This window comes from Telopea speciosissima, chromosome 5 (assembly GCF_018873765.1).
Source record: "Telopea speciosissima isolate NSW1024214 ecotype Mountain lineage chromosome 5, Tspe_v1, whole genome shotgun sequence".
NCBI lineage: Eukaryota > Viridiplantae > Streptophyta > Magnoliopsida > Proteales > Proteaceae > Telopea > Telopea speciosissima.
This window is the reverse complement of record NC_057920.1, coordinates 62,091,700-62,223,445: the sequence shown is the minus strand read 5'-3', so window position 1 is coordinate 62,223,445 and position 131,746 is coordinate 62,091,700. Positions and strand designations below refer to the sequence as shown.

Here is a 131,746-nt window from a genome sequence, read left to right as displayed (position 1 = left end):
TAATTTAGTTTCGCTTTCGCTAACTCTGTAATTGGAACGATTTATTTCATTTTAGTACATTCCTTTTTGTTATCAATGTGTGATGACAGGGTGGACTATGGCTCGGGATACTGCATCTGTGATCTTAGTAGGTGTTGGGATGATACGTGTTGTTCTAGTCATCCCCCTATGTAACAAAATATCTAACATCGGGATGGGGGTGTGACAACTCTACATCTAAGAAATCTGACCTTTTGGATTAGCATGAGAAGAGTAACCTTGTAAAATACTACTGAGAATACATGGTTCGTACATATATGGGTAGGTTATATGGATTCTGATCCTCTGCGACCAAGCATGTAGCGGCCATTGTGCTGTCTTCACCCAGTCAAAGGTGAAATGACCGCCCTAATGGCCGCTACCTACCCGACTATAGAGGATCCGGTGATGGCTCTGGAAAGGAAAACAGATTTTTATTTTTTTGGGGTAAAAAAGGTGTAATAAAAATTTGCCAAGTTTGGAAGCGAAAAAGATGAGATTCATATATGTGCATGAACGGTGGACAACAGACAATTTGGCCCGCGTTGATTTACTGCTGTCCAATATAATAGTTGCTTTTCTTTATTTCACCCATTCCTTTTTCAAGAGCTGTCCGCCACCAAGATGCAAATAAGACTTTATATTTTTTTCTTTTGGGTACAATTAAGACTGATTCACTCTTGCTCGCATGTGACTGTCTACGCTTAGGATTCCCTTGGTGACCCAATAATTACTCTTTAAGCGCAGCTTTCTATGAAGTAAAAATAATGAGATTCCCATAAGATATAAAGAGTTTCACTTGTAATAGGACATCTTGGGGAAATACCATCCCCCTCTCTCTAAGTTTTCATAATAGTAATCAAATTCTCAAGTTTTAAAATATGATAATGCCCTCCTTTACTGTTTAAAGATTCTATCAACCGTACCCTAACGGGTTGAAAAACACCATTAAGTGATGATGTGGGCATTTTCAATTTTTTTAAAACCCTAGATTACCCTTAATATAATTTTGTTCCAATTTTGCCCTCTTCAACCCCAAAACCCCCTTTTTCATGTTTCTTCATCTTCTTCTTCTTCCTCGCACGCCCCACCCCTGCAACAGTGCCCCTTTTTCATCTTCTTATTAATGTATATAGGCTTTAAGACCGAAGGATAGACACTTAAAAATGATATTCTTACAATAACATTAACACATGTAGAATCTATATTACAGTAAAAATCATAGACACAACTATACTAGACTGGCTAATGGGCATGGACCTCTGCTTTTTAACTACAATCACATTTATGATGAAATGGAAATGAGAAGCAAATAGAAATTGGGTGGAGGGTGGAAGGCGGAAGTTGGGGTGATTGTATCTCGATAAACCACAATTTCTAGCATTGAAGGGAGAGAGAAGCGTTTTGTGGCTGTACTTGAGACAGCGATGACGGAAGCGAAGGGTGCAATTCCTCTGGTGCTCCACGATTTGGTGGTAGTACAAGTGATGGTGGTGGGGGTGGTGCTGGAGGAAATCCTGTTCCCCATAAAAATAAAAAATAAAAATTGCAGAAATAAAGAACCCTTCCCTCATGTGAGATATGTGAAAATGATATCTCCCTTGACCTTGGTCTTGGGCTCTTGATTATATTTATAACATAAAGAAACGGTTACACAAAAGACTAACAGCATACGTGCCAGCTGGATACAGGTGTGATCACAATAATAAACACAACAATACAAGTGTGAGAAAGGCTGACTACGTTACACCCATAACACCCTCCTGCAAATTCAAGGCTCCTAGAAGGAGATTGAGTTTGGAACGTAACAGTAGAAATCTCGTCAATGAAAGACCCTTTATCAATATATCAGCCAACTGATAATGGAGAGGTAACGAACAGAAATATCGCCCTTTGCTACCTTGTCATGAACGAAATGAAAATCAATTTCAAAATTTTAATGTGCTTCATTTGGGAATGGAAAACCAGATTGGCACTAAGGTATGTTGCACCAATGTTGTCACACCAAAGTATAGGGGAAGACGGTAAAGAGATACGGATCTCCCTAAGTAAGGACTGAATCCAAGTCAGTTCTGTAGTAGCAAGGGCCAACACTCGATACTCACTTTCTATGCTTGATCGGGCCACCGTGGTTTGCTTGCAAGACTGCCAGGAAACCAAGTTGGGGCCAAGAAAAATCAGATAACCCCCAATTGATTTGCGATCATTCGGACAACTAGCCCAATTCGCATCAGTGTAAGCAGAGATAGAACAGCTTGACGACCGGAGCAAAGGAAGTTCATACTGGGTGCTCCCTTTTAAGTAACGTAGAACACGCTTGAGAGCTGTCCAATGTGCATCCGTGGGCTGGGCCAGAAACTGGCACAACTTGTTTATCGCAAAAGCAATGTTTGGGTGGGTCAACATGGCATATTGCAAAGCCCCAACAAGGCTTCGATACTCCGTAGGATCAGCTAAGGGCGTGCTAGTAGACCTTGACAAGGTAGTCGACTGGACCATGGGAGAGGAGATGGGCTTGATGCCAAGCATGTTGGCCCGTTGCAACAAATAAAAAACGTCCTTCTGCTGAGATAAAAGGATGCACTTGAGTGTTGGCAGAAGCTCAATACCCAAGAAATAACGTGCTGACCCAGGATCTTTCAAGGCAAAATCAGAGGCCAAAAGATCAACCAGGGAAGCAATAGCAGTAGCTGAGGGCCCAGTGACAAGAATGTCATCAACATAAACTAAGATATACAATGGACCAGTCGGCGAATGACGAAAGAACAATGAGGAGTCAGTCTTAGAGTCCATGAAGCCCACACTAAGAAGGAACGAACTCAAATGGTGAAACCAGGCCTGTGGAGCCTATTTGAGCCCATATAAGGAGTGACGTACACACATGATCTGGGAAACGAGTATCCTTATATCGAGGTGGCTGGGCCATTTGGAGATATCCTCATGTAGGGCCCCATTCCAAAAGGCATTATTGACATCTAACTGCTGAATGCGCCAATCAGAGGAGATAGCCAAAGCTAAAATGATACGAATCGTAGTGGGCTTCACCACAGGATTGAAGGTTTCAGAGTAGTCAAACCCATATTCTTGAGTATACCCCTTTGCAACCAGGTGGCTTCATGCCGCTCTACTTGACCATCGAACCTATATTTAATCCGAAATATCCACTTACACCCAATGACGTGACGGTCAGAGGGCGGCGGAGTAAGAACCCAAGTACCATTTAAAATTAAGGTATTATATTCGATGTCCATGGCATTGCACCATTCTGGATATCGTGAGGTCTGGGTGTAACAAGTTGGCTCGGTGTACGAAGAAATAGTAGAGAGAAAGCCATTGGTAATGGATGCTTAGTAGCAAGAAAGCTACGAGGGACCTTGGGAAAACACGAATTCCATCCATAGAGCAAGTAACCATGGAATATGTTCTGGTAGTGGGTAGAGATGGTAGATGAGTAAGCTCGACGACAAGGGAAACTAAAGATAGTGGTCCATTAGCAGAATCAGAGAGTGGCCCATTAGCAGAACCAGAGAGTGGCCCATTAGGAGAAGAAGTAGAAAGAGGCCCATGGGAAGAAACAGGCACCAACCCATTGGGAGAACTAGCAGGCGTGAGCCCAAGTGACATAGCCGAAGAACTGGCAACGGCCCAGTAGGGGCAGCCAAAGGAACACCGTGTGACGCTGCAGAAAATAATGGAGGACAGGATGGCCAAAAGGAAACAGAGGGCGTAGGAGAAGGAGAGGAGCACTCAGAGGAAGGAAAACAGAGCTCATCAAATGTAACATGACAAGAAACAATTACTTTGTGCGTAGAAGGATTGTAACACTTATAGCCCTTGTGCTGTGTACTGTAACCAATAAAAATGCATCGTGTAGAATGAAAAGAGATTTTATACTGGTTAAAGGGTCGTAAAAGAGGATAATAGGCGCAACCAAAGGTTTTAAGGAAAGTGTAATCAGGATCACGACCTAGCAATTTGAAAAGGGTGAAGTGGGAAGACGATTGATAATGAAGACAGTAGTGTGAAATGCATGACCCCAAAATGAAAAAGGAAGACTGCTGTGTGCCACCAGAGAGAGACCCATATCTACAACATGTCTATATATGCTTTCGTTCCACAGTACCATTTTGCTCCGATGTATGAGGACAAGAGAGTCGATGGGCAATACCACAGGTCGACAAAAAAGAACGAAAAGCACGAAACTCGCTACCCCAGTCTGACTGAAAAGCCTTAAAAGAGGTGCTAAACTGATTCTCAACCAAAGCTTTGAACAACTGAAACGTAGATAAAGCATCCAATTTCTTAGCCAAAGTATAAATCCAGGTGAACCTGGTAAAGTCATCAACAAAAGCCACATAGAAACGATGTCCATCAGTGGACAACACAGGGGCTGGTCCCCACAAATCTGAGTGTACTAGTTGTAGGGGAGAGGTTGTTGTAGACGTTGTGGGAGAGAAAGGAAGCTTGTGAGCCTTCCCAAATTGGCATGATGGACAAACAAAAGGGCTGGGTGTACCTCCAACAATCGGAAGACAACAACGAGACAACAGCCGACGAACAACATTATTAGAAGCATGGCCAGGGCGAGCATGCCAAATTGCTAGTGAAGAACGAACAGCAGAAAATCCAGAAACAACAGAGGAACCAGAAGTAGAAGACAAGCTCATGGTGCCAGGCAAGTCCAATTGATACAAACCATCCTTAAGCGGCCTGGTCAGCAGAGTACTCCCCAAGCACCGATCTTTGATATAAAAACATTGAGGATGCAATTCAAAGAAGACACAGTTATCTTGACAAAATTGACGAACGGAGAGAAAATTTTGTTGCATAGACGGAACATGAAGAATATGATTAAGGCTAAACTGAGCAGCACCATTGGAAAACTGAGATTGACCTAAGTGTTTGATAGCCAAACCTATCCCATTGCCGAGGTGAACTAAGTCCGAGCCAGTGTACTCCGAGGAAGATTGAAGGGAGCCAAGATCTGAAGTCATATGATGAGAAGCCCCTGTGTCCGAAAACCAGGAGCCAGACGTCCCAGCGTAATGCGCTTGAGGGGGATCAGAGTTAAAACGCTGATAGCAGAACTTCGTCGAATGACCTTAGTGATTGCAGATCTAGAATGTAGAACGGCCAGTGAAAGAAGAAGAAAGAGCAACACCACCACCATGATCAAATGAGTCAGAACCACCGCCACGATCAACACAGGCACTACAATCAGGCCGATCATAAAAACCACCACGATCAGGAAAATGACCACCAGGACGAAAAGATCGAACAGATTCCCCTAGGCGAGCGACTGAAGAGTGCTTGGAGGCAGAGGAGTCAAAACCCAGCGTAGCAGTTGCAAGATTGGCAGAGACATTAGTCAGATCTTGAAGAACCGAAGAGGCGTGAATCTCCTCACTGAGAAGCAAGCCATAGAGATCACGCATCTTCACCAACGTCTCGCGAGTGGTCACAGAAGTGACAAACGAAGAGAACTCCGAACCGAGACCACCGAGCGTAAAAAGAACCAGATCCTCCTCAGAGACGAGAGCCAATTCATCAGACACCTTCTTGATCTTGAGAAGGTAGTCAGACATAGAATCCAAACCTTTCTTGATGCCGTGTAAACTCATACGAAGTTGCATCACTCGTGCCTGAGAATGAGAAGCATAAGCAGAAGCAAGAGCCTACCAAACATCGCGAGAAGTTTCAAGACCAACGATCTGTGAATGAACACTCTCCGTTAAAGAAGAAAGGATCCAACTGAGTAGGAGCTGATCCTGCCGCTGCCATGTAACATAAGCAGGATTGAGGACCGGAGTGGAGGAAGACGAAGAAGAAACGAACTCAGGAGGACAGGAAGAACTGCCGTCAACCAAACCTAGAAGGCCAGATCCGCGAAGGAGAGGCATAAGATGAGAACGCCACACCAAATAATTCGAAGAAGAAAGCTTAATCGACAAAAAATGGTGAACATTAGAAAAGGAAAGAGATTGATCAGGCAAAGGGGAAGAAACATCAGAGTTTGAGAGATCTGACGCCATGAGCGAAAGAGAAGAAAAAAAATTCCTCACAGGCAAATGATCGACTGGAGCTCTAATACCATGTGAGATATGTGAAAATGATATCTCCCTTGACCTTGGTCTTGGGTTCTTGATTATATTTATAACATAAAGAAATGGTTACACAACAGACTAACAGCATACGTGCCAACTGGATACAGGTGTGATCACAATAATAAACACAACAATACAAGTGTGAGAAATGCTGACTACGTTACACCCATAACATCTCACAACGATCACTCCAAATCTCCAACCCAAATTGACACTGGATGGTTGTTCTTCCAATTTGAAAGCCTGGAATCACTGTGAATCTCACCTTGGGTAGAGTTTTACAAGGCGACACAGCTTTCCTTGTGACATTCTCCATATAAGCCATGGAGAAATCAACCCCTCTTTCTACCTGAAAAATCTCAACCACGGGGTCGAACGCAAAGGCCAGCTTATGAAGCATCCAAATTGAGCTAGCCATGGTAACAAACGACTCGTAGAAAATAGAGGATGACCTCCAAGAATCCAAAACCACTTCATTTTCCTCCATGTTTCTTAAGAGAGTCAATTGCAAAATCGTTGCTAGGGTCCAGTCCTAGAAGCTCCATTGCATCTCTTGTTCCATGCCCGACGAATTGCCTCAGAAACTTTTTCCGCAAATGGTAGACGACTCAACACCATTGCACCAATCCTCATCCGTTCCCAAACCAAAACTCTCCAGAAGAATGGTAATATTATCTTTTGAACTGTTGTTTTAACACCGTTGGCCACTTAGGGTATGGTTGATAGAATCTTTAAAAAGTAGGGGAGGGCATTATCATTTTTCAAAACTTGGGGATTGAGTTGATATTATGGAAACTTACAGGGGAGGGGGATGATATTTCCCCTGCATCTTATAATGTATCTCAAATTCATTGAAAGGAATCTACCCAGATGGACCCAATTAGGCACACAATCATTGGTTTTTTTTGTTTTTTTGATAAATTATATGATGAATTTCACGTTTGGAGTATCAATGTTGGAAGTATCTAATGATCTAAATTTATGTTTGGGTAGTTATGCAAAGATGTGAATGCACCACCATTAGAAGAACAGCTTCAGCCCAGAAGGTCATATGATACCAGAGAATTCTACCGACATCTTCTGGCACTTCTATTAATAGGTAGATGAGTTCTATGACAGCATGGACACATGAATAAGTGAAAATAAAGGTTAGTATAGGTCCAATGAACAAGAGACAATCAGGTAAGTTTGTACTGCGAAAGAACGGAAAATTATCACCTCCAGTTTGCTGACCGACCCAGTTCCCCAGTTCCTCTAATAGGGGGATGGTGGACCCCACCCGGGCAGGGTGTTTGGGCATGGGTAGAGAGGTCATTTCAGCCCCCCTTTGTTAGAGGAACTGGGGAACTGGGCCGGTCAGCAAACTGGAGGTAATAAAGATCCGCGAAAGAACATAAGACGAGAAAAAGTAAAAACTATTTATGATTACCAATGTGCAGTAGCAGATTACATTAACTTAATGCTAGAAGTTGTTCTGCTCCAGACTTTAATTCACCTGTAACTGATAGATTAACACATAGATTTGCATATTCTGTTAAGGAGAAATGTCAGAATCATTTTTCTCAGATGTTCAGATTACAATTAGCAAAGTAAAAAGAAAAATCAAAGTAAATAATCTACTGATTGGACTGTAATCTTAGATAGAAATCACTATTTACTTATTGTTTTTAATTGAATATTTATGAAGGATTTGATACTGCTATGTGATTTCTATAATTGTAAGCCTGGAAGAAGAAAAGCATGAATCAGTGATAGAATCAGCTCCCTTAGCCAATTTTGGATGTTCAATACCAGCTAGGCCAAGGGTCCGCATGTGTGCAAATCGTCATCTCAAGGGCGTTATCGTAATTTGACAAAGAGGAGATTTCTCAAGAAAAATCGATAGTTGACTCATTGCATCAGTAAAATTAAATGGTTAACATTTATTTCTTGGGTCGCGTCAATTCGGTTCAAGGAGGAATTATGGCCAAAAAATGGATTATGGCAAAGTTGGAAAGTGTGAAGAAAGAAAAAATAAGAAAAACAAATAAAGAAAGATCTCTCTCCCTTATTTCTCTCTTCTCATACGTAAACCCTCTCTCACACATATTTCTCTCCACATTTATACCTTTCAGTCCCACATATTTCTCTCTCCCATATATGCCTCTCTCCTTTGATTTCATTCCTAATTTCCTCCCTTCCGCATCTCTCCACAGAATTGATCTTTCTTCTCTATGATTGGAAAACAGATTTTCTCTCATTCTTTATGTGGAAACTATCAAAGGGATATGAGGAAAAAGGGGTATTCAATAGGGAGACAGCAAGCTATAAGTAGAGGGGATTTTGGAGAAAAGGAGTTTGTCCTTGGCTGTGGGTTTTTCTGGTTCTCGGTTTGGGGAGAAGAAGGCTTGAAGAAGAAGAAGAAGAGGAAGAGCATCTACCATCGCCACCATCCATCACCTTCACACACTTGAATCGCCATTGCTGCCATTGCTTCTACTCTCTTCTTCCATCTAATTCTCTTGGCTTGTATCCCTAACTTCTCTTTGGTAATTCATGTTAAATGAGTAACTAAACTTGCTGCTATTTTTGGGAAGATGATACTTTAAGGAAGAGTTAATTATTCATTCTCTTTTCTTATTGATTGCTTGGAAAAGACTTAGGCATCCCATTGTGATTTTTGTGTAATCATGTTTACATCTAGTTAGGGTAAGTTGTTTCTATGATTCAAGTTAACCTACCAAGCAATGGTATTGAATTGATTCATGTGGTCATATCGATGATACAGTATACCTGAGTGGAGTGTGCGTACCCGAGTTCTTTTAACTTTCAATTCATTGTAGCGAACGGACAACAATTTCACCAAGATACTTTATACCTAGAAGGGACCCTATTTCACCTTGTATAAATCCTAAGAAAGATCCCACAACTTGTATTCTCTATTTATACTCTCCATTGAGAGTAGTCTGTTAATGGAATTAATGGAAAATATTCACTCTAACATGGTAATCAGAGCCACAAAGACTCCCACGAGCTTCCTCTGATCCTGTTAGCCCCCTTTTTTTTTTTTCAATGACTGAAAGTTCACTCTCCTCCACCCCTTCTGGCGTCCTCTCTTCCTCCTTTGAGAGCCTGCCGAGCATGCCATCTCCCTCTTTCCCTAATGCACACCATTATATCTATATCAAGTTGACTTCGAAGATTTTTTTGTATTGGCAATCACAAGTTGAGTCCTTTCTCGATGGGCTTAACTTGTTTGGACATCTTGATGGTACCACACCATGCCCTGCCGATCTCACTGAAGCTGCTACCTGGTACCGGCAGGACTCCATGATCTGGAGTCTCCTACTCTGCTCTCTCTCGGACGAAGACTTTTCTATTGTGCTTGGCAAACGCACTAGCCGTGAAATATGGACTGCTCTCTGCACTGTTTTCTCCTTACCTTCTGAAAGTCGGATCATGTCACTCACTATGGCCATGCACGATCTGACCCAAAAGCCCGATGATTCTGTTTCACAGTTCTTGCACTGTGCCAAACAAATTCCTGTTGAACTTGCGACTGCAGGTCAGGCTCTACACCCTAGTGCATTCAATCATCATGTTTACAAAGGACTCAAATCGGATTTTCGTGCCATGGTCTCATCCCTTCTCACCAGCACTGATCCGATTGAGTATGATGATCTCCACGCCAAGCTTCTAAGTCATGAGTTTCTTCATGGTACCACCATGACGACACTTACTATTCGTTTGCCAATACTATTCAACGCACATCCAACAATGGCGACATTCCCTCTTCTAGTCATGGTGGCCAAGGTGACCGTGGTAGTCGGAACCATGGAGGCTGTGGTGGCCGTGGTGGTAATTTTGGCCAATTTTCAGGTCATTTTTGGTGCACCATATGCCGTAGAACTAATCACAGCACGGATCGTTGTTATTACCACCAGCAACTGGGTTACTTCCTGCCCCTAACTAGCCCTATACCCCATCCGACCCCTTTCCAACAGCCCACTACACATATCTGGCCTCTACCCAACACTACGGTCACACCAACCCTCCCCTTCTACCGACTCCACACCCATCTACGGCTCTCCCTTGGTACCCTGACACCGGTGCAACACATCATGTCACTCCAGACTTGCATTCTCTATCTCAATATGATGAGTACACAAGTTTGGATCAACTTCATGTTGGTAATGGTATGGGCTTACCGATTTCACATATTGGTTATGCATCTTTACCCTCTTTCTCTAACCGTTCTTTTCACTTAAATAATGTTCTTCATGTTCCATCTATTTCCAAACGTCTACTTTCTGTTAATCAATTCACCCGTGATAATAATGTCTTTTTTGAGTTTCACCCCTCTCACATTCTTGTGAAGGATCAAGTCACCAAGTCAACTCTGCTGTCCAGACCGAGTAAAGGTGGTCTTTATGAGTTTCCTTTGTCTTCATCTCTATCAGCTCATGCCTCAGTTCGCATCTCCCTTGATTTGTGGCATCGTCGACTTGGCTACCCTCATGAATGTCTTCTTCTGTCCATGCTTCATCAAAATAATTTGTCTTTCTCATCTTTTTGTCTTAGTTCACTTTGTAGTGCTTGTCAGCAGGGTAAAGCACATCGCCTCACTTTACTAGTAACTAATAGTAGAAGTCTTTTTCCTTTAGATCTCATTCATAGTGATGTTTGGGGCCCTTCTCCTGTTGCCTCTTGTAATGGACAGCGGTACTATGTAATTTTTATGGACAATAATTCAAAGTTTATTTGGTTTTATCCAATTGTGCACAAATCTGAAGTTTTTCATATTTTTGTTCAATTTAAAGCCCTTGTGGAACGTCTTTTTGAACGTAAAATTAAATCGATTCAAACTGATTGGGGTGGGGAATTTCGAACCCTTCCTTCTTTCTTTCTCCAATATGGAATTTCTCACCGCTTATCTGCTCCCCACACTCATGAACAACAAGGGGCTATTGAGCGCCGTCATCGTCACATTGTTGAGGCGGGGCTCACCCTTCTTGTTCAAAGCAATGTTCCCCAAATTTATTGGAATTTTGCTTTTGAAATTGCTGTTTTCCTAATAAACCGTATACCCTCTATTGTATCTGGTGGTGTTTCTCCTTTTCAGCTTGTTTTTCACAAAGTTCTTGATTACTCCTTTCTATGGGTGTTTGGTTGTTTGTGCTTTCCTTACCTTCGTCCTTACAATCATCATAAAATGGATTACAGGTCTTCTCCCTGCGTGTTTCTTGGTTATAGTCCCTCTCATCATGGGTATCACTGTTTAATCCCACCACAGGTCGGTTTAACATTGCACGTCACTTTCGCTTTGATGAATCTACCTTTCCTTTCTCCAAATCCATATTGGGTCCACCACCGACCATGCCCTCTCCCTTGGCGGCTCCTTGGGCTGCTGCACCTCTTCGTCTTGCACCCCGCCCTGCAACTACTATGCCCTTACCACGCCAACCCACACCGCCCCCTTCTCCTGCCCCAACTTATTCCCCAATACCCTTAGCCGAACCCTCTCCACCGGCCCACTCCCCTAAGTCTCCACCACTACGTCTGCACCCTCTACGTGACATCTATACACAAACCCAACCCCTGAACCCACCACCTGGCCCCCATGCTTTGATTGCTACTAATGCTACTGATGTGTCTGTTGAGCCTACATGTTTTCGCAGGCCTCCAAGTTTATTGAATAGCGCACTGCTATGTCTGAATAGTTCAATGCTTTAATTTGAAATGGCACTTGGTCATTGGTTCCACCATCACCTTATCAGAATCTTATAGGGTGCAAATGGGTGTTTCGAATTAAACAAAAAGTTGATGGTAGCCTTGAACGTTACAAGGCCCACTTGGTTGCAAAGGGTTTTCATCAACAGCATGGGCTTGACTATGGTGAGACCTTTGGCCCTGTCGTGAAGCCTACCACTATTCGTAGTGTCCTATCTATTGCTATCTCTCAAGGCTTGTCTGTTCGCCAGTTAGATGTGCACAATGCCTTTGTACATGGCCGTTTACAAGAAGAAGTATACATGTCACAGCCACCTGGTTTCGTGGATAAGGCCCATCCAAACTATGTCTGCAAGCTCCATCATTCTCTTTATGGTCTCAAGCAGGCCCCTCGAGCATGGTTCCAACGCCTTTCAGAGTTTCTCATCCACCTTGGTTTTCAAGGTTCCAAAATAGATACCTCCTTATTTATTCTGCGCCATGGTAGTCAGATTTGCTACATACTCATTTATGTTGATGATATTTTGGTCACCAGTTGTGACCCGCATGAGGTGTCCTCTCTTCTCCGTCAGTTATCCAGTGAGTTCTCCATCAAGGATCTTGGGGCCCTCCATTTCTTTTTGGGCATTGAGGCTTTATTTCACTCCAAAGGCATTCTTTTATCCCAATCAAGATACTTCTCCGATCTACTGCATAGGGTTGGGATGACCGATTGCAAGCCTATGCACACTCCTATGGCCACGACTTTTAAGGCATCTGATTCAGGGGGTGCACCTATGCCAAACCCCACTGAGTACCGGTCGATTGTTGGGGCCCTGCAGTATGTTACACTGACACGCCCAAATGTTTCTTTTGCTATCAACTGGGCCTGCCAGTTTATGCACTCTCCTACAGTGGACACTGGCAACTCGTCAAGTGTATTCTTTGATATCTCAAGAGCACCCGTACTCATGGATTGCTTATTGAGCACTCTCCATCTCGCTCCCTCCAGGCTCTCTTTGATGCTTATTGGGCTGGCAACGCCTTGGATCGCAAGTCAACCGGTGGGTTTGCTATTTTCCTTGGTCCAAATCTCATATCCTGGACCTCCCGCAAGCAACGCACGGTTGCCCGGTCCTCTAAAGAAGCTGAATATAAGGCCCTAGCGGATGCCTCTGCTGAGCTCATTTGGTTGGAATCTTTGTTTCAGGAACTGAGCTACCCATTATCTGGCCCACCCATCCTCTGGTGTGACAATATTGATGCCACCTACCTCTCTGCCAACCACGTTTTCCATGCACGCACTAAACACATGGAAATTGATTTCCACTTTTTTAGAGATTGTGTTGCTAAACGACGCCTGCAAGTTCAATTTAGTTCAACTAAGGATCAATTGGCAGATATATTTACCAAGGCCCTTGGCACTGCATGTTTTCAGTTCCTACGCAACAAGCTAAAGATTCGCGTGCCAAAATCTCCACCTTGAGGGGGTGTATTGAGGATATATTGGTCTTTCTCCCTTGACTTGCACAAGGGATAACACGTTTCCTACGAGAATGGAAACCCGATTTCACACCTCATCGTAGATCCACATATGATATGGATTCCCTACGGGAATGGCAACTCGGCTCCTAGTTATTTACTACAGCTTGATTTCATATTTTATGGTATCCATTCTTATCTACTTACCTTGTATAAATCCTAAGAAGGATCCCACGATTTGTATTCTCTATTTATACTCTGCCTTCCTTGCTCAAACTAGTGCTGAAAGAGAACCTACTTGCTATACAGAGGCTGCAAAAAGTTCTAGGTGGAATGATGCAATGTTACAGGAATTCAATGCCCTGTTGCAAAATGGAACTTGGGTCTTAGTCCCTCCATCTCCCAATCAGAATATAGTTGGGTCAAAATGGGTTTTTCGAATCAAGAGAAATGCTGATGGCACAATAGAAAGGTATAGTCAGGCTTGACATGAGTTAGATGGGCTTCAACAATGGTTTGAGCAGTCTTCATTCGCATTTCATGACTGATAAGAAGGCGATGAAGATCATGAAATGACATTGGTTCGGCCTTGATTGCAAGGGCAGAGACAATATCACCGAAATATTCTCCCAGTGTTTTTGAAGACAATGGCATTGAGTTCCTCTACAAAGAGGCTTGTTGGCTGCAGCCAATTGATCGTGATGTATTTCACTTCTCGAAGGTAAGTTCCTACTGATTTGTCGCCCTTCACGGTGTTGTGCGCATGCATGCAGGAGATGCAGCAGGATACGCGTTGTTGATAGGGTGCCAAATGCTGTTTCAAGGGCATGCCAAACCTCACCGCGGTGTGGAGCCCAACAACATAGGGCAGCACTTCGGAGTAAGTGATGCAAGGAGCCAGCTCATGACCATCTAGTCTTTTCAGATCCAGTCTCGGTATTCTGGATTGATAGGTGAAGGAGAAGGGTTGCTTGTATCAGTTGCAGCAGAAGAAGAGTTTGTCATTGTTGCTTGAATCAGTGGGCAGATGTTGGAACCATCGATGAATCCTACAAGATCATAGGAACGCAGGAGTGGGAAGAGCTGAGTTTTCCATAGCAAGAAGTTATCGGCAGAAAGCTTCAAAGTGATATGATGCTGGAAGTTGGCTGTGGGAAGAGAAGAGGGCAAAGTAGCGGAAGACATGTTTGGCCACTAAGAAGACCGTGTGGCAGATGATACCATGTGAAAATAGAGAGTTTTTGGTATTTCTCCTTATCTCTAACGTTGAGTGGAGAGTTATATTAATATTTGAATTCTTGTTTCAAGAGTGATTACAAGAGAGAGCTATCTGTTGTAGAGTTGGGATAGCATTGAACAAGCTATAAAATAGGAATAAGAAGTTACATGTAGTTTGAATAGTTCAAACCATTTCAAATTCAAAAGATTGTTGGAGATTCAAATTTAAACGTAATCCTATAGTCCAGCAAGAATACCCTTTTTTTACTACATTTTTGAGACTTTTGTCCATGATTGGGGTTTAAAAGACGGAGATCAGACCCAGAAATGAACAGAGGAGAAAGAACCAAGGATGCTTTACCAAAATAAGTATATTTGATGGCTACGGTTGACTGATCTAAAAGACCTTGGATGTAAAAGTGGATCTATTTTAGAATTTTGGTTAGACTTTAGGAGCATATTTGTTACAATATGGGTGCTTTGGGGGTCTCTTGACTTCAAGTCAATTCAATTAGGTTTTTTAGTCCAAGAAAAATCAAGCAAGTAGGATATGAAATCAATACCAATTTGAAGAACATGACATTGACTAATTAATTGAAGACCTCCATGACTACTTTAATAATATGCAAGCAATGTGTAGAGCAATTCATTGAAAAGTTTTCTTGAGAAGATAAACACAAGAACCACCAACATTGACACTCAAAAAACTCAATTTCATTGAATTGGTAGTATCATATACAAGGAAATGATTGAAATGGGAGTTTTGGTGGATTCGAACCACCATCTACTGGTTGTAACCCCAGTTGCTCTTCCATTTTGAGCTAAAGACTCACCTAACTTGGATGAACTACAATTTGGATCTTTCCCTTCCTCTTTTTAATATCTAGTTAACATTACAAGTGTGTTTAAGGAGGGAACTCTATGTTTTTAGGGCTGAGTACCTCCATTTAATGGTTGTTTAACATGTTTATGTGAAAACTTAAATGCTTTAAATTTTAAAATAAGAGCATCTCCATCTATCCGTGAACATAATATAATAAGAACAATCAGATAGAATGTAAATGAATCATCTTCATTTTTTCTTCATTTTCACCCCTTGGATGAGTTTGCTTCAAGTTTAAAACACATTAAGGAAGAAATTATGAGGGGAACGTGGACCACCTGTGTGGTTTCGAGGTTCATTGTAAAGATTGCTTCCTGGAAATTACCTAGAAATGAGTCCATGATCAAAGCACCAGTCACCATTATTACACTGATTACACTGAAGTTGGGAGAAGTATGAGCATCTGCTAAGGTGAAGATGATCAGACCCACTACAAGAAGCATAGCAGAAACATATTCCAGGGCCGAATACTTCCGTCTCAAACCTGGAATAAATGCACCCATTACCATCACCGACAACACTTGTATTCCCACAGTCACACACAAAAGAGGAACCCAAGAATCAGAACAAACAGAAAGGCTAGATTCCTGAATACATACTATCATTTAGTGTCTCATGATTTGAAGCATTAATCAAAGAAAGAACGGTTCTACCAAAAAAAAAAAAAAAAATCAGAGAAAGAACGGATGTTTCTATGTGGATCTAATCCCACTTTTAGGATTAAAAATCAGAGAAAGAACAGTTCTACCAAAAAAAAAAAAATCAGAGAAAGAATGGATGTTTTCAGTTCCATCTTTAGTACCTTTAATGGCGAGACTACTTCGACTACAACTCCGGTTCTCCTCGACGGATCCGGTTGCTTCAAATGGCGAGATGGGGGCGACAACGAAATAAAGGATCTCCGTCCTTCGTGCTATAGCATCGCAGCTCAACGATTCCGACGGCAGCGGCAGCGGCAGCTTCTCTGTTCGATAGGGATTGAGCTTCTCTGTTCGTCTCTCAATGAGGGCAATAGGAGAGAGACATGAGATTAGGGTTGGGTGGGTGTCTTTGGGTTTGAGTTAACCATGGGTTTGGTGTTGGTTTGGTTAAACTTGACCCGGGTTAGGCTCTGGGTTTGGGTGACCATAGTTAGTTCATTACTTAAAAGTAAGAGAATGATTTAGGGCCGTTGGATTGAAGACCGCCACGTGTCACATTTTGGAGGGGGAAATAACAAGAAATAATGGATCTAGAAACATCCACATTTGTTTCTTAGCATGTTGAACTGTTCCCACAGATACCCTGTTTCCCATCATTTTCAGTCCATTTAACTCCATAATTACGTATTCACAACTCTGATTGCTTCCAAACTTGGAATATTAGTCCCTGGCATCAAAACCTATCAACTCAAATTGATAAACCTCAGTTTAATAACCTTATTTTTCCACCTGCCATAACCCTGGCCTGTTCTGTCTAGGAATACCAAAATCAATCACACAACCTTAAATAGAAACAAAGACGAAGAATGAAGTAAGCGATATTCTCGACAAAGACCAAGTGAATCAGCACGAATGTGCTCATATAACTAGGGCTCCGATTAGGGCAAAGAACATGCCAAGAAAAGACTTAGAACTATGAAGAAAACAGAGATTATGAAGCCCAAGCAGGCATTTAGTTCCACCCAACTAAAGTGAAAATGCTAATTGAAAATATAGGTTTGAGCACACAATGAATTATAGTAGAACCACAGTTGAATGAAAAGGATCTTGGTGGATTCGAACCACCATCCCCTTAGAACATGCTTGAGACATTCTCATGTTCCAAGTGCTCTACCAATTTGAGCTAAAGACCCAACAAGTAAAGTTTGAAATATTTTAGAGTCTAACTTATAAATCAGATGTAGAAAACTAAATTGATTTTCCAACATATAAACAACAATAGGAAAAGGCAACAAGATTCAACAATAAGCCAATTTTTCAAATCAATCACTAAATAGTAACAACACATTTAGCTAAAAAAATCAATGAATTCTGCATTAACCATTAGATGAAGAAAAAAACAATCAAAGAATTTTGCATTAACCATTAGATGAAGACGTATTTGATGATGGGAAAGAGTGTGAAAGAGTAGATGATGAGTGGCAAAGCCCCTATAATGTTGTCACTAGTTAGGATTGTTTCCGTAAAAGTGCTTGCAAATACATATAAAGGAGATGTTCCAATGTCTCCATATACTACTCCTATGCTTTAGAAGGCAAGCTTCATTACAGCAGCTATGGATAGTGCCTGTCAAAGAGAGTAAAAATTAACCCACTTCAGAAACCAAATCAAAGAACATGAAATTCTACTGTACTGAACCCATCTTTAGAAAATCCAAAACTGAACAACTAGACCAGATTTCAGAAAGAATAGAGAAAGAAGAAAAAATTGCAAGGAAATTAAGGAACCCATTTCTATTTTTTGGTAATGAAGGAACCCATTTCCACCTGACTAAATTATACATCTGGATCCACTGTTACTATAGCCAAAGATTGTACAAACAAAAACAGGGCATGCAAACCATGCAAATGACTCCACTTCATATGAAGTCACAGCTAAATCAACATGTGGGCACAGAGACTTCAGATTTATTATGGAGGTAAATCTGTAAAACCACGGACTGTATAATAGTTCAAGTCCCAGATTTATATTAATCGACAGAAAATCAATGTCGTATGATATCAATTTCAGATTCTTCAGAACAGTAAATAGTTTATGTCGAATACAGAGTTCAAGTCAATAAAGATCAAATCACCTTCAAATTAGTAGTCCTATTGGGGAAATATAGTAGTATGGGACTGAATATCGCAGGAGCTAAAACTGAACAGCTTTGCAGAAACTATATGGACAGAGCAATAGTACCTGGGTTTCCCCCGCAAGGTGTTGTTTGGATTCACCACCAATCACACCTTGAGTCTCACATCGCCTGAAGTCGCAGCCGCAAGAAGAGGTGGGGTTCCGGCGAAGTTGCAGCTCCTCGGTTGGGCTTCTGACGGCAGCTTCTTTCGCCTCTCAATGAGAGCAATAGAAGAGAGAGGGAAAGGCGATGAGATTAGGGTTGAATGGTTTGAGTTAACCATGGTTCTAACATTGGTTTGATTAAATTTGACCAGGGTTAGACTCTTGGTTGGGGTAACCATAGTTAGTTCATTACTCAAAATAAGAGAATGATTTAAGGTCGTTAGATTTAAGTCTGCCACGTGTCGCACTCTGGAGGGAAAAATAACAAGAAATAATGGATCTGGAAATGGAGACGATTAAAATCCAAAAAGGATCAACAATCTCATGCTTGATTCCCTCCACAAAGTTCATGATAACACCATTTCTAGGCCTTCCTATCTCCAAGCTAGGTCCCCCTCACCCCCCACCCCCCCCCCCGGCGCCCAGCCTACTAATACCTTGGACAAATTCTTCTTTGATGACCAACAAAACTTAGTTGGAGCTTCTCCTTCCATTGAAGAGATCACTGTTGCTATCAAGTCCTGTGTGCCAAGCAATTCTCCTGACCCTGATGGGTTCACTGTCGAATTTTTCTTTTTTGCATGTGAAATTGTTAAAGATGACTCTTTAAAACTATTCAGAGCTTGTTTATTAATCCTCATCTGAATAACCTAGTAAACCAAAACTTTTTCTGTTTCATTCCCAAGGTTCTTGCCAACAGACTCAATCCTTTTTTTTATTAGGCTTATCTCCCTTTGTAACATCATTTACAAATCCATAGCCAAAATCCTTGCCAACAGACTCAACACTTGTTACCGATTCTCCATCTTCTTGCATTTCTGGAAGAAGTATTGGTGATAGTATCTTGTTATGTACGGAGCTGGTTAGAGAGAAAAAATCACCCATGTTGCCCTGATAAAGCTTGACAATCATAAAACCTTTGACTCCGTCAGATGGGAATACATCAAAGATTTCATGTCTCAAATGAAATTTCCCCTATCTTTATCACTTGGGTCCATGCTTGCATCTCTTCAGCTAAATTTTAAATCGTTGTCAATGGTTTTCCTTCAAGATTTTTTTGGAATAGGATTGGAATAGACAAAGCTGCCCTATGTCTGGCTTCCTCTTTTCTCTTGCTTTAGAGGGATTATTAGCTAGGTTGATTGAAAATAAGGTCCATCTCAAGGCCATTGACCTCTTTCTCAAATGTCAAACCCTTTACCTGTCTCATCTTGCCTTTGCCGATGACCTGATGTAACGCCCTTGATCTAGGTTAAAGATATGGGGCTAGCCCTCACGGACCGTCGTCTAATAGTAGTTGATCATCTATATCATACATTTTACAAAGAACAGTTAGAATTCATTATCACAAATACTGCAGCGGAAGAATAAAACATCATAAACAATCTACATGTATTGGCTCTTGACTTAGATTTTGTTATTTTTGACTCGACTCGGGTGACTCGCCTAAGTCAAAACCTGGTTTTTCAATTATGATTTGAAAGTACAAAATGACGTAAGCTTTTGCCAAATTAAAGCACCTTAGAACCCTCCGGCTAACTTTTTTCTTTTTACCAAATTCCTTTTTGGTTTAAGCCGCCCTCCCCTAGCTAACCTTTCTAACATTGCGTCTGATGATCTAAGAGGGCAGACTAACCCTTATTTTTTAGTATATTTTCCATTTTTGTTTTTCCTTTTGAACTTTAAACATCTTTTTGTCTGTGTACACTTTATGTTGTTGTTAGGGCTGTAAACGGATCGGATTCGGCTCGGATAATGCTATATCCGTATCCGCATCCGATTAGCTATCGGACGGATTCAGATAGTGCTAAACGGATACGGACACGGATATTTTATCCGTTTACATATAAATATAGCTTTTCGGATAGCTATAGCCTATCCGTATCCGCATCCGTTTAGCTTTCGGACGGATTTGGATAGTGCTAAACGGATACGGACACGGATACGGAAACGGAATTCGGCTATTCATTTACACCCCTAGTTGTTATAAGTGTAGGAAAGGAAAATTAATTTAACCAAAAATAAAATGGAAAATATCAAATCATTACTACCGATAATTGTATAAATAACTCAAAAACTTGCTACATCTATTAAGTAAATTGTACTTCACTTTTCAATCAAATAACTTTAATTTGAGTAGGAAAATAATAAATCTATTTAAAAGTTTAATTTCCATATTTAATAAGATTTCGAATAAGTTAAACAATCACATCTACAAAATTTTCATTTTCTTTTCTAAATTAATTTCATTTTCCTTAATTTTCTTATACTTGTAATCAGATGGCTCCATTTATTTCTAAGTAAATGTTATATAAAATGAAAATGAGCTGATAAAATCAGTATAACAAACTAGGATTTTACTTACTTGGTGCAATGGCAAGGTTGCTCCATTACGAGCAGGTAATCACAACTTCGAATCAAGTATCAGGTACGCCTTATTTTTTTCCGAAAATAAACAGATCCACGGAGAAAGAAAATATACTAGAGGTCCAGATAGAGCCCGACACTTACGTATCAGGCTTCAATCGTAAGCATAAACAAGACATAGTAATTGGGTTAAACCATCAGGCCTTTTTTTTATAATGAAAATCCTAAGCCCAGGCCTAGCCCATTTCAATAATGGACGTCAAAATTTGTCCAAAGCCGCTGCCCAAGGCAGTCTAGGCCTAATTACCCACAACTAGTTGGCTTGCACACTTCTAATCAGATAAAATCCTCTATGTAAATACATGTTCCAGATTAATTAATAGTAATAATATACATCTAAATTTGTTTTTGTGCAGGTACGGGTGCAGGCCTTCTAGTTTTACCTATCTTCATTTGGTTTTTGTATTGGGCAATTCAGAGAAGAAGCAAACTCAGAGAAAAAATCTTCCAACAAAATGGAGGGTTTTTATTGCAGCAACAAATGGATAAGAATAGAGGGGTCAAGGATATTGCCAAGATTTTCACCACGAAAGAGCTAATGAAGGTAACCAATAACTTCCATGAGAGTCAGATACTTGGGAAAGGAGGGTTTGGTATAGTTTATAAGGGAATCTTACCAAGTGGAAAATTAGTTTCCAATAAGAAATCCATTATAATGGACAAAGGCCAGATTATACAGTTTATAAATGAGGTTTATATCCTCTCTCAAATCAATCACAGACACATAGTGAAGCTCTTGGGTTGTTGTTTGGAGACAAAGGCTCCATTGTTAGTTTATGAGTTTGTCTCCAATGGGACCCTCTTCCAACATATCCATGGTGATAATCTTTCAGGGGAAAATCGTTTAAGAATTGCTGCGGAAATGGCCAATGCACTTGCCTATTTGCACTCTTCTCATTCAGAGCCTATCTTCCATAGGGATGTCAAGTCTTCTATATTACTAGATGATAAATACAAGGCTAAAGTATCTGATTTTGGAGCTTCAAGACTGGTTCCTCTTGATCAAACTCAAAAAATGACAGGAATTGAAGGGACTCATGGGTACTTAGACCCTAATAGAGTGAATGATATCCTTGAATTATGAATAATCCCAATGGGATATATATACAAGATTTACATTGTGAGATTCTAGATCTCCATGGAAAGGAAACCCAATATTGGGTGATACAAAATAATTTATGTATATTCAGCCATAACCGATTTGGCTAGACTTGCCATAGCTGGACGGATCCATATCACATGTATATCACATGTGATGATAATCAAGAAAGGAAGGTAGGTGAAGGTAGGTGATCTTTCTCTCATTACACCCCCTCAAGGTGGAGAATCAGGCAACCGAATCTTCAGCTTTTCACGTAGACTCTAACCGGGTATGGGTCAGCGGTTTAGTCAGTGTGTTCGCGATTTGATCCTGAGACGAGATGAACTGAACCTGTACGTGCTTCTTGGCAACCTGGTCTCGGACAAAGTGGAAATCAACTTCAACGTGCTTCGTACGAGCATGAAATACCGGATTTGCAGACAAGTATGTGGCACCAAGATTGTCACACCACAGAATCGGAGGGCCAGTAAGAGGGTATCCAAGTTCAGTAAGCAAGGACTCTAGCCATATCAGTTCTGCTGAGGCATTGGCTAGAGCTTTATACTCGGCCTCCGTAGAGGAACGCGCCACTGTGCGTTGCTTGTGAGATACCTAAGAGACAAGGTTGGGCCCAAGAAAAATAGCAAAGCCCCCCGGTAGATTTGCGATCGGACCCATCACCGGCCCAATCAGCGTCAGTGAATGCCTGTAGAGATCGAGATTGGGAGCACTCAATTAGTAAACCTACAGTTTGGGTGCTTTTCAAGTGACGAATGATGCGCTTCACCAGCTGCCAGTGTTCTTCTGTTGGAGAATGCATGAACTGACACACACGATTAATAGTGGGGTCAGGCATTGACACACCCCCTGAATCAGAGAATTTTGTAGTCGTGGCCATTGGAGTCTTTACTGGCTTGCAATCCACCATGCCTGTGTGTGCCAATAGGTCAGAAATGTATCTTGATTGTGATAGGAGTAGCCCCTTAGCAGTTCGATTGACCTCAATCCCCAAGAAGAAATGTAAATCTCCAAGATCCTTGATGGAGAACTCCTGAGAGAGGCGGTGTAACAGATTAGAAACCATGGACGGGTCACTGCCAGTGACTATAATGTCATCTACATATATAAGAATGTAGCAGGTCTGACCAGCCATCTGATGAATAAATAGTGAGGTGTCAGTCTTTGAACCATGAAAGCCCAAACTAAACAAAAATTCTGACAATCGATGGAACCATGCATGGGGTGCCTGCTTAAGTCCATATAATGACCGATGTAGACGGCAGACATGATCTGGATAGTTAGGATCAGTGAACCCCTGAGGTTGGGCCATGTAGACTTCTTCATCCAGTGTACAATGAAGGAACGCATTTTGAACATCCAACTAACGAATGGGTCAACCGTTGGATACTACAATGGATAGAACACATCTAATGGTGGTGGGTTTGACAACCGGGCTGAAAATTTCACCATAGTCCAAGCCATGCTGTTGATGAAAGCCTTTTGCAACTAAACATGCCTTATAGTGCTCAAGAGACCCGTCAGCCTTACGCTTTACCCTGTATACCCATTTGTTGCCAATGAGATTCATCTGAGCATTGTGAAGAACAAGGGACCATGTACCATTCCTCAGTAAAGCATTATACTCCTCTGCCATGGCCTTGCGCCATTCCAACACCTTATTGGCCTGTGAAAAAGAGGAAGGTTCAGTAATAACCGCAGTGGCATTTAGTGCCTATGGTGGTCGCCCATGAGAGCGGAGTCGCATCGGGTGCATAGAGGTGGACTGGTGTGATGATGGTGCAGGTGTAGGAGCTGGTATTGGCTGTGGCGGTGGTGGTGGTTGGTCCATATAGAGGTTAGCCACCATCCTAGTGCACAAGGGGAGAGAGGTTGAAGATTGGTTAAGAGAGGCCGGTTTAGGGCTCACAGTGGTTTGGGTGGGAGAGGCCGGTTCAGAATTTTGTGGGGACAATAATGGGGATGGCTGGGTGGGTGAAAATGGGGAGGGCTGCAGTGTTTGGGGTGATAATGGTAAGGGATCCCGCAATTGTTGGGAAGGTGGAGGGACCAATGGAGCAGATGCCCACGGTTGTATGGCAGTGGGTATAGAATTAGGGGAAATTTGGGAAGGTGATGTGGAAAAAGGGAAAGACATTTTGTCAAAACGGACATGGCGGGCAATTATGAATTTATGAGTTTGAAGGTCAAGACACCGATAACCCATATGTGAAGGACTGTAACCAAGAAAGACACACGGCGAGGACCTATAGTCCATTTTATGGCGATTGAAGGGATGGAGTTATGGATAACAAAGGAACCCGAAAACTTTGAGGAAACAATAATCAGGATGCTTGTGAAACACCAACTGAAAAGGGGAACTTCCAAAGGAAACCGAAGATGGCATCCGAGTAATTAAATAGACAGTGGTCTCAAAAGCAAAATTCCAGTATTTTTGAGGCACATACGCATGAGCAAGAAGGGAAAGGCCAGTCTCAACAATGTGGTGATGACGCCTTTCAACTGTACCTTGTTGCTCATGCGTATGTGGAGCAAACAAACCCGGTGAGAAATTCCCAATTTGGAGAAATAGGTGGGGAGGGAGCGATACTTACCCCCCCAGTCTATTTGTAAAGATTTAATTTTCCTACCGAATAAGCGTTCCACATGAGCTTGGAATTGTTGAAAAATGGTGAAAACATCAGACTTACGAACTAAAGGATAAAACCAGACATACTTTGTGTTGTCATCCACAAAAATAACATAATAACGATGTGCAGAAATAGAGGGAATGGGCGAAGGCCCCCAAACATCACTGTAGAGCAAGTCCAATGGAAATAAACTACTACTAGGAGATGCAGGTAAAGTGAGACGACTGGCTTTGCCTAACTGACAAGCCTTACAAATTTTATTGAAACTAGAAAGATGAGAAGGTAAATTATTTTCTTGAATTATGACTTTCAAAATACGCTCATGTGGATGCCCAAGACGCTGATGCCAAAGATTGAGGGAACCACGAATGGCAGAAAGGGTAGATGGTGAGGTGGGAGGATCCAACACATATAGACCATCCCTACTCGAGCCGGATAGGATTGTTTCCTTGGTTACCTGATCCTTCACAAGAAATGTAGATGGGTGAAACTAAAAAAAAACATTGTTATCTTTACAAAATTGTTGAACAGAAAGGAGGGATTTAGATATGGTTGGAACATGTAAAACATTGTGTAAATAAAAGGAACGAGAAGACAAAGATGGGATAGAGGCAGAACCAACATGCGAGATATGTAAACCCTTACCATTATCGTCGTGCAGCTGATCTTGGCCATGATAGTGATCATACTGGGATAGGGACTGAATGTCAGGAGTGACAGGATGGGAAGCACCGGTGTCGGGGTACCATGTAATTAAGGGCGGTTGATGGATGTGGGGTGGGTAAAAGTGGAGGGTTATAGGTTGGGGGTGGGTTGGGATTTGAGTAATGGGTGGTTGGGTTGGGAAGAGGTTGCATAGGGTAAGGGGGGTGGGGTATTGGGATCGATAGAAACATCGATCAGTGGAGTGATTCGTCCTTTTACAAATAGAGCACCAAAAGCGACCATAACCAGCAGGAGGAGGGCCACGACCACACCCGAAACCACGACCACCACAACCACCACAGCCTGCACGATTTGGAGAGGTGGAAGAACCAGGGTTGCCAGGTGGGGTGGTGCGCTGAACATTGTTGGCATTGATGGGTGTTGAACTTGATGTAGCATCCGTGACAGTAAGTTTCTTCAAAGACGTGCCATGAATGAACTCATGGCTTAAGAGCATGGGATGCAGATCATCATAGCTAATCGGATCCGTCCGAGTAAGAAGGGAGGACACCATGGATTGAAATTCTGATTTGAGTCCCCGATAGATATGAAGATTGAAGGAGCTTGGACGCAATGGGTGACCAGCAGCAGACAATTCATCGGCAATTGTTTTGGCACGTTGAAGGAAAAGAGAGACTGACTCATAAGGCTTTTGTTCAAGGTCATTCATGGCCATGTTTAGGGACATCAAACGGCTCTCTGATGGAGAGGAGAAGGCTGTAGATAAGGTGTCCCAAATTTCTCAACTGGTTCTCTTACCAACAATAAGTGGAAACACCTCCTCAGAGAGGGAGGAGACAAGTAAATTGTGAATCAAGGAATCCTGACGACGCCAGGCAGCGGCTGCAGTGGGGTCTACCGGACAAGAAGTGGACCCATCGGCATGCCCAAATAAATCCTGGCCATCCAAGAACGGTTCAACTTGAGTTCTCCAAAATATGTAATTCTTAGAAGTGAGTTTTAGAGAGATATAATGGTGGGCATGGTGTAGAGAAGGAGTGGGAAGAGAAGAGCTTGCCTCAACCGTGGCAAGAGGGCTGGTGGATGAGGCCGGACTGAGTTCTCCTTCCATGGAGAAGAAAAAAAATGAAGAAATTAAAGGGAGCTCGGTGGAGCTGTTTTGGCTCTTGATACCATAATAGAGTGAATGATATCCTTGAATTATGAATAATCCCAATGGGATATATATACAAGATTTATATTGTGAGATTCTAGATCTCCATGGAAAGGAAACCCAATATTGGGTGATACAAAATAATGCATGTATATTCAGCCATAACCGATTTGGCTAGACTTGCCATAGCTGGACGGATCCATATCACATGTATATCACATGTGATGATAATCGAGAAAGGAAGGTAGGTGAAGGTAGGTGACCTTTCTCTCATTAGACCCAGAATGTCTTCGTACAGGTCAACTATCTGATAAAAGTGATGTTTATAGTTTCAGAATTGTTCTAGTGGAGCTTTTGACTGGGAAAAAGCCACTTTTTTCGGAAGAATCTGGGGAACATATAGCCCTAGCAAATTATTTTGTATCTTCGGTTAAAGAGGAGAATGTTTTTCATATTCTTGATGACCGAATAGCAAATGAAGAGAACAAAGAACAGTTATTGGTAGTTGCTGAGCTCGCAAGAAACTGCCTAGAGTATAAAAGGGAAGATAGGCCAACAATGAAGGATGTTGCAAAAGAGCTTGATTCTAAGAAAATGTGTTTAGCCGAACCGTCGATAAGTTCTAGTGCGTTAAGCACTTCAAGGCTTGTTCCATATATGATTGGATAAATGCTGAAGCAGTAATGGATCTTTTTTTTTTTTTTTTTTTGGGTCCTCCTAGCTAGATATTCTCTTATTCTGTGGATTGGAAGTTTAAGAATGTTGGTTTAGATTTTGTATATTTGTCTGTTTCTTTTCAATCTATCTTTATTTTATGGTGTGAATTAATCATAAGTTGGAAGCTTCGGCTTTAGTATTGATGGGGTTTTCCTATTTTTCCAAAATAGGAAAAATATGTATCATAGAAAGAATGCTATCTGTAGAAGTCACTGTAAATTTTTCTATCTGTCAAACATTCTAAAGGTAAAGTACCATCTAATACCCTCTTGTTAGAATTTTTTATTGTTAAAAGCATAAAAAATGACTAAAACACACCAAGACACGTCCTCTAAAATATAAGTGTTTAATGCTTTTTTGTCAATAATATGCCATTGGAAGACAAAATTATAGGAATGTTAGAGACTATTATGTCCTTCAATGATGATCTTAAGTATAATTTTGTCATTTTATGCATGAGTAGTTAAAAGTCTCTAAGACTGTGTTCAGGAAATAGGTTTTTTTTCTCTTATGGGTTTATAATGGGGTGTTTTAGATATTTCTAAATAATATAAACACTTAATGATATCTATGTGACTATTTTGGATTCATTTTAGAATGACCAAAATGCCAATAGCATGTTGATTGTGGAATCAAAATGATTCCTTTGCTTTTGCTTTGTCATCTTTCCTTTCAAATTTAGATATTTCTTGGCCTATTTATGCTTTGCATGGATGAAAATAATATTTTACATATTTTATATGATTTTGAATTAGCTTTATTACATCTTCCTTTGTTACTAGCTAGTACTTATTTGGAGTTCACTTGTCTTTGGAGAGTGGTTAAAGAATATGGGTGGATCTTTCGGATAGTTTTGTTATGGATCCAAAGGATCATGAAATGTATTACCAAAAAAAAAACAAGATCTTGAAATGTATTTTTCTACTTAATTGTATGGCCTATCTGGAAGGCCTAGAATTGGTGGCTGTTTGAGAGGGGTTGATGAAGTTAGTGAGGAGAGCTTTAGATCTATAGCCAGCTGACAATTGTAACTTCAGAACTAGGGTGTGGGTTGCCGAAATTGCCAAAGTGAATAACATTTTATGGGGAGATGTTGGTACTATCAGTCTGATTGATGGAAGCTTTTAATTTTAGAAGAAGGGTCTTGTGACTTTGTTATTTGTGACTCTAATAAGATGGTATGCGCAAGGCGGATATTGCACGCCTTACCATGTCTTGGTAGCACAGTTCTTCCGGACAGCTCGGTAGTAGAGGATCCAGCACAAGGGAGGATAACTCAAATTGGTAGAGAAGACACTCACAGAGGGAGTTAGTTCTATAGAGGATGTTCATAAAGCTCCCTGATTTTTTGAGGGTATTTTGACCGTCAGATAGAAAAATCATAGTCAAATACATGGTCTAGATCAATATTCACTTGTCAAAATTAAAAGCCTAATTCAATCAAGGGAAAAAGAATACTGCCCGGTTGCATGGCCCCTACATGAAAACACAATAGCGCAAAAATTTTCTGCCACATTCCTATGAAATAAAAGATATTTCATTCATGTTGATGTCCTTGCACATGCTCTCATTAACTCATGTGCTAGTGTAGGGCCACATGACTAGGCTACGATCTCTTGACCTTCAATCAAATACATCCATTGTATTGGTATGTTTCCTCATGAATATCCATACACGCTTGTGATACTTTGACCATTGTTGTGTACTCTCCCGTGACTTCGATTTTCAAAGCAATATTTTGCAAATTCTTTTCAGGCTAATAATTAATAGAAGGCACCTAGGGTATATTTGTTCACAAAATTTAAGCCTATCCCATTTGTCATGTGACAATTGTTGACATTTAAAGTGGACAAGTAGAAAAGGTTCTTACTGCTAGTGTATTGTTTGGGGACTGGATTTCCCTTTTTTTATTTTCTGAAGTAAATTAAGACCAAGTCATGTGTATTCTCTACTGACATCTTTCATTTCCATTCATGGTTCTAAGTATCGATATCCCATCGGACATATAGGCTCGGCCAAGGTTCAAAATTCAGGTATCGGACTTTGGATCGGTCTCGGCTGATACCCATCCGGATCAATCAAACTTGGCTTGGATTGGTCAAAAATATTAATAAAATATTAAAAATCAATACAGATCAATAAAAAATTCAAAAAAAATAGGTCAAAAAACCCAAAATATCGGTAAACCCCCCCCCCCCCCCTCCCAAATTAGCAATTATCAGATTAGATCGATCGATCCAACCGAGTTGACTAATCTAGGAATACCTTCACGGAGCGGTCTAATCTCGGGATCGATCATGAACGATACCGATCCAATCCGGCCGATATTGATCGATCCGATTCTAGATTACGAACCATGGGGTCAGCAGATCCGTAGTATCGGTATCCCATCAGGGCACCATAATGCCATGTTTCTCTTCCTCTTTCCTCTTTCCTCTTCTGTAATCTATATAATGGTTCTGTTTGAATGATACATATGATGAGGAGAAAAATTGTAGAAAAGAAAAGGAAAGGGCTGCCTCCACTGAATGAATGGGTTATGGTTCTATGGGGAAAATCTATTTTGTCACTGAATTGTAGAAATAATAGAAATAAAATTACAATTTCTTTTCCCCTGCTATGTGGGACATTGAAGGAATCGTTATTCCCTCGGCTGCCAATTTGTTTCTTGATCATTAATTTAGGGGTTAAATACACATGCCCCTAAAATCGTCCCAACGATTCAAATCATGGATACTATTAATTCATATTTATATATCAATTTCCATCAAAACCGTTTTGAAATTAGTCCAATATGACTAATATGGGATCGTGGAAAACAAAATGTAATAGTTCTGGTTTGGATTTAATGATTTATTTATGGGTAAATTACTCTATGATGCTCGAATGACAAACCCCATTCTTGGGTATTGGGTAATAATTCTCTCCCTCCCCTGAACTTAAAAGATTCTATCAACCGTATCCATTCCGCCAAAAATGGATGTTAAGTAATAAAAAATGATCAAATTACCCTCTAAGAGTTAAGTGATAGAAAAAGACCATATTACCCAAATCATTGTTAAGTGTTTCAAAAGACTATATTACCCTCTGACCCTCTTCTTCTTCTTCCTGCAACTCCGCCGCCGGGCCCTCAATATGTCGATTCAAAAATAGAGAAAATAACTCAGCTTTGACCTGCAATTCCCATCTCGGCTTGGATCATCTGCTTCTCGATCTTCGCCTATTTTCATCCACTGCTATTAAAAGGTGGAGAACTGTCGTTCTCTCCCTTATCCATGTCAAGCACATCCACACTCTTCATCCATGCACCTCTCTCTCTTAAAACTATTTTGCTTCTGATCTTCCAAGAATAGAAAGATACCATCTGGGTTTCATTTTCTGTTTTGTTTTCTTCTCTCAGATTGTTAATCTCTGCTCAGAAAAAGGTTGAAAGCAAAGGGTTTCTTGTTCGTTTCTTCCTTGTTTGCAAATCTTAAAAAAAAAGGTTTCTTTGGTCTCTTGTACGGGAAGAAATTTGCAACGGTACAGAGAAGGTCGTCGTATAGTTGTTGGGTACGGATTGTTTTTTCTCTTTGGGGATCTAATTTTTCTTTGAGAACTGTTTAAAGGGGAGAAATTTCGAAATGGGTCTGGCTGAAATTGGTCAAATGCCTTCACACATGTTAGATTTACTGAATTTTTCCCTGTAAACATCAAAGTTGAAGAAATTTTCGTTTAATTGGGAAACCCTGAAACAAATTTCCAACTTTGGAACCTAATTTTGGTGGGCATTTTCAATTTCTGCAAATGTGTACCTTACAGATACAAAAATGGGAAGCATCCATCATGTGATGACACTAATACCATCGATGATGAAGGTGAATTAGATATCCTTGTAATCACTTCACAAAAGGGTCAAGGCCTGCTGTTCCCTGTTGTTGGTGAAGCCTGATTTGGTCTAAAAAGTGCGGTTGAGACCTTCGGAGGGCCGTTTCGGCTTCGAAATGACCTCAGAATGCCGAAAAATGACGGGGCTCCATGCGAAAGCGAGGAGTTGTGTTGGGCTCGTTGAGATCTTTGAAATGAGTACTTTTGAGCCATGTATTATGTTTTGGTCCGGCTCAAGTTTTTGGCAATTTTTGGACTAGGGGCATTTGTGTACTTTCTGGGGTTAGGGCTTCCCTATATATTGTTCTTATCTCTTTGAGATAGGGTCATGAGGGTTTATAACATTTTCAGAGAAAATAGTGAAACCTATTCTACTGCTCGGCCGTGGATGTAGCTTCCATTTTGGAGGTGAACCACGTAAATCTCTGTGTTGTGCGTTGTGTGTGCTCTCTCTATTTTCGTTTTTCTTCTGCAAATCGCCATTCTGGGCGTTGTTTTCTTAACATTCCCTAAGGTACCAAATCCTCCCTCTAAATACAAGAAAAACCAGAGTTTGAATTGAACTTTCTGGAACAATTTTGATCATGATATCATCTCTATGTATCTATTCATCAAGGAGGTTGGGAATCAGATGAGTCAATTGAAGAGGCAGCCTTGAGAGAGACAGAGGAAGAAGCTGGTGTAAGACGCTTGATGCAACAAGCAGAGGAATGTATGTAGTAAGATCACCAAGTTCTTTAAGTGAATAAGAGAACTTCACTAGTTCCAGTGGAGTGTTCGAACGAAAGGAAGAAGAAGTTCCCTGTTAGCGCCGAAGTATTCGAACGAGAGAAAGAAGAAGAGAATTTCAGTTATTTTTTTTATATTCTCAAATTTCACAAACACCTCTCTAAGTATCCAATATGTCACGGACTTACCAAATATGATCAAAATATCGGATTTTTATCGTCTCAATTACACCTTCGTCAATTAGACTTCAAGTGCACACCTAAGATGAGGACACGTGGTATAATGAAATCCCACGATCTAAATTAAAGAGGATATTTTAACTTTCAAAAGTTTCCCTGCATTCTCTCTCTGTCTCTTCGTCTCTCCCGTCTCTGCTCTCTCAAGACTGGAAACCTGACCTTGTGCTCCACGGTGGAGCTCCTCTCTCACGACGACCTGACCTGACCTCACCTCTCCTCACGCCGGCGTTCATCTTCATCGTGTTTTCGTTTCTAAATCCCTAAATCCCTCTCTGCCATAACTCCAGATTGCAGACCAAACCCTATCTCTTCTTCGATGACTCCTCTCCAAGGCAAAAACAGAGATCGAAGGAGAGGAGTCGCCGTAGTCGCCGCCGCCGCTACCTTGGAGGAGAGGAGTCGCCGGAGAGGAGATAGGGTTTGTGCAAAATAAATGCAAAATCAGAACAAAGCTGGGTTTGGTCTAGGGAAAACCATGATTCTTTGACTGAAATAGTCCCACACTCGAAGTTGCAGGGGCAATAGCTTCATTTGTGCGAGAAAGAAGAAGAACGATTCGAATCTGGAGCTATGGTAGAGAGGGAATTAGGGATTTAAAAAGAAAGAAGTTTGTGAGGTGCTCCGTCGACGTGAGGTTGTCGCACTGGCGTGAGGATGCAGATTACAGTGACGGAAACCACCTCCACCGTCGTCTGGTCAGGTCGTCGTGAGAGAGGAGAGGCGGGAGAGAGAGAGAGAGAATGGAAAATCGCAATGTGTGAAATGAGAGTGAAATCATTCAATTCAATCTGGATCGTGAGATTCCATTGTGCCATATGTCGTCATCTTAGATGTGCACTTGAAGTGTAATTCACGAAGATGTAATTGAGACGATAAAAATCCCAAAATATCAACCTTCCCCTAACGTTAAGAACAGTTAGTACCCAAAGGTGAAATATCCATTTTATCCCTTAGTTATTTAAATAAAAAAACTGTCATTTCATCCTCTCCCCTCTTCTTCCATATTCTTACTGGAGAACTGCTGTAAATCCATTTTGGGCGACCATCATCTACTCCAGCTCCGGCGACCATTACCAACGGCAATTCCAACTCCGGTGACCATTAGCAGCGGCAATTCTATTTTTCCTTGTAATTTCACTCTCCTCTCCCTTTTTCTCTCCTTCTCCGTCTCCGACACCTCTTCCTCTCCGTCTCTGAAACAAATCATAGACATGATTCTGAATTTACTTCCAGTTTATTATTCTAAAAAAAAGAAAAGGCCGAAAGCGGTAAACTGCTTAGGTTTCATGCTGGAAGGGTTCGTGGAGGGTACCTTACTCTTCAGACATGGCCGAAAGCGGAAAACTGCCGAAAGATAAGTGGCCCCCACACCAGAACTTCCACCGCGAGGCTCTTGAACCCCTTGAAAACCCACTTCTACCGCCTTGAATCCCCTGAACCACGAGCCCGCCAAAATCCTGTGAACATCACCGCTGGAGAAACAAAATGGAAAAAAAAAAGAAAAGATACAGAGAAGTATCACTCTTGGGTTTATGGGTCACGGGATCGATTCCCATCTTTGCCAACCTTTTCTTGAGATGGGTGTTCCATTAATTCTTTATATCATTGTCTGTTCTCTTAGGCAAGTGGGTTGCTATGACTGACTACCTGAAACCAAGAACACCAACACTAACTAATGAACACATCTTCTTAGTTTCTCAATGAAGAAAATTGAATAGGAAAACTAAACCCCAGAAATTTACAATTGGAGAAGGAATCTTTAATGAATAATGGGCAATGAGAATATACCCATTTGCAGATTTTTGAAGGAAAAGAAAGAAGATCATTTGGATTAATTAAAAAAAAAATCATCAAAGATCAAATTCAAATTTGAGAGATTTTAGTTATTTAAAGAAGTAGGATCCGAGAGAGCACACTCATGGATTTTTTTGGAATCTCATTAGGGGAAAAAAAAAAAAGGAAAGGCAACAATCATAAGTTTAGCAAGCTGATTATGTACGGACATGTTCTTGAAGAAACCGATTTTGTTTAAAAAAAACCAGAAAAGGTACAGAGACATAGAGAGAGATGTTGCGGTGGAGAAGATGGGTTTCAGGGTGGGTGCACCGAACAACACTACAACTACAGTGGACAGATTGAAGGGGGAAAACATACCGGTCTTGCTGTTGTTGGTTATTCCGTCTTCAAAACATGGAAATAGAAGCAAAAATGGGGTCTGTCAATGAACCCCCTTCCCTGTTCTTGCTTCTTCCCCCTTCAGAACAACGAAGACCAGGAAGAGAATGGTTTGTTTTGTAATTTGGGGTTTTACCTTAAAGGATACTATGGTAAGTTTACCATGTGATAAGGGTAATTTCATCTTTATAGAAGAGTTACCAGTGACTTAACTGCACAAACTTAACGGACTAGATTTAATTGAAATAAAGTGATAAAATGTCTGTGATATTTTTTCAAACTTTGGTACGTCTGTGATATTTCGTATACTTATAGGGGGTATCCATAAAACTTGCCCTTTTCTCTATTGTTATTAGTGGGGATAATATTGAAATATCCCAAAAATAAGAGCATTTTAGGATTTAACATAATATATTTAAGGTGATCTCATTACTTAATAGCCTTTTTTGACGAAATGGATACGATTGCTGGAATCTTTTAAATCCATTATTATCTAATACCCATGGAATGAGTTTGTCATTCGGGCATCATCAAGGGGAGGGGTGGAGTAATTTACCCTTTATTTATTTTTTGCAAAAAAGAACACTAACCAGGGCTGTCTTACGCTGGACTGTGTCTAGGTATAGGTACACACCCACACAGCACAGATTAACATTCTTTCTCCTTTATTTATTTTTCTTGTTGCTATCTTGGCAATTAATTAATATTACGGAAAAAGAACTTTGTGGAAACACTCCCATGAGTCCCTCTCCCCATATGAAAAGACACATCTACCCCCTTATTTTGAGAAAGATAGAAATAGACACATGATAATTAGGGGTGTCAATACCCAACCCGAACCGATGAAACTGGCCCGAACCAACCCAAACGAGCCCGGACCACATCGGACCGAACTCTTAATGGTTCAGTTCGATTTGTGGATCCCGAAAGACAAACGATTTGGTTTGGTTTGAACTAGCCCGACGGTGCACCGGTAGCCCGAACCGTTAGGCCCGAACCGACCTAACCCGATAAATGAGTAAATCAGTAAATGCCTAATGCCCCATTGTCCCCTAAATGTGTTACGATAATTTTTCACTTTATCTCATATTCTTTGTTAGTGATTACCCAACCAATTGTATCCATAGACTATAGGACATAAGATACAAAGATGCATTATATTTGAAATATTTTATGTACTAAAAAGAGAAAGAGAAGAAAAATTAACACTAACTGGACCTTACTAGTTATATAAAACCGGTACCAAATCGATATCAACCCGTTATCATAAATCGAAACCGACACGACACCAAACCGCACCGAAACCAAAACGCACCAAAACCGAATATTTCTTAATGGTTTGGTTTCGATTTCTATAAAAGTCACACCGAAACCGAAAAGCCTGAATCGAAACCAGCCCGAACCGATTCATTGACACCCCTAATGATAATGCTGACATAGGCCATACCACTATGGATGATCATGGTCATTCTCTACATGGGACCATTGCTTGTAGCCATGGTAAAAGCTTCATTTAACAAGATAAAGACATGGATTAAACTTTAAAAGCAACAGTTTTGTGGGAGAATAATGTGCATTAGCGATTCCAATCTGCCAAACTCGTTATAACTCAGTTGAACTCAATTCCAATCCAATTTTTAATACCCTCATGTTCATTCAATGATCTTCAAATTGCTTTGATCAGCTTTGCTTAATTCATCATGGTAAAGAGCACTTCTACCATCCATATCCACTGAAAGGTTGTCTCAATTCCACCGAAGTCCCTCACCCACAGTGAAAAGAGAATTTCTTAATCCACGGATTCTGATCGTTGAATGGAACTCCTGAAATAATGCCGAGGGCATCTCAAATTCTGTATAATAGGAGGCAGAAGAAATAATGACACCCCAATGGCTAGATTCTTTTCACCCACGGTGAAGAAAAACATTACCTACTTCTGAAACCAATATTTGGTATGTGATAACATAAGGAAGCCAATTCAAACATTAAATAAATTTATAACGGGCTTAGACAACTTTGTACGAAATAGGGTACCAAAAGAAAACTAAAAATTCGGTTGGAACTCATAAGAGCTCTGCAAACCTACCTTACACATACCGGTTTACTCTTATTTTGTCTTTCCCTTCTTTGATGACCCCTTTTTTGAAAATCCTTTGTTTGATGCATTTTTATTGAAATTCTTTTTCGGCTTCAATTTGTCAGACATCGAAGAAGGCTTCCCAGTTTTACTGAAATTCTTTTTCGGCTTCAATTTGTCAGACATTGAAGAAGACTTCCCTTGCTGATTCCTTTTCTTCTTCTCTTTCCTCACATTGAACATTGTTACAGCCTATTTCCACACACAACATACAGATGAGCCGAAGAATTAACATGCAAAGGATGCAAATAAGTGAAAAGGGAATTTTTAGGCACCACAGGGGAAGGCTGAGCTAACTTGCTGCCTCACCTTATCAACATCAAGTATTTCATGTGAGTGCTTGGAGATTAGCTTGTTGAGAATCTTTTCCGTTTGCTGCTGCTCTTGTGCACCCATTCCGGATCCTTCAGCTACGGGGAGGAACTATGACAAAATAAAGGAGAGAAATGAATAAATCATGTATTTATAAGGCAGAGAACAGTTGGCATGATAGTGAATTTTGACTCTGCACACAAACCTTGCGAAACTTCCCAGGATGTTTTGCAGATTTCTCTCCTGGAAGTTTCTTGTCAAATTTCCCACCGCTGGCTGTTGCAGTGGCTGCCATTCCAGCCACATTCTCCAGCTCATCTTTACTGACTTTCTTTGGTGCACTTTGGGTTCCTGTTATCGGCAGTGCGGTGGCAGCTAGTTGAATATGGCTGTCATAAATGCTTTATTAGATCTTTTTAAAAACTCAAAAAAATAAAGGATACTAGGGTCAAATAATGCAAATGGTGTATCATGACTTTCTTTTTCTATTGAAAAAAAACAGATCTCATAAGATCTACCCCCGCACCAATTACAAAAGTAATTCCAGTTGGGTTCTACGTTCTAACAATGCAATCAATTAATTCTACTTGGCAGTAAAAGGAAAAAAGAAGGAAGGGGGCAGGGAAGTTCCATTAAAGGTTGAATTTGTTGCTAAGTTATCTTGTCAGTGGAACAATAACTGGATGATAAACACCCTCCATATAAGTTGTAATTCACAGTATTACAAATGATTGAGAACAGAGAATCACCATTTGCACCCAACTATGCCTAGTAGGGAGTTACCCTCAATACAAAAGCACATGGTTCTGAATCTAATCATGCAAAGTTCAAATCAAAATTACCTAATTTTATAAAATACCACTGAACGTGGACAGGTTCAGCAAATTATGTAGTCAAATGTGGGAATTGGAAAACTGTAAGCCACATTGATCGAGCTGAACAATGGATAGATGGAAATTATGAGTCGAATGTACTGATTAAAACCTAGTGTTCGAAGCATGGAGATAGTAGGAAACTACATCAGAATGCAAAACATTCTTATTCTTTTTCTTTTTGATGTTTATTTATGTTATGTTATAAGAGAAGGGCACCTCACAGAAAAGTTTTAAGGACAAACCTAGGCAAGGCATCAACTTTTGCAGCTTTTTTCAAATTCTGCAACCGATTCTTTTCTTGCTTCTCAACTCGATTTTTCTTTTCTGCCTGTCTCTTGGCAAATGGATCCTCTCCTGGCTCTGTGGAGAAAGTGACAGCGAAAACATAAGAAGATTAACTACCTTCATAGAGTATCCATTGGAACTGTTTTAAAACTTCCAATACAATCTCCATAATACAGTTAAAGATCTCAATTCCATTATGAAATTGTCTGTAACACCTCCAAATGATAAGTTATCCCAAATCATGATATATAAACATAAATTAGCTTCCGAAGCACATGTGGTGAAACAGAACAATTAGAACACAATGTCTATCAACTCAGGTTGACTCAACTCAACGTGTTTGGTAGTATATTTCCCAACCAAAGAGAAAGGAAAAAACAAATCAGCAAGTTTTACAATTGAAGAATTTTGACTCTTGCAACTCAAGAAAGGATGAAGTTCTCATAAAAGCAGTCTGGCATGGACTGAGGTTTCTAAACAATGGTTGAAACATGCACAAAGGTCATCAGATATAATATTCAGATACTAGTTAATCCCACCAATGCAACCTCTATATTCCATTATCTCAATGGATATGAGGTTTTTTTTATTACTTTTATGTCATATAAGATGTCTTCGGATAGCGCAATTCTGCCTATGGGAGACTTTATACACTGACAACAACATACTAGAAGCATCTACAATTTTTTTTCAAAAACAAATCAACATTTTGGGAGGCAAGATATAAAAGTTTCTCATTTGTTTTTTTTTAAGAGGGCACATTTATTTATTTGTTTTTTTTTATGGTCAAGAGGCACATTTATTTCACACTAGTGAGATTTGATGCATACAATTGATTTAATAAAGCACAAGTATTCACAAATCCAATAGTGGAAATTAATTTTCTTTTTCTTACTTATTTTCTAACTCCTTTTCAGAGAAAAATAATAAGACTAAAATCTCCCAAAATTTGAGTTTGTTGTATGGTCAATCAAGGGAAGGGCGAGTTCAAATCATTTACCATCAGTCATCTTGGCCTCAATAATGGGTACATCTTTGTCATCATCAACACGGTCATAACCATGGCGCCGCTTCCACGTACCAGTTTGTTCATCAAACACAAGTTTGTCTTTCTTGCGATTCTTTATACCTGAAAAACATTACAAACAAATATCATCAAGCCCCAAAAGCTCTCTGGAAAGAAGTTAGAGACTAGACCTCCACTTTAAAATATGCAGCTTCAGAAGTCCTACGTAGCAAAACAGACAATAGTCTAGATAACTAACCTTTCTTTTGGGCAAACAGTTCCCACTTTGTAGGTGGCTTTGGTTTTGGAAGCTGGAAAAAAACAGGAGAGCTGATATAAGCAACCATGAATTCATGCCTAGCATAAAGAATTTGAAACATTACAGGGGTATATCAAACTTATAGTGATCGAAATCAAAAGATGACCAGAAACAAAGGTATGTGAACGGAGCATGAGCACAAGTTGTACTTTCGGACTTATGATATGCAGGTTATTACTGAACCCAGGACAGGGTGAAGAAATTGTCACGATTGATTAGGTTCCTGGAACTGTTTAAAATATGAAGAAGAAATTCACTCTGTATCAGTTTCAAAGACAGACATAAGGGGGGAAAAAAAAGGCTTACATGCTTCTCCCTAGGCAATCTTGTTGTTGGTGGAGGTAGTTGTACAATAGGCCCATCTCTGTCTTCAGTTGAATGTAAGTTGAAAAGAACATCCACAATTGCTTGGACAAGCTCAGTCCCTTTCTGGAGGCATTCTTTAACTAGTTGCTCCCTAGATAAACTCAAAAGATCACATTAAGTACCTTTGTGGCCTTACAGGTAACCCATAACAACCGAGGTTATTTGCTTGGGGGAACCAGATAAAAAAAAAGGTTATTTGATTAAAGACAGATGGTATCTCACTAAAGCAACAGCTTCCAATTTAGGTTCTGAAGATCAACTATGCTTGTTATCATTGTTGTCTAGGTGACTTGGCTACCCTAGGAGTGCCGTCACCTTTCTGTATGCACAAAAGGCGCCCACCTTGGATGCCTTGGCTCACCTTATGATCTAGGTGGGACCATTGTGTGGGTCTATTTTATTTTTTATTTTTAAATGCAGGTTATATAAAGTTCCTTCTTTTTCTGACGGTTTTATTGGCTTATGTACAGAGTTTTGGTACAATAAGGTGCATGGAATATGTATGTGAAAAAACAAAAAAGAAAGTAAAGGGGCAATAGTGAAACCCTCAAACCCTTCTGCGACTCCACACCTACTTCTTCCTCTGCTCTGTCTCTGTTTCAGTTCCAGTTCCTATTTCTTCCTCTTCTTCTCCGTCTCTATTTCTGTCTTCCTCTTATTCTTCTCTGTCTCTGTTCTGTTTTCATCTTCTTCTGTTTCTGCTTCTCTGTCTCTGTCTCTGTTTCTGTTTCTTCTTCTCTGTAACCGTTTCGGTTCCTGTGCCTATTTCTTCTTCTTTGTTCCTGTTCCTGTTTCTTCATCTTCTCTGTCTGTCGCCGTCTCTGTTGCTGTTCCTGTTTCTTCTATTTCTTCTCCCTGTCTCCGTCTCTGTTTCTGTTACTGTTTCTGTTTGCAGTTCCTTCTTCTCCTCCTCTGTCCTCCCCCCTCTTCCTCCTCCTCCTCCTCCTCCTCCTCCTTCTTCTTCTTCTTCCTGTCTGTCTGTTCGCCGTTCCTGTTCCTTTTTTTTTAATTCCATCTCTGCTTCTGTTGCTGTAACTAGTCCCGATCCTCCTGTTTTGTCGCCTTGTCTCCTTGACAACTATGCTTGTTATCCTGGATTTAGTTTTTCTAGTATCTAAAAACTATAAGAAAATGACTAGAATAACAAATAACAGGTGAGTCACTATACTAAGGGTGTCAGGGTGTCCAGTTCCAGTTCGATTCGGTTTACATTTTGGAACGGTGAAATTAAAACCATACCGGATAAAAATGGCCCAAAATCAGAAATGTTTTGCATCGGGTTCCAGTTTTCCAAGTTTCTATTCGGTTTTAGTTATTCAGTTCACAACCGATTTACATGCAATTTTCATAATGATGTTTATTATTTTTAAAACAATTATGTTTTAGAGAATGTATAATGTAATACTGAAATAGTTGAATCTATTGTTTTAAACAATAACATGAAGCATAATGTAGTGTCTAGTGTTGGAGTTCAATATTATTAATTATTAATCCGTTATTGTTACTTAAATTTACTTACTAGATTAAGTATTATGGAATTTAATATTAATCATGTGAAATGTCTTAATCAAACATATTATGAATTATTTATTAAACAAAACAAAAGCTTTTATAAAATAATGTATCTTAGGCCAGATTTGGTATGATTTCTATTTCAATTTTAGGGGGTGATTGCTATTTCAGAAATTGTTTGGTTTGACTTTTGCACCTTATTTCAGTGAAATCGAAATCAAGTGGAATAGAAATTATGAAATAACTGAGGAGCTGTTTCAGAATTTCTATTTCATTTGATTTCACTCTTGCTCTTTGATGGGCAAAGTAGTAATTTCAAGTTACAAATAAAACACCACCCTTCTCCTAATGGTCTCACCACCACCACCCCGCCACTGCCACCACCACCACCTTCCCAAAGAAATATAGAGAATCTATTCTCAAAACTGAACTACCAAATGGATTTTTTTTTTATTCTTGAAATATTTCATATTGGTACAAGTCATACAAACAAAACAATTTCAATTTTTTGACCAAAAATCTATTTGTTGACTATTTCATGAAATCAATCCAAAATTGAAATAGAAATCAGGCCAAATCAGGCCTAAGTATTCCATAATGCTTCTCTCCCCCCCCCCTCCTTATAGTTTAATTTTGCTTATACCATGACCACGGCTATTGTATCGAATAGAGGTATCAGTTTTATCGGGTTTGAACCGAATCGAACAGGGAAGAGAACCTATGAAATCAAATCAGATCATTTCTTTGCAGTGCAGTGAGGTTCGATCCATAGTTGTCAAGGCGTCAACTAGGTGCTGCCTAGGTGTCCAGCCGGATTTTTGGGGGCCTAGGCGTCTACCACCTTAGTGGTATTGAACACTGTAGGACCTTAGATCCGTATTTATGTCAAACATCATTTAAGTAAATGTTTTTACTTTAGATATTATTCATAAATAAACAAATTACCCCCTATTTGAATCCAATAAAAATAGTTAAAAATCAAATTCTAGAAGGATAAAAAGTCAAAACCCCCCCAGTTCAAAAACAAAAACTGGTTTTTTGGCAATAGGTGAAATTTTCAACTTTCTAATGTTGGACTATTTCTCAAATCTAATACTTTCATAAATCTTCTTTTTTTTTTTTTTTTTTTTTGAATAAAAATTTCATTAATCTTATTATGGTAGAACATTGCTAAACACCAAAAGTGCGGTAAAATATTCATTCGTTTTGATATATAAAAAAATATTTTCATTTAGAGTGATTTTGACAACATTCGTGCACATCAACTAAAGTTTGACCAGAACATAACTTCTTCAATATAAATCAGATTTAAACAATCTTGGATTTGTTGGAAAGCTGGTTTTATGTTATACCTAATAGAAAAGTCTCATGTAAAAAATGACAAGTCAAACCTCTCGGAGAACAAAAACATTTCTCTAAATCAAGAGTAGTTTAATTTTGGAAAATTTACATGTACCTCCCCTGAGGTAAGGCCTAATTATAGATCCACCCGTGAGTTTTGGATATTTATGCATACCACCCCTGCTTTCCAAAATAATTACCAAGTAAACCCACTCTGTTCGTTGCGAACGGTAAGAGTGTTTTAGACATTTTATAACCAATATACCCTTGATAGGGTAGAATGACATTATTGTCTTCTTCGTCATCATCATCGTCATCTTATTCTTCTTCTTCTTCTTCTTCCTGGTCTGGAAAGGAGGTGAGGAGCCTTTTCCCATATGATTGACCTGAGAAGACAACTGAAAAAAATACCAGACAGGGGGAAGTGATCCCCCAAAATTGATGCAAATCAATGGTATGATTTGGGAGAAATCCCAAAATCGGGAAGCCTCTAAAACACTGAAACCTAGTAAAATCGATCAGATAAGGAGAACCAATTCTGCAGGTCTGGTTGACCTAAAATTAATGGTGAAGCAGTCCCTTGTGCAGACAAATAAGATCCCAAAAAAAAAAAAATAGAGAGATCAACAGGGTGGAAGAGGAGTCCCAGTCAACATAGAGTTTGAGAAGAAAAAAGACTCTAAAAACAGAGTAACGATTAGAACCTTGGAGCAGTAAATCTGGAAGTAGAAAACCTCAAGAATATGGATCGAGTGAGCCTTGGTACATGTAGTGAGAAACCCCACAGCTTGGAAGCAACCCGATAAGGCAGGTAGGCGAATCAGTAGGCTTTAATAGTCAAAAATAATTCACCCACACAGAGGTCATCTTCTTTTCCCCCTCGCTTTAGATCACAAACTTCCAAAAAAATAATAAATCAGGTTCTTGTGGGAAATTTTAACATAATTTTATTTTCTCTATTTGCAGGTTTTGAGTCTGTCACCTACATGTTGTAGGTAGATTTCATTTTCCCAGCTTATGAGCTTCAATTAATAAGGTGGAAAATGTGATCTTTGGATCTGCACACTACAGAATCTGGGCATTTTATACACGAAAGACTGTTTTGTTTGTTAATGGTTACCCACTAAAAGTTACAAAAATGGTCAACAGGGTGGGCCATGTAAGATGTACAAACTCTGGATTCAGAAACTTGATTTCGTTTCAGAAAAAGCCCTTTTTAAGTTTGGGGTTTTGTACAAAGAATGATACTTTTTGAATTGGAGTAACTGCTGCTTCCCGCAACTTACATGTCTACAATAGGATTTTAAGTTTTTGAAGGAAGGTAGGTTTGACATCTTGTGTGATAGGGTTCACAGGGAGGTCTTACACATGAAGATTTCACAGGACACAAGGGTACCATAAGAGAGGGTGATTTGCAGTGGATGATAGCAGGTAAAGGAATTGTAATCCCTGCTTAGAAACCGAAGCATGGATAGCAGAGACAGTGTGGCCATGGATGGTTCTCTGCCGTTTAGGTTCTTCAAGAGTTGAAATAAGGGAATTACGGGAAATAATGGAAGAAGAGGTTTAGTTTAGGAGGAAGGGAGATGGCTTGATGTGGCTTAATGTTGATTTTTGATGACTTGATGTGGCTTAATGTTGAATTTTTATGATATAAGGTATATTGTAGCATACTAAATAATATTAGAAAAGAGGGGAAATAAAATTTAAAAATAAATGCAAGCACCTCGGTCGCCTAGGCAGGCACCTTGTCACCTACACGCTTAGGGACCCCTCCACCGCCTTGCCACCTTGACAACTATGATCAGATCATAAACGTCTGGTTCTGATTCTGGTATTCAGTTTCGGTTCTATTTTGACACCTTCACACTATAGTACACAGGGAGTACCAGCTTCATGTGGCTCAAATCTCTTAGCAGCTACAATCACAACATTATGATTCAATTCCTTCTTAAGTATTTCAAGCACCCATAAAACATCTTACCAGCCTGCAGTTAGCAAACTCAGCACTGGACAGCATACACATCTTCTAATAAAAATCTTTTGTTCAACCAGAGAACTTCCCTTCTTAGCATAGAAACTAAAGGGGACTTTCCCCACGGTGAGCTTCTGTTAGGACAATCAAATAGTTTGCTAACTAGTTATTTCTCTTGAAGTGATGTTGCTATTTTATGTGACTTTACACAGTTGTTAGCAGTAGAACTCTACATGTGGTTAAGTTTGGTTCTACAACTGAACAAATGCAAGTAACCAAGAACCTGAAACCCAAAACAGAACCTCCAGCATTGCCAAACAAGTTGAAAAAAAAAAAAAAAAAAGAACAATAGTCCAACATAAAAACCAAAAACCAAGATAAGCAAGAGGGAAAAAACAAATCACATGAGATACAAAAGGACATAAGTCGCATAACCACTAACATACACTTCTTCCCAACCAAACTACATGAAAAGAAATGTCTAACGAAACAGAGAACTAAAAATTTGGAAAAAAGGACAGAACTGTATGGAGAAATTTCTGAAACAGACTTCTAGACAGCACTTAACACCCCCAGAAAAAAATTCAAGACTAAATGATAAATACAAGGGAAGATAAGCTTGCCAAAGGAGAAACCTAACCTGTCAGAGGGAAGAGAAGAGAAGCTGGGATGTGGGTCATACGCCATCAGATTCCCAAGGTCAATCTGGTACTTCTGGGCCTCCATCTCCATGGCTTGCAAGCTCTTACTCGGATGTTGCAGCCGAATCGTATAGTGGCCAGACTCTAGAGAGAACTCTAAACTTTTGTAGAAATTTCGTTATATAGATAAACTAAAACTGTGCCCCTGCAAGAAAAAAGAAGAAAGATGTGAGAAGGTGTACATAGGGAGCCCACAATATTGAATTAAAAAGAAGAAAGATGTGAGGTGTATATTTCAGTGGTAGAATGTCTTTCTTTTTTTCGCACCTACTATCATGTTAAAAAAAATTTGTCTTGTGGGACCCACGTTCAAATAACTTTATAAATTTTTACGATTTTCATATGACTTTTTTTGGGTAAATTTTTATGATTTTAATATGATTTAAAAGTAGTTAGAAATAGTTTTCCAACGGCATCTAGAATATTATATTCAGATTCATGGTTTAAAATACATATGATTTTTAAAAGATTTTAAGGAAATATAAATTTTAAATTCATTCTAATTGAACCAAACTTTATCTACACACAAATCTGTCCTATGAAAAACTCTAGTTTTCCAATAGTCGATTTGACATTGGATGTTCAAGAACCGATGTCAAGTGAAGAATCTTCAAAACTTACAATGTCGAATGAAAGTCATTAAGGCTGTGTTTGGTATGCATTCTCGAACAATAAAAACAACCATTTTTATCATCCAAGAATGCGAAATCGACCTAAAATGCATACCAAACACAGCCTAAGTGTAGGACAAAGGTGATGAGGACATTAATTATCTTAATTAGATGGACCAAAGAGAACAAGAGTTTTGGGGAGAAGTTAAGCTTTCAAATGATGTTAGAAGGTCCAAAAGGCTGAGGCAACAAGCCCGAGAGTATTTCTGGGTTGGCAGCCAAGACAAGAAGCCCAGGAGATACTCTGGTTTGGCAACCTAGACCCGAAGCCCACAAGAACCAAGCCCAGTCCAAGAAAAGTTAGAAAGGAAAGGTGGAGGTGGGGGGATTGTCATTACCGTGTTAGGGCTAGGGGTGTCCAACCCTAGGGGCCTTAACCTAAACCCTAACCCAACCCAACCCTGGCAGGGCGTAAGAAACCCTCAACCCGGCCCGACCCTGCCAGGGTTTCCCCTAACCCGACCCGGCCTTGATTGACCCTGATAGGTTCGGACAGGGTCGGGTTGGCCCTGATTGACCCTGCCCTAAAACAAATAGTTCATTTACATTGTGGATCACAGCATAAGTTTTTAAGAAAGAAACAAAAGATTGATCAGTCCAGATCTACATTAAATCCCATAATAATACTCATTTATCAAACCGAAAAATCCAAATCAACAACAATTCATCATACGAAAGAATTATTCAAATACAACTTCCAGCTGAAAATAACAAATATAGACAGAAATTAAGAAGGAAAGCAAATTTAAGACCTCAAAACCACTGTATCTGCAGCATCTGCCTCAAACTCTGACAAACCAAAAACACCTCCACCATCATTTCATCCAAAAACCAAGGAGACAAATGAAAAGGCTCATCCATTGAGCTCAAAATCAAAAGAACAAAAAAAAACATTAAAGAGATAAGCAGATTAAATGAATTTCAGCTATATGCAAATTAAGATACAAGAGCATAGCATCAACATATAAGCTAAATAGATCATAGCAGGTATAAGAATAGATACGAAAGGAGACAGATACCGCAAGGGGTTCTGTTACAACTTAACTTCAAGAATCGCCTTCAAAGCTGCAAATGTTCAATGAGTTCAGACCTCAAAACTCCTTCAGTTTCAACGATTATTTCCTATTATTTTTTTATGTTGGGATAATTTGTAGAAATCGCAGAATGGGAAGGCCGAAGGCCGAAGGGAAAGAGAAGGGGGGAAGAGAAGGGAAAGACAAAGGGTTTATGCTGTTTAGGGTTCGATTCTCATTTTCCTTTGGGTTTGGAGAAGATCTGCAGCAAAGGCCGCATGAAGGGAAAGATAAGGTTTAGAGAAGATTTGCAGCGAACACCAAACGGCACAATGGCGTATGAAGGGAAAGAGATGGGGGGTGAGTGAGGAAGGGGTGTCAATGCATCGGGTTGGGCCGGGCCTGCCCTAAACCCTAGCCCAACCCTAAGGGCCCTAACCTAAACCCAAGCCCAACCCAACCCTGCCAGGGTCTAAGATATCCTCAACCCAATCCAACCCTGCCAGGGTTTTGCCTATCCCGACCTGGCACTGATTGACCCTGATTGAGTCATGCAGGGTCGGGTTGGCCTTGATTGACCCTGTCCCTGTCCCTGTCCCTGACCCTGACCCTGACCTTGACTTTATTTTTTATTTTATTTTTTTGGGAAATGGTTTTTCTTATGCCTGTAATTTTTACTATGTCAAAGTTGATCAGATTGTAAGTTTCTAGAATTGTCAGCATTGCGATTGTCATATTCCACCTCTTGCAAGTAAAATATTTTAACGTAATTTGAAGCAGTAAAAATGAACAGCTTATAAACAGTGCACTCAATGAATCTCGTTAGCTTGAGATCTGAAATTTCTCCTCATTCTGCTCTCCTTTCTAAGCTTAATTGTGTATGAAGAGCAATAGGGAAAAAAACTTGAAAGTCAAAAGATAGAAGATAAATCGCAAGAAGAAAAATAACTGCAGTACTACAAGTCCTCAGTAATAAAATCAAACATGTTCATACCATCACACTAACCCGAACCCCGTGTTACTAAAAGCCACACAAAAAATATTCAATAATCCAAAATAAATTTAAGAAAAAAAAATTATCAAAGAAAAGACATGGATTTGGGTATGTATCTGTTTCCATCTATTAATTCAAAAGTTCAAGAGATCTCTGTTTTACATTTTACACCCAGTTTTGTCGTCCATCCCTTTGCTCTCTGCAACCGAGAGCTGTGAAAAAAATCATCTACAGCAGCCCCATCTCCCCAACCCCCTCCCGAATCCAACAGTAACAACCTATTCTCCTTTCATTACCCCCTGCTGTAAGCCTGTAACAGCGAACAAACAAACAGACAAACAAAAACCCTCGACGTCCACAGCAAAACACTCCTCCCTTCGACTCTCATTCCCACCCAATTCCTTGACCCCAAACCAGGTAACCTCTTCAATTTTCACTGAAAATCACCCCACCCATTTGACTTTAAGGGGGGGGAAAACCCCACTGTCGATTCCCAGCGAAAACGCCCACCACCCTTTTTTTTCTCCTCTGATTCAATCAACCCGTTCTAGGTTTCCACCCAGTGAAAAGAAGAAAAAGGAGAACGAGCAAAGAGAAGAGAGCGAGATACAGAACCAAGAGAGAGATACGAAGAAGAAGAACAATCGGATACCTGACTGATCCAATCTCGCCATGCAGTTCTCCTCGTCAGCCTTCTCCTCCGAAGTCCAAACGAGAACGATAGATGACGCTAACCCAGACATTCAGGTGGGAGAGGAAACGAAAGGTTAGGACTTAGGAGATTAGGGTTTATCGTTTTCTACCCCAATTTAAATCCTACGGTTCTAACAAAAACGTAAAAAAACCTTAAATCCTACGAAATAGACCCCCAAAAGCCCAACCTATATATCATATTAGCACAGTGTCGGGCCGGGCCGGGCCGGTCTGGGCTGGGCTAAGCCTGGGGCCTAAATCTGAACCCGGATCCGACCCTGCCAGGGCCAAGGTAACGCTAAACCCAATCCTGTCCTTCGGATTGAAAAATCAGGGTCGGGTCCGGGCCGGGCTCAGGGTAGGTTCGGGCTGGTCGAACTTTATTAACAGGCCTAAGTGAGATGTGAATCGACTTTAGGGTTTTGAGTGTTTTTTATTATTTTCCATTTTTTATCCGGTTTTGAGTGTTTTTTATTATTTTCCATTTTTTAGTGTTAGGATAAAGAAGATTTATAATATAAATATTTATATATTGTATATATAAAAAAAAAGTATATATATATACTTATAAACAATACAGGGTCGGGCAGGGTCGGGTTGAGCTTAACCCGAGGCCTAAACCCCATCCCGACCCGACCCGACCTTGGCAGGGTCAGGTTATTTCTAAACCCAAACCCGTCTTTTGGGTTGAAAATCAGAATCGGGTCTAAGCCGGGCTCAGGACAGATTTAGGTCGACCGGGCTTTCTTGACACCCCTAGTTAGGGCAATATGTGACCCATAGTCTTCTTCATTTGTTAGGATAAGTAGTGCACGCCCGTCCACTTTTGGATTTTTGGGTATTTTGATCCTTATGTAACCGTAGGTTACTTCTTTCGACTTCAATTGGTTTGAATAATATTTCTTTTAATTTAGGAAATGAAGCTGGAAGCATCTCATTTTAACATTCACCTCCACCATTAACCAACAAACTTGCAGACTGACTATGAGGAACTTTATCAATGTATGTAAGGCCTGAGCCTTGTTATATTGAATAACACCCCAATACTATCATGAATGCCGCTCGCTGTTCACACCCAATGCCATGCCAATACTACAATGAGAGTGCTATAAAACTAACTTCCTACCACCTGAAAATTAAAATTTAAGGGAAAATAATGGATTCGACGGTATCAATTTACTCTCGAGCCAAGGAAATAGCAGCTGCTTGCTTAAATACATCTATCTGTACTTGAAAAAAAACCAATGGTCATGAAAGACCTCAAGCATCATAGCAAAAAAGAGTTTTGCCATAAATCAAACGGTTGAATTCTTTAAATAACCTTAGGAATTGCAGAACATTTACAGAACTGAGAGCTGTAGATAACTTCTCAGCATTATAAACTGAATACACCATTGCCTTCTATAAGCCTGTTTGTGCATAAAAAATGGAGATTTAGTCTATAACAAATAGAACAATGCAAGAGAACTATGAAGCCCATTTGTTTAGCACTTCCATCTTTTTCATCTATTTAACCTGATCAACCCCCCCCCCCCCCCCCACCCAACCCCACTCATTGAAAAAACAGAGGTTGAAAACTGCGTACTGTGGCAGAGCAAGTCGTCTCTTCAATAAAATTCAATTTACAGAGATCACCTTGGTCTGCTGGAGGGAATTTAAACCCTGTTTCCACACATCTTTCTCAGTTGAAGCCATAATCCCGGTATGCATTCAAGCATAACAATATCAAGGAGGAACATGAAATTTCCCATGAAAACAGGTAGAATAGCCCCGGTATATGAAATTTTCCCCTGAGTTCATGCACACACACTTTGCATAACAATATTACAGGAACTAACACAGATACCAAATAGGTCCCAAATACTAGTTTACCCTAGATGCACATCCAAATCTGTAAGAACTCTGTAAGGGCATTTCCTCCATAATCTTTGCAATAGCAAGAACCACAAAGGCATAAATAATTTAATAACAAGAGCTAAATTCCCATCTCATTCCCCACCATTTATAATAATAGGAATAGCAGCAGAACCAGCAACAAACGGAACTCTTAACGGTGGAATAGGTTAACAAAATAGAATTTCAAATGGAGATATTAACAAAATCTATCTCATCTGTAATCTGGTGATGTGCACGTACATCATTGGGGAACCCCCATTGAAGAATAGAAAGGCTTATTACGTCTGAACGGAAGGGCCAAACATGCGGTTCTCACTGAGCGGTTGGAAAGAGAACCTGCCGAGGGAAGCAGAGAAGAGGCAACCGTCGCTGCCGATGGTGGCGGGGCAGTTGTTCACGTACATCGTGTACACAGACAACCCAAAGTCTAGAATGACGATGAAGGGCACGAACCAAGAGAACCAGGGCTTGTGAGGTCGTGTACATATGTGACGCGACGGTGGGACTGAGGGTCGATGATGCTGGTTGTGGACCGCCGACTCGATTATGTGTGATTGATAAACCCCCACCTCTGGGTATGGGGGGGGGGGGGGGGGGGGGGGGGGGGGGGGGGGGGGGGGGGGGGGGGGGGGGGGGGGGGGGGGGGGGGGGGGGGGGGGGGGGGGGGGGGGGGGGGCGAATACTCCCTCCTTGAAAAGATATCAACCATATCATACTCTCCCCTCCCTTGAATTCAAAGATTCTATCAACCATATCATACCCATTCTGTTAAATATCGTTAAGTATTAGACAAAGACTGTATGACCCGTTCTTCTTCTTCTTCCTCTTCCTCCTCCTCCTCGTCCAACTCCTTTCCTGCAACTCCGCCCCTACCCTATTGCCAACGCAATCCATCTCACCGCCCCCACTCATGCTCTCACGACAACCTATCTCATCTGACTGTGCTCTTCTTCTTCTTGCTGCTCCTATTGCAAACCAATTAACTGCATAAGAAGTATAAGAACGAAATGGGATAGGGATGGGTTATGCTTGGAAGAAAGCCTTCGTCGTACGATTTAAAGTCACAATTACTACTACAACTTTCTTGAGAACTTGAATTTCTTCTCAAGCAATCCTCCTCTTCCTCTTCCTCCTCTCTACGGACTCAAAAGCAGATTTGAGAAGCTGACCCTGTGATTCTGCTGCAATTGCAGGTGCCCGGAATCTACTGTAGTACCGGTACCGGAAGGTTGAACATGTTCTGGGCTCAGCGTCAATAGTGGCACTTTACTACTCCTGAGCTCTTTACTTTTCTTCACCTGAGCTTCCGTTTATTTTTCCTTCCGTGGCAGTTCTTTTTTTGGTTTTTCAATGCTAGATGGAACTTGCACATTCTCTATAGTGACCTTCAAATTCTTTTTTTTCTTTTTAGCTTTCCTTGATGCCATGTTCACATGATGTTCACATGATGACTTTCACTGCATAAAAGCAAAGCCCTGATATAACTGCCTTTTTTTTATCCAATGTGTCAAGTCAAATTGTTATAGCAAACACCAACAAAATCACGAAAAAAAATAAGAACAAAGCAAAAGAACACAGAGATATAACGTGATTCACACACCAGTATGATGTGCTACATTCGCGGGCAAAAACGAAGATGATTTACTATGCAAATCGGAGAAAAGATTACAATGGAACTCTCAAGAACACCCAAATCGGTGTTGTTGCTCTCTCTCAGAAACCCTAGAACGAAAACCCCAAATCTTACTCTCTCTTTACAATAAAGCAGGTAAGGAACATAAATACTCCTTGATTGGATCCGGGTCGATCCATCGGGTTGGGTCGAACTGTTACTCCAACGATATCGGTCCAAGCCTTCTGCTATCATCACAGATCTCAGAAAAAGTTCCATTCGGGTCACCACCAAAAATGTTGGAGCGGGTCATTCTTCAAAATGGTCCAAGAATTTGAGACATACATAACACAAATCAAACGCAACTCAGTAGTCTAGCAAATGAAGAGGAACTTATACCTGTTTTCCGATGCATGATTCCCTTCCTTCCCGTCTTCTTTTTCTGGAAAGTCTCCAATTGTTCCATTGCTATCACAATTCTCAGATATGTTCAAGTCGGAATTTTTATCCTGTCAATTACCTATTTGGATTCTCTATTGTCGAGCTGCCCACAGGACCGTGCAGCCTAGACACGGTGTTGTGTGCAATGTCCACCTTACCCCTGCCCAAATACCTTGCCCGAGTGGGGGTAAGGCGGTCATTGCGCATAGCACCGTGCCTGGGCAGCACGGTCTTGCCGGGCAGCTCGACAGTAGAGGATCTGGATCCGTCAATTACACTGCTCGTACTTGATGTCAAGTACATCTAATAGAGGGAAGTGGACCCTACCTCGGACAATGTGTTCGGGCACGGGGTAGGATAGTCATTTCTAACCGTGCCTTCCATTCTCCAGGATTTTTAGCACAATAGGTGAAAATGGCAATCCAGAAGATGTTGAACGTCTGTGGATACTTAAGTGATTTGAGCATCTATGGGGTAGGATGTCAAGAAAAAATGGCCCAACTCATATCTCTATCATTATATTGGCTGGAGGATCTGCTAACCCGAACCCAGCCCATTTAATAATGGGTGGATTCAAATTGGCCTGTTTAAAACTAGTGCATATCCAGGTAAAATTAATTTTACATCAAAACAAACAGAGCCTCAATGAAACATTGAACAACTATTTTGACAAGGAAGCCTTTTCTACTACATAGACCGATATTTGGTATTTTGATAGTTGGATAAATAAGGAACCCATTGGATAGGTCATATGTCAAATTTGAAAATCCATCTCAATTCTATTGAGTCAAATGTATGGTTCTTTTCTCCTTATGTTTCAATATTTCCTTTGTTTCAAATAGTCTGATGATGAAATTTTCGTATGTCAAGAATCATGCTTACCAAATCTATTTGATGGAAATGCATTTACTCCAAAGTAAACTAGAACCGCAATAAACTAGTAATTAGATAAGTCGAAACAAGGAGAGGTTTTTTTGTTTTTGTTGGCTGGACCAAGAAGGAATTTCTCGTGAGCAAACCTAATTTGGAAAGACATCTTCACCCTACCCCAAGATCACCATATCAATAAAATCGCTCATTGACATTAAAGAACTTAAATATTTTGGGCCCAAAACTAGTTCTTATTATCCAAAATAAACAAACAAATAGGGAAGTGATCTGAGATTCCAAGGGTGAGAAACTCAGCCTCAGAAGACCTGAACTGATCAAGCCAAGAAGTATAACAAGCATCGATCCAATTTGCAACTGATCCTATTACCGCCACTCTGCCCATTACACCAAGTAAATTCATCGGCCCCTTTCCCTTTGATCTCAAGAAGGCCAGCCTCATAGATGAGCTTGTTAAAATCATCCACCGCTTGTTGGATCAGCCCTTCTCCACCTCGCGCCTTCTTGGACATTTGTTTATACTAACACACACAAGCAAGCTGAGGTCTTACAAACCAAAATATTCACTGTCTTCCGGTTCTTGAGAGCATTCAGCTCTCGAATATTCCAACATAAGAACTTCATCATACAACTATGCAAAAGAAATTCCGAACTACTAACACTATGGATTAACCAATAGAATACCCCATACCGCAATCTACAGTTACTAACCACCACCCTGGCCTACTTCTCTTCTTAATTGGATCCTTTACTCCCATTAGTCTCTTTTCCACTCCCACACCTTGCCATTACCTTCCCCGAACTGCTTTTTTGAATGTTTAGATTTACCTTTGCTCGCCTTATTCCCCTTAGAGTGATCCTCAGCCCTTTGTTTCAAGCATTGGTAGAAAGGTCCTATGTTTTGAGCCACATGGTAGATAGACATATGTATGGCTATGTTTTGAGCCACATGGTAATTTTTCTCAATTTGGATTCTCTACTGCCGAGTTCTTCGGCAGGATCCTACTGCTAAGACACAACAAAGCAGTAAATGCCCGCCTTACTCCCATTCGAGCAAGGCACTCAGACAGGGGTAGACATATGCATGGCTCGTTTTGTATTGATTTTTCCATCGACATTTTCAAAAATCAACATATTCTAATTAGCTCTTACTTTTAATAATTTAGTTATTTTTCAAGTCATGTTAGACTACCAAAAATATTATATCCTTTATAATAAGAGTCGATATACTATATTGATTGAAGAGATAAAAAAAAACACTTTAACCAATAAAAGATGGATCGACATAAAAAAATCTTCATCTTTCCATTAAAATTACAAAGCGTCCATCACCCTCAACGAAGGAGAGAAATTGATTCACATGGTTGGAGCTTGAAGCCTAGAAGCCATAATTATTATTGGTATCAAATTTTTGACGAGTAAGAAATAGGGAAAAAGTATTATACAACGTGTTGGAATTTTTCCAAATAATAGATGTGGGACTTTATGGAGAAGTGTTTCCTTTGGTTTGTATATGATTGTGAGCTATTATCACATGTTATATATGGAAAGGATTGTACGGTACACTTGTGGGTGAGGATAGTGACTGTCCGAGCGCGTGCGCGTGCGTGAGGCGTAATATGGCGTTTTGATGGTGCACTTTGTACTTTCGCATCGTCACCAGTAGACACCTAAATCTTTTCGAGATCAACGGTCTATGATCCAGTGCAATGGTTGGGTTCCAACTATTGGATTGTCTCTGATCAAAGGGGTGCTTAGGATCTAACCATATGAACCTATGGGTGTGACCCATCGACTAGGCCTTGTGGGCCTATAAATGAGCCACAAAATCTCTCGATCTAGCACATTAAAAATTCTCTGATAGCTTAAAGTGTTTATCCTCATCGCAACTTGATAATCAATCCGGCTGATTTATCTTGGGAGGTAGGTTTCTTTGCAACCCTTTGCAAGAATAGGAGAGTGCAAATATTGTCTTAAGGACAGAACGACCTCGTTCGACTCAGGCCATCTTTCTGTCTTCTTCTTTTTTCATTTAAGATTTTCTAACACAACGTCAGCTCAAAAATAAAATTGCACATTCTTTTTCTTTTTCTTTAAGGGGGAGGGGGGGGGGGAATTGCATATTCCCTCATGTATCACTGTTCATGTGAATATATATATAATATATCATAAATGTCCCTTCTCTTTTATAAGATTTCAAAGGAGATTCTCTTATTCGCACGAAACTACACTCGAGTAATATAGGGAACTCTCTCCCTAAGAGATAATAGGGATATTTTCAAACAGATCATCATTGTTGACCTCTTTTTTTTTTTTTTTTTAATATTATTCTGAAGTACTGTTCATGTGGGATTATTGATATCATGAATGGCTTACAATTATGTCTGTTGCGTCAAGAAATCGTCGAGCGGTCCTGCGAGTGCCGTCACCTGCAAGTGGACCAAGGGGTCAACAGAGAGAACCGGTGTGGTTCCGGCCTAGGGCTCTCCGATGCCAAAGTTAGATCTCCTGAGCAAACAGATGAATAGTGATTATTCAATATGAGTTTAGATGTCCCTTGATGGGGTTGTGTACCTTGCCTTTTATAGTAGTATATGGTGGTGTGGAGAGTCCCAGTTTGAGGGCGATTATGCCGTTGAGTGGATAGAGGTCCTGGGTAACGGGGCTCTATCCTAATTGGTCATCTCCCCGCAGGAGGGGGTGTCCTGGTGGTATCAAGATCCTTGGTGGATAGATACCCACGTGTGGTGATAACGTCATTGGTGCTTGAATCCGTCTGGGTGACATGACTTCTAAGTGGTGGCCTAGAGTCTTGGTGGTGACATGAGTCTGTAGTGATACGATCGGGTCATAGATGAGTAGCCCCGATGTCCGTGCACCTCACGTCTGTGTCCACGATGCCGTGCCCGGGTGCAGGCCGCGCCTGGGTGAGAGGCCGCGCCTGGGTGTGGCCACGCCTAGGTGAGGCCGCGCCTGGGTGAGGCCACGCCTGGGTGTGGCCGCGCCTGGGTGGGGCCGCGCCTGGGTGAGAGGCCTCCTGGGTGTGGCCGCGCCTAGGTGAGGCCGCGCTTGAGTGGTGGCCGCTAGGTACAGGCCGCCCCTGGGTGCAGGCCGCGCTTGGGTGAGGCCGCGCCTGGGTGAAGCCGCACCTGGGTGTGGCCGCGCCTGGGTAAGGCCGCGCCTGGGTGCTGGCCTCACCCGAGTGGTGGGACCCCGGTTGGTTCCCCTTGGTTCTGGAGCTGATCGCCTTGTGACATGTGGGGCCGCTGATTGGTCCAGTGAATCTTGGATGTATCAATGTCCTACTAGCAGAGAAATATCATTAAACTTAAAACATGTGGATATGGAGAATATATATTCATTCTTCCCTCCCCACTTCCTTAACGACCCGGCGCTACAGCTCTAGTGGCATTACGAGGAAACCCCTTAACCCCCAAAGTCCAATCTTACCCAACACAATCCCCCCAATCAAGGCAAGAATCGAGCTAGTGATAAGGTCTAAGTCCTTACTAGACTAGTGACCTCTAAATGGCAATTTGACTTGATTTTAAATTTATAAGCATAATATTAATATTGTTATCTAATTATATGTTAAATTTCAAATGCATGTATGGACTATTTTCCCATATTTTATTAATAACAAACCCAATTGTGATTTAAAATCCTCAACTTCGGCTATCACTAGAGGTGCTTTAATATATTGATTGGGAAGAACACATGGGAAGGTAATGTATGATTGATAATCAATAAGGAATGACATAATATGCTTAGATAAGGAAAACACAAGAAAGGAAAGTCTCTTTGTGCGGGTTGGCATTTCATTGTTGATACAACCCTTCAAGGTGGAGATTTTTTCTTTTGTTTTTTATTTTAGATTTAAATGCTCTGATCTTTAGCTTGTCCCTGATAAATGAAAATCGACTTGTAGAAAGCCCTTGGTGAAGATGTCCACAATTTGATACTTGGTGGAGATAAATTGAACATTGAGCTTTTTCTTGGCCACTTTGTCTCAAATGAAGTAGAAGTATTCTACCAAACCTTTAGATTTGATTAGTTAAGGACCCCTTACGTCATTGTGTACATAATCCACATCCTTGCACATATGTTTTGTAGTTCTGAAATTAACCTTGTACTGTTTTTCAAACACACAATACTTATAGAAGTTCAGTTTGCAAGTTTTCATCCCCTTCAACAAATTTCTTCTATGAAGCTCTATCATAACTTTTTCACTCATGTGCCCCAGCTGCATGACACATATGAATATCATCTGTTTTAAGGATGTAAACGGATCGAATTTAGTCTGATAGTGGCATTATCATGTTCATATCCGATTATATTTGGACAGATTCAGATAATATCCTATTAGTTTTTCGATGGATTCAGATAGTTTTCGGACAGATTCGGATAATATCCTATTAATTTATGGATGGATTCAGATAGTTTCCAGATAGTGATTTTTTGAATACGGATTCTCCTAAATGGATATGAGCGGATCAAATACGGATTTTCGACTATCCGTTGACATCTTTACCATTTTGTTGATGAGGGATAGAGTTGAGACTTGAGAGTTCATCAACTACCCTTTCTTCTACTCTTCTTAGTTTTTGATTTTCTTATGTTTTTTACTTTTGATTTTATCTTATATTTATTTTAATAGATATGTGATTTCATATATCACAGTGCGTAAAACAATATATATAAACCAATAGAAAATCTAGAAAATGAATCACATTATCTTAACTTACAACATTATAAAAATACGAAAATAAAATCCAATAAGGTAACTTAATCAGATACACGGACACCGATATATATATTTCAGACATTTTATTACCATCGGATTGCTAAAAGAATCGGATATTAATCGATCGTATAAGATTATCATATTTGTATCCGATTAGTTTTCGGAAGGAATCGAGTTCCCCTAAATGGATAAGAATGCGGATCGAATACGAATTCTTAATATCCGTTGACATCCTAATATCAGACTTTGCATCTGTACTCATAGATGCTTCTCCTGTCACTATACTCCCTATGAGTCTATATAGGTTTCTTGTTATTTGTCTTTTCATGAAAACAATAGCTCACTTAATAACTTTGAGAACTCTACCTACTATTGTGTACCTGCAACCATTGGAGTCTAATGTGCCCAAAGATACTAAGTTTTTCTTTAATTCTGGAACATGTCTCCCATCAAACATCCTGATTTTGATAGTACCTATCCCAATGCTCTTGCAAATCGCATCATTCCCCATTAGAATAGGCCACCAATGTATACTTAGTATATATCAAACCAATCTCTAATTGTTTCGTGAAAAGAAGAGTAAATTACTCCCCCTTCCCCTTGATTATGCCCGAATGACAAACCCCACCCTTGGGTATTGAGAAATAACTCTCCCCTCCCCTGAAATCAAAAGATTCTATCAACCATGCCTATTCTGTTAAAAATCGTCATTAAGTGCTAGACAAAGACTATGTTACCCCCTTCTTCTTCCTCCTCCTCTCTAACTCCTTTCCTGCAACTTCGCCCCCACCCTACTGCCAACGCAACCCATCACACCGCCCCCACTCATGCTCTCACGGCAACCCATCTCATCTGACCGTCCTCCTCTTCTTGCTGCTCCTATTTCAAACCAATTTACTGCATAAGAAGTATAAGAACGAAATGGGATAGGGATGGGTTATGCTTGGAAGAAAGCCTTCGTCGTACGATTTAAAGTCACAATTGCTACTACAACTCTCTTGCGAACTAGAATTTCTTCTCAAGCAATCCTCTTCTTCCTCTTCCTCCTCTCTACGAACTCAAAAGTAGATTTGAGAAGCTGACGCAGTTGCAGGTGGTCGGAATCTATTGTAGTACTGGCATCGGAAGGAGAACATGTTCTGGGCTCGGCATTAGTAATGGCACTTGTGTAATTTTGGCCCACTCGGTCTCCTTCTTGCTGGTGCTGTTCAAAGCTTGGCCAATCAAGGAAAGCCATCTCGCAGCTGGAGCCTCGTCTTCCGCCCCTAATACATTCCTTGCGTTTAAAGGGACGGTTTCCCAGAACCTGACGAATTCATTCATCTTCAGGAACATAACGTGATTGGAAATCAAAACCAAATCCAAAACTTACCTCTGATGGGTTTTAGGTAATAACTTTCCCCTCTCTTGAACTCAAAAGATTTTAGGGAAACTGATCAGATCTACTAGTTAAGGAAATTAATTACAAATTTAGTTGGTTTAAATTTGAAAAGATTTACTTAATCCTCCAAAGGTAGTTTTTACTTGTGAGTTTTCACGAAAAAATAAAAATGATCTTCCAAAAATACCCCAAACAACGATTCTCCCAAATCCAAACGTTTCATTATGTAAAAGAAAAAAAAGAAAAAAAATAAATACCCAACATCAATTCTCCCAAATCTCAACCGTTCCATTATGTGAAAGACAAAAAACATAGGGGGAAACTGGGATCCACATCCTCTACTTCCAAAAGTGGCGCTTCCATCCTACTTTCGTGCGCTACAAGGGAGCTAGCTGGACTGACAGCAATCTAACGGTCAAAATTGCAGGATTTCAAATTAAAGTTAAAACCACAAGGGATTTGTTTGAACCCACTTTAAACCTAAACCCAATACCAAACCCATCCGACCGGTTCAAAATTTTCAAACCAACCATTTTCACTCACTCTCACACTCATCTAGATTCCGCTAGGATCGGGCTCTTCTTCTTCTCTGTGGAGCTCTGAAGGTGAATGCCCAAATCGATTTATCCATCTAAATCCCAAAAACAAAATCCCCATTTTGTGTTTTGAATCCCTTGTTCAGATGGCAAGTATAACGGAGATGAATCGAGATTGAGTGATTGAGGAAGCATGACATTGAAGCAATGGAAGGGAAATTAAAAAACTCCAAAACTTAAAGGTTAGGTTTCTGAAATCTGGATTCAATTCGTCAGTAGAAAATTCCGATAATGGGAAACGAAAAAAAGAAAAGATAAACCCATTCATATTCGAGGCATCAAGGTTAAACTTTCATGGCGATGAATCTTGCTTCTTTTTATTTATTTATTTATTTATTTTTCCTGTTAAAAGAGAAAGAAAGCTTCTTTGGATAAAAACTAAAAGGGAGTGATCTTCCGAAGTTTGTATTCTTCAAAGCAAGTAACAATTCCGTCTCTAAATTCATCCAACCCTACACCTTGATGGCATACTTCCTCATTGGGAAGTACCTCTGTTGCTTCTCTTCCCAAAGTGTTTTTAAGGATTCCTGGTGCTTAGTCAAGCGTTTTCTAATGGCTCTGATTTTCTTCGGACGAAGATCAAGTGGCAGGAACTTCTTCTCTTGGAGGCTTCCCTCAGAGCCGCTTTTTGCTTCTGCGAGTCAAGACCTGCGCAATTGAGAACCTAACCACCTTGATCTTGGAAAGTTTGTTAGGTGCACCACCAATGACCTTCGCAACTCGGAGCAGAGCGAGTTCTGCTTTCAGATCTTTCAACTGGTTCAATAGATCTGTCTTCGACTTTCCTCTGAGCTCATGAACCTTAATCCTCGCCATGGCTGCGGCTCTCCCTTGCTACTCCCCCTCTCTAACTCTTGCCTTCAATCGTTCGAAACCCTAAATGGGGGCGATGCATCTTGCTTTCGTCGGCCATGATTTCGATCATTCAACGATTCTTTTACAGATAATAAAGGATTATTTGGGTTAAATTGTAACTATCATTTAAAGAATGCCCAAATCTTCAAATTTCGTTGGTTAGAAGTTGTCTCTGTCAACTATTGCAACTTTTTTTTCTCCTAAAGATGTAGATAACACGGAGAAGATTGGGGTAGAAATCCAAAGAGGGAGAGAAGTCTCAGTGGTAAAGTTTAAAGTTGAAATCCTGATGCACCATGGATTCTTTCATTCATAAGTGTGGATTTTAAACACACTTTATATTTCTCAGATTCTCATATAGGTTCACACCCACAGTGAGATTTAAAGATCTTCAAAAGCCCACAATCTGGATGATAAGAGTTTTAAAAGTGATGCTTGTATGTTTCTTTCATCCGTTGCAGGAAGGGAGCGATGGAGGTTTTTGGGGATTTAGATGGATAAGCTCGATTTGGGCATTCACCTTCAGAGCTTGACGGAGAAGAAGAAGAGCGGAATCCAGATGAATGTGAGAATAGTGAAATGGGTTGGTTTGAAAATTTTGAACCGGTCGGGTGGGTTTGGTTTTGGGTTTAGGTTTAAGGTGGGTTCAAACAAATCTCATGTGGTTTTAACTTTAATTTGAAATCTTGCAATATTGACAGTTAGAATGCTGTCAGTCCAGTTGGCGCCCTTGTAGCGCACGAAAGTAGGATGAAAGCGCCACTTTTGGAAGTAGAGGATGTGGATCCGGGGAAACTGGGAAGAAGGGTTAAAACGCATAACACTCTCCTGAATTTATCTCTAGCACAACTTTTCAAGATCTTTAAAAAGTGGGATTGCTTGATGAGTAGGGAACATTAAAACTTAAAAATAAAATAATTATAAAAAGCAAAGGGGCCCATGACAAATGAAAAGGGAAACAAAGTTTGACATGTTGCCTACCCAGTGAGATTCCCTATCTATACAATGGGCAGAATGCCAAACCCTCTTGTGAGTCTTGTCCATGATAGAAAGTAGGTGTCTTGGAAGGAATCGGTATTGTCTACGGTTCCTTGATCGGTGCGGTTCCCTAGTGCCTCTCACAAGAGGGGGTGGGACCCATCCGGGGCACCTGACTAGACACTCTGCCCGGATGGGGTCCATCCTCATCTTGTGAGAGACACTAGGGAACTGCACCGGTTAGGGAATCACATACGATAAAAATTTGTCTCGGAAGGATCTCTACAATTGAATCATTATCCTCTCCTGTTACTGCACGGTGCTGTAACGCATTGTGCGGCGCTGCAGAAGCCATATGGTACAGCGGGCCTCATATGTTGCACATGGCCTCTCCAGCTGTCGCACGATGAGTTACAGCACCGTGCTGTAACAAAAGATGATACAAATTCCCCTAGAACTAGTGTGTGGGAACCTTATTCGCACAATGAAAACATGGATTACTTTGATCTTCTATTAGAACTGTGCAATATAATGTAAGAGGAGGGGAGGAGGGAGGGGGGGGGGAAGACTAACTTGTATCTATCTAAAAGTACGTCAATGAACAGAATATAAAAGGATATTGGTAATGGCAGTTAAAATAAGAGAAATTTCCAGCCAAAGTCTAAGAACAGAAGCTTCTTCTGAAACTATTGCCTTCAAAAGATGGGATACTCCCACAACCACTTCCAGACAATTTAAACCAAAGAAACATTTATAAAGATGAGGATCAATGGATACCAGCAATCTCTACCATATTGAATCAAGAGCAGGAAACTCACCTTATTCTGTTATAACACTTGTCAAGCTGCTTTTTAAGAGCCCTCTCCCTCTCCTCTTTACAATTTAGTAAACCCATCAATGCATCAAGCTGCTCAATAAAGCCAAGTTGTGATCATTAAGCATTTGAAAAATACGCATATATTGACAATGTCATATTTGTGTATGTGAATGACTATAGATGCGAAACAAGATTAGTGGTTTCAATCTCTGATTTTGTTGATGTTATGTTCACGTGATGACTTTCACTGCATAAAAGCAAAGCCATGATATAAATGCCTTCTTTTATCCATATTGCTCTCTCTCTCTTTGAGGCATGATTATGGTAAAGGTTTTTGAAACCTCAATTTCATTGGTGATAGTTCGTGTTTGATCTTTGTATTGTATTGAAGTTGCATGAGTTGATTTGATTGAATTCCCAACATTTTTGAAGTGTGAAAGAACTATTATTTGGAAGACGAACTTCTATTACAGTTCTAAGGTAACCTATTTCCTATTTCGTGTCATTTCATTATTGGTTGATCTTCCGCTATGCATTTGGGTAACCAGTTGTTATTTTTGCTAATTAACAAGATCATATGTCAACTCATCTTTATTTGTTTAAAGTTTTTTATCTATTTAATCAATGTAGGATATCAACTCTGACTAAGGATATGGTTTTTTTGGTATCTACCTTAAATCTCTTACCTTAATCCACCTCTCGCATGAGGTGAAAAAGAGATTCAACAAATAACTAAAATGTGTTAGGGAAGAGATAATTGGATTATAGACTATTGACAATGCAGATAGAAAAAAGCAATACAAGGTGTAGACCATATGTTTATATTGGACCATCAAATTTCACACGTGGTTAATTATAGATACCCCTATCCTCTCTTTAGCCACATTATCTACCATGCACCTCAAAAGATGGGGCCTTTTTACCAACATCAGCAAAAATATTGTTTCGTAGGTAAGGTGAGATTAGATTGCTGACGAATTGTGTAATTTACTTGATTAGGTCATTGTTTGAAAGAGTCCAACGGTTGAGTTATTCAATACTTTATTTACTCTTTTTTCCTGATTTTATTGTTAATCTATCACAATCACAAAATATCAAATTATAAAAATAAATTAAAAAAAAGTTCGATTTATAAAAAAATAGTCATCTATAGAGTTGATAATATGTTTTTTCATCACCAAAAAAATATTGATTGAAAAAGTCCAATATCTATAGTCAATATTGTTAGATTCCCCGAATCAACTAAACCAATACATTTGAAATTGAAATTAGAACCACTTGCGAATTAATTCAATGATTTTATTCTATTATACTTTGGAAGGGGCGGTATTTATGGGTGTGAGGTGGGAATCTTGGAAACAAGGAAAAGAAATAGTAACTTAACAAAATTTATTTTTTAATGTATTAACAAACATAATCATTACAAATAGAGGACGTTAATATACATCGTTGAAGCTAAGAATTGACAGGAAACTTTTAACAGATGGAAAAGGCAAGTGGAATGTAAGTGAGTATTTATGATAAAACAAAAAATGGATGACATTGTGGATAGATATAAAACACGATTTGTGGCTAAGGGATTCACCCAAACATATGAAATTGATTATTAAGAGACCTTTACTTCAATTCCAACCTAGTGATCATGGGTCCGAATAAAGAAACAATCACATTGCAAACTAGTGGTAAGATTATATATATTATGACTCTCCTTAGTCTCCACATTGGTGAGAGCCTTGTGCACTGGATATGCCCTTAGATCATGGAAGGAAAATAGATGAAGTATTTTCCATGTTCAAACTAAATTTTAATGGTTCCACTTGTAATTGACAGACAAGTCCATTTAAAATATAAGAAAAGAGTTTGCTACCAGGCTGTGTGGTCCCTACACAAACACAGAGTCAATGGAAACACATATAAGGCATCCTAAGAGAGGGGCAGTTTGATCATTTCACTGCCCCATTTTATTGGGCGATATTTTTCCCTATAATTAATATAATTAATAGAACGGTACCCGATTGTGCAGCGACCGTACCTAAACACAAAAAGCGGCTGGTCATCATTTTATACAAGGGAAGGTGGGAGTTTCATCCTACCTAAGTTCATAGTATAATATTTAACTCCATACATATATATAATTAGTTAATTGCTGCACCAAAAACATTGAAGGGGAAGAAGTTGGAATTAGAAAAGATAAGCGAAGCAGCCATGGTGATTCTGATTGTGCTTCTAATTGGTATTCTATCATTAGGTGCAACTGCCATTACAGTTCCACCTCTAGCCTTGCCAGGCTGCGAAGAGCAATGTGGAAATGTAAGCATTCCTTACCCATTTGGCGTTAAAGAAGGATGCTACAAAGATCTTAGTTATCTTATAACATGCGAGACAAGGAAAAGCAGTAGCCTCAAAGCTTACCAAGCAGGTGGCGAGATTGTAGTCCTAGAGATGTCACTTGATGGATCAGTGATATTCCATAGTCCATTTCATGCTACTCAGTGTTTCACTTCAACTGGAAAACAAACAATTGGGCAAAGCTACTCAATGGATATGGAAGCTTCACCTTTCAGGTTCTCAGCAACCCGAAACATGTTTACAGCGATCGGATGTGATACCATTGGCTACATAGGTGAGCTTCAGGATCAAAACTTCACGAGTTCGTGCGAGTCCTCGTGCAGTGACATTGGGATTGTGAAGAATGGGTCTTGCACTGGAATCGGTTGTTGCCAGATTTCAATCCCTTTCAATCTCAAACGTTTTGACGTGATTCTTGACACATTCCTTAACCACACCCAGATCTGGCGTTCCAACCCTTGCAGCTATGCTTTCTTGGCTGATCAAGATTGGTTCACCTTCAAATTTTCAGATTTCTCTGCTGGTAGCTTTGATAATGCGATTATTCCTGTGGTGATGGATTGGGCGATTGGCAATCAATCATGTGAAGTAGCAGTTGGAGACACACATTCCTATGCTTGTGGTCCAAATAGCTATTGCTCTAATTCCACCAGTGGACCTGGCTATCTATGTTTCTGCAAACATGGTTTCGAAGGGAACCCTTATTTCCCTCAAGGATGCCAAGGTAATTACCTTCCCTTTTGCCTTTTCCAGAATTATATGCTGGTTTTCCATGATATTCCTAATCAAAATGACCGTTCTTCAATAGTTTTATGGTGAGAGTTTTAGCTGGAGTTGAGTAAGGTTTATGATTCACCTACCCATCTAGGATCATTATTATTCTATCCCCTATTTTAAGAAATCGATAATGCCCTCCTCATAGTTGGAATACTCATTTCAAGGCACCCAAACCCATAGACAAGAAAATCTCCATTTACCTTGGGTGAAAGGAAACGGCCTCATAGGCCCAAAGGAGAGTTGACCTTATGATCCTATAATTCTGAGGTATAAGTCCTCTCAAATTACCTGGAAAATTATTTCCTCCAGTTCCTGCCTATCCCAGTTCCCCAGTACTTCTAATAAAGGGAGGGGGAGGGGAGGGGAGGGGGGGGGGGTGGACACCACCGGGGCAGAGGGTAGGATGATCATTGCACCCCCTTATCACTGGCACTTGGGAACTGGAGGGGACAAAGATCCCAAACTACCCTTTAATATCTCATCTATATGTGTAGCTTACTTTGGCTTACTGTGAATTGTTTCAAAATAGTAAGGGTTTAATTTTCCTAACCTCGCAAGTTATGTAATTCACTCTGCTATCACAAGACCTCAAAACCGTTAAATTAAGAGGAATAAAATATAAAAATTAAGTTTTTTTTTTGCGTGGATGGAGTTTCTCTTTTGACCACGGTGAAAGAGATCACATTCACCGTAGGGTGGGAGAGGACGGGAAAAGATATCGAGAGGGTATTTTTGAGAAGATACTAAAACCTTGGAAGGGTTTGTGAACCCTAAGAGGATAGTTAATTCACCGAGTTGTGGAGGGAAACTTAATTTTTTTTTAACCTTGTGCCAAAATGAAAATTATTTTTCTTAAGCTTATAAATTGAGGAGATGTTATTCACATTGTGAGCTCATGGATACCATGACGTTGTTTACCAAAAAACATAGAATAAAGGATACCATGAAGTTACATTTGGATTGTGCATTTTGTCATTGCTAACAAATTTTCATTGTTTGTGTATGGGTGATGCATTGACACAGACATCAACGAATGTGAGAAGGGACGGAATAATTCTTGCTATGAGACTGCTATTTGCACTAACACCTACGGAAGTTACAACTGCTCGTGTCCACAAGACTACTATGGCGATGGCCAAGCATATGGGACAGGCTGTACCCGTGATGTGAAATCTATTCCATTGATGAGCATTATTCTAGGTAATTCTCTCTCTCTCTCTCTCTCTACTACTACTACTACTACTACTTTTCGGGTAGAATCCCCTTTTTTTTGCCACTTCTTTTGAGAGTTCGCTACTATATCTAATGTATGAAGGGGCCGTTTGTTTGACAAGAACTTAAATGGGGTGGGAGAATTGCGGTGGGAAATTACTGGTGTGACATTTCAAAATCCTACCCCAACCTTGTTTGGTTAACGTTGGGCTATGAACTCACAAAAACTCAGGGAACAATATTAAATGTTGTATATTGATGTGAAACTTGAAAATCCCACCCCTCTTCTATTATCCCACCAAATTGGCAGGACTTTGATTACTGTTCATGGGAAAAGTAAAAATCTCATCCCTGTTCCCCAACTCACTACATTGTGGGATCCAATCCCACAATATTCCCACCCCATCCTCCCCGTCAAACAAACGGCCCATGAAGGAGAAGCCTAAGCAGTTAATAATAGGATATGAATATGGAGAAAAGTTCTCTGTGGAGGAATGTATCGCCCATGCCTAGACACAGTGGGGTTGAAATGACTGTCCCGCTCCTATGAAAGGCAGAAGTTTCACCCCCAAGATGCTTCCGTGTGCTATCTCATTGGCCCCCACATCCATGTAGGGGCCACGCTCTTCTTAAGAATATATAGATCATGTTACATAAAATTGTATTTTGGGAATTAAGGTTATACATGGTTTGCATGCCAATGTACATGAAATATGTTATCTTGCCTTTATGTTACAAGTCGATTTTAGATTGAAAATAACATTTTAAACGGCAAAAAAGTAAAATAATTAAAGATCTAAATTATACTATGTTTTTATGCAGGTGTTAGTCTAAGCATTATATTTTTAGTTGTCTGCATTTATTTTTCATATTGGGCAATCAAGAGAAGCAGGGTTATCAAACTTAGAGAAAAATTCTTTCAACAAAATGGAGGTTTGCTTTTGCAGCAACAAATAGCTTCAAATAAAGGTGTTGCGGAAATTGCCAAGATTTTCACCATAAAAGAGCTGAAAAAGGCAACCAATAACTTCCATGAGAATCGAATACTTGGTGAAGGAGGTCATGGTACGGTTTTCAAAGGAATATTACCCGATGGCAAAGTAGTGGCAACAAAGATATCCAAAATAATGGATAAAGAGCAGATTACAGAGTTCATAAATGAGGTTGATATACTTTCTCAAATCAATCATATAAATGTGGTAAAACTCTTGGGATGTTGTTTAGAAACAGAGGTTCCAATGTTAGTTTATGAGTTCATTTCCAATGGAACTCTCTCCCAACATATTCATGACAGGAATATGGCAGTTTTTATTTCATGGAGAAACCGTTTAAGAATTGCCGCTGAAACAGCCGGAGCACTAGCGTATTTGCACTCTTCTCATTCAAAACCAATCCTTCATAGGGATATCAAGTCTGCCAATATACTACTAGATGATAATTTCACGGCGAAAATAGCTGATTTTGGGGCTTCAAGATTGATTCCTTTGGATCAAACTCAGATGACGACATTAGTTCAAGGGACCTTAGGGTACTTAGACCCAGAATGTTTTCAAACAGGTCAACTGACTGAAAAAAGTGATGTTTACAGCTTTGGTGTTGTTCTTGCAGAGCTCTTAACTGGGAAAATGCCACTTCTACCTGAAGGATTTGGGGAACATAAAACCTTAGCCATGTATTTTGTTTCTTCAGTGGAAGACAATAAACTTCTTCATATTGTTGATGTCCATTTGCTTAATGAGAGAAATAGAGAGCAACTTTTGGTAGTTGCTGAGCTTGTAAGAAGATGCCTAAATGTTACAGGGGAAGACAGGCCAACAATGAAAGAAGTTGCAATAGAACTTGAACGCACATGGTCGTCCCAACATAGATCTGAGGAAACTGAACACTTCGTGGATCAACCATCAACAAGTTCTACTATCAATGCAACATGTCAAGGGAGCCTTGGCGATAGTGCCTTCCTATCATTACAGATTGGTCGTTGATTATTTAGCTGATTATCATTGCAAAAATAACAAGTTTTCATGGCAAGGTTTTATGTAATGGTAGAAATAGAAAGCTACTCTCTTATGTATCATTACTCTCTCTCTCTCTTAAGTATTTCCAATTTAAATTTGTTGTACTTTGTAATTGCAATTAATTTAGGACTATTTCTTTTTCTTTTTTTTTTTGTTGATAAAAAGGACTATTTTCTTTAAATGAGGGGAATTTCTACATGGGCCAATGTAGAGAGGTTATGGAAAAGGACCTTGGTCCTACCGAGTGGTAAGATAACTGGGGTCTCTAACTTTATGGATAGTTAAGTCCGAAGGTCCCTTGTTCTCATGTCAAGTTGCAACAAAATAGGGTTTTACCCACTACCAAAACAAATAATTGAAAAATTCAAGACTACAAAGAAGGTACACATAGAAACATGGTGATAAAGACTGGTATGTGATGCAGCCGTATCTTGATTGGAGTTTGAATGCTAAGGGATGAGTTGTTGAAGGAGAGAAAATAGGATAAGAAAGATAGAAGAGATAGAGAGACACAAATAGAGAGTGTTTTGGCTTTATGTCGGACATCTTAACTTATTGGGAGATAGCCAATCTCTTCTCAAGGTAACCTCTAGAGATAAATTAGGGATTCAAAGACTCTTTCATTATCTATTGCTCCAATATATATAGATCTCCATATAGTTACATAACTTACCACGCAACCCCCACTACTCCTTCTATAATCTCTCTTATCATAACTCCTCCCATCCACTACCATTAACGTCCCCATCAGTACGTAAATAACTATATAATTACATAAAATAGTTACATAGAATAACAACTACTAGGGCTCTTCATCGTATGCATGTATCACATGGTTACTTGAAAAGTAGGGACATGCCAAGTCGAGCAGTGAGGCCCCTCTAATTTTGCTTACCATTTTTTTTTTTTGGGATAAATGAAAATATATTAATGAAACAAAGAGAATTTTTTTTCCCAAAAAAATTAAAAGGGAAAGAACTCAGAAGGATCTATATACAAGGAGAAAACTCCACAACAAAACAATAGATTAACCTGTAGTCTAATCAAGCTGAAGGGAGAAGACCACGCAAAGAGGAACAAAGGAGATATCAGAAACAAACAACCGATCACCTGTATATAAAGTTGACTTTGTTCCCATGCCCAAACTATACTATTTAGTTGTGGACTAATAGTACATGAGGAAGTCTTTACTTAACTTTTTGCTACATGGTTTAAGGCCATGGGTAGTAAAGCTCCACTATCGATCCTCACTGATCAATGCCCCACCATAGTAAAGCCAATTGATGACCAAGTGTTTCCACAAATGAACCACAAATTTTGTTCATGGCACATTTTTCTTCATATCTTGCAGCACCATATCTCCCTTTCATTGTCCATTATGATTTTAAGGAAGAATTTGGAAGGTGTAAGTGCAACAGCAGGTTGGAGAATGAGTTTGAGAAGCAATAAGCAATACATTGGAGATGTATTGGAAGGTAGGAGTAGATTCCCCAAGTTACAGACTGTTTTATCCTCACCCTTATGAAACTCAGTGGTAATTCACACAGATCACCAAACAAACTTAACCATAGTAAGATAATAAAAGGTAAAAGATGTTTTCAGTGATTAGAATGTCATGCATGTCAACTAATGTATGATCAGATATAGTATTCCAGATTTGATAGATTATGATAGTAACATGTTCAAAACATGATTTATCCGGCATAGCATTATATGAACTGCATTTTTTCTCGCTAAGTTAGTTAGCTCACCCCAGTGTCGTGATCTTTTTGAAGAGAATGCACATATTGAGTGCTAGTGCACTGACACTTTGAGATATATATGTTCAAAGATGATATTTTGAATAGAGGGAAGGGTATAAGTCCCTCTAAGTAGATGAGCAGAGAGATTCAAAGATTAGATGCATTTTGATACAATTTGAGTTGTATATGTTCAAAGTTGATATTTTGATGTAATTAACAATAGTTTCTGAGATGTAATAGATAGATGTTTACCGTATGATGGCTGATGGCGGTGTTTATAGAATGTTAATAGTTTTACTGGTGTGATATTCTGATTTTTTTGATATAATTATAATTTCTGCATTTAGAAAAGTAATAGAAACGAAGGATCAATCTTTATTTAACGACGGCCTGTGAGGGCCAGCACCCATATCTCTAACCCAGATTTGGGGCGCTACACTCTCTCTATCCATCTTCCTCTTCTCCACAACCCTATTGTTTCCCTTAGATCACCAGCGGTTACAAACTGTTCTTCACTAGGTGCTGCAACTTCCTCCTTCCAACGAGAACCAACAATGAAGGGAAATATTTTCCCATTTCAGATCCAATCCATATCGTATTTGGTATTGTATATTCCTATTGTACTTTATTTTTATTATTTTTCAATTATATACAGGGTATATCCATATGTAAACATATTGTATGCATAATATATTGAGGATAATTACATCATATCTCATGAAGAAATATGATCTCATACTAAATGTCCTAGATTTAATGATTCTACTCTAACAAATATTAAAAAAATGGCTGAAGGGATCCTTCCTTGACCATGGATGTAGGAAAACTCGGTCCCATACTTATAGTGTAGAAAGTCAAAAGATAACTGAGAGTCAAAGGTAAGAGCTGGTTAATTAGAACATATTCATTTTACATGAAAAAAACAATACAAAGCAAACCATATGTTGTCCATTAATAGTTGAAGTTTTTTTTTTTTTTTTTTTTTTTCCAATCCTATTGTTAAAAACTATTACAATCATAAAATACCAAAATATTAAAATAAAGTTAAAAAGTTTAAATTGCATTATTGCGATGAAATTAATAAAATATATTAAAAAAAATCACATGCATTATTGATTGAAGGAGTCCAACATTTATAGTCAATGGTGTCATCATAGTCCCCAACCAAAAGAATAAAAAAGCATGACAGTTGAAACTAATCTAAGAACCACTTGGGTATTACCAACAAAAAAAAAAAGGAACCACTTGGGAATTAGGTCAATGGTTTTATTTTATTTTACTTTGGAACCAAGGGAAAGAAATATTATCAAAACAAGAGAGTTAATATACATAGCTGTATGGCTAAGGAGAATCCTATATATGTATCTAAGTGTAGCCGACTAGATAGTAACCTTTTACGTGAAGCACTTGACCAAATGAGATTGTAAAACTTGCTGTTCTGTTTCCCTTAAAATAGTTAATGGCTTATATTATTAGTTGGAAAGTAGTTTTCTATCCGGGAGTGTGGCCTATCCGGGCACTCCTTTTATCTTTCTTCTCCTCAAAACAAGGTGGTATAGGTATCTTTTCATATAGGAAGGAGAGAGATTGACTCATTGGAGTGCTGGTGTAGGCTAAACTTCTGGACAAAGTTCTTTTTTCCTTTTTTCCCTCATTGGTGTGTTATTTTTTTTGTGTTGATTGATTCATTTCCATATTTCCATAAATATTATGTTCATAGCTATACTTTAGATTAGGTAAAAATTTCGGTGGACATAAGTGCTACACATCCATATGTTTGCTTAGAACTTGACACATTCATTTAATTGCATCCTTGAAGGAGATTCTCCGAAGACTTTGCTTTATTGTGTTAATTATTGGGGGAGGGGAGGTTCAAACTAGGTAAAAAATTCATTGCCTTAAAAAAGCAAAAGGGTAGTACATTCATTGTACTTTTTTTGATAAGAAGTACATTCATTGTACATGGAATTGGTTCTTGACTTCCATCAATGTTGAATTTTTCGTTCTTCAAATTTTAAATTAAGATTCCTTATCAAAAAAGGATAAAAAATTTAAAATTAAGAGTAACCATATTTGGAGCAACGGGTTGCTAGTTTCATGGTCACCATCACACACCAAACGCTTCCATGACCATTACATATATATTTTAAGAGTAACCATACTTGGAGCAAAATCAGCTCAATTTTTTTTATTATGTCTTACTAATGAGGCAATGATCCAATCCGAATGACCTTACATAGGCTAATTACGAAATGTCTATAGGACCATTACAAATATATTTTACAATCTCATTGACTAATCCTTTGTTCTACGATTTAAACAAAGAATCCTAATATGATTAAAAAAATGCATCATAATTCATATTAGTAGAGATTCTACATGATGATTAATTATTAAATGTTTTTTAGTACTGCGACTACATAAGTCTGATATTACTTTGAGATTTTAATTTTCTTAAATTATATTTACTGATGTTTTTAGATCACTAACACATGAAAAATGTTAAATGCTAACCATCTATGTGCTTATTCTCCTCGGTTAGGACCATTCAAGGTAATTAATTCCTGCCCAACCGTAAAGGTAGGTCAAAGTTGGATTTTTTTTAAGCCCCAAGTCAAAGTCACACAGAGCCTAGACCAATCTAAGTCGACTTAGGGTTGTGCTGGGGTTTTTCAAAAACCCAGCCAGCCCAACCCGATCCTATTGCGGCCCTAGCCCTAGCTAACCCTTATTATACAGTTGGCATCCATATTAATGGAAGGATGGGACATTCGTACTCCTACAGTTCACAGTATATTTTTTGCCTAAGCCAATGAAAGAAGAGTCAGACCATAAGAGAAGAGGGGGGCCCTCTGGCTTGTTTAAAGAAACCCTTGAGGCTATTTATATAACCCACGAAAGAGATTCAAGATGAACAACTGGAAATAAGGACAAGCAAAGTGAAACCATGATTCAGATTTTGCTTCTAATTGGTCTTTTATCATCATCATCATTAGGTGCAGCTGCCATTACAGTTCCACCAGCTCTAACCTTGCCGGGCTGCCAAGAAAAATGTGGAAATGTAAGCATTCCCTACCCATTTGGAATTGGAGAAGGTTGTTTCATGGGGGGTTCTAATTATAATAGTTCCTATCGTATAACATGCGAAACCAGGAACGGCAGCAGCAGCAGCGTAAGAGCTTACATAGGAGGAACTTGGGGGGACATTGAAGTCCTTCAGATATCACTGGATGTGCCGGAGATAAGCGTTAGCAGCAATTATGCTTTTCAGTGTTTCAGTTCCACTGGACGACCAGAAAAACAAAGGCAAACCTACAATATGAGTATGGAAGGTACTCCTTTCACATTCTCGGCCACCCGAAACAAGTATATGGCTATCGGATGTGACACAAATGCAGCAATAGGATATAGGGGGAATTATAACTTCACCCTTGGGTGCTCCTCCTATTGCAGTAACATCCAAAGTGTGAGGAATGGGTCTTGTTCTGGAATCGGTTGTTGCCAGACTTCAATCCCTTTCCACCTCAAACGTTTCAAAGTGGGTCTTGTGGGTGGAAGTTTTAACCAAACAAATATCTTCGAGTTCAATCCTTGTAGCTATGCTTTCTTGGCTGATCAAGACTGGTTCACCTTCAAATTATCAGATTTCTTGACTGATAGCTTTGCCAATTCCACTATTCCGGTGGTCATGGACTGGGCTATTGGGAATCAAACATGCGAAGTAGCAGTTCCTGATTCACATTCGTATGCTTGCGGTCCAAATAGCTATTGCTCTAATTCAACAAACGGCCCTGGCTATCAATGTTTCTGCACAAATGGTTTTCAAGGGAACCCTTATCTCCCTCAAGGATGCCAAGGTAATTAATTTCCTTAGTTTTTTTTTTTTTTTTGTCTGAATAATAAGCTTATATATATTATGATCATTTATTTGCAGTTTTATCGATCATCTGGCCTATTGTTCTTTTTAACTTCTCTTATTTTAATTTTGGGAGAATTGAAAGAACGTTAACCGGTGCTGTGTGGATGTGGACCTACACCCAGACACAGCCCGCAGTGAAAAGATCCCTACACCCCCTAGAAAGGTGGACAGATCTATCCAATTAAGCACCACAATTAATCTAGTGTTCTGTTTGAAGTTAAATAAAAGGAAGTGAAATTTTTTTTTAAAGTTATTAGTGTAATTAATTCCAAAAATTTCTAAATATTGTTATTAAATTTATTTTAATTTGCAATCAAATTCTTTTGATTTGAAAATAGAATAAAGGCAAAAGAATGTTATCTGGTCGAGGGGCCCTTGTGTCAATAGGGGCATTGGGAGCATGCGTGCAAGCATGTTGGGGGGGGGGGGGAGATTTTCTCATTTCCATGGGGGTTGTATAGTCATTTTGCACCCCTTGTGTCTAGGAGTGTCTAGACGCAGAGGGCGCACGACCAGGTAATCTTCTCTTTTTTTTTCCCATAAAATAAATATTATATCTCAGAAGTATAATTACCAACTATGATAATAGATTTAAGTAAGTTACACAATCATACAATATTTTCCGGTTTTAATTTCATAATTGATTTCATTTCTCTTCCTTTCCTTTTACTACATGTTCATTATGATTTGTGTATGAGCCTAGTATATTCAATTCATAACAAAAATGGATTTACATTTCTAGTGTGAACTGTGCGTTTTGGTTTTGTAATTTGCTAACAAATTTTCATTGGTCATACATCGGTGCTGGATTGACAAAGACATTGATGAATGTGAGAAGGGATACAATAATTCTTGCGACTCGATTGCTATTTGCACCAACACCTATGGAAGTTACTACTGCTCTTGTCCACAAGACTACCATGGCAATGGCTGGGTAAATGGGACCCACTGTACCCATGATGTGAAATCTTCACCATTGATAAGTATAATTTTAGGTAAGTTTTTTTCTTAATCCTTTTTTTAGGGGTTTTTTTTTTTTTTTTTTATAAAATTTTCAGTTAAAAATAGATATTTTTTTTATAGGTGCTACTTTATCTTATTCACCTCCTTGTAGGATGGGCTTTAATGTTACACACTTACACACTTTTCCAAGTGCACTAGGCATTTATCCTGATAAATCCTCAACCCATTGTGAAACATAAATCTTATAGCTTTTGTCTGACACTCTGACCAAGGTCTGCCTTGATGAAAATTAGGATATCCACAAATAAAAGTGACAGTAATTCATAATTGAAGCACTGGCCCATTCATCTTACTCTAAAATCAAGTTATAATATTTTTCAGAATTCCTGATTATTCCATGATTGCCCATAGGTATCCCCATTCTAATCCATCATAAACCTTTAATGTGCATGTATAATTTGATAGCAATATTGGAGTATAGGACCCCTTGCCTTTCCTTCTCCTTCTCTCCATGTAATGTATACATCTTTGGCAATAATTACATTTCGTTACTTGTCTTGCTTTGGCAAAAGCAGTTTGCCAATAACTTGGATCTGAATCTATAGATCACATTGCATAGACATATGGGCCTATAATGTTGGGGGTTACAAGAGCTTCTATATTGAGAATTAGGGCTATTGAGATTCGATTGATGGAAACGGGTAAAGGTACCTTTTCTGAAAAACACATGAACTAGTGAAACCACTTCCTTGTCTAAAAAGTACAAGAATCTCTGATAGAATCTCGCCGGTACCCATCTGGTCCTCGAGTTCATACCTCCTTTTTAACCTCCTTATATGTTGAGATATACAAGATGTGTTATTGGTGAAGCTTGATCTCAGTTTAATTCAGAAAGTGTTGTGGTGATTCTTCGATCGGCCGTTTCGCCTTCCAAACACGCCAGAATGACCAAAAAATGCATGTATCAACGCCATAGACACTGTCCCCTGTAGAGTTCGTCGAGAGCTTCGATTTGATATGTATTTTATCCTATTTTGATTAGATCGAACCAGGTGGGTTTTTAGGGGCAGTTTAGTACTTTCTAGGATTAGGCTTTTCCTATATGTTGTAGCTATCTCATTGCGAGATATGAGAGAGGGTTTGTATCTGCTTCATAGAAATAGTGGATTTGTACTATCACTTGGCTATGAATGTAGCTTTCCTTCTTTGGGGTGAACCACGTAAATCTTTTGTTGTGTGTGTGTGTGATTTCTCTTTCCCTATGCATTCTTCTGCAAAATCATCATTCTGCTGCGTTGTTTTTCTAACAAAATGGTTTTGTCATCCTCATTAGAGACAACCGTAGAAAATAAATCTCAAAGTGGTTAGATCTGAACTCAGAAGGCTCTAATGAGATAATATATATATATATATATATTGTAAATGAGTTATAAACTAGTTAATTTCCTCTTTCCTATGGTGCGTTATCCCTATCCTGTCATTTGGGTAAAACTTTAACCCCATATATACGATGTTTTGGTTATTGCATGGAAATAGCTTCATCGTGAATCCATTTTTCCATATTTTTTGTGCCAAAACAGTTCCTCTGCATGCAGCAGGTTTGAGTAATTGACGTCAAAACCCAAATTTCAGATATCTATTGAGACAACAGAATCCTTGTGGGTTTGTAAACATCTAGCAAAAATCATGAGTCTTAGTGATCATTTTGGATTAAAAACAACATTTTAAGGATGACATAAAGTGAAATTTTAAATTGTTTATTTTTTGTGCAGGTACTGGTCTAAGTACTATATTTCTACTTGTCTGCATTTATTTTTCATATTGGACAATCAAGAAAAGAAGGCTTATCAAACTCAGAGAAAAATTTTTCCAACAAAATGGGGGTTTGTTATTGCAACAACAAATAGCTTTGCATAAAGGTTTTGAAGAGACTGCCAAGATTTTCACCATAAAAGAGCTAAAAAAGGCAACCAAGAACTTCCATGAGAGTCAAATACTTGGTCAAGGAGGGCAAGGTACAGTTTTCAAAGGAATATTACCTAGTGGCAATGTCATTGCAGTTAAGAAATCCAAAAAAATGGACAGAGGGCAGATTACAGAGTTCATAAATGAGGTTAATATCCTTTCTCAAATCAATCATAGAAATGTGGTAAAGCTCTTGGGATGTTGTTTAGAGACAGAGGTTCCATTGTTAGTTTATGAGTTCATTTCCAATGGAACCCTCTTCGAACATATCCATAACAGAAATCATGCAGCTACTATTTCATGGGAAAATCGTTTAAGAATTGCCGCTGAAACAGCTGGAGCACTAGCATATTTGCACTCTGCTCATTCAGTACCCATCCTTCATAGGGATGTCAAGTCTTCCAATATACTACTAGATGTCAAATACAGGGCAAAAGTATCTGATTTTGGGGCTTCAAGATTTGTTCCTTTAGATCAAACTCAGGTGTCGACACTAATTCAAGGGACATTAGGGTATTTAGACCCAGAATGCTTTCATAAAGGTCAACTAACTGATAAAAGTGATGTTTATAGCTTCGGTGTTGTTCTTGCGGAGCTCTTGACTGGGCAAAAGCCACTTCTACCTAAAGGATTTGGAGAACATAAAAAGCTAGCGAAGCATTTGGTTTCTTCAATGGAAGACGAGAAACTTCTTCATATTCTTGATGTCCGGGTGGTAAATGAGAGAAATAGAGACCAGTTTTTGGCAGTTGCTGTACTTGCAAGAAAATGCCTAAATGTTAAAGGGGAAGATAGGCCAACAATGAAAGAAATTGCAGCAGAGCTTGAATCTTTGTGAATGTTATATGAACACACATGGTCACGACATGAATATGCGGAAACTGAACACTTTGTTGATGAACCATCATCAATAAGTTCTACAGTCACTGCAATTGCTCAAGAGACTCTAGGGGATAGTTCTACTATCAATGCAAGTTGCCAAGGAAGCCTAGGGGATAGTATCATGTTATCATTATAGAAAAAGAATGATTGTTGATTATTTACCTGATTATCATTGCAAAAATAAAAATGTCGTCTTTAGTGACAAAGATTCATATTTTCACAGCAAAAATAAAAACGTGTCTTTTGTGACAAGGATTCATATTCTAGGACTTATGTTGGTGTATAACATATAAAAACTCGAAGATTTCACATTGTTTTAGATAAGAGAATCCAATTGCGGATTATTTGGCTAAAGATGTAGCAAAACAAGGATCATTATGTATTGATTTATCCTTCCCTAGGACGGCGCAAGAGGACCTCTCTTGGGACGCTGCTGGGAAGGCTAGATTTTGCTTTTGTTAAATGGTTTATGGGGTCCAAGGTCTCTCCTGATGGCAATGCCGTAGGTGGAGCTGGATCTTATTCTTTTCTTGTTCCTCTTCTGGGCCTATCCAGGTTGAAGTTCTTTTGTACATTCTTTCTCTTTTTCTTTAATTTTTTTTTGCTTAAGATCAGCAAAGAATATATTAAAAAATGAAAAAGGAAAAACAGCTATTTAACATCCGGGCATACCCAGACGGATACAAAAACAAAAATAAGGGCACAAGGCGCCTTACCACACCACCCTCAGACAGCCAAGCCTACCCTAATCAAAGCGAAATTTAGCTCTCCCTGGCGCATCCTCCAGCAAAAACTCAGTAACCCCTGAAGGGAAATTAGTGAAACACGCAACAGACTCACAGTTTTGAGCCGCCAATTTTGCCAACCCATCAGCCACCGGATTCGCTTCCTTGTAACAGTGGGTGATTTTCCAGCAAATAGACTGAAGGAAAGGGCGCAAAGAGACCCACAAACCCTGAAAGAGCCAGGGAAACGATCCCACCTAGAGAGCCCTTGTCACAGCCTGAGAGTCATACTCAATCCATAAGTGAGTAATTCCCAACTCCTTCGCCCGTAAGAGGCCATGAAAGATTGCCCAAAACTCAGCCACATAATTAGTAGATGTGCCAATAACAAAGGAAAAAGCCGAAACAGGAATTGCTTGATCATTCCTGAGGACACCTCCTGCCCCCGCCTTCCCTGGATTACCCAACGCACACCTGTCGACATTAAGCTTGATCCATCCCTTCATAGGGTGACACCAATGAACTTCCCTGATAACACGAGCCGGCTTAGGGAGGATAGGGATGGAGAGGCGCCTAGCACACAACAAGTCTTGAACCGACGACACCAGGTATTTAAAAAAAGGCGAGATCTCCTTGATAAAACCCATGATCGCCGCACAACAAGCTTGAACAGATCTAGGGATATTATCAAATTTCCTTCTATTCCGTTCCAGCCACAAAACAAACGGCACAATTACCACCCCAACACACCACGCATCCTTCATAGACACCCCATCACGCTTCCTTCCCCACCAAATAACCAACTCCACATAAGATGAGGAACCTGGCCACGCCAAGTCGAAAAAGCTCAAAAAATAGGCCCAAACCTGCCTTGAAAATGGACAATCCAAAAGCAAATGGAAATCCGATTCGGCCTCAGCACAACAAAGCAAGCACCTCGATACCACAGGGATAGCCTTCACTCTCAAGGCTTCCTTAGTGGGAGTTCTTCCGTGCAAAAGCCGCCACATAAAGATTGAAAATTGAGGCAGAAGGGCCTGATGCCAAATTACCTCAAACCACCGGACCTTAGCATGTTTAGCTCTATAACATTCCCGGGCAGACTTCACATTAAAATCACCCAATGGCGCCCAAAAGCAACGATCCCTACCCGGAAAGAGCGGCAACGGACAGGTGCTAATTATAGAGAAGGTGTCACTAAGGTATTTTGAACTCATCTGAGGAAGCACCCACCTCGACCCAACAATAAAATCAGCCACTTTGGTGCGCTTGTCGGCAAAGAACTCCAGCCCCAAACCAGATGCAGCCGCAATAGACTCACCCCCAACCAAACATCAGTCCATAAATTTATCGACTTCCCATCTCCAACCACCCAATGCTCTTGCTACTCCACCATATGCCACACCTTTTTAATGCCTGGCAAGATGGAAGAACAAACCGGCCGATCCAAAAGAGAACCATCTCTCCCAACAAATCTGGCTCTTAGAAAATTCCGCACCATCGAGTTACCGTGTTTCACGTTCCAAGCCAATTTGCCCAACAACGCCACATTAATATCTCTTAATCTCCGAATGCCTAGACCCCCTTCAAATTTCGATCTACACACCAAATCCCACTTGACAATGACTGCCATCCTGTGCTCAATATCACCCAACCAGATAAAGTTCTTGATCCACCTTTCCATGAGAGCGACACAAGAAGTAGGCCACCAATAGACAGAGAAATTGTGTGTAGGGATACTCAGCATCACCGAGCACACCAACTCCACCCTTCCTGACAGAGAGAGGAGCTTCCCCTTCCACCAGAGAGCCGCTTCTTGAAATTATCCATAAGCAAAAGCACCTTACTCTTCGTGACCCTGCCTTTGAAGATTTCCACTCCCAAGTATTTTGTTGGAAGACTACATAAGGGAACATTGAGAACCTCTGAGATCCGCCGCCTATGATAGGAGATAATAGCCCCACAGAAAGTTTACTCTTCTCTAGGTTGAACACTTGACCCGAGAAATTCTGGTATTTTTCCAAGAAGACTTGCATTACACGAACACACCTGAGAGAGCCATTAAAAAAAATAAAAACATCGTTAGCAAAAAGGAGGTGTCCTGGCGTAGGAACCCTCAAAGGGATAAGATGCTGCCCCTGGATCAATCTCTTCAACCCTTTACACAAAACCTCTTCCGCAATTATAAAGAGCACAGGAGACAGCGGATCACCTTGTCGCAAGCCCCTCTCCACTCCAAAAAAACCAATCGGACCTCCATTTAACAGAACCAAAATTTTCGTTGAAGTAAGAAGTTGATTGAGCCACCCCACCCATTTATCACTGAATCCAAACTTGTGCAACACCTTAAATAAAAAATCCCACGAAAGAGAATCATAAGCCTTCTGCACGTCCAGCTTCAAACTGATACCTCCTCCTCTAACAGCCTTATGCATAACATTTTCCAACTCAGACGCCAGGCCAATATTCTCAAAGATCACCTTTCCTTTCTGGAAAGCCCTCTGCTCTTCTAAAATAATCTTGGGCAAGAACTCCTCCAATCTATTAACCAAGATTTTTGAGATAATCTTACTAGAAAAATTACCCATGCAGATTGGACGAAACCGATCAAGAGACATAGCCCCATCCATCTTAGGAATAAGAGAAATAAAACAATTATTTATACCTTTCGGCATGATGCCCTCCCTACAAAAGTTTGTGACTGCCTTGCAGACATCATTCGCAATGATGTCCCAACACCACCGGTAAAAAGCTCCATTAAACCCGTCAGGGCCTGGCAAGCTATCTGGATCTAGATCCCAGACAACCCTCTTCACCTCGTCCACTGAAGGAATCACCTCTAACTTTGCCAAATCAGCCCCTTCAATCACTTGAGGAATTACATCCAAAATATCCAGATGATCTTCAAGGGGAACAACTTTATGAAAGTTTTCAAAGTTGTCAACAATAAAAGTCGACATATCCACCGGGTTCGACACCAAACTCCCATCAGGCTTCTTGAGACAGCGGATTTGACTCTTAGCCCTCCTAACCATCGTAGACAGATAGAAGAACGTCGAGTTTCTGTCCCCCTCTTTCAACCACTTATTCCTGGACTTATCTTTCCACAGTTTTTCACTATTTTTTAGTGCAACCAAAAGATTGGTTTTAGCATCCTCCTCCAACCCAAACAGAAAATCATTCACACCAACAACTTCCATTGTCTCCTGCACATCTCCTAGAGCCACTTTCACATCCCTAATCGCCACATCAAAATGAGGAAAATTTTCTCGGGCCCAGGTCCTTAACACCGGCTTCAATCTTTTGAGTTTCTGACTCAAGATATACAAGGGCAACCCCCTCACATACTGGGATCAGGACTGATTCACCACCTCCAAAAAACCTTGGTTGTCCATCCAAAATTTGTGAAAATGGAAAGGGACATTCCTAGGTTTCTCCACCCCCACAAACGACAAAAAAATAGGAGAATGATCGGAAGCCACCCTTAGCAGGACTACCTGGCAGCACGACCTGAGCACCTCCAGCCATTGCATATTACAAAAGCCTCTGTCAAGGATTGCGTCAACTCGACCAATCTTCCTATTATTTGACCGGGTAAAACTATTCCCTTGAGAGCCAATTTTCAACAGGTCGCAAGCATCAATAAAAGCCCCAAACTCCAAAGCCGAGCCCATCGAGAAGGCACCCGAACCTCTCTTTCACAGGATAAGAGGGTCGCGTTAAAATCCCCCACAACCATCCAAGGATGCGTCACCACATTTAAACCCCCCAAATCAAGCCACAACTTCCTGCGCTTAGGTCTAAAGCAGCTGGCATGCACGAAAAAAACAAACACAGATCCACCATTCCACAAAAAAGAAAGAGAGAGATGCTAGTCGGACAACGCAACCTCCGCCAGCTTAGCGACACCAAGCCTCCATACCACCCACAGATTCGGGACTGATCCCACTCTCATATTATGAGCCAAGTCCGCAGCAAACCCCATCTTATTAAAGAATAAAGCAGGGAAATGACTCACCTCTAATTTTGGTTCAACAATACACACCACATCTGGACAGAAATCAGTCATACAAGACGCCAACGCTACACGGGCAGCGTTCTTCTTAATACCTCTAACATTCCAAAAGAGGACTTTCATTAAGCACCTGCCGCTTTCGAAGCCAAACGAGTAGACCACTTCTTTCCTTTGTGCTTTGGATATGTCCGTTCTCCCACTTGTTCCACCGCCGCCAGTACCAAATCTGTTTGGGCAACCGCAGAGGACTGCACCACCACAATCTCGTCACGAATCACTGTGGTAGCGATGCTATCTACCATATGGTCATCCTCCACTGGCAGTCACACCTCCATATTCCCACCCCTCGAACGATCACCTCCATCATCAACAACAAGATCACCCAACTGGGAAATACCTGCTCGACCTGCCCGAGACTCACCCGACCACCGTCCATCTTGACCCAACCCCTGACCAGGTCCATGGGTCCCAACTAAACCCGCACTGCTCTGTGGAGATTGTCTCCCGGCCACTAGGAGACGCATGAAGACTCCTCCCATTGGCTGCCACCACCCCACGTCTAACCAAAAAAAAACCTCAGAAGATTGCATGCCCAATCTATCCAAGGGAGATCCCACAAACGCGGGAAGATTGGAAACCCCCCTACAATCTCGCCTTGGCCATTAGCATTATCATCCAGAGCAGGACCTTCCAAGAAAACACCACCGCCACCACCAACCCCAGAGAAGTGGGAATCCGGTACCACCGACACGTCTGACTGCGCCCTTCGAGGCCCACCGCCATGATCCTCCTGAGGAGCTCTCGGCCTAATCTCTTCCACCGATCCACCCCTCATCAACGACCGCAGCCTCCTTCCCATCCTCACGGGCCGGCCTTTTATCCTTCTCCGCCAACACCCTATCTTTATAGTTGTTGAAAGAGGGGCCCACCCTTCTACAGAAACCACAATGCGCCAAACTATCCTCATAGACAATAATCTGTTTGAACCGGTAACGTTCAGAAGGGCCCAAACGTTTGCGCTCCACCATGACCTCGTCCACCTGTTCCGTAGAGATGTCAATGTCGACCAACACTCTCTCAAAGTGGTCAGCCAATCTTTCTCTAGTGCGGCGATCCAAAGCTACTGGGGAGCCCAATGCTTTAGCTAATGACACAAGAATATCCGGATGCCAGTACTCATATGGCAGATCTGGGAATCTAATCCACACCAGTTTACGAGTCTGGTGATTTCCATTGACCTTGAAGTCTGGCCGCCATCTTTGAAAGTGCATAAGCTGATTTCCAACCTTTATCGGACTCCTTTTCCAAACCGAACACATGTCCGATTCAGACAAGAATCTAAAGATAATGAATCCTTTGCCAATCGGGATAGTATCCACAGACTCCTTCAATCTCCATGTCTCCCTAATCGCAGTGCGAAGCTGTGCGAACGGCACTTGCTGCAGATTAAGTCTGCCTATCAATGCAAACCTGAACCTTTGAACATGCGCTTCATAGGTTCCCTGAGGGATCTCTTCAATAAATATAAAATTTTGGAACGGATTATTATTGGTGTATGGGTTTATGGCTGACACATCCCAACTAACACTCGATCGGTCTCTATCCCATTTGTTCTTTTTAATGAAAATTTTACTTAAAACAACAAATCCTACCCTAGACAGTACATACTAACAAAGCTAGTTTAGTAGATCCAAATCAATTAAATTCTTATTGACTTGGACAGGCTGTGCCTTTAATCTGAATTCCATGAATAGCAAAGGCCCCAAAAGTAAACAAGGGACTATCTAGTCAGCTACAATTAATAGATGAGATTCTCCTTCTTAGCAACAGCTGTCTACATTATCTTTCTTAGAAAGGCCATCTATTTTGAGCTACATGGTACGTAGTAGACATATGCATGGCTCGCTTACTTTGTATTGATTTTTCCATCTGCCTTTTCAACAATCTTCATGCTTCAATTAACTCTTATTTTTAATAATGGGTTGATATTCTTTGTGCCGCAGTGCAATCTGAGTCCAAACACATGAGCCTGCCATTGAAAGGTAGGATGATCATTTCACCCACCCCTATGTATTTGGGCGCAATCTATGTCCCGACATAGAAAACATTCTCCCATTAATAATTTAGTTATTTTTCACTCATGTTAGACTTAGATTTAATTAGTTGAGCTTTAAGGTTAGAAACCAAAAATAGTATATCCTTAATAAAAGTCGATAAATTCTACATTTATTGAAGACATGGAACACTTTAACCAATAAAAGATGGGTCGACATAAAAAAATCTTCATCTTTCCACTAAAATTACAACGAAGGAGAGAAATTGATTTACATGGTTGGAGCTTGAAGCCATAAATATTGGTATCAAAATTTTTGACGAATTAAGGATAGAGAATAAAAATAATACCGAAAGACAGCCGTCTGTGGAGTTTCAAGGAAGGGAGGCGGAGTTTCTTAATTGGAGTCCGGCCATCCATTTGCATGATGTTATGATCATGGGTAGATGATGGGTTATGGTGTTGGGTTAAAATGTTAGGGGGTAAATGGGTAAATATATTAGATGGATAAGCAAAATGGATAGATGGTTAAATAGGGCGAGTAGCCCATGTAAGAGACAATGAATAGTGAATTCTCAATCTCCCCTCAATTCTCTGTCTCTTCTTCGTCTTCTTCTTCTATCTCTTTCCTTCTTCTCCTTGGTCCTCTCTCTCCTTCGTCTATTTTCTAATTTTCAGTCACAGAGACGTATCATTGGTCCGACTGCTGGATCATTTCCTCCCAGATCTAGGTTCATAACATTGGTGCTTTCATTGAACCTCCCCTACCATTCCATTACCATTTCGTTGCCCTTCCTCTTTCATTCCCTTAATCCCCATGGGTCTCTTCTCTCATTACAACAGTTTGGTCCGTTCTTTTCTTTATTGGGAACACCACGATCCGACATCGCCATTCCTCAATTTTCTTGAGACTGCAATCGCCACCGAGCTCGAGCGGATCTACTATCTTGATACAGTGGAAGGTGAAGGTGTGTCGATTCCTAGGGAGCACGACGATGCACATGCCGACTCCACGGCTTTGGTTCCGGCTGCCTTGAACCAAACCCCACTGGTTTCAGCGCTCGTGGAATCGGATCCGGCTTCCGGCGTCGTGAATACTGTCCACCCTCTTATCGGTCGAGTCGAACAGATTCAGCCGGCGCCGAAACAACCGACGCAAGAACCAATCGCCCAAAGATCCGATCGTTGTGTCGCACTCTCAAGATTGTTCATTACCGTCATGCCGAACTCCATCACAACCCTCCATCGTATTCTATGCGGCATCACAATCCTTCAGGCTTCCCCTGGATTTCTCGGCAGATATGGCAATTCGCACCATCGGCATCGAGCAGGCTCTGCAACCCTTTGATCCAGGCACGTATTCATACCCGTTTGTGCTTATCGACCAAAATCATGGCATGAAAGGGAGAGAAAAGATCTGGATCCCTTTTCTGATTTTGGGGTCATGGGATTTCGACGGTCAAGACCCCAATCCACCGATTAGGGCGTATGGTGTTCGATTGAGGAAAAATGGAAGTCGTGGTGGCGACGAAGGTGGCATGCGTTTGTCGACGGCAGAGCGCAGCTACCACATGGTGATCGATCGCGGAACAACAGGGGACAAGTTGGTGTTCCATCACCTCTCGTTTTTCCCCCCGTTCTGGTTCAGTCATGGAGCCTTGGTGATCAAGATCTTGGAGGCCAGCGAGATCTTGCTCTTGTGCGTAGATCGTGGGATCCTGGCGACCGAGACCTCAAGAACCGGCAACTTGGCCGCCACCGGAGCCACCACCTCATTCGAGCCTGCTGGAGCAGGAATACGGTTCCTTTGCTTGCAAGAGTCTTGTCGTAGCTCAACAAGTCCACTTGCACCTTGGATCCGCGAAACCGGACACTGCAACTTGGAGCAACAAAACCTTGGAATTCCTTCAATTGGCTCACTTGCGTACAGAGTTGGGAGACTTGGGAGTTGGGACCGAAGAAGGGGAAACGAAAAACGTGGAGGAACCAAGGCTTGCAAGCGGAGTTTACTAGGCTCCTTCAGATCGCCGCCTCCCTTGCCGGAATCTTCAGATTCAGAGGCCTATCGTTTCCTCCTTTCTTCGTTTGGCTTTTATTCTTAAGCAAACTGAGATTTTCGTGGCATTCATTAGTGAAATTCAGGCGATTGGTATCCTCAAGTTTATTTCTCTTCCCAGGGTGCTTGCAACTCGATCAAGATCACCATAATTTCAGGTCTTAATCCACTTCTCACCCTTCTCCATAGCGGCAGTTGTGTTGGAATTTTATTATCTTCCAAAATTGGGTGCGACCATCCGGTTCTTCTCTTGTGATGGGTGCTATTTGGAGAGAGAGAGAGAAGAAAGAGAGAGGAAAGTAATAGGGAATATAGAAATAAAAGAAAGAAGAAGGAACGTGTGGCCATATTACCCTTGCCACGGGTTTGTTATTGCTGGTTTTAAACCAGCCTTGAATTAGTTAAGTCGCTGGCAGAGGGCTGTGTTGGGTCTGGACTCCTGCATGCTCATAGATTGGTTGACGATGGCACGTTTTTTTCGGTGTCGATCCAGCTTTGTTTGGGCGGCACTTCTTGGTTATGGTTTGTTTGGTGTTAGGGAGGCATGCTTGCGGTGCGCCAGTTATCTGCAGCTGAACCTTGAGGACAAGGTTCTCTTAAGGGGTGGGCAATGTTATGATCATGGGTAGATGATGGGTTATGGTGTTGGGTTAAAATGTTAGGGGGTAAATGGGTAAATATATTAGATGGATAAGCAAAATGGATAGATGGTTAAATAGGGCGAGTAGCCCATGTAAGAGATAATGAATAGTGAATTCTCAATCTCCCCTCAATTCTCTGTCTCTTCTTTGTCTTCTTCTTCTATCTCTTTCCTTCTTCTCCTTGGTCCTCTCTCTCCTTCGTCTATTTTCTAATTTTCAGTCACAGAGACGTATCACATGACTTAGACTTCCATCAAGCAAACAACAGAAAACTGGAAAGAAGGATGAGAGAATGGATGTGATTGTTTTTTATTTTATCAAATCAATGTTTACTTTGAATGCATGTGGATATGGGATCAAATCAATGTTTAATGAATCTTTCTTTAATTTATTTTCCATTAAAAAACGGTATGATCCCCCTTACTTCCTGCGGGTTTGAAGCTTCCAAATCCATGAATCGTGGCTTGAAAGACTTGGGACGAAGAACAAGGAAACAGGTTTTATAATTGTTTTAGTTATGCGTATTGGATTAGCTCTTAAGACTAATTGACTCCCTAATTAGCTCTTAAGATTAGTTATTACAGGTAAAGAATCAATTATCCTCGTCATTGATATGAAAACTCATATGGTAAGAGAGAAAAATAACTCGTTAGAGTGAGGCTCACGATACCATGTTAACATTCCATATCTTCCCTCACTTTCATTAAACAAAGGAGTACAATATATATAGGTTACATATCAACACAAGACTAGAACTCTAGAAGCTACTGATGACATGGACAGCTAGCAAAAGGAATCTTTACATACACATACAATACTAGCTTCTAGAATCCCTCTCCTTTACACCTTACCCAATCCTCCACCGTTCCATGAAACTGAGATAGGATCGGCCATATCTTGGGATTAGTCATGATTGGTATTCATTCGATCCAACTGATACCAGCCGATCCGATTTGAGATTATGAACCATGCTCTCTCCATCCCTCAACAACCCCAGCGCTAGTGCTATATAGCGGCGTTACAAGGAAATCCCTTAACCCCCAAAGTCCAATCTTACCCAACACAATCCCCCCAATCAAGGCATGATTCGATCTAGTGACAAGGTCTATGTCAGTACTAGACTAGTGACCTCTACATGGTAATTTGACTTGATTTTAAATTAATAAACACAATATTAATATTATTATCTAATTATATGTTAAATTTCAAATGCATGTATGGGCTATTTTCCCATATTTTATTAATAACACAGGCAATTCTTCCGCTATCACTATAGGTGTTTTATTTATATTGATTGATACAACTCACACGATTCAATAAATTCTTATGAAGGAAATCCTAGAAGAATACATGGAAAGGTAATATATGATTGATAATCAATAAAGAATGACAATACATGCTTAAATAAGGAAAACACAAGAAAGGAAAGCCTTCTTGTGCGTGTTGGTACTTCACTATTGATAAAACCCCTCAAGGTGGAGATTTTTTTTTAATTTTTAGATTTGAATGTTCTAATCTTCAGCTTATCCCTGATAAATGAGAATTGACTTGTAGAAATGCCCTTGGTGAAGATGTCCGCAAGTTGTATTCTACCCAATCTTTAAATTTGATTTGTCAAGGACCCCATACGTCATTGTGTACATAATCCACATCCTTGCTCATATGTTATGCAGTTCTGAAACTAACTTTGTACTATTTTCCAAACACAATATTTATAGAAGTTTAGTTTGCAAGTTTTCACCCTTTCAACAAATTTCTTTTATGAAGTTCCATCATACCATTTTTTAATACGGTTTCTCCTCAATGGATATGAATGTGGATCGAATACAAACTTTCGACTATCCATTGACATCTTTACCATTTTTTGATGAGGGTTAGGGTTGAGACTTGAGAGTTCAACAACTACACTTTCTTCTGTTCTTCTTAGTCTTTGATTTTCTTATGTTTTTTTACGTACTTTTGATTTTATCTTGTATTTATTTTAATAGTTACGTGATTTCATGTATCACAGTGCATAAAACAATATATATAAACCAATAGAAAATCTAGAAAAAGAATCACATTATCTTAACTTATAAAATTATAAAAATACGAAAATAAAATCCAATAAGGTAACTTAATTGGATAGACGGACCCAGATATATATTTCAGACATTTTATTACCAACGGATTGCTAAGGAATCGGATATTAATCGATCGTATAGGGCAATTATCATATTTGTATCAGCTTAGTTTTCAGATGGATTTGGATTCTCCTAAATGGATAAGAACGCAGATCGAATACGAATTTTTGAATATCCATTGACATCCTTATATCAGACTTTGCATCTGTAGTCACAGATGCTTCACTTGTCACTATACTCCCTATGAGTCTATATAGGTTTCTTGCCATTTTCCCTTTCATGAAAAAAAATAGCTCACTTGATAACTTTGAGAACTCCACCTACTATTGTGTACTTGCAGTCATTGGAGTCTAGTGCCCCCAAAGATACTAAGCTTTTCTTTACTTCTGGAACATGTCTCCCATCAAACATCTTGATTTTGATAGTACCTATCCCAATGGTCTTGCATATCGTATCATTCCCCATGAGAACATACCACCAATGTATAATTGATATGTATCAAACCAATCTTTATATGGACATGTACACATGTGATACGAACAAGCAGAATCTAAAATCCAAGAATCAGAGAGTTGGTTTTTATTTGATGATATAGATAGTACATCTCCATCATCCCCTTCCGAGCTATCAGCCACGCTGGCTTCCTCAAATGCCTCATCTATATCTTTGTTCTTCAATCCTGCTTTCCTCTTCATATAGTCTCTCTTTAGATGCCCTTCCTTCTTACAGTAGTAAAATGATAAATTTGTTTTTCCTCCTTTTGATTTAGATCAACCTCTGCTCCTAGATCCCTTTTGATTTAGATCGACCTTTGCTCCTAGATCCTTTCTGATATGATTTTCCCCTTTGTTGCTCCTTAATATTCCAAAAGAAACCTTCTCTTTGAGATTTATTACCGCTGACCCTCTTTCTTGTTTCATTAGACATAACGGTAGCCAAGACTTCATCTGTCTTAAGGGTCTCCTATCGTACAAGATAGTTGTTTCCATATGATCACACGATGATGGAAGTGCCGTTAGTAACAATAGGGCTTTGTCTTCATCCTCAATCGAAGCCCTCTAGGCTTATAAGTTGGCTTATGAACTGATTAAACGTATTGAGATGTTCTAACAAATCTATACATTCTTCCATCCATAGAGAATACAACTGCTTCTTCAAGAACAACTAGTTCACTGGGAACTCTGTCATGTAGATACTTTCAAGTTTTGCCCACACCTTCAATGTATATCCGAGATCTACCACATATTGCAGAGCGTTATTTGAAAGATTCAATCATATGGTGCTTACCACCTTCTCCTTCATCTCTTCCAGTCTTCAACACTCACTTTTTTCAAGTCTCTTCAACTTTTCTAACAGAGTTTTCGCCAAACTCTGTTATATTAGAAGATCTTTCATCCTTTGCTTCCAGAAGGTGAAGTTATTTTTCCCATTTAATTTCTCGATGTGGTGTTTAACAATCGATCCTTTTCATACCATCGTGATAGCAAACTCCAAAAAATGGAAAACCTAAAGGCTCTAATACCAGTTTGTAGAAAACAAAAACTTAAAACGATGTAGAAAATAATGAAAATAGCAAACAATAATCACACAATCGAATACAAAGATTTATGTGGTTTGAAAAGATTGCCTACATCCATGGTTAGATGAGATCTATTTCATTATCATTGGATAATAAGGTTACAGTTGCTCATCCTCACACCTCTCTTAGATTACATTACAAAAAAAGAATCCCTTGCTACAAAAAATATAACGAAACCATATACAAGAATTTCACAGAAATAGGTCCTCCAGAATAAGCACACTTATGCAAGAGACTGGAATACAAGAAATCAAAGCCCAGCATGAGAGAGAGGAGTAGATATCTATTTATGCCAGTAAATAATAAGATTCAATCAATTATATATTCTCAGTTGTTTGATGTTATACATCAATATATGTCTAGAATTGTAATCTCTGTCACTAAAGACGACATTTTTATTTTTGCAATGATAATCAGGTAAATAATCAACGACCATTCTGTAATGATAACATGACACTATCCCCTAGGCTTCCTTGGCAACTTGCATTGACATTAGAACTATCCCCCAGAGTCTCTTGAGCAGTTGCAGTGACTGTAGAACTTATTGATGATGGTTCACCCACAAAGTGTTCAGTTTCCACATATTCATGTTGTGACCATGTGTGTTCATATAACATTCTCAAAGATTCAAGCTCTGTTGCAACTTCTTTCATTGTTGGCCTATCTTCCCCTTTAACATTTAGGCATTTTCTTGCAAGTTCAGCAACTGCCGTAAATTGTTCTCTATTTCTCTCATTTACCACCCGAACATCAAGAATATGAAGAAGTTTCTCGTCTTCCATTGAAGAAACAAAATGCATCGCTAGGCTTTTATGTTCCCCAAATCCTTCAGGTGGAAGTGGTTTATGCCCAGTTAAGAGCTCCGCAAGAACAACACCAAAGCTATAAACATCACTTTTATCAGTCAATTGACCTTTATGGAAGCATTCTGGGTCTAAGTACCCTAAGGTCCCTTGAATTAGTGTCGTCATTTGAGTTTGATCTAAAGGAACAAATCTTGAAGCCCCAAAATCAGATACTTTGGCCATGTGATTATCATCTAATAGTATATTAGAAGACTTGACATCCCTATGAAGGATTGGTACTGAATGAGCAGAGTGCAAATACGCTAATGCACCAGCTGTTTCAGCAGCAATTCTTAAACGGTTACCCCATGAAATAAAAGCTGCATGATTCCTGTTATGGATATGTTGGAAGAGGGTTCCATTGGAGATGAACTCGTAAACTAACAATGGAACCTCTGTCTCTAAACAACATCCCAAGAGCTTTACCACATTTCTATGATTAATTTGAGAAAGGATATTCACCTCATTTATGAACTCTATAATTTGGCCTTTGTCCATTTTTTTGGATTTCTTAACTGCCACGACTTTGCCTCCAGATAATTTTCCTCTGAAAACCGTGCCTTGTCCTCCTTGGCCAAGTATTTGACTCTCATGGAAGTTGTTGGTTGCCTTTTCTAGCTCTTTTATGGTTAAAATCTTGGCAGTTTCTTCAACACCTTTATGCAAAGCTATTTGTTGTTGCAATAGCAAACCCCCATTTTGTTGGAAAATTTTTTGTCTGAGTTTGATAAGCCTTCTTCTCTTGATTGTCCAATATGAAAAATAAATGCAAACAAGTAGAAATATAGTACTTAGACCAGTACCTGCACAAAACCCAAAAAAAAAAAAAAAAAAAAGTTAGAATGTTCCAAAAATGGACTCTAACACTCAGGATTTTGGCTAGATGTTTACAAGTCCAAAAAGATTCTATTTTTTTTTTTAATAGGTAAATCAATTTATTAGAAAAAGGAGAAAACAATTACAACTCAAAGGCAGCCAATCTCAGACTCAGGAAGAAAGCTCCTAAGACTAAGAAGGCCCCAACAACCACTAGGACAAGCCTACAAAGAAGAACAAACCTAAAGCACCAAAAAGATTTTGTTGGTTCAATAGATATCATAAATTTGGGATTTCGGTGTCAGGTGCTCAAATCTGTTGCATGCAGAGGAACTCTTTTGGCACAAAAACATATTGAAAAGAGGATTCAAGATGGAGATGTAAAAAAATAAAATCAGCACCTGTTGTTCCATGAAATAACCAGGGCCAGAAATAGGAAAAATCATATATCAGTTACTAGCACCACCATACTAAAACCCTAGGAGGGGTTTGTGAACCCTAGGATGGTGGGTGAACCATCCTCTATAGGTCGAGGAAAAGTTTGTCCTACCTGAAAAATGGAAAATATAGAACCTTAAGGATTAAGAAAGAAAATTACCTAAAATAATGCTTATCAATGGAGGAGATTTCGGATCCCGGGTACAACTACTCCCATTTATCCAGCCATTGCCATAGTAGCCCTGTGGACAAGAGCAATTGTAACTCCCATAGGTGTTGGTGCAAATAGCGATGGAGTCGCAAGAATTATTGTATCCCTTCTCACATTCGTCAATGTCTTTATCAATCCAGCACCCATGCACATAAATTAAATTTGTAAGCAATGAGAAAGCCAAAATGCATAGTTCACACTATACAAATATTTTTGTTTCGCAAAATACTGACCTCATAGGCAATAAAATCTCAACAAATTATTAATTATAATTAATAATTTTTTTTTGCAAAAATTAAATTTAATATTTTATTCTCCTTAGTTAATGGGATTTTGTTTTGAAAGATTATTGTTTTGAAACAATAAAGGGTTAGGGAAAAAAGATTATTGTTTTGAAACATTTCACAAAAATAGGATTGAGAGAGACATCTCATCAACTGCTCTAGTGGTTTGACTGAAATGGTTCAAACATTATTTCTGTAGGCCCAGCCATCTAGCACATGATGGTGGTATTTGATACAAGTCAGACAAAAACTGATATGCCAAATTGATTTACACCCTATTCATTATCTTCATCGGATTGCAAGTAATTTTTAGAAATATACAAAAAGAAATTTATTATTAAAAGAATTTGGTTAAAAAGTAAATTACTTAACTCTATTACCAAAGTTGGTATTTATATTCTTGAGCATAGTTGGAAAACCAAGTTTTCTGACTCGACTTGTCTTTCAGAAAAACCTGATGACTCGGCCTTGTCAAACCCGGTCAAGGCGAGTTATGTTTTTTTAATTTTTTTAATGCAATAAATATGTATAAATTAGTAAGAAACCAGAAAAATATTTGACAAGCAGAAAAAAAAAATCAAGTAATCACATATCAATGCATTTTGAATTTATACCATTGAACAAGAGAAGAGAGTTGAGTTGAGGGTTTCTTACTGTTTTAGAAAATAGATTTACTATTTTACTCAACTTAGTTTCTAAGTAAACCGTTTTTACGATTTTTTTAAAAACAACTAAACTCATCGAGTTTGTCATTACTCGGGTAAAAATACCGAGTCTTCTTTGACTCGGATGGTTTATGACCTAGTCTCATTTTTCTTTACCATAACCTAGTCTACACGACTCTTGACCAGGTTTTTCGAAAAATTTTGCCTGAACTAAACTCAAGCGACACACCCCAGTCAAAACCCAGTTTTCCAACCATGCTAATGATTACAATAATTCACTTGATCAGTATTTACTTAAAGCATATATATATTATTCACAAAAATAAGCTAATAAGGTAATTAATAATTACCTTGGCAACCTCGAGGGAGATAAGGGTTCCCTTTGAAACCATTTTTGCAGAAACATTGATATCCAGGGCCGTTGGTTGAATTAGAGCAATAGCTATTTTGACCACAAGCATACGAATTATGCGTGTCTCGAACTGCTACTTCGCATGTTTGATTCCCAATCACCCAATCCATCACCACCGGAATAGTCGAATCGGCAAAGTTATTATCAGTGGAGAGATCTGATAATTTGAAGTTGAACCAGTCTTGATCAGCCAAGAAAGCGTAGCTACAAGGATTGGAACCCCAGATCTTTGTGTGGTTATATATACTCCCAAGATTAACGATGAAACGTTTGAGGTTGGAAGGGATTGAAGTCTGGCAACAACCGATTCCAGTACAAGAATCATTTCTCACACTCCCCATCTCACTGCACAACGAAATGCAGCCAAGGGTGAAGTTATTATCCACAGGGTCACTTATGTCTGCCATTGTATCGCATCCGATAGCTATAAACTTGTTTCGGGTCGCTGAGAAGGTGAAAGGTGTACCTCCAATAGTCATCAAGTAGGTTTGCTCTTGTGTTTGTCCTCCACTGGAATTGAAACACTGAAAAGCATAAAAGCTGCTAATGCTTATCTCTGGCACATCAACTGATATATTAAGGACCTCAAGGTCCTTATCAACTCCTATGTAAGCTCTCACGCTGCTGCTGCCGTTCCTGGCCTCGCATGTTACACGATAAGAACTATCATTAGAACCCATGAAGCATCCTTCTCCAACCCCAAATGGGTAGGGTATGCTTACATTTCCACATTCCTCCGGGCAGCCAGGCAAGGCTAAAGAAGGTGGAACTGTAATGGCAGCTCCACCTAATGATGATAGAAGCCCAATAATAAGAAGCAAAATCAAAATCATCAAAATCATGGTTTCACTTATCTTTTTCATGAAGTTGTTCCCCTCGAATGTCTTTCGTGGGGTATAAATATAATTTGGATCCTCTACTACCGAGCTACCCGGCAGGATCGTGGTATCGAGATACGGTGAGGCATGTAATGACCACTTTACCACCATTTGGGCAAGATGCTCGGGTAGGGATAAAACGGTCATTACGCACCTTGCTATGTCTTGGCAGCTTGGTCTTGCCAGGCAGCTCGGCAGTAGAGGATATGATCCAAAAGCAAGCAAGAGAGCCTTATCTGTCATTGGCAGCAATTAATTAATTAATTAATTGATCATGGAGTTATCTCTTACGGTCTGAATCTTCTTTCATTGACTTGGCCAATGACTTTACAATGAACTGAGGGATGAGGATATTTCCATCCTCCCATGTGTGAGTTGATATTTTTTTTTTTGGGTTAAATACACATGCCCCCTAAATGGTCTCAATATTTCACATGCAACCTTAAGATTTTGACAATTCTACACGCACTCCTTGAAAATTTTGCGTGCACCTCCTACTTTTCAACTTAAAGATATTTAAGTCCACGTTGCTAATATCAGGCATGATAAAAACTTTTTTATTGACCAAACTACCCTTTCTTCTATCTACCCTTGTAATTTGAAAAGACTTTTTTGCCCAACCCTCATCTTCCCCAATTCATCTTCTTTTACATACTCAATACCACCACCACCCACCATTGCCGCAATCATCACTATTGCTGTAGCCGCCACCACCACCACGCACCATTGTCGTTGAAATTAGAAGCAGAGACAACAAGATCAGCCATGATAAGTTAAAAGTATAGATTTTTATTTAAATAAAAAAAAAGGAAGAAAAAGAATACACTCTCAAATGTAAACACCTAACAGATCAAAATCCTCAGAAACTAGATTGAGGATGTCTGAAATTATCAGCTGTAGACACTGATTTTTGTCACCCCCCTAATTGGCGATGATGACAACGGGACATGGACGATGGACGACGCACACTCCCTCCTTCTAGACCCGAGATACCTGACCCATAAGACCAAGAACTATGCTGATCACAAAATGACCCACTTTAGGCCCAAAAACAAGGAAAAATGGCACTGCGCCCCCACGGCGCCGTGGACTCCTTCCCACGGCGCAGTGGGGACGTATACCGGATTTCCACGGCACCATGAGGGGGTGTGACATCAGCCTGCTGAAGTCACCCACGGCCCCGTTGAGGACTTATCTGGCCAGGAGAGAGAGGGGATCCCTCCCTATAAATAAGAGGGTCCTCTCCCACATTTCCCAAGGAATTTTGGGTGGAGAGACCCTCCCCAAGTGATTCCTAGCCTCTTTTCCTCCCTTTTCACCCTCATTTCTCCTCCTCCTCTCATGAGAGTGTGAGTGCTTGAAGTTTTCTTGTGGCGGACAGATCCTTCGATTGTCCCCCTGAGTATAGAGCGCTTTTGCTCCTTGGCGTTGTAATCCCGTCTATGCACGGATAACCATCAAAACTCCTTTATTACAGACATTATTCTGTCTGTTTACTCCTCTCCAAATCACTTGAAAGAGTCGTTACTCTGCCAAGAAAGAATCGGCGTCAGTCCATTCGTCTATCTCCCCTGAGCCAGGGGAATACAACCATACAGGTATAATTACTGCATTTTTGTTGATTCAATGTAGTCCTTTCATATTTCATCGTTTTAGTTCGTATTTTTCATATATGTAATGTAGTTTATTATGCTTTAGTTCAATTCATAGCATCTGAATGTAGTTCATAATATCCCCCATCCCTGTAATAAAAGAGAGAGAACATTCATCCTTATGTAGCATCTAACATAGAGAGACCGGCTTCGGCCGGGTGAGGTGGGTGCCTAACACCTTCCCACACTCGTAACCTGAACTTTTGGTCGGACCATATGGAGTCACGTAGCTCGATTCCGCTCACAACGGGTAGGGCTACACTTAATGGGTCCTAGGCCCTAACCCTAGGTGGCGACTTCACATTATATTAGCATATTTTAATGCATGATCCCAATCCCCTATTTATCAATATTATACATTGACAATATTATCCATATCCATATACACACACATACATCTCCCAAAATCCTATGTCGCCATATACCATAAGGGCTGAGGAACCCTCGTCCCGAGGACCACCGTACTTACAGTGGCGACTTCACTAGGGACCTGGTGGATAAATGTCCACCTGAGGTCAAACTTTGTAAATAGGTGCTATCAATAAATGACAGAATGTTCTCTCTAAACTTTTATGTAAAAAAAAAATAATAATACAAAATAATAATTATAAAAAAATTAATATATATATATATACATATGTAAAATAAAAAAAATGTATAAAATAAAATACAAAAAAAAAAAAAAAAAATACCATAATATGTTTGTCTGGCTAACCCCTGTGTGTACTAATCGCATCATGCATAGTGCTCGAAGTGAAATCAAACGGCGAGGGTACTCCCTGTCGTGCCTTTACCCCCGGGGAGGTGAGGCACGTCATACTAAGTACTCTGAGATTGGATGATAGCCGCTTCCTGTACCACTTTCTTGCACACATTCACTGCATGGGAACCCCTCTTACCCCCGTAGTTAGTAGTTGGACCCCATGAGTAGTCATGGGTAATTCGCGGCGAAGCTAAAACCCTTGATATTTACTGTACGAGTTTAGAATCACAAGCGAGGGTATTCACTAGTGTGCTGTGGAGTGCTTTGCCACTCAAAAAAGGCACTAGCTCGATTACTCTGAGTTTGTGTGACCTATTCTCCAGGTATATCAAAAGAACCACGTGCCTACAATTCGTGACCACAAGCGATAGGTATTTTGATTCTATCAAGGGTGGCCTTGTTCTGTCCTGTGGAAGCCTACCCATTACATGCATCATGTAGGAAAATAGACCATATATGATTAGGGTATGACACAAACTAACCTTTGTTAGGTGTAAGAAAGACCGAGTTTAGGGTCATTTGACAATTAACCTGGTTTTGATATGAGATACCACCAAAGATAAGGAATTCCATAGTCCCACGATGGTCCCTCAAAGAAAAATGAAAGTCCACTTCCATATAATGGAACCTTACATGTCCCTCGGAAAAAAAATAGAAGAGGGCATCTCATTTTGACTCCAGACATAATCGTCAATAACCCGGTAACTAGGATCTTTCTTTTGTTTGTTTTTTTTATGTTGTGTTCGAAAATGCTTGGGCAATGACGGCATTTGAAGCCCACATTCAGAGAAGCCCAACTGGAACTCTGATGATGGTTCCAACTACTTGAGCCAAATAAAAAAAAATAATATGATAAAATACAAAAAATAATAACAAAAAAAAAAAGAAGGGAATTGAAGCAAGGAAAAAAAAAAGGGGGATTGTTGAATAAGATTTATTCCTTCTTAGGACCTGAACTAGACTATTCTTCTCTTTTTCGTAGAAGCACAATTCCGTCCTTGCCCATCTGGATCCGAAGCGGTGGAAGGCTGACTCGAGCCAGCCCACCATTCTTCTCAAGAGCCCTGATTCCTTCTCATTCTTCTAGTTCATCTTCTGAGATATCACTTGTGAGTAACATGAATCCTTCGGAGGACCACTTGTCTGAAAGTCACGTCGAAGATCGAGTGGATAGGCTGCAAATAGACATGGCCAAAATGCGGTAACTCATGGCAAAACTAGTTCAGTCGATCAATGAACTATCTAAGGGTGGATCCATTGCTGGACCAGCAGAGCAAGAAGTCTGGAAAACTAACCCCGCAATCCTCAAGACTCCAACATCATACCAGTAGAAGAAGGGGAAGATAGCCACCCTATGGACCCTCCTGAGACTGAAAGGGAGAAGAAAATGAGAGAAAAAGTAGCCGAGTTGGAAGTGATTGTCAAGGGCAAAGTCAAAGAAAAAGGTGAAGAAGACCTGGTGTTCTTTCCCGAAGGAAAAATCCCCGAAGATTTCAAGTGAAAATTGGATAAGTTCGACGGATCGGGAGATCCTAGGGCTCATCTCAAGGTTTTTGCCACCATTACTAGATCATGGGGACTTTCTGAAAACCAAATGGGACAGGCGTTCTTGTATTCTTTGGCCAAATATGCTTTGAGGTGGTTAACCCAGCTTGATCACACTCAAACCCAGTCATGGGCTTCTGTGGTTAAAGCTTTCACTAAGCAATATTCGTACAACACCGAGATGGATATTACTCGATGAGAATTGGAAACCTTGAGGCAAGAACCAAGTGAAGAATTTTCAAATTACATCATGAGGTTCAGAGAGAAGGCCGCAAAGATGTGGAACCGCCCTACTGAGGAGGAGTAGGTCGAGATATTGTTAAAAAATCTGTACGGGGAGTACCATGAGAAGATATACTACCAGCAGATCAAAACATTTGATGCTCTTATGACGATTGGGAAAAAGATTGAAGACAAGATCTTTAAAGAAAGGCAGAATCAGGGTATGACCCGTGAAGCATCAGGAAGCTATTCGGCAAGGAAAAGGCCAAGAGCCAAAGGAGGAAATACTGTAGGGACAAGCAGCCAGGCGGCAGAAGGATCCACCCCTCTTGTGATCCAAACTGAATCTGAAGCATCCAGGGTGAATTTCAACTTTGAAGGAATGACACCCTCGTTGTTATTCACCAAGCTCAAGAACCAGGGAATGATCAATTCAGTTCCCCCTAGGCCTGTGGATTTGAACAATCCACCTACCTGGTATACTCAATCTATACTGTCATTACCATGACCAACAAGGCCATCATACGGATAGATGCCTAGCTCTTAAGCATGCGATCCAGGACTTGATTGACGAGGGCAAAATTGAACTTCAGAAGAAGCAGCCGCCAAATGTCACCATAAATCCTCTGCCTAATCATGGAGTAAACATGCTTTAAGAGGATGCCGAGCAAGCAGATCTTACCACTTTGATTCATCCAGTCGGGAAGAGGAAGCTAATGAAGGCACATATCTATATAGCAATGTTGACCAAGAAACTTAAGGACGAAAAAGAACCACAGATTCGACAAGAGGTGTCTCAGGAAGTGGATCGGCCTGATTCTCCTTTCTATCATCCAAAGTCAGAAGGTGCCACATGGGTAGAATACCAGATACCTACATGGAAAATCTCACAACCACTGGTGAAGGGGACCTATTCCCCAGAGTCATCTATAGGGTTAGTAAACATGTTGCAGGAAGAGACACCATTCCAAGATCCTACTACATTGATCTAGCCCATCCCGTGGTATTTAGGAAGAGATGAGCAGTCACGGCAAGCACGGGCAGAAAGGATGCAGGTTTGCATTTACTACGCCCGAACCAACTGTGACGGGAATATCCAAACAGGCGGGCAACCATGTGATCAAGGCAGAGGTATAGCATCCATCAATCGACTTTGAAAGTTGGATTTCTTGGAGTATGGATTAGAGGGTCTCGAGATAATGACACCATTGTGCAAGTATGGTTTCTCATCATCCGAAATATGTCACCTGGTTCCTGAAGAAGAAGAAGGGAATGAAATCACCAGAGTCACACCTCAGCTCCTTAAAGCAGTCTCAGCACTGGCTATTGGACAAGCTTTGACCAAAGAAGTCTCTCTTATCCATATAGGGGGGGATACTGACAACGGCTCAGATGAGGTAGACGATTGAGAAATCCACGAGGGATGGATAGAGTATGCCGAGCAAAGTCCAACGATGGAGGACGAAGGAGTAGAATCGATGGATTGGGTAAATAACATCGGAAGCAATGATAATAATGATCCGACCAGCCTTATTCAACCCATATCATCAGATGATGATGAAAGCAGAGATGATGAGGAGAAATCATCTCCAGAGGTCCCCGGAGGCGATTGGACGATGTCCAGAGAAGATTTTGAGCGTTAGAGCATGAGCGCCTTCTACTAGGTCGCAGATATACTCGATGTTTCCACCAATACTCAAGAGATCCTGTACAAGGCTACGTCTCTATTTCCAGATCTGGTGTGTAGTAACTTCGTAGCACGATGTGAGAGCTTGGTGATGCCAAATGAGAGTGCTGTACCCTCTCGAACCCTCCATGAGTTGAAAAATATGACTTGGTTAGTCAATGCTTTGGCCTGTGATCTATTTGGAACTCCTCCAGAAGACCTGGTCTTGTATTCAGATTCATTCTCCTATCCGGATCCACCCCAAAGAAGTGAAACATGGGACGCATGGATCAATGATATCGGCCTCGGGGAATTTTAGAATGACCCCACCAGGGGTATTTTTCCCATGGACATCGATGTTGAAGGGGAAGAGCCGTTAGAAGAAGAACAATCATCTGAAGAAGATGAAAGTGAGCAAGAATCTGCATCAGAGGAATCCAATGATGAAGAGTCCGAAGGGGAAGAAACGGAGGATGAGGAACCTTGGCAACCAAGGACGCGTCTGAAGAAGTACGAGAACATTTATGGACCCGCACCATGGGAATTATCATTCCAGGTGAACAAAGATCCACCGGGATGTGGATAAAATCTAGAAAATGCTCATGAGAACGGTGGTCTTGGATGATAAGTACTAAGAAGAGGTTCAACAGCTGGAACCTGTTAAAGAACAGTGGGCGCTCCCTCAAGCAATTCATCATTTGGAAAACTCTGTAAAGCTAACTTTAGCCTTGGCACAAGACCTATGCGGGACTCCTCCCCCGTCTCCGTATCAGGGTAACAGAGAATACCATGCGTGGGCAAGAGCACATGACGATTTCTATGTGTCATGTCAATGAGGGAGGAACAGTAAATGACCCAACAGGGAATATCCACCCAGTTATTTTAAGCCCAGAAGAGAGGTCCAAAAGTTTAGTTTCTCAAGGAGAAAAGAAGGATCGTAACTTCTATAAGTCATTGGCGGAAGCAAGAAAGATGTACCAAGCGGCTTCGGAAGCCTTTCATGCCATTAACCAATTGATACCAGAAGAATCTCATACAGTCCTACAGGTTGCTGAAAAGCAAGAAACCTTATCAGGAATCCTAAATCAGGCCCGAAAGTCTATTATGGCCTTATCTGGTGAAGGAGGTAAAACTTGAATTTGTCCCAAGTGTCCTCTTATCATCACTGATAGTGACGAAGAAGATGGAGACTTTTGCCCAATCTAGTTGGTCATCAAAGAAAGAGAGTCAGCTGTGGCGGAAACCAGGAGTGGCCGAAACTTCAAGAATAAAGAGTTGACAATGGAAAAACATCGGTCTAGCCAATCAACGGCGGTTGTTGAGCCAGAAAACCGAGTACTAGACCAATTGAAGAAAGCCCAAGCTAATATCTCAATATGGGGATTATTAATGGCGTCACCAACCCACCGAGAAGCTGTTTTGAAAGCTCTTACCAAGGTTCAAGTGCCCATAAAAATGGGGCCTGAGGAATTATCTTACATAGTGGGGGCCACTTATGCCATTTAGTCACTCTTTTTCTCAGAAGAGGATTTACCCCCAGGAGGAAAGAATCACAACCAGACACTTTACATTACGGTGGAATGTAACAAGAATCAGGTCCCCTAGGTTCTGTTAGACAATGGGTCCGCCCTCAATGTAATGCCCCTCAAAGCTGCCAGATGCATGGGTTTATCTCTAGACAAGATGAAGTCATCCAGTCAAACCATCAAGGCATACGATAATTCCAGAAGGAAGGAAATTGGGATTCTTACCACCAGCGTCAAGATTGGACCAGCCTGCTTTACCATAGACTTCCAAGTCATTGACATTCAAACATCCTTTAATATGTTGCTTGGAAGACCATGGCTGCATTCGACAAGAGCCTTAGCATCAAGTCTTCACCAAAAGCTAAAATTCATATATGACCAGAAAGTGATTATCATTTTTGGAGACCTAGAAATGGTGCACACTTTGGCCAATATTGAAGTAGGTGGTTCATCCTCGCAGGAGATACAGTTGGGTGGGTTTGAAATTGGCCACATTTGTACTACCTCTGCAAGCGAAGAAGACCAGAGTCAAGGGAAATTCCTGACAATGTGGAGCGAGGCCTCTGTAAAGATTATGAAAAAGATGAAATATTTCCCTGGATTAGGATTGGGAAAGAACCAACAGGAGGTACCGGCATTCTCAGAGATACTAGCCAATGCCAACCGATGTGGATTAGGGTTTAACCTGAAGGACCCAAGGAAGAAAACCGTAGGACAGAAGAATAGTGCGTCAAATGGTGAGCCATACTTCAAGACTCTAAATGGGTACTTCGTGAAAGAGGGAGAAGACTTCCCTTACTGTGGAAATCAAGAACCATGGTTCAATCAAGAGCAGGGCGAACGTCTACCAGGACATGAAATATTCTTTGAAAATGAAGTGGACTGGATAGCCACGGAATTGGATAAAGCCAGCAAGAAGGAAGTCACAGGGGATCAAGGTATCGGTGAGCTGTTCGAAGTGACGGTGATCATTGAAGAAGAGGAAGAAGGACTGGCACCACATCTTCTAATACAACCTCTCCAAGGATCCATAGCGAATTGGGCAAGAATTATGGAAGATTTCCATATTAATGAGTCTGAAGTTGTAACCAGCTCTAGCATAATCCTGTCTAAGTCTGTCTCTGAGTCTGTATCTGAGTCCTGTGGAAATATCCAGTCCATCGGGTCTGTCTGTACTCTTCCCCTTATCATGAATGAAATTGTTGATTCTGAGTATGTTTCTTCTTCTTCTTCCTATTCTTCTGATGATAATGTCCTAGAACATCATAATTTGTTAGAACAATTAGAGCAAAGAAGAGCTCAACCCGTCCGAGAGGACACCCACCCCGTAAATATAGGGACTAATTAATGCCCTCGAATGATCAAAATTGGTGCTTCTTTCAACAATGACGAAACATCCCAAATGATCTCTCTCCTCAAGGAATTTGAGGAAGTCTTCGCCTAGTCCTACAAGGATATGCCCGGCATCGATCCAAAGATTGTGCAACATGAACTACCAACATATCCGGAGGCTCGCCTAGTCAAGCAGAAGTTAAGGAGGATGCGATCGGAATGGAGTGAGAAGATCAGGGAAGAAGTCATCAAACAATGGAATGCAGGATTTCTCCAAGTAACCCAGTACCCTCAATGGTTGTCCAATATTGTCCCAGCCCCTAAGAAAGACGGGAAGGTCAGAATGTATGTGGATTTTTAGGACTTAAACAGGGTCAGCCCGAAGGATGATTTTCCATTACCCCACATTGACATTTGGGTAGACAACACTGCAGGCCATGCTCTACTGTCCTTCATGGATGGATTCTCAGGATATAACCAAATTAGTATGTGCCCGAAGGACAGGGAGAAAACTGCCTTCACCACACCCTAGGGCACATTTTGTTACAAAGTAATGCCTTTTGGGTTGAAAAATGCTTGGGCAACATATCAAAGAGCGACCACGGCTATCCTACACGACATGATACATAAAGAAGTAGAGTTATATGTCAATGATATGATAGTCAAATCTGTTGATCGACAAGGCCATTTTGTAGCCCTCAGAAAGTTTTTTGAAAGAATCAAAGAATACAAGTTAAGGCTGAACCCTCAGAAGTGTGTGTTTGGGGCCAAAGCAGGAAAATTACTGGGGTTTCTTGTCAGCGAAAGAGGGATAGAAGTGGACCCCGACAAGATAAAAGCCATCACGGAAATGCCACCACCCCGAATAAAAAAAGAGGTACGAGGGTTTTTGGGCCGCATCCAGTACATCAGCAGATTCATATCCCGATTGACATCCACTTGTGAACCTATCTTCAAACTCCTAAGGAAGAAAGAGCAGAAAAAATGGAATGAGAAATGTTAAGATGCCTTTATGAAAATCAAAGAGTATCTACTTTCTCCTCCTATACTTGTCCCTCCAGTGTGCGGTGAACCTTTGCTCCTATATTTGTCAGTAGGAGAAACAGCGGTCGGATCAATGATGGCCCAAGTTGGCAAGGCGGATGGAGAAGAGCACGCAATTTACTATGTAAGCAGGAAATTCCTCGAGTATGAAACTCGATATGCTACAATAGAAAAGACATGTACATCTCTGGTTTGGGTAACTAAGTGCCTGAGGCACTACATGGTGTCACATCCCGTCAGGTTGATCTCTCGAATGGATCCAATTAAGTACCTCTTCGAGAAACCAGCATTGACAGGGAGAATGGCTAGGTGGTTGTTGTTATTATCAGAATTCGACATAACTTATGTCAGTCAAAAGTCTATGAAAGGGCGGGCAATCTCCGACCATCTAGCGGCATTTCCCTCAGAGGATGATTCTTGAGCAACCGAGGACCTCTTCCCAGATGAAGATGCGCACTTCATAAAAGCCGAACCGACTAAAGAGTGGCAATTGTACTTTGATGGAGCCGCCAATCAAAAAGGATTTGGCGCAGGAGTATTATTGATAACCCCAGAGGATTTTTACTTGCCAATGGCCTTTAGATTGGAATTTAGTTGTACCAATAACATAGCAGAGTATGAAGCTTGTGCTATTGGGTTAGAAATGGCTCTGTCTGTAGGGGTTGACAAAATTAAAGTTTACGGAGATTCCTCCGTTGTGATCTGTCAAACACAGGGAAAGTGGAAGACTAAGGATGAGAAGCTGAAGCCCTACCAAGTTTATCTGAAACAACTGACTCAATGCTTCAAGGAAATTTCTTTTGAGTATCTACCCAGGGATAGCAATCGGTTTGCCAATGCTTTAACCACTTTGGCGTCCATGGTAGAATGTGATACCCGGGACCAGATCCAACCTTTCTTAATAGAAAGGAGGATCCACCCAGCCTATGGAGAGCCAGTTAATGCACTCACCGAGGATGGAAGGCCTTGGTATGCTCCAGTGGTCGACTACATCAAGGAAAGGATGTACCTCCAAGAGTTTTCAGAAAAAGAGAAGAGGCATTTGCGAAAATATGCTACTCAATTCATCCTCCAAGGAAACTTGTTGTATAAGCGGTCTTATGATGGTATCCAACTATTATGTGTCGATGAGGATCAGGCTCAAATCATTATGGAAGAAATCCATCAAGGAATATGTGGACCACACATGAATGCAAGGATGCTGGCCAAGAAAATTCTCAGGATGGGATACTATTGGGTCACTATGGAAGATGAGTGTGCTGCCTTCGTGAGGCGATGTCATAAATGCCAGATATTTGCCAACATCATTCATATTCCTCCGACAGAGTTACACTCATTAAATGCCCCTTGGCCATTTTCTACCTAGGGAATTGATGTAGTTGGTAAAATAACTCCAAAGGCTTCAAATGGACACCAATTCGTGTTAGTCGCCATCGACTATTTCACAAAATGGGTGGAGGCTCAATCTTATGTAGTTTTAACTTCTGCCAAGGTGGCAAAGTTCATAAAAGAGAATCTCATCTGTAGATACGGTGTGCCGTAATAGTTGATTTCAGATCAAGGCCTGCATTTCAGGGGAAAAGTGGAAGAACTCTGTAACCAATTTGGCATTAAGAGGCATAAGTCTACTACTTACTGGCCACAGACTAATGGAGCAGTAGAAGCAGCTAACAAAAATATGAAGGTCATAGTACAAAAGATGGCAGACCCACACAATGACTGGGCAGAAAAACTTCCACTAGCCTTATGGGCATATCGGACATCCATCCGAACCTCTATCGGAGCTACCCCGTATTCTCTGGTATATGGGACGGAAGCCGTATTGTCGGTAAAAATTCAAGTCCCTTCTCTTCGAGTCTTACTCGATAGTCAATTGCCAGAAGGGGAATGGGTAAGGGCCAGATACAAAGAGCTCAATCTCCTGGATGAGAAAAGGATGAAGGCCATGGACAATCTCAAGAAATATCAGCAAAGAATGGCTAGGGCATTCAATAAGGGTGTCCACACTCGAAGCATTGAAGAAGGAGATTTGGTCCTTAAAGAGCAGCGAGCTCCAATCCACGACCCAAGAGGAAAGTTCCGACCCAATTGGAGTAGACCCTATAAAGTCAAGACCATATTGCCAGGACAGGCGGTCCAACTCTCTGATCTTGACGGAGAAGATCTTCGGGGTCTGGTCAACATGGACCAGCTAAAGAAGTATTTTGTCTGAGATATGCGAAGCAATTTGAACTACGTTCGACCTGATTCCTCCGAAGGGATACGTAGGCAACTCGATGTATTCGGGTACGGTCTAAAAAAAAAACACAAAAATATATATATATATATATATAAAAGAGAGGCCATTGTGTTGGTTTCCTCCCATAAATTCTGCCAGCTGGCATCCCTTGCACACATGGATAAATCTTGCCATTTGGCCTTCTATTCCTTGACCTAGCTTAGGAGTAGAGTCATCTAGAGCTGGTTAGTAATGAAGGATTTATTCATTCTATGTCGCAACATGCTAACCCAATCCTTGATGTAGGTAGTATGAGGGGACCAAAGAAAGAAGGACTTGACGAACAGTGCGCTAGTGGACTCTCCGGATGAATGTGGTGAGCTCGCACTTCTAGAGGATCACCATCGCGATTATTGGGAAGAGTCGGTTGCTTCAAGCTCCATCATGACTTGTTATAGGAAGTATCGAAGTGTTGGAACCCCCAATTGCATGCATTCCGCTTGGAAAAGTCCGGTGGCTCCGACCATTGAAGAATTCCAGGGCTTCATCCGTTATTTTTCAAATTCTTGACATCTTGGATGATTATCATGTTTAGGTGGATTCCTCCGAAGGAATACGTAGGCAACTCGATGTATTCGGGTACGGTCTCAAAAAAAAAAAACACAAAAAAAAAATAAATATATATATAAAAGAAAAAAAAAGAGAGGGCATTATGTTGGTTTCCTCCCATAAATTCTGCCAGCTGGCATCCCTTGCACACATGGATAAATCTTGCCATTTGGCCTTCTATTCCTTGACCTAGCTTAGGAGTAGAGTCATCTAGAGCTGGTTAGTAATGAAGGATTTATTCATTCTATGTCGCAACATGCTAACCCAATCCTTGATGTAGGTAGTATGAGGGGACCAAAGAAAGAAGGACTTGACGAACAGTTGCGCTAGTGGACTCTCCAGATGAATGTGGCTGAGCCTGCACTTCTAGAGGATCACCATCTGACAGTATTGGGAAGAGTCGGTTGCTTCAAGCTCCATCATGACTTGTTATAGGAAGTATCGAAGTGTTGGAACCCCCAATTGCATGCATTCCGCTTCGGAAAAGTCTGGTTGGCTCCGACCATTGAAGAATTCCGGGCTTCATCCATTATTTTTCAAATTCTTGACATCTTGGATGATTATCATGTTTAGGTGGATTCCTCCGAAGGAATACGTAGGCAACTCGATGTATTCGGGTATGGTCTCAAAAAAAAAAAAACACAAAAAAAAAATATATATATATATAAGAAAAAAAAAGGGAGGGCATTGTGTTGGTTTCCTCCCATAAATTCTGCCAGCTGGCATCCCTTGCACACATGAGTAAATCTCGCCATTTGGCCTTCTATTCCTTGACCTAGCTTAGGAGTAGAGTCATCTAGAGCTAGTTAGTAATGAAGGATTTACTCATTCTACGTCACAACATGCTAACCTAATCCTTGATGTAGGTAGTATGAGGGGACCAAAGAAAGAAGGACTTGACGAACAGTTGCGCCAGTGGACTCTCCGGATGAATGTGGATGAGCCTACACTTCTAGAGGATCACCATCTAACATTATTGGGAAGAGTCGATTGCTTCAAGCTCCATCATGACTTGTTAAGGGAAGTGTCGAAGTGTTGGAACCCCCAATTGCATGCATTCCACTTCGAAAAAGTCTGGCTGGCTCCGACCATTAAAGAATTTTAGGGTCACGGGTACCCCACCAGGTCTCCCCATGATTCCAGGGGTCTATGGTGGTGGGAGCTCTTCTCGCGCCTCCCGAGTAGGGGAGGTGGAGTCAGGTGTTGGGCCTTCTGGAGAGCTTCCAGCCCTGCGGATTGCTGGTCCAGATGACCACATTCCAGGGTATTGTTCGTGATTTATTTACCACCACGAGCCTGGGATGGTTGAGGTCATCTTACCACCTCCTCGGGCTGCAGACATGGACCTAGGCCTCCCTCTTCCTTATGATGGGGTAAGCACATCCAAAGGGTAATCCCATGATCATGTAGAAATCTAGGGGGGTGACCGTCGCCTCACCAAAGGGGAGGTGAAACGTATGGGTGCTCGGCCACCACCTCTCTATCAGAGCCCTCGCAGTCGGGCTATCCAACTCACGGGCTAGGGATGAGGCGATGTGCCCCAACCCGGTCCGAACCACCCGCGACTGTACAGCCAGGCAGAGTGTGCAGTACCACTCTGAAACAACCTCCAGCCCACAATACTTCTTGGGCGAAGGAAGGGGGCTGCCCCGCAAAGAAAAATAAGGCAAATGGTTAGCCAAAATAATTGGGACAACAATTAAATAAATAGTTAAAAAAAAAAAAAAAAAAAAAAAGAGAGAGGGAGAGACTGTAAAAAGGGGGCATTACCTCAATTTGCATGCCAAAAGACACTTAGGGTAGTGTTTGATGGCCTTGCTTTGATTTGCATGCCACTAGGTGCCTAGGATGGTATCTAGAGGCGTTACCTCGATTTGCATGCCAAAAGATACTTAGGGTAGTGTTTGATGGCATCGCTTTGATTTGCATGCCACTAGGTGCCTAGGATGGTATCTAGAGGCGTTACCCCGATTTGCATGTCAAAAGACACTTAGGGTAGTGTTTGATGGCATCGCTTTGATTTATGTGCTACTAGGTGCCTAGGGGGTATCTAGAGGCGTTACCTAGATTTATGAGCCAAAAGACACTTAGGGTGGTGTTGGATGGCATCGCTTTGATTTACGTGCCACTAGGTGCCTAGGGTGGTATCTAGAGGTGTTACCTAGATTTACGTGCCAAAAGACACTTAGGGTGGTGTCTGATGGCCTTGCTTTGATTTGCGTGGCACTAGGTGCCTAGGGTAGTATCTAGAGGCATCACCTAAATTTACGTGCCAAAAGACACTTAGGGTGGTGTCTGATGGCCTTTGCTTTGATTTGCGTGGCACTAGGTGCCTAGAGTGGTATCTAGAGGCGTCACCTAGATTTGTGCACCAAAAGACACTTAGGGTGGTGTCTGATGGCCTTTACTTTGATTTGCGTGCCACTAAGTGCCTAGGGTGCTATCTAGAGACATCACCTAGATTTATATGTCAAAAGACACTTAGGGTGGTGTCTGATGGCCTTTGCTTTGATTTGGGTGCCATTAGGTGCCTAGGGTGGTATCTAGAGGCGTTACCTGGATTGGCGTGCCAAAAGATACTTAGGAAAGTGTCTGATGGCCTCGCTTTGATTTACGTGCCATTAGGTGCCTAGGATGGTATCTAGAGGCGTTACCTAGGTTTGCATGCCATTAGGTGCTTGGGGTAGAATCTAGGGACATTACCTCGAATCTATGCAGTGAGGCATGAAGCTAATATAAATAAAATGCATAAATTGAAAGGGAAAGAGTAAGAGTACTGACTTGGTCCCATATGGAGCGGCAACCATGGCGGGCAGTGTTAGTTAAGGTAACCCCTGAAGGATACCATGCAGCTCATGCATCGCGAACGGTAGTACCGAGCAGTGGCTCCCGGTGAGACTGGCATCCTCGGCGGCGGAAAGACATGACGTGTGTGAATAAAAATGAGTGAAGTCAAAAATCAAAAACAGCAGAGCTTCGCAGCAGAAATGAGAGTGAAGAAATGAGGGAGGGAGCCCTCTATTTATAAACTCTCCATCACGCCCACGGTACCTTGGAATTCTCCACGGTCCCGTGGGACAGCGGCCACGACGCCGTGGAGATTCGTCCACGGAGCCGTGAAGTCTAGTACGAAGCCGTGCATGCGAGGCAGTGCAAGCACGGTGCCACCCATACACGGGGCCGTGCGGACCCCCACACGGTGTCGTGGACCAAGAAAAAAAAAAAAGAAGAAAAAAGAAAATAGAAAAAAAAAAATCCCCAGTGAAATCCCTCAATACTGAATGCTTCGGTCGAGCAGTGCCTTATCACCCTCCAAACTTGATGGTTTCGGTCGAGTGACACCTTATAACCATCCAAGTTTGACTTTCGGTCGAGTGGTGCCTTATCACCCTCCAAACTTGATGGTTTTGGTCGAGTGGCACCTTATAACCATCCAAGTTTGACTTTCGATTGAGTGGTGCCTTATCATCCTCAAATTTGATCTTCGGGCCGAGTGGTGCCTTATCACCCTCCAAACTTGATGGTTTCGGTCGAGTGGTACCTTATAACCATCCAAGTTTGACTTTCGGTTGAGTGGTGCCTTATCACCCTCAAATTTGATCTTCGGGCCGAGTGGTGGCTTATCTAGATCTTCGGTCGAGTGGTGCCTTATCACCCTCCAAACTTGATGGTTTCGGTCGAGTAGCACCTTATAACCATCCAAGTTTGACTTTCGGTTGAGTGGTGCCTTATCACCCTCAAATTTGATCTTCGGGCCGAGTGGTGCCTTATTTAGATCTTCGGCTGAGTGGTGCCTTATCACCCTCAAAATTCTATCCCAGTGCAGTCCCTCATATTCGATCTTGTGGGCCGAGTGGTGCCTTACCTAGATCTTTGGTCGAGCGGTGCCTTATCATCCTCAAAAATTGTTTGAGCAATGCTCACAAGATAAAGAGTTGGTTCTTCCGAGTTTTTCTTTTGAGGATTATCGAAAGATTTCATCATGATTAACCGCCTGTTTTTAGCAACTCTGTCGCCTTTGAGCAAAGCGTCAGCAGTACATGCTTTTGGTGATAAAATTAGTTGGTCTTTTATCTTTACCCTTTCGCTATTGGCACAAGACTCGGCCAAAGAGGGGCAAACTGTAGACACTGATTTTTGTCACCCCCCTAATTGGCGATGATGACAATGGGACATGGACGATGGACGACGCACACTCCCTCCTTCTAGACCCAAGATACCTGACCCATAAGACCAAGAACCATGCTGATCACAAAATGACCCACTTTAGGCCCAAAAACAAGGAAAAATGGCACTGCGCCCCCACGGTGCCATGGACTCCTTCCCACTGCGCCGTGGGGACGTGTACCAGATTTCCACGGTGCCATGAGGGGGTGTGACATCAGCCTGCTGATGTCACCCACGACACCGTGGAAAAGTCCCCCACGGTGCCGTGGAGATGTCCAGCCTGCTGATGTCACCCACGACGCCGTGGAGGACTTATCTGGCCAGGAGAGAGAGGGGGTCCCTCCCTATAAATAGGAGGGTCCTCTCCCACATTTCCCTAGGTATTTTGGGTGGAGAGACCCTCCTCAAGTGATTCTTAGCCTCTTTTCCTCCCTTTTCACCCTAATTTCTCCTCCTTCTCTCATGAGAGTGTGAGTGCTTGAAGTTTTCTTGTGGTGGACAGATCCTTAGATTGTCCCCCTGAGTATAGAGCGCTTTTGCTCTTTGGCATTGTTATCCCGTCTGTGCACAGATAACCATAAAAACTCCTTTATTACAGACATTATTCTTTCTGTTTACTCCTCTCCAAATCACTTGAAAGAGTCGTTACTCTGCCGAGAAAGAATCAGTGTCAGTCCATTCGTCTATCTCCCCTGAGCCAGGGGAATACAACCATACAGGTATAATTACTGCATTTTTGTTGATTCAATGTAGTCCATTCATATTTCATTATTTTAGTCCATATTTTTCATATATGTAATGCAGTTTATTATGCTTTAGTTCAATTCATAGCATCTGAATGTAGTTCATAATATCCCCCATCCCCGTAATAAAAGAGAGAGAACATATTCGTCCTTATGTAGCATCTAACACAGAGAGACCAGCTTCGGCCGGGCGAGGTGGATGCCTAACACCTTCCCACATTCGTAACCTGACCCCTTACCTGAACCTTTGGTCGGACCATATGGAGTCACGTAGCCCGATTCCGCTCACAACGGGTAGGGCTACACTTAATGGGTCCTAGGCCCTAACCCTAGGTGGCAACTTCACATTATATTAGCATATTTTAATGCATGATCCCAATCCCCTATTTATCAATATTATACATTGACAATATTATCCATATCCATATACACACACACATACATCTCCCCAAACCCTATGTCGCCATATACCATAAGGGCTGAGGAACCCTCGTCCCGAGGACCACGGTACTTACATTAGCCACTCCCCAAATTTGCACAACCCATTATGTTTCCTTAATTTCAAATGTTGTGGTAACGGGAGAAGATGATTTGGGAAAGATGAGGGCATTTTAGTCTTTCCTCGTTCTTCCTTTGTTTTTTTTTTAACACAATACTACCATGATTTATTGAATCAAAAAATTCCAACAAGGTGCTGGGGGTACAAGTGTACAACAAGAATATGAGGGGGGAACTAACCACCAAACATTTGAAAGAAACAAACTTGAAGCTTGTACAACAAAATAATGACTTTAGAATTGAACTTTCGGGGGATGTAACGAAACAAAACTGAAGAAAACTGACAGACAAGAGAATCTATATTAGCTAGAATATCCAAAGTAGGCCAGTCAACCGTGCTAGACAAAGAGTGTAGAGCCGCTAAAAGAGCCTGACAATCAGAGAAATAATCGTGTGCTGCAAGCCCAACCAGAGAGCCAACAAAAGGCTATCACGCAATGCCTTTGCTTCCATAGCGAAAGGGGAGATACCAAACCCAGCAGTACTCTGTGCCACCAAAAAACGTCCAGAGCTATTCCATAGAACCACTCCACAGCCACCCCGGTGAGAAGAAGACCATGCACCATCTGTGAAAAAGAAATGGTAGGAGTCCGGCAATAAAGGAAGGGGACTCATAAAAAACATAGAAGAAACCACACAAAGCTGCTCAGCTTGATGGGCCGCTTGCCTGCCCTCAACCACCAGAATGTCTACCATACACATAGTATTCCTAAGATCAGGGTCACACCTAAGAAAAACCGCATGGTTGTGAGCCTTCCAAATAACCCATAGCACTGAAACCCAGATGATGACAACATCTCTACCATCAGTCGAACTGCCAAACTGGCCTAGCATAAAGGAAATCCAGTCTTGAAACGATGAACCATGGAAGTCTAAAATTTCAATGCGTAAAGGGGAGGCCCTCCAACAGGAAGCCGCAAATGGACACTGTGCAAGCAAATGCAAAACAATTTCAGACTCTGTGTAACAAATAGGGCAAGTACCTCCCGTAGAAAGGTGTCTATTGGTCAAAGTACTATAGACAGCAAGACTATTAGAGCAACAACGCCATAGGAAGATCTTAAACTTTGGTAAGATATCCAAATTCCATATTTTCGACCATAGCAGGTTAGAGGTAGATGGACTCTCAAAAGATCTTGCAATTTTATTGTCAAAAGCAGCAAAGTAGGCAGATTTCATGCTAAAGACCCCAGACTTCATGAAAGCCCACCACCAACCTTTACCATGAGATCGAGAGCTAAGGGGGATGATAAGGATATTGGTGGCCTCAAATTGAGAGAATGGGTATATCTACTCATAAGGGCATTGTGGCAATTATGCCCTCGTGAAGGTATAATTGTACATTACATTCTTCAATTTCAAATCCGTTAGTATTTAACGCCTGATATTAACGGCGTGGACTTAAATGGCTTTAAGTGGAAAAGTAAGAGGTGCACATGGAATTTTTAAAGGGTGCGCATGAAATTATCAAAATCTTAGGAGTGCATGTGGAATATTGGGACCATTTTAGGGGGGCATGCGTATTTAACCTTTTTTTTTTGTTAAAAAATATGGAATATAAAAAGTCATCAACTTACGTGAGTTGATTACAAGCCCTTTTAAATATGGAAATCCATAAAATATATATGGAATATAGAAAGTCAGCACCTTGCGTATTTTAAATAGTGTATTGCATACTGTCATTTACTAGTGGATCATTTGAAAAAATTTCCATTCATTAGATATTAGTTAGTGTTTGCCGTGTATATCTAGAAGCAGAATATTGACCAGTTCTTTGTTAGGTACGGTTTAGTTTTATCAGAAAATAAATTACTTGGAGGTTGCCTAGGAAATGGAGAAGTCAATGCTGAAATTAAGGATGTTAAAAGATATTCGAAAATTCGTATTTGACCTGAAAGCTAATTGGATATGAATATGATAATCCCCCTATGTGATTGATTATTATCCCATTCGTTTAGCAATACAATGATAATAAAATATTTGAAATGTATCTTCGTGTCTGTCTATCCGATTAAGTTATAAAATTATAAAAATAAGAAAACAAAACCTATAATGTTTTCTTATTTTTATAATTTTATAAGTTAAGATAATGTAATTCTTTTTCTAAATTTTCTATATATTGTTTTATGCACTTTAATACATGGAATCACATATCTATTAAAATAAATACAAGATAAAATCAAATGTAAAACAATATAAGAAAATAAAAAAACTAAGAAGAGTAGAAGAAAGGGTAGTTTCTGAACTCTCAAGTCTCAACGTACCCTAACCCTCATCAACAAAACGAATTGGATGTCAACGGATAGTTGAAAATTCGTATTCGATCCGTGTTCATATTCATTTAGCAGAATCTTTTTTTAAAAATACTATCCGAAAACTATTTGAATCCGTCCGAAAACTAATAGGATATTCTCTGAATCCTTCCGAATATAATCAGATACGAATATTATAATGCCACTATCAGTTGAATTCTTTTCAACATGGATAATGGTAACCAATGCCTCATATATTTTAAATGGGATTATTGTCAACTATCTTATTATTAGTGAAGGTTTTCCCAAAACAATTACATAAGATTCATTTTTTGTGAAAATAAAAAAGATAAAAATGATTAGAAGTTTTTCAACCCCTTTTCTTTTGGTGCTAGATTATTATCTATTTAAACCAACTTAATATGAAATAAATATTGAAGAGTTTCTTGCTAATTAATATATGAAATTTCAGTTTAATAAAATTGCGAAGTAGCAAAATAGAACACTAGAATTGAGGACTATAGGAAAATGCACAGAAGTGATCGGAGAAAGGGACTTTAATTCACTTAGGCTATGAAATCTAATATATGGTTAATTCACAACAATCATTTGATTCTGTTAGTTCAACCAATCCATTACCATTGATTTTCAATTACCTTGGATTGGCTGTGCATTTTTTTTCTTTTGGTGAATGAAAAATACATACTAAAAAGAAAAAAGATAAACAATACCCAAACAGGATCCAAGCGGAGGAGTTCAATCAAAACAAACAAAATACCCATCAAAAGTAACAAAATTAATAAGGAAAAAAGAACTATGTCTAGGAGTTTGGCCTACACCAACACTCCAATGAGTCTATCTCTCTCCTCCCCATATGAAAAAGGCACCTAGACCCCTTTATTTTGATGAGGAGAGAGATGGATACATGGGAGTACGCCACACTCCCGGACAAAAAACTACTTCCCATCTAATAATATAGGCCATTAATGATTTTTTATTTTTTTTTGATAATTGACCATTAACGATTTTAAGGGAAACTAAACATCAAGTATATATTGTAGAGGATTTTTATATTAAAGTCTAATTTGCTATAAATTCCCAAAATGTTATGGTCAAGTAGTGCCCCCAAGTAAAAGGTCACTCTATCTAGTCGGTTATAAATGTTGGAAAAACTCATATCCATTATTGATTGAAGGAGTGAGTACTCCAACATTTAAAATAAGAACCACTTGTGAATAGGTCAATGATTGTATTTTAATTCAGATCAAAGGCACCGCCGGTCCAAGTCAATCAGAATTTAATTAATTAATTTGGATCTACTAAAACTAGCTTTGTTAGTATGTATTGTTTAAGTAAATTTTTCATTAAAAAGAATAAATGGGATCGAGACCGAGTGTTAGTTGGGATGTCAGCAATAGACCCATGCACACCAATAATAATCCGTTCATTTACCAAAAAAATAATAATAATCCGTTTCAAAATTTTATTTTTTATGAAATTAAAAAAATAATATTAAATAAAAAAACCGAATGTCATCCGTGACATCACATTTCTGAAATGTAAATAATCGTGGAAAAAGGGCTTTTGAAAAATATGTGATGAATATCCTCAATGGAATTCCAACGTGGCAACAGTTAGGAATGCATATATTTCTATGGAAAAGAAACTCTTGAGTGGGCAATGTATAATAAGTCACAGTTCTTCGAATAATGAAGCTATGTCTTGAGATATGATACTTACACCAGACAACAATACCATCAAGGAATGGGAGTGCCTAGGAAACCGTTGACAGCCCTCCTTAGGAAACTGTATATCGGGGATTAAGGAGGAATTCCAACACAGGCTTCTCCATTCTCTCTCCATTTTCTAGGTAACCTTCAGGATAGGGGTGCAAGTTTTGCCTTGTCGGTTCGAACCCGCTCTGAGCCTGAATAGGGTCTGGGCTGAGATTTTGGGGTCAGGGCTGAAAATTTCTGGCCCTGAGTCAGGGTCGGGTCGGGCCAGGGTTGAGGCCTCGAGCTAAGCCTGGCTCGGCCCAGCCCAACCTTGTGTTAAGTTGTACTATAAAAAAAATTTGATATAATTATAAACTTTAAAGGTCACCCATATTTTGTTATATAATATATTATATATGAAGATAATCTGTTATTCTGCGTAAAATTGATAATTTTCTTTTCGCCCAATCCAGCCCATGCATTTCCTTCTCCCTTCCCATGATTAGGACCACTCAGGGTCAGCCCGGCCCAACCCTGATGGCGGGTCAGGGTTGGATTTTTCCAGGTCGGGGTTGGGGGGGGGGGGGGCTGGGCTTGGGCCATGACTAAGCGCGGAGATTGGCCCCGCTAGTTAAAGGAGATTCAAGATTTGGCTAGCATTTTATAAAGCCCAACGCAACCCAACCCGACCTGTTGCAACCCTATTCCACGATGTGGCGTTTTCTATAAAACAAAAATAGTACCTAACAAAGAACTGGTCAATATTCTGCTTCTAGATATACACCGCAAACAGTACCTTATTAATGAAGGGAAGATTTTTTAAATGATCCACTGGTAAATGACAGTATGACACTATTTAAAATTTGCTTAAAATATATAAGTTATTGACTTTCAACATTCCATATTTTTTTAATGGATTTCCATCTTCCATGATGAAAAGAACTCAACTGATTAAAAGCTACGTACTGTGGGTACTGGGTGGTAGATCTGCTCACCAATGGGGAGTGGGAGGTTGGAAGAAAAGAAAAATGGGTAAATTACACCGACCACCTTTGATAAATGCCTAAATTATGCTTTCTCCTTATATTTCCAAAAATTACAAATAAGATAAACCATGGTTTTAGTGCACGGTATCAGAATGGGTATTGGTAACCTGTAAAATTGATACGATATCGATACGGTATCAACTTGGATCGACTGTATCAGACAAAATTATCCTTGAATCTTCATAAAATATGAGTTTTTTTAACCATTTTACCCCTTGTCTGGTGACTAGCAAAACCGTTATATATCGACCATGAGATAAACTGAGAACTTTTCTGTTTGAATGCAAATTTTTAGGCTAAGCAGGAAGGGCCAAAAAAACAAGAGGGTATATACCGATTTAATACAAGGGAGGATGGAAATTTCATCCTTCCACAGTTCATAGTATATCTTTTGTCCAAGTCAATGAATGAATGAAAGAAAGAAAGAAAGAAGATTCACACCATTAAGAGGTAACTCCATGATTGATCAATTAATTAATTGTTGTAATGACAGATAAGGCCATCTTGCTTAAACCCTTGAAGGTCCCTTATTTATATTTGAAGGTCCCTTATTTATATTCCATGAAAGAGCTTCAAGGGAAACAACAACCGGAAAAGATAAGTGAAGCTGAAGCAGAGCCATGATTCTGATTTTGCTGCTTATTAGTCTTCTTCTATTATTAGGTGCAGCTGCCATTACAGTTCCACCTTCTTTAGCCTTGCCTGGTTGCCCTGTGGAATGTGGAAATATAACCATACCTTACCCATTTGGGGTTAGAGAAGGATGTTTCAAAAATGATAATTATCTTATAACTTGCGAGGCCAGGAAGAGCAGCAGCGTAAGGGCTTACCAAGGAACTGGAGTCATTGAGGTCCTAGAGATGTCACTTGATGGATCAGTTAAATTCCATAGTCCATTTCATGCTACTCAGTGTTTCACTTCAACTGGAACTCAAACAATTGGGCTAAGCTACTCATTGGATGTGCGAGCTTCACCTTTCAGGTTCTCAGCAACCCGAAACAAGTTTACAGGGATTGGATGCGATACCATTGCCGACATAAGTGAGTCTCAGGATCAAAACTTCATGAGTGGTTGCGTTTCGGTGTGCAATGACTTGAAGAGTGTGAGGAATGGGTCTTGCACTGGAATCGGTTGTTGCCAGACTTCAATCCCTTTCAATCTCAAACGTTTCCAAGTTCAACTTGTGAGTATACATAACCACACCAGGATCTTGGGGTCCAGCCCTTGCAGCTATGCTTTCTTGGCTGATCAAGACTGGTTCACCTTCAAATTATCAGATTTCTCGACAAATAGCTTTGCCAATTCGATTATTCCGGTGGTGATGGATTGGGCGATTGGGAATCAAACATGCGAAGAAGCAGTTCTAGATACACAATCGTATGCTTGTGGTCCAAATAGCTATTGCTCTAATTCCACTAATGGCCCTGGCTATCGATGTTACTGCAAAGATGGTTTCGATGGGAACCCTTATCTCCCTCAAGGATGCCAAGGTAAATTTTCTTAGCTTTTACCGAATTCATCTTGCTTCATGTTCATTATGATTTGTCTCAGTTACCTCCATGATCAATTAGTAAAATGGATGGACTCACAGGTAGAATAGTAGAAACATTTGATTCAAACCACTTAATAGGATCTCCCCCTCTAGTGGAAAATTACCCATTGTTTTTGTGAGGCTATTCCGGTGGCTGATTTTTTTGCTAAATCAGCCGTCCAGTTTGAAACTTCAGCTTCTATTGATTCTTGGCCATCGTCGGTTAATGAGGATCTCAGATTTAATGCTTAGGGAAGATCAAGATTCCGGTGGCCTTAGTTTGGCTTTTGTGTTCTGTTATTTATCTTTAGTCTGCTTTTGATCCCATGCTAATGGCAATGCCGTAGGGTGGGGGGGGTTCTCATTTGGCAGTTCTTGTTTGGTGTTTCTGGTTTTTTTCAGTTTTGATTGTACTCTTTTTTTTCTCTTTTTAATATACATGACATTTTAACCCAAAAAAAAAAAAAGGGATCTCCTCGTCTGTTGAAAGATTAGTCCCACAACGGCTACTAACAAGCCTATTGCCCCCTTGTACGCTTGGGAGTCCCTCCACCTAACAGTTTGAACTTTTGGTATGAAAACTTTACATGATATCAAAGTGAATTTTCACCGTAGCTATACTACAGACTGCCACACATATGGAGGATTGTTGAGAGATTAGCTCCACATCGACTACTAACAAGCCTATACCACCCCTTATACACCTGGGAGTCCTGCCACCAAAACACTGTCTTAAATTATAGCTAATATATTAATGAGATGGATTTATGAGGTTAGTGTTTTCAAAATTATAATGCATGTGAAGTTTGAACTGTGGTCTTTGGTAAAGCTAATTAACAAATTTTTATTGTTCATGTATCGGTGCTGGATTGACAAAGATATAAATGAATGTGAGAAGGGATACAATAATTCTTGCTATGAGAATGCTATTTGCACCAACACTTATGGGAGTTACAACTGCTCTTGTCCACAAGGCTACCATGGCGATGGCTGGGTAAATAAGGCTCGTTGCACCCGCAATAAGAAATCTCTTCCATTGATAAGCATTATTGTAGGTAATTTTCTTCTTTAATCCTTAAGGCTCCATGTTTTTCCATTTACCTGGTAAAATCTCTCTCTTTTCCCACTTTTTTGAGAATATGATACCTACATACCCATGGTGTAGAAACTTCTTTAACATGTCAATTTTGAATGCCAATAATTGCTGAACGATTTTTTGTGAATGAATTCCAAATAGATTTGTTATTTACTTATTTATTTTGGATAAGTAATTCTTTATTAAAACAGACCATGAAAAATTAAAAAAAGGGGGAGGGGTGAGGAAGGAAGAATATCCAAAAACAAAATCACACTAAAAAGGGGAATATATAACACCAAGGAGGGAAAGCTTCCTCCTACACCCCTGAGGGGCCAACAGACCAACAACCCTACAAACAAGAAATTCAGATGATGAGAAGCCAACTTTTTTTTTAACCCGAATATTACCTGGGACCCGGGCTGGCCTCTAGAATTCTATTAAATCAAATAAATCAAATAAGCAATACAAGGGGGACGTAACCCGTCTTACCCCAAACCCAATACAAAATTCACTCAAGGAAACACTCCTACTAACCAACCCGAGACCCACAAGACCTTTAAAATTGAAATACCGGTAAACCAGCCTTGTCTTCCCTCACTATAACTTGGAGGTTCCTAGGAAGGTTACACACACACACACATCCACACACACACACACACACACACACACACACAACGTCTAACATTCAATCCAGGGTCAATCCGGTCCAGTCGGGCTAGACTAGGATAAACTCTGGTAGTGTTGGGCCTGGGTCAAGTGTTTCTTAGGCCCTGGCAGGGCCAGGCTGGACTTGGGCAGACTTTAAAACCCTTAGAGTACACATCGCACGTCTAACATGAAATTCAGGGTCAATCCAGTCCGACCCCGCCCAATCCGGGCAGGGCAGGGCAAGGATAAACTCTGGTAGGGTTGAGCCTGGGTTGAGTGTTTCTTAGGCCCTAGCAGGGCTTGGGCAAACTTTATGACCACTAGGGTTGGGCTGGAGTTTTAACATGCTGGCCTAGCCCGGCCGTAAATGGGTACATACCATCTAGAATCCATATTTCTTTAGAATTTTTTTTTTGGTGCCAAAATAGTTTCTCAGAAATCAACATATTTGAAAAAAACTTGACCAACAAATCCGAAATGAAGTCATCCCTTCCATCCTCTGTCCCAAACTCATAGGCTTGGACAGGTTGGCCTAAACCACTCTTTTAAGTCTGTCACAGTTAGCAAAGGAGTCTCTATTCCATCTCTTCAACATGGAAGTGATCAGTTGACAAAGCTTCAGGTCTATGGATTGGCTTCCTCGAATCCAACACTGAGAGATAACTTCATTAAATTCAGGATCTTTATCCATGAAAAGGCTTGGGAGCACTGAAACTACTCCAAGTTCCCATACCTCCGTCAAGTTTTTCTCAAATACAAGTAGACCCTTTCCATTTGACAAAGTAGGTAAATTCAAAGCACCAATTAGGGATTGAAGTGAAATAGCACAGTTCCATGCCAGCATTGGTATTCTTCTACCTATTTTCTCTTATTTACTTGTCAAGTTTCATCTTTGGTAGAGTCTACCACGTGGCAAAAACAGAGCTTTGAAAATCTAGGGCTATGAGAGAGTGTACAATAGTTATTGGAGTATGTGTGCACAAACATAAATGGGATACATGCCAATACACATAAGGGTATTTGATTTTACGAAATTTGACATCTAGCTAGTCTAAACTGACCTCTCTATCCAACAATTAGAACAATGATTAATTGTAAGAAAAAGCTAGGTGAGACACAATTTGATCCTAGTGATGGGGTTTTACACCAACAGACGGGATCAATTGAAATAAGAGAATCCTTATGGGCTTGTAGACATCTATCCAAAGCTCCTCAATGTTGGAGACCATTTTTGCATTAAAAATAACATTTCAGGGGACAGAAAAAGGAAAAAATAAAGATCTCAGATAAAGTTTGTGTTTGTGCAGGAATTGGTCTAGGCATTATATTTCTACTGGTCTGCATTTATTTTTCATATTGGGCAATCAAGAGAAGAAGACTTATCAAACTCAGAGAAAAATACTTCCAACAAAATGGGGGTTTGCTATTGCAACAACAAATAGCTTTACATGAAGGTGTTGCAGAAATTGCCAAGATTTTCACTGAAGAAGAGCTAAAAAAGGCTACCAACAACTTCCATGAGAGTCGAATACTTGGAGAAGGAGGGCATGGTACAGTTTTCAAAGGAATATTATTGAGTGGCAAAGAAGTGGCAATTAAGAAATCCAAAATAATGGATCAAGGTCAGATTATAGAGTTCATAAATGAGATAGATATACTTTCCCAAATCAATCATAGAAATGTGGTAAAGATCTTGGGATGTTGTTTAGAGACAGAGGTTCCATTGTTAGTTTATGAGTTCATCTCCCATGGAACCCTCTCTCAACATATCCATAACAAGAATATTGCAGCTTATATTTCATGGGGAAACCGTCTAAGAATTGCTACTGAAACAGCTGGAGCACTAGCGTATTTGCACTCTGCTCATTCAATACCCATCCTTCATAGGGATGTCAAGTCTTGCAATGTACTACTAGATGATACTTACACAGCGAAAGTCTCTGATTTCGGGGCTTCAAGATTGGTTCCTTTGGATCAAACTCAAATGACGACATTAGTTCAAGGGACCTTAGGATACTTAGACCCGGAATGCTTTCAAACAGGTCAACTGACTGACAAAAGTGATGTTTATAGCTTTGGTGTTGTTTTTGCAGAGCTCTTGACAGGGCAAAAGGCACTTCTACCTGAAGAATTTGGAGAATGTAGAAGCCTAGCAATGTATTTTGTTACTTCAATGAAAGATAACAAACTTCTTCAATTTCTTGATGTCCGAATGGTAAATGAGAGAAATAGAGAGAAAATTTTGGAAGTTGCTGAGCTTGTAAGACGATGCTTAAATGTTAAAGGGGAAGATAGACCAACAATGAAAGAATTTGCAACAGAGCTTGAATCTTTGAGAATGTTCTTTGAACATACCTCGCCAAAACATTATTATGAGGAAACTGAACGCTTCACCGATGAACCATCAACAAGTTCTACCGTCAATGCAACCACTCAAGAAAATTTGGAGGATAATTCTCCTATTAATGCAAGTTGTCAAGGGCGCCTGGGGGATAGTGTTATGCTATCATTACAAATCGGTCGTTGATTATTTAGCTGATTATCCTTGCAAAAATAATCAATTAATTGAATCTTATTATAGATGGCATAAATATATATATCTACTCATTTGTACCACCACACACATAGAGTCTCTCTCTCTCTCTCATTTTTCCAGTTTATGTTTCTTACTATTTGGTAACAACATTACCTTTAGAACTATTTTTTATGGGAGAGGAATTCCTACATTAGTTATTTTTCAGCCCATGTTAGACTGGGATTGAGTTGAGACTTTTAAAGTTAGATACCAGAAAGATTATATCTCTAATAGGATTCATCTCTAATAGGATTCGATATAATAAATTTATTGAAGATATAAAAAACTTTGACTAATAAAAGATGAATCCATGTCTGATCCTTCTAGTCCAGTTTATATATTGATTTTAGTTTGGATTAGACACATTTTGCTGAATTTGATTTTGAGAGTTAAAATAACAGTTGGGACTCAACACAATTTTACATTGGAGCCATCGAATATGTTAGTAAAGTTTTAGAGATAAAATTCCATTCAGCTCTGTTTGGTTGCAAGGGGAATTAAAGGGAAGGGAAGTGAAATTTTCATAAAGGAATTTTTGTAATCATTACCCCATGTGACAATATCGCTAACTCAAATCATTCCATATTTGGTTATTAAAGTCCACTTTACTTTGCATCCAAATCCTTTCGGTTTAAAAAGTAAAATAAATATTACATGTAAAATGTATCATTACTAAATACGGTAATAAATTTAGGCTTAAAGGTCGTAGAACGTACGCAAAAACAGTTTGACGGTTCGTTCTTCTTCTGATAATTGTTGATTTAACTCATCCAATCTCAGCCGTTGAACTATTTACCTGAGACCGGCTATGACCTGATCTCTCTCTCTTCCCCGCTGACGGCAGCCCACTTCCCGTAGTCCCCTTCCCCCTTCCCTCTCTCTCTCTCTCTCGTTTCTTACTGGGAACATCCAGGAAGCATTATGACTCTTCGATGACATGAAAAGGAAACAGATATCTTCTTCTACCTATATCTATAGATCGTTGATTTGTAATTTAAGAGAGTTAGGAAGTTGGACTCGCACAAACTTCTTTGCATTTGCCAGGTTTCGTAGCTTGAGGGAACCAAGAACAGATTGATTTCATCAGAAATGGTGCAAACACAAGACAATTTCTCATGAAATCAATCTATTGTGGCGACCTTCTCGTTGCTACTCCTCCAAAAAAGTGATGTGAGATTTTGAGCTTGTGCTACGCAGCAGAGGTAGGTGGGTGAACTGAAATATGGCTGATTTCAGAGGCTACTAGCTCCTATCCGCCCCATCCTGCTAACCTACTGTTATTTTTTTCCCCTTCAACTCCATTAATGTGTGAGATCTTCAAGAAGACAATAAATTAAAACTAGATTATCTTGCTTGAACTTTACGATTGTGAAGTCGAAACCAATTTTCTTGATGTTCATGTAGGGAATTGCTAAGAAAATAGAAATTTCCATTGTTTTAGTAGATTAGTTGTCTCCTACTATCAATCCATTAGTTTGTTGGAAAACACATTCCTCCATAAACTGATTTTGATGATAACAAACATTAAGATTAATACTAATATTCCAATCTTTAAGCAAACTTCATAGTCAAACGTTGGAAGCATCAAGCATCCAGGAAAGACTTGATCAACGGAGCTCACAACAGAAGAGTTAAGGAAAAGAAGAAATTTGAAGATTGAAGAACATCTTTTAAAGGAAGCCAAGAATTAACAAAACAAAGACTCTCCAAGAAGATTCAAGTGTATTAGAACACATTTCTTTATATGTGCATATCACATTGCACACACATTGCATTCACATGTAAGAGACCCTAGGAGGAACTCATTCCCATGCCCTAGACTCAAGAAACATGGCCATTAAAGTGTTGGACAAAAACCTATGAAGTCCCAAGCAAGCTGGACCAAAAATCCCCTTGACAGACAATCAAAAACAGGACAACTATCTATTGGTCGACCTACAGAATATAAAAAACACACACCTGTTTCCAGTAGCCTGTCGGTTGCAACCGACAAAATTATAGGTCAACCGACACTTGTAGGTCAATCCATAGGTCGACCGACAACGACCGACAACCCCAAACTTGACCTTAACGGCTAGTTTTTTATGGTCGACCGACAACCTTTATAGGCCGACCGACAGTCTAAAAATATGACTGTTTTATATCCGTTGGAAAACAAACAAACTCCAACTTTTGGCTTTATAAAACACATCCAAACAAGAAACAAAACACATCTTTTTTATAGAAAAAGTGCATAGTACATTTGTGAAAGTACAAAAATGAAAATTTGCCATTGAGCTAAATTATTCAATTCAAGCTCTTCAAAGAGATCTTACCAAGCTCTTAACTCTCCACTCTCTCCAACTCATGCCATCAAGGAGAATCATCTAGGAGACTCAAGGTGCATCACTCTCATTCATATCATTGAGCACCATCACTCAAAGGGTAAAAGTGTCACTATTCTTTGATAGGTATTTATACCAAACTTCTATTGTATTTACTTGTTTATGCTTTTGATTTGATAAAGCATTATTGTATTAATCTAGACCGTACTTAGATTAGTACAAGGACCCTCTCATCCTTAAGAGATTGAAAGGATACTCTTGTCCTGGAACTAAGATTGTAAGGATCCTCTTATCCTGTTAAAAAGAGTTGTAAATGTGTCATTTTCCCATCTATTGTATTGAAAGGGAAATACTAGTGAAATTCTCTCAAGGTTGAGAGGAGTGGATGTAGGCTAAGTTAGCCGAACCACTATAAATCTTGTGCCTCATTTACTTTTATTTTTTATATTTAATATAAGTGTGCAACCAATCGAAAAAGAGGTAAAATCCACTAGTGGTAACCTATTCACCCCCCTCTAGGTTACCCAACAATTGGTATCAGAGCGGGAGCTCAAAACTAAGACCATATTTGTCTTTATATTGTGCTAAAAATGATCCATGGCATCATCATCATCTACACACCAAATTGAGGGGCTCAACACTTCTAGGCCATCATACTTTGATGGTGAAGGATTTGCCTACTGGAAGTGTAGGTTCAAAAATTATGTGTGCTCATGATATTGATGTATGGACTGTGATTGAGGAAGGTCCCTTCCAAATCACAAAAGAAGTTGAAGAAAAAAATATACCTAAGGAGAAATCCGAATGGACACCATCGGATAAAATACACATACAACAAAACTACAAAGCTATTGCATTCCTACAATGTGCTATTAGTGAAAAGGAATTCAATAGAATTAGTATGTGTAACACGGCTAAGGAGATGTTTGATACTCTTGTGGTTACCTATGAAGGAACATCACAAGTTAAACAACTCAAAATTGACAAGCTTATTCATGAATATGAATTGTTTAAAATGCTTGATGATGAAAGTGTTTCTAACATGTTTACTAGGTTTACTAACATTGTTAACAAGTTGAAAAGCTTACAAAATGAATACACCAAAGCGAAGAATGTAAGGAAGATCTTGAGATCACTACCCTCCAAGTGGAGACCAATGGTGACTGTCATCAAACAAGCAAAAGATCTAGAGGTCCTACACATGGATGAATTAATGGGTACTCTACAAACCCATGAAGTTGAACTCCTTGAAGATGATAAAGTCATAGAAGTAAAAGAACCAAGGAGAAAGTCCATTGCACTCAAGATCTCTTGTGAATCCGAAGAAGAAGAAAGCGATGAAGAGGATTTAGAGAAAGAAATCTCTCTAATCATAAGGAAGTTTCAAAAATTCTTAAGAAAGAGAGGAGGAAGATTCTACAAAGGACAACCATCAAAAGAAAATAAAGGTAAAACATACACAAAGGAAAAATCTTTTAATACTAACAAGGACATTGTGTGTTATGAATGTAGAAAGCCCGGACACTTCAAAATCGAGTGCCTCAAGCTAAAAGGAAAGGAAAGTAGAAAGAAAAAAGCTTGCACCGCCGAGATATCATGGGATTCAAGTGATAGTGAAGAAGAAAATAATGAATCCGATGAAGAGACCGTCAACTTGACACTAATGGCTCACAACAATGATGAAGACGAGGTAAACTCTCCCTATCATAGTTCCTTGTCGGTTTGCAATGATGATTTAGAATATGAAGAACTTCAAGAGGCCTTTGAAGAACTTTATAATGTAAGTCTCCAAGAGGAAGTTTCTAAAAAGGCCTTAGAAAAATAAATAGTCAATCTTCTACACAAAATTGATGAGTTGACTTCACATGCACACAACCTAAAAGAAGAAAATAAGAATCTAACCTCCACATTGCACACATTTACTAAGGGTCAAAAGACCTTAGATACATTATTAGGAAACCCACAAAAGGGACCTCAAAATAAAGAAGGTCTAGGCTATGATGGTAAAAGACCACATCAAGCCAAAGGAAAGGGAAAGATGAGAACTCCAAAATGGAGAAAATCAAACCAAGGCCAAACCTTACATCCCATTGTATGTGAAAAATGTCATTTACCCGGGCATGAAACTTGCATCGATGCCTATATTGATGGTAAGGTGATATATAAAGAATCGGATATAAAAAGGAAGCATCATGCATTCTACTATACTTCTCAAAAGAGGACCAACAAACCGCAAAGAGAATTTGTGCCCCAAAGGCCACAAAGGCAATATTCCAAGCCTAAGCCATTTCAACCATATAGGCAAAATGCTTCATATATGTCATATGCACCCTAAAGACCTTCAAATCACTATAGACCAAACACATACACTAAACCACATGATCACCAAAGGACCTATATCAACAATAAGTCTTACACATCACAAAATTATTATGTTCCATATAGACACTATGAATTTCAAGGGTCAAGAAGAACCCAAAGATCATATGGACATCAAAAACCTACATCTATCACATCTACAACACAAAATCAAAATTCTAGAAGAGCTTGGATACCTAAGGGTATGATCGATCCTAACCTCAATGGACCCATGAGATTATGGGGACCAACATATAATTGATTATTTTTGTAGGTATGCTTGAAGAGCAAGGAAGCAATTGAATGGTATATTGATAGTGGATGCTCCAAGCATATGACGGCTAACCCCAATCTATTCACCAAGCTAAACAAGTACAATGGAGGAATGGTGACATTTGGGGATAATAGCAAAGGAAAAATCATTGGCATCGGTGAAATTACCATTGGAGGTACAATCATATCTAATGTATGCCTAGTTGACAATTTAAAGTATAATTTGCTTAGTGTGAGTCAACTATGTAATATAGGATATAGTGTCATTTTCAAAATCTCTCATTGCTTAGTGAAAAATTCAAATGATAAGACTATCTTGAAAGGAATTAAGAAAAATAATATCTATATCTACTTATTGGATGAAGCTAATTCTAGTAATATATGTCTTATGTCAAATGATGTTGATCCCTACCTATGGCATAGAAAATTAGGACATGTTAATGTAAAAGTGATTAAGACCATTGCATCTAAGAATTTAGTTAGAAACTTACCCAAACTCAAATTTGAAAAAGACCATGTATGTGATGCTTGTCAAAGAGGAAAACAAACCAAGGTATCTCATAAATCTAAAAATGAAGTGTCTACCACTAGACTCTTAGAACTACTACACTTGGACTTGTTTGGACCTATTACTACACCTAGCCTAGGCGATTCAAGATACACATTTGTAGTAGTTGATGATTTCTCTCGCTTCACATGGACTCTATTCTTAAAACATAAAGATGAAGCCTTTGATGAATTTGCATTTCTATGTAAGAGAATACAAAACCAAAAGGGATATCTCATAACAACTATTAGAAGTGATCATGGAGGAGAATTTGACAATCTCAACCAATTTGGGAGTTATTGCAATGAACAAGGTATAACCCATAACTTCTCCGCTCCTAGAACACCTCAATCCAATGGGGTGGTTGAAAGAAAGAATAGATTACTCCAAGAGACCGCTAGAACAATGATAAATGAATACTCTCTTCCAAAATATTTTTGGGCCGAAGTGGTCAATACGGCTTGCTATGTGTTAAATCGTGTATTAATTAGACCTATATTACTTAAAACACCTTATGAACTCCATCATAATAAACTACCTAAAGTTGATTACTTTAAAGTGTTTGGGTGTATATGCTATATATTGAATACTAAGGATAACTTAGGAAAATTTGATGCTAAAGTCGATGATGGCATTTTCCTTGGATACTCTTCAAATAGTCGAGCCTATAGAGTCTTCAATAAGAAAAGCTTGATTATTAAAGAATCAATGAATATAAAATTTGATGAATCTCTTCCTAAAGATAGACACAAGTGTAAGTACCGCGGTCCTCCGGGACGAAGGTTTCCTCAGCCTTTCTTTCTGGTGTCTTGGTGACATAGGATTTTGGGAGATACATGTGTGTGTGTATGGATGTGGATAACATTGTCAATATATGATAAATAGGGGATTGGGATCATGCATTAAAATATGTTAACCTAATGAGAAGTCGCCACCTAGGGTTAGGGCCTAGGACCCATTAAGTGTAGCCCTACCCGTGGTGAGCGGAATCGGGCTACGTGACTCCATATGGTCCAACCAAAGGTTCGGGTAAGGGGTCAAGTTATGAGTGTGGGAAGGTGTTAGGCACCCACCTCGCCCGGCCGAAGCCGGTCTCTCTGTGTTAGATGCTACGTAAGGACGAATGTTGTTTCTCTCTTATTACGGGGATGGGGGATATTATGAACTACATTTAGGTGCTATGAATTAAACTAAAGTACAATAAACTACATTATATATGTAAAAAGTGCAGATTAAAGCGGTAAAACATGAAAGGACTACATTGGATCGACAAAATGCAATAATTATACCTGTATGGTTGTATG

The 131,746-nt window shown here is 40.1% G+C and overlaps 4 protein-coding genes and 3 pseudogenes across 5 annotated transcripts; 3 read left to right on the top strand and 4 right to left on the bottom strand.

Moving 5' to 3' along the window:
• The first annotated feature begins 21,089 nt into the window (after positions 1 to 21,089).
• On the top strand, positions 21,090 to 21,885 carry LOC122663214 (putative wall-associated receptor kinase-like 16). The gene has a single exon (XM_043858911.1). It carries the CDS (start codon positions 21,283 to 21,285, stop codon positions 21,883 to 21,885), a length of 603 nt encoding a protein of 200 aa, XP_043714846.1. The 5' UTR covers positions 21,090 to 21,282.
• Positions 21,886 to 36,131: 14,246 nt separating this feature from the next.
• Positions 36,132 to 45,027, bottom strand: LOC122661404 (ribosome biogenesis regulatory protein homolog). Of its 2 annotated transcripts, XM_043856787.1 has the most exons (9): positions 44,845 to 45,027; positions 39,317 to 39,467; positions 38,951 to 39,002; positions 38,686 to 38,814; positions 37,643 to 37,760; positions 36,731 to 36,914; positions 36,523 to 36,636; positions 36,348 to 36,405; positions 36,132 to 36,290 (listed from the first exon to the last, which is right to left on the bottom strand). In XM_043856787.1, exons 1-9 carry the CDS (start codon positions 44,934 to 44,936, stop codon positions 36,184 to 36,186), a joined length of 1,005 nt encoding a protein of 334 aa, XP_043712722.1. In that variant the 5' UTR covers positions 44,937 to 45,027; the 3' UTR covers positions 36,132 to 36,183. The 2 variants fall into 2 exon arrangements, with proteins under 2 accessions (XP_043712722.1, XP_043712721.1); XM_043856786.1 differs by having other exon boundaries at positions 36,132 to 36,405.
• A 15,178-nt stretch (positions 45,028 to 60,205) lies between these two features.
• Positions 60,206 to 60,718, bottom strand: LOC122661406 (annotated as a pseudogene).
• A 3,971-nt stretch (positions 60,719 to 64,689) lies between these two features.
• On the top strand, positions 64,690 to 78,444 carry LOC122663213 (annotated as a pseudogene).
• A 5,410-nt stretch (positions 78,445 to 83,854) lies between these two features.
• LOC122663212 lies at positions 83,855 to 86,347 on the bottom strand. Its single transcript, XM_043858909.1, has 2 exons — positions 86,317 to 86,347; positions 83,855 to 84,504 (listed from the first exon to the last, which is right to left on the bottom strand). The coding sequence occupies exons 1-2, from the start codon at positions 86,345 to 86,347 to the stop codon at positions 83,855 to 83,857; spliced, it is 681 nt and encodes a 226-aa protein (XP_043714844.1).
• A 5,484-nt stretch (positions 86,348 to 91,831) lies between these two features.
• On the bottom strand, positions 91,832 to 96,776 carry LOC122663211 (annotated as a pseudogene).
• Positions 96,777 to 115,318: 18,542 nt separating this feature from the next.
• LOC122663210 (wall-associated receptor kinase 2-like) lies at positions 115,319 to 124,892 on the top strand. The gene is made up of 4 exons (XM_043858908.1): positions 115,319 to 115,424; positions 119,771 to 120,598; positions 121,518 to 121,694; positions 123,673 to 124,892. Exons 1-4 carry the CDS (start codon positions 115,319 to 115,321, stop codon positions 124,890 to 124,892), a joined length of 2,331 nt encoding a protein of 776 aa, XP_043714843.1.
• The last annotated feature ends 6,854 nt before the right edge of the window (positions 124,893 to 131,746 follow it).

What these genes read in the sequence shown, in the direction of transcription:
- LOC122663214 (XM_043858911.1), top strand. Translation starts at nt 21,283, where the DNA reads ATGGATAAGAATAGAGGGGTCAAGGATATTGCCAAGATTTTCACCACG.
- LOC122663210 (XM_043858908.1), top strand. Translation starts at nt 115,319, where the DNA reads ATGAGATCGAGAGCTAAGGGGGATGATAAGGATATTGGTGGCCTCAAA. An exon ending in GCAATTATGCCCTCGTGAAG is followed by an intron (nt 115,425 to 119,770) that starts GTATAATTGTAC and finishes TTCTATTATTAG; the next exon opens with GTGCAGCTGCCATTACAGTT. An exon ending in ATTGATAAGCATTATTGTAG is followed by an intron (nt 121,695 to 123,672) that starts GTAATTTTCTTC and finishes GTGTTTGTGCAG; the next exon opens with GAATTGGTCTAGGCATTATA.
- LOC122661404 (XM_043856786.1), bottom strand. Translation starts at nt 44,936, where the DNA reads ATGGAGATGGAGGCCCAGAAGTACCAGATTGACCTTGGGAATCTGATG. An exon ending in TCTTCTCTTCCCTCTGACAG is followed by an intron (nt 39,468 to 44,844) that starts GTTAGGTTTCTC and finishes GAGTTTATCTAG; the next exon opens with GGAGCAACTAGTTAAAGAAT. An exon ending in AAATACTTGATGTTGATAAG is followed by an intron (nt 36,406 to 36,522) that starts GTGAGGCAGCAA and finishes GTGTGGAAATAG; the next exon opens with GCTGTAACAATGTTCAATGT.
- LOC122663212 (XM_043858909.1), bottom strand. Translation starts at nt 86,347, where the DNA reads ATGGAGGGTTGTGATGGAGTTCGGCATGACG. An exon ending in TGATGGAGTTCGGCATGACG is followed by an intron (nt 84,505 to 86,316) that starts GTAATGAACAAT and finishes TTGCATTGATAG; the next exon opens with GCAGACTTAATCTGCAGCAA.